We start from the raw sequence: 121,896 nt of genomic DNA, 5'->3' as shown, positions 1-121,896 counted from the left end.
CAGAGCTGATCCTGCTCTGTCCCCCCATCGAACAGTCTTCCACCCATTTTTCTGTCAAAGTGTGTTAAAAGAAGCAAAACTCAGTAGAATTAAAATGTTTCATGTACAGCTGGTTTTGAGCACAAGTATATTAAATAATATGTGATTACATTCAAACACAATGCTGCCCTGAGTCGTCGAAAAGAAGAATTTAATTTCTGAACATGATAAATAAAAAACTACTTGTATGTGTATATACTTGTACACACATGTATAATATTTATATGTATTATTTATCTACAGTTCTTATTTTAAATATGATTAAATATGATTCTTACATTCTTCTCACACCCTATGCTGTGATATGTATGTGAAAAATATGAGCTGCCTTTAATCTTGACTCCTGCTGAATGGAAATTTGCTTTATTTTTTATTTTTTAACTTGTCCAGTAAGCAGAATAATGATTTGGCTGCCGTGTTGTGTCAAACAAATTTTCTTTGCTAAGAGGAGCTTCATGGATATAAGGCTTGTCTTGATACTTAAGTATTATTTTTCTATCTTAAGTTAGTTATATTTCTTTGCTAAATTTACATAATAAAGATGCACTACATAACTTAAACTTTAAAACCTCTGCTCAAGGACAATGGTGTGGTGTGGCAGGTTCAAGACTAAATAATGGTTCTGCTGTAATGTTAATGATGGGCTTCGAAGAAGGTGAGGCTTTTCCCTTTTTTAAAATCCAAATCTCATTGTAATCTTGGAGGCTTTGGCTGATTTTATTTTTTATTTTTTTGCAAAGTTCATAAATATGCTTCAAAGAATCTCTAGAAAATGTCTTAGCAGACCATTCTGAGTTTAGCCACTGCTTTGATGTATTTTTGCATGTTTTCTCAAACCTGCGGGACAATTTACATGCCATCATCTTAATGCCTTTGTAATGCCACCCTTAATGCTTGGTTTAAATTTTTAAAAAATAACTCTTTTATGAGTCCACAAATCTGTTTAAATCATAAAATTAGAAAGGTGCTGCTTTGTATTGACAGTCAAGCATTGTGATTTTGATTACTGTAGGATTTAGGAAATCTTTAAATGACATGTTGCTGTAACAGTATGAAGTAAAACTTGTTCTGTGAATAACTGTCTTAAATAAAACACTTCATCTTGTTGAAGGTGAAATAGTTGCGGTTGCTTTTGTAGGTTTAAGATGCATTCACACAGCGAGAGGGGAGCAAAAGGGTAAAAAAAATGTAAGAAAACTCGTCCCTGCCCATTCAAATGTCACCTCTGATTAACCGTCATTCCTGTTCACAACCAAAAACTTTCTCCTGCTCTCTTTCACTCAAAACTTCCACTGAATCTCCCTGAAGTGAAAATATTTAAGTGCATGCAGGGCAAGTTCAGACAAAGACGGAGATAGAGAGAATGGCTGGAGGCTTGTAAGGATTTTAAGTGACTGATGGTAAATGCCAAAAGGGAGGAATACCATCAACGAGTGTGTATTTGTGTGCACGTATGTTTTTTTTTTGTTGGCGGTAAAGATAATCATGGTAAAAGATTCTTTGAAATTTGGCTGCTTCCACTGCATGAGTATGGATGAGATCAACAGAGTTGAGAAAGACAGAGTGTATATGACTGTGTGTGTGTTTGTGCAATCAGTCAATGAGTGCAGGTATATCAACGCTTCCTTCCATCTGAGGGTATTGACAGTGTTAAATGTCTCCATTCCTTAGTGAAGACTGCACTTTAGTCTGTCCCTCTATACAGAAGTGACCCGTTTTAGCGGCTTGAAAACCCTCTTTTCATGATTCCCCGTCTCTTTCTGCGTCTCCTCTCTGGTCCCTATCTCTCCCATCCCCAAACTCTTTCATGAGCAGTCTCTCAGGGGCAGGGTTGTAACACAAGCCCACACTCTTTTGTCTCCATTCTTTTCCTTATCCTTTCATCTTTTTAAACATTCAGAGGGAAAGAGGTTTGGTGAGATGGAAACCACTACTTGGTAAAGGAAAGAAAAAGATAGCATGTGAGAGAGTGAGAGAGAAAAGGAGGAGGCAGGAGGGGGGGGGAGCAAAGTTTTTTCCCCTTCTCTGCTCATCCACCAGTTTATAGCTCTCCTTTTCAACAAGGCCATTCAAGGTGGGGAGGCTTAGTGGACGCGCTATTCTTGCGGCTCAATAACAGTGAACCCTCGTCTGGTTTGTGCAGCATTGAGGACCCGTTGAACTGTCTGCTCGACTATGTGTCCTCCATAGACCTGACTTTTCCCCCAAAGACATGTGGGTGCACAGAGCAGCCAGTTAACGGCTTCAACCTTTTAACTTTAAAGCAGCACTGACCTGTTTGTAACAATCCTACCAACACATGCATGCCTATTTATGCACTGACTTTTAATCAAATTGCATAAAGTTGCAACATTGTTATTTATTACAGATTTAGACGTGTATAAAAACATGCATAATTATCAGATTATAAAAAAGGCAACAAGTGCAGAAGCACAGTATGATAAAAATGTGCAACTTTGCCTGGAGTAACAATAAATAGCTTTTTTATTTTTCACATTCAGCCTCAACTGACTTCATGGAATATATTAAAATCCCTGCTGCTGACATCTGGGATGAGACCTGAGACACATAAGTTAATATATATTCTTAAAATATCCATATAAAACATTTCTGGTGGAGTAATATTTCGTAACCTGGAAACCAGAAGATTCTAAGAGCTCATTTTTCATTTGATCCGGCAGAATGCATCTGGAGCTCCTCCCTTTCAAACAGTTTTCCAAACAAACTCGCCCCAGCAACCATTTATCTAATTTGGTCTAGGGTAGATATGACTGCAGAGCTTTTAAGGCATATGGTTCAGCATATGTAAAATAATCTGTTGTTCTGATTGGCCATAGATCTATACAACTCAATCCAGTTCCATTTTGGACAGATTACAGGCTAGTTCACATTTTAAATTCTGTGTCAAAAGCTACTTCCCAGTCTGAGTAAAGCTAAATCAGAAACAGGAATGTTTAAGATAAGCAAATGTTTTGTTTAATGTTTTCATTAAATGTTTTCAATAAGATGCTGACCGTGCTTTTTATTACAATACAACTCCAAGTCAATCACACTTCTGTGAAATCAAACTGTCCACTTAGGAAGAAACACTGATTGACAATCAATTTCACTGCTGAACCACAGGTGACCACAGACCACTTCTCAGTTCCTGCTTTCTGGCTGATGTTTTGGTCACTTTTTAATGCTGGCGGTGCTTTCACTCTAGTGGTAGCATGAGACGGAGTCCACAACCCACACAAGTGGCTCAGGTAGTGCAGCTCATCCAGGACGGCACATCAATACGAGCTGTGGCAAGAAGGTTTGCTGTGTCTGTCAGCGTTGTGTCCAGAGCATGGAGGCGCTACCAGGAGACAGGCCAGTATGTCAGGAGACGTGGAGGAGGCCATAGGAGGGCAACAACCCAGCAGCAGGACCGCTACCTCAGCCTTTGTGCAAGAAGGAACAGGAGGAGCACTGGCAGAGCCCTGCAACATGACCTCCAGCAGGCCACAAATGTGCATGTGTCTGCTCAAACAGTCAGAAACAGACTCCATGTGCGTGATATGAGGGCCCTGTGCTCTTCACAGATGAAAGCAGGTTCACACTGAGCACATGTGACGCCGTAAAGAACGTTCTGCTGCCTGCAACATCCTCCAGCAAAACCGGTTTGGCAGTGGGTCAGTAGTGGTGTGGGGTAACATTTCTTTGGGGAGCCACACAGCCCTTCATGTGCTCGCCAGAGGTAGCCTGACTGCCATTAGGTACCGAGATGAGATCCTCAGACCCCTTGTGAGACAACATGATGGTGCTAGACCACATGTGGCTGGAATGTGTCAGCAGTTCCTGCAAGACGAAGGCATTGATGCTATGGACCAGCCCGCCCGTTCCACAGACCTGAATCCAATTGAGCACATCTGGGACATCATGTCTCGCTCCATCCACCAACACCACGTTGCACCACAGACTGTCCAGGAGTTGGCGGATTCTTTAGTCCAGGTCTGGGAGGAGATCCCTCAGGAAACCATCCACCACCTCATCAGGAGTATGCCCAGGTGTTGTAGGGAGGTCATACAGGCACGTAGAGGCCACACACACTACTGAGCCTCATTTTGACTTATTTTAAGGACATTACATCAAAGTTGGATCAGCCTGTAGTGCATTTTTCTACTTTAATTTTGAGTGTGACTCCAAAATCAGACCTCCATGGGTTAATAAATTTGATTTTCTTTGATAATTCTTGTGTGATTTTGTTGTCAGCACATTCAACTATGTAAAGAACAAAGTGTTTAATAAGAACATTTAATTTATTCAAATCTAGGGTGTGTTATTTTAGTGTTCTCTTTGTTTTTCGAGCAGTATGTATATACTGTATATGCCCACCATGATGCATTAGATAATATAAGATCAACTTTATTGCCCCAAAGGAAATTTGTCTTGGGCCAAAAAGTGCAACTGCATTACAGCACTTGTTATGGCACAAATTCAAACAGGCACAATTTTCTTTTTCCACTCAGGGACTTGAAACGCCTGAGTCCACCCCTGCTGAAATGAACGCATTAAATTATAGACCGAGTGTATACTTACATTTTTCCAACAAGTCTGACAGAGTATGTACTTTTCTTCTATCTCATTTTACACTTCCCATAACTGTTCTTATACATGTCTGTAAAAATCAATAAGTCACAAACCTAATCTGCAAAACTCTACATACCAAAAGAAAATCTGGCACGAGCAATCAGGACGCATTCTGATTCGGATTCGGATTTGGCATTAAAACAAGATTACATCCTCGGGTTTGACTGTGCCAAATCATGTTACACCTCGTTGAACATGAAGACGAAAACTTTGAATAATCACGTCATACAGCTTAGTTACAGCGTGTTTGTATTAATTTGCAGTGTTACGTGACCATAATAAGTACGTGGATCCATGCCAGCTCTGCTTTAGTATATTAGCACTGGATGGGAAAGTGGGAAAGTAAGGGGGGCTTTACAAATGTCTCAGTCACGCACATCCACGTAAATATTTGAATTCTTGATTGGAAGTAAATTAGTTACCTTTGCTAAATTAGATTTACGTACTTGTTTTATATATTGTGCTTCAGTTTAAAAATGGGGTCTGCTTCTATAAATAGTATATGTTTAATGTACATTTCGTCTTAGCTTGCTAACCTCACCTTGTTTCTGCGCTTCTTTTGAGAAACCGGAGTTGTTTGCTCTGTGAATTTAGCACAAGTTAACGTTAGTTTTTTTTTTTTTACCGGAAATGAACATTTTTATGTTGAAAATAAAAGTGCGGTCGAGTCTCCAACAGTTAATTAGTATTAAGAGTCCTTATGGAGAATTTATTTTGAAAATAACAACCGGAAGATTATTTCTAACTCGTGTTAGCTTAACAGTTTAGCGCGACTTTTCGCGTTCCAGCCAGGCGGAGTTCAGAACATAAAACATTTGTTCAGCTTCTCCACCGCTCCACTCGTTCATATATGTGAACGGAGATAGGAATATAGTCTTTCTGTGCCCCGCCTTGGATGAGTACCAACTGGATGGGATATCTATGTTTTGAGGCGCTCTTACATTTTGAACGTTTTGTGGGCTTATTATACGCAGCATTTTTTTCTCCCAGTGAAAGCGCTCCCGGGACAGGAGAGACTTCTGGTTTGAAGCTACTTTAGTTTCCTTTTTTTAACCCCTCGTCTTATTATAGGGGTGCATGCAATGTCACGGACTATCAAAAAGAGAAAGAAATGTTTCTGATTAGTTTGGTTGTAGGCGTATTACAGTGCAAACTTATTACTTTTAAAACCAGTTGAGTAACTGGCGAAAGGACTCTATAATCAATGTGGTGTCAGCTGGAAGGACGAGGGGTCCGGATCTCACCTAAAAGGTATGGCTTTAAATCATATACAGGCCGTAAACTCTGCTCACTAAATACGTATTAAGTATGTCAGATTTGATATAAGCCAATATTTATTGCCCTTAATGTTTTCTCTTGAGAGAAGAAATGATGTAACTTCATAAGAATAACTAAAAAGCCGTTTTAGTTAGCACGTTTATTAAACATTTTGGGTTTACAAACTATTTTTAATGGTTTAAGCTTGTTTCATACATGCAAAGTTGCATACTTTTGTTATATATTTATAAATATATATTTCTAATTTTATTGGAAGTTTTACGTAGGTTTGACTCTTTTCTTTTCTGCAAAAGTTTCAGGCACTTACCACACACTTATTCTTTATTTATCTTGGCAGTCCTTCAGTTGTAGGCAATTTCATACTTTGTTTACCTTGGCAGTCACTCAGGTGAGGTGAGCGCTACTGATCACCACACCAAACACACAGGTAGATCACACAAGTTGCCCTATGAAACATGCCCGCAGCTGATCTCTTAATGCCATGTTGTAAACAGATAAAGGGACTAAATAGACACAGTGGGTGGTAATTTGGCAAAAATGCAAGCAAACACATCCCAAAGAATATAAAAATGCATTACTCACAGCTTTCTTGGACTGTTTTATTCAAAGTTTCTTCTTCATCAGAAAGGAAATCAAATTATATAAGTGGATACATGGAGCCTAAATTAGAGGGGAGGGGGCTGAATCCTGTAGGCCTAGCATGGTATGAAACAATCATAGAGCTGGAATTAATTAGCTGTTTGCACAGTGGGGCAGCAAGGCTGCTGTAAATGAGCACACACGAAGCCTCTGCTTTAACATTACCTACAGAGATGGCAATAGAGAGAATAAACATGTGCCTGCACATTTTTACCATGTCACAGCCTTTCAGCCTGATCAAAACTGGCTGTACAAAGATGCAACTGGTGGTGGAAACAGTTTTCAGGGAAACTTCCTCATGTCAGCCACCTTCAGACATATTCCACTCCTGTCACTTTGTGGGTTACACAACTTCAAAGAGGCAGGATTAAGCCGGGACGGGGCGCAGTCCCAACATTAACAGAATGAATTACGTCTCTGTCAGGTTGATGTGCCTGACATTAGCCATGCATGAGAGGGATTACGTTGTAAACTGCCTAATAACACAGTAGCCACTGCAAGGTGTGGATTTGCATTATTACATCTGTTTCCTGGGGGCACAACTTGCAGCAAAAGGCACTCCGTACCCTAATCCCTCCCATTCCTCCTGTTCATCAGGACTACATCCTTGTAGGTCAGTGACAGCACTCAAGACAGCAATTAGACCAGTCTGCCAGGTGTTGAATGAGACTTATAATATGAAAATAATTGTTATTTGCTTTTTTAAAAAAATATTATTATTATCAAAAACAGGTTCATTTATTATAATTTCTGGGGATTAAAAGTTGAATATCTTCACTTCAAGCTCATGATAACTGTAAAAAGCCTTAGTTTTTGAACATTGGTATAACAAAAAAAAGATTTTTATTATATTTCCTTGATCTATAAAAGGCATAAAACCTAATGTTAAATCGGTTGACACAAAGCAAACGAAAAAGACTCAGCTCCAAAATGAATTACAATGGGTTTTTGTTTTTTTTTTTTTTCCCAAGTAATCAAGTAAAATAAAAGAAATAAAAGGTATTCAGTATTAGATAGTGTATCATAGAAGATTAAAAACATATTTCAATGCAAAATGGACCTGCTTCAAGCTGCCACTTAAAATGCTCGTGCTCCTAACAGAAGATCTTTTAGAAGAAAGTTGCACCTCTACAGTTAATTGGTTTTTCTTTGGAGTTATCTAATTGATAAGCAGTCATCATCAGTGTTAAGGCACAGATCGCTGTAGCTGATGACGGCCATTGGGTTAATGTCATGGTTTATTCAGCCTGTTTATTCATGGATTTTTGCATAATGTGGCTGGTTTCCTCCTGTTTATTTAGCCCATGTAATGTGGTTTCAGGGTATTCTTCCTCTTCTCATTTGAAAGAATTTCTAGCTACGAAGATTGGGATTAATACAAGTGCAGACTTGGGTGGAGTTTTCCTTTTCAGACAGATAGGGAGGTAAATGTGAGTTTATTGAGAGTGCTTGGGTTTGGTCCAGAGGGTGGAAGAACGTCGTGGTCCTCGTCTAGCCTTGCAAGCAAATGATGCGTGTCATTGTAGCAAATGGAGCATGGCGACGAAGAGCTGCTGTCTTACAAAAACACCACTTACTGTAGACAGTCTGCCTGCCTGTGTTGCGTGGGGTAGGAAAGCATCTGCAGTTGTTCAGTTTTGGCTAATCTCCTGGGCTTTAATTTGTGGAATTGTTTGTAGCTTCATAGAAAAAATTTGGCCTGCTCTGAACATGAATCGATAGCTTGAACAAACAGGATGCTGCACACGTTGATGTGATTTATCATGTGCATGAAAAGGCACTCAAAGTACCTGAGGTGGATTCATGACTGATGTGTTAACCAAACCTTGCTGCTCCTCTCCAGCTGCATTGTGTCCAGGGGTGTGGCCCCCACTGAGTGCAGCTCCTGTCACAGAGGGGATTTCATTTTTTTTTTTTTTTTTTTTGTTCATGCACACTCAACGATACCCACCGATGACACATCTGCTCAGTCACTGTAACGCACCCATGAAGGCAAACACAAACATGACACCTCAAAGAAACCCACACATCCATGACGACTACTTTTTCACACTCATCTTAAATCTGCTCTGTGTAATCTTTTTTGTTTTACCTCTCACTGCTTGAGGAAACTACGAATAAGCCTTGCCAGTAACTCTGCATCTCTGACATTCTGATCATTCCGCCTATTTTAACTCTTTCCAAGTAACCTTCTTTCTTCTTTGAAACAAATAACAAAATCTTATGTCTGCTGTGAAGCCGCCTATAAGCTAGTTAAACGCTAGCACAATGTACCTGCCACAAGGATGGGTGACTGGAATATTTGTCTTGTTAGTCAGAGGGCGAACACAGATGAATCATCTCTGCTTTTAGTTTCATCCACGCAACGTCAGAGATGATAAAAATGATAAATGTGAAAAGATTTCTCTATGGCAGGACATGTTTACATTTTTGTACATGTGTGTAACTGTTATTATAACCTTTACACTAGTCATTACACTGAATAGCAGAAAAGTACAACTTGCATCATTTTCCAATTCATTCTAATAAGTCTAAACTTATCATTTTAATTTATTTAGATGCAAATAATATTTAGTTTTTGCTTAAAAATAAGTGAAATTGAAGAAATGGGGAGGCAAATTAATCAGAATCACTTTTAATGGCCTCTTACGAACATTCTTGACACATTTTAGTAACAAAGTTTAATGTCCCTGAAAATCTAAATGTCATCTATTTTTTTCTGTTTCATTTCTTTGAGGATTATCTACAGTATTTGTTTCATCATTTTGTTACACAAAAAGTAAACCTAATCCTTTTGTAATTAGAAGCAGCTCACCGTTTGGATGATGCAAGTTATGGCAAGTAGGGTGTTTACAGTAGTGATCGCTCCATAGCTGTAACTCTAGACAGTCTAATGCACCAGCTTTTTCACTTTTCCAGGGAAAACAAATTCACCCCCATATTAGATTAGAAAGAATACCTGAGGTTTATCTCTGCAAGAATTGCATGCCTTACTGTAGGAACTGTGTCTTTACTCGATATATTGCAAATTGCTGGAGATTTATTAAGACTCTCAGATTCCTAAAGCTTAGAGAAGCTTTAAGAATCAAAACAAGATAAATGATTTTTCTTTCATTTACTTCAGTTGTTAAAGTTTCTGACTTGCTTACATACGTACCAGGTTGGCAGTGTCTCCATTCGAAGGTCAACTCCTCAGACGGCAGAATCTGCAACATTCGTTGTTTAACTTTACATGAAGAAACAAAGCAAACTTCTCTGTGCTTGGTTCTAATTTTCCATGAGTTCTGCCAAGATTACAAAGTCATACCTCAGCAATTAGAGCGCCCCGGTCATAAAGCTGTGGGCCACCAGTAAAACCGCTTCTTTTTATATTTTAATTGGGGCACTTTGACTATAAAAGCCACAATTTGCGTTCTATAAAAAGAATAACATTTTCTCCTCTGTTCCTGCTGTCTTTTAACCACCAGCTGATACGTCTTGGGAGTGATGCACTGGCTTCCCCTGGTTGCCATGGTGATTGCCTCGGCCCTGCCCTTCCCTCACAACCCAGTGTCCAGCGCTGCTGTAACGATCACACAGCCTGACTCTGACCACCACAGAGAGCAACGTCGGGACCCAGCAGTTGGCCTCGCAACCCCTCCTGTGGACTACAACCTCAGAGGAAATGCCTCACAAACGGACCACAACAGACAGAACCTCCACAACCAAAAGGATTATGCACAGACTTCCACATTCAAACTGGAGAATCAAATAACCTACCAATCACAACTCAACTCAGACAGAGATGACAAAACTGGTGTCATTCCTGCTGAAGAAGGAGCTTTCAGGACTGAGGACATTTCTGAGGATAATTTCCTACCAAATGACTATAAAGCTAACAGCAGAAGCAGGCAAGATTACTCTAAATATGTAGACTTTTCTAAGGACACTTCTCAAGACTCCACAGTACAAAACCATGATTTTGTTAGTCCTGCTACTATATTAAAGGGTCAAGGAAAACCAGAACCATCACAATCTTCAGAGGATCTGAGACATGCACCGACAATCATGACAAAGAGCCAGGGGACACTGGGGACCAGAACTGGTCCAACTGAAGAGAGTCTGAACATGGGGGCAGGACAAAGGGTGAGAATGGACAGCCTCCTGGAAGGAAACGAGCTGTTTCTGAACGCACATCCTCGAGTTCTGTTCTCACCTTCCTCTTTGCCCCCAGAAGACCCACCCTTACTGCTCATGTTGGAGAGTGGCCTGCTGGAGGAAGATGGGAATAGAGAAGAACAGGAAGACACTTACGGACACATCGAGGGTCATGGCGACCACGCAATTGACAGGAGTTACTCCAAAGTAAACAGTAAGGAGGCTGTCCATCATGTTAAAAGAGACAAACGCTCACACTTGATGGACAGAAGGCGAGGGGAGAAGTCTGTATGTGAGTCAGTAAGTGTTTGGGTTACTGACAAAGAGACCGCCACCGACTCAGAAGGAAAGAATGTCACTGTCTTAAAGGAAATCCAGACGCAGGCAGGACCTATCAAACAGTTCTTTTTTGAGACCCGCTGCGTCCAGGCGGAGCAGCAGCACAGTGATAGCAATAGGACAAAGGGGGCGGTGGTGAGACCCGTGGCCACCGGCTTAGCCGGGGCCGGATGCTTAGGCGTAGATAAAAAACAGTGGGTGAGCGAGTGTAAACCCAAGAAGTCATTCGTCCGAGCACTCACCAAAGATGCAAACAACAAAACCGGATGGAGGTGGATCCGAATAGACTCGTCCTGCGTATGCGTGCTGCTGTCCAGAACAAATCAGGGGAGGAGGGTCATGCCGAAGAAGGGAAGAGGCTAAGACGGATGGGAGGGAGGAGGACAGCGATAGATTGCAGGATGTAGAAAGTGACACAGAGCAGATCAGCTGTGACATCAGAGCACTTTCCCTTGCTGGCGTGGGTTTCCAGAGACATGTTGAAAGCTCGTCCACTCTTTGTCCACATGCCTCTCGGTCTATCCCTCCCTCCACCACAGCTTCAGATGACTATTGCAAATAGAATAAAAAAAAAAAAAAACAAGAAGACCTCAATACTAGATCTTAGGGAAATTGTTACACAGAGATTTTACAATAAGTACTGTTTTTGTCTATAATCTATCTTTCATTATCTAAGTTATTTTTGATTAGTATGTAAGCATGTGTATGTCTTTCATATTAATATATTCCTTTATATGTGTGTATAATATGACACCAGTATACCTTTATATATGAAGCTATGTATATCAGTGTGTATTTATAGAAGACGTGTTCATGCAGTAGTCAGTATCTTCAGTGTCTGATGATAATTCCAGCCTTTTCTCCTCTCGAGTTGTAAAAGCAAGGAGCGCCACCTACTGAGGTTTCTTTTCACTGCTCCGACTACTCTACAGTGTGGATGAATGCTGCAGCAATGGAAATGTATTCCATGTGATTACAGCATTGGCACGTTTTAACACAGTGTCAGTCAGGCGAACGATTTTTGGCAGGATACTTTGATAATTGTGGCTCATAAATCTAAAACCATGTGATTTGTAAATTATAAATGATCTAAAGAAGCTACAATCTGCTTGTTTGTTCAGTTGACCTGCCAAACATGATAATAAAGGATCTTTGTATTAGTTGTTTTCATGTATGAACATGCAGGGTTAATTCTCAAAGCACAACAGGGAAACGTCAGTATTGTACGCTAGTAATCTGCTGGTAAAATTATGTATGGGGAAACATTTTACATCAACAGCCAAGGAAATATTCAGAACTTTTCATAAAAATAGCCATACAAGTAAAGTTACATATCAGGGGCGAATGTAAAAAAAATTTTTATGGGAAGGCCAGGCTAGGGCACATACGGAGAAAAGGGTAACATATATAAATGTATATAAATGACACCTTCTAAGACAGAACATCTAGATTTTAGGACATATATATATGTTTATATATATGTTTATACACACACACACACATATATATAGAGAGAGAGAGAAAGAGAGTATATGTGTGTGTGTGTGAGTGATTGTATTTGTAAAATTAATACAATAGAGCTTTAAAAAAAATTATATCGCCTCTGAAAGGAAATTAAATATACATTAATATTGCAGTGAAATGCTGTATTTTGCAATGCTTTATGCAAGTATTTTTTTAAAAATGTTTAAAGGAAAAAAATAACAAAAAACAAAAAATGTACGATGACTAGCAGATCCATGTGGATTGCTTTATTATTTTTATTTTACATCACCATTTCCATCATCATTATTTTCCTTTTTATTTTCCAGATGATATTTTCAATTTATATTACTATCACTTGAATCATGGAAATCTGTTAAATCATTGCACAATTTGTTCTCAAAATGTACACATACATTAGCGTATTGGAATGACCTTTTTTTTAAAATGTTTCATATTTACTTTAAAACGAGTTCAAATGAAGTAAAGAAGGAACAGAACATTTACATACATTTATCCAATACATACCTGAAGAAAATAAATAGTTATTGTAAAAAATAAAAAATACAACTGAAAAAAATACACACATTTTACAAATTGATCCCCTGTCTCCCCCTCTCCACCCTCCCCGCAGATTTATCATACAGATATAGTTTTTTTTTCTTTTTTATTTATTTATTTTTTAACGACACCTCATATCATCTTCACTACCAAAAAATTTTTTTAGGTCATTGTCGTTTATGTGACATGCATCGTAAACACAGAGGCTAAAGGTTTTGTTTCCTGGGCTTCCTCGGCTGCCCTCTTCTTTGCTGCCTCTCAGTAATCTAACCCCCCCAGAGAGCTCTTAGTTTCGGTTATGGCTTGTGTGTGCAGTAAAATGACCGGTTTCTGTTTTTTTCTTTCCTGCCTCGGAGCTGCTGTTTCGTCTCTCTGTCGGCTCTGTCCTGATCAGGATTAACAAAGACCCTGAGCTGATGACTACCAGTCAGAAGTGATGACTATGTGGAGGTCTCATGAGGAGTTTTGTCTGGCTTCACTGACATGTCCTCCTACTTAACAAGAATAAAACTTGCTGGTTAGACAAACATCATACTGAGTATCATAGACATACATCAAACATATAATTTGCTATTCATTTCCTTATTTCCTTATTATTCCTTACTAATATATAAGCCAGTGATGATCAACTATCTTTTCAGGTGAAGCTTTGAGATGCAGTGTTGTAAAAATCATCATTTATATTTTATATTCTCTTCCTGAATAACTTTTAATCATTTTTAACTCGGCAAAAAAGGCAGTTTCTATTTGTTCACACAGTGCTAGGAGAGTTCAAAACACTACTACAATACTTTATTTAATTAGGCCACATTATTATTATTTTTTAAACTCTAAGCATCTTTTACTTATATACCAATTCAGTATTTTTCAATAAAAATTCTTTGATCTGTCAATACTGTCAAAAATAGCTTTTTTTTTACAATGACGCATCCCAAAGCTTTTTTAATAATTTATCAATAGAGCATGTATAATATAAATTTAAATAGTCAATTCAATTATTTAGTGCCATTTAAGGGTCAAAATGGCACAATTAAAGGCCAAAAATAAACTAACTTTGAGTCTGTAGTGTGGGTGTAGTATAAAAAATGCTAACTCAGAAATCTTGAGCCAGATCACTATACTACAGCATCATAATCTGGCTCTTTTTGCAGCTTTGAAATGCTCCAATCAAAAGCAAAGAGCTGTTGCAGAACTGTTTCATGTCCTGAATGGTACCCATCATGATCATTATAATGAGATATCACTTAGGTGCCTCTTTGACTTTTATAAAACCAAAACTTACAAAGAACCTGTTGAGGGATTCTTTTTTTACACCCTCAGTAACTGATTTCCTGCCCCTGACATCATGAAGTCTCTGACCACAAAGCCTCGGTGGCCTTGCTCCACCCCGTCCCATCCCGTTCGGTGCCTTTGATCTCTGTAACGATCTCCTTTCAAAAGAGATTACTCAGCCTATCAGCTTTCCATGTGCCAATAGACAAAGCATGAGGAGGGTCCCTCTAATGTGGTTGGGTTAAATGGTGGTCTGAATTCGGACATGTTTTACTACACCGCCCCCGCCGACTGAAGACACTGAGCACCTATGACAGGACTGTAGAAGCCAACAATACAGTCACAATAGATGACACTGGACACCAACTGACTCTCTGAGCATCAAGAGGAACACCAATGTTGTTTTTGACAGCTTTATCCATCACTCTAAATCACTTTAAAATGTTAACACCCCTTCAGTCCCCTCCCACCCTTTTGAGAGCGAGGTTTAACTTCTGCCCAGACCCTCATGAAATAACACATATTGTTGAGCAGAAGTTGTAAGGCGACACGTTTTGTTGTTTTTTAAGACGATAAATGGCAGCGAGAGGTTTCCTCTGAAGGTAGGAAAATGAGCCCTGATATTGCAAACTCTGCTGACTGTGTGCAAACACCGACAGGAATCCTGCACGCCGACCTAACCAACACAGCCGTTGCCTTTTATTCACCCCACAACACAGTTACACTTACAGAGTTAGAGAAGAGACAGAAGGACAGGAAGAAAAAGACCGAGAGAGAAAACAGCTGATCCCATTCAACCCTCCAAGTCTGACAGTACATTCATACATTCTTCATGTCATTTTCCCCCTTTATTCCTTTGCTTCTGTTATTGCAGAATGTTCAGACGGATAGGTTTATTTTAAAGATAAATGGTTATATTAATTGCTTCTTTCTCCGTGGATGAGCGAGAGGGTCCTCTAGTTCAATCCCAGTCAGCGCCCTGAGGAGAGAAACAGCATTACTGCCACATCACTGAGCCCGTGGCCTTATTTTACCCCTGCTTAATTTCCCACCAACCACTTTTAAAACCTCAGACAAACTACTAAAACTCCAAACTCACAGCAACAAACACATACATTAAAGGTTAAAAAACAAGTACACATGTGGAAGCTATTAGCACAGAAGCAAAACCCCACACATGGGTAAAATGCAACTAGACAGTTTAATTGGTGCGTTCTCACCTCAGCCCCTCAACAGGAGTATGTCCTCACTGAGGCAGATTCACCCCGGGCACCAGAGCTGGCTGCGTTGGAGACCGGAAGATAGACACAGACGGTTAATATCGTAACAGTGTTGACCTTTCTGGAGGTATTAAGAAGTGGAATGAGGGGTAATAGTGTTTTTCTGCACTTTAAAGAAGTCTGCACCTTGTTATTACCAGGTCTTCTGCTGAGGGAAGCAACAAAGTTCCATACTAATAGAAGAGTGGCATGAAAATAACCAGCCACCTGGTGTTCGTGATTCCTGTTTTGCATTTGAGGAATTCTCCATAGCACACACTCAATGCTGGTAAACCTTTCTTCAGATTCCTGTCATGCTTTGCAACTTTTCATGTTAGCCACAAAGGATCAAAAAAGATGAATATATGTACATGAGAGCAAAAGTGTGATTAGGTCATGGGAAGCACTCACCGTCACTCTGGACCTTTCTCAGGGTAACGGAGGGTGTGGAGATGGCTGAGGCACGGAAGTTAGCGGGCAGGGTCTCGGCGGAGTCAGAGGTCACGCCCCGAAGGTCTTTCTCCCTAAACATCTTCCTCCAGGAGGGTGAGCGGGTGAACGTCTTACTTCCATCCTGACAGACACAAAATAAACTGCTCATGCAAACCACCACTCTGTCAAACCCATACAATTTTTTTTAAAAGACAATCATTCTAACCTCATCGGGTCGCCTCTCAGTTCCCATGGAGATGAGGGAGTTGTACTCTTGCTCTAGGAGCTGTCTGGCCTGCAGAAGAAAGGTGATGCACAGCTGTGAGATCACTTGTTTAGGAAGGGTGCTGTACTTACTGGTTTTCATCAACATACTAGAAGTTTTAAACTTTGATCACAGAGAACAGAAAGGAACAGTAAATAATGCTGTGGTAGTTCATGTTCTTAAAGCCCAACTTTTTACTTTTTACATTTTAGGACAATTGACACATTTGGCCTAAGGTGATCCATCCATCCATCCATCTATCTATCCATCCATGCATGCATGCATGATCTATACCACTTCATCCTTCAAGGGACGCGGGGAAGCTGAAGTCTAGCCAGGGTACACCCTGGACACGTCACCAGTCCATCGCAGGGCCTGGCCTGAGTTGAGACCCATAAAATCATAGGAAATCTGAATTTATTTAGGCTAATTTCTTTTTTAAACTTCCATCTAAAATATTATCATTACATTCAGTCGGTAACAGCTAAACAACTGTATGACTAATGTGAACAGTTCTGGGTTCTACAGGCCCATATTATACAAAAAAAACTGATATACGAGTCTTTTTCTCTAGTCTATTATCTGGTCACAGAGAGACTGAAAATCTGAATCTTACTAATCGTGTATTCTGCTGCATCATCAGTATAATGCAATACTTGGAAACCTTAAAAAATGAACATGCGTTGTATTTTGGGGTTAAAAAACAGGTGAGAAAAAGTCTGCTGTTGTCTTTCCACAAGTGTCTGAAAAAAAACTGTGCATAAACATATTGCAAAGCAAACATTGGACCTCCTACTTTTAGATTATTATACTTGCACAATAGGACATAAAAATGAACCAAAGACAGTAGCACTCTATACATGGTTTGATCAGGGATACCTGAAGCAAAGTTTGCAAAAGTTCTCATTATCAAGCATCGTTAAAGCTCAGTTAGGCTAGTTTTAATTGGACCTCTCAAAAAAATCTGTGTATCAGTTTAAGCTAACACATCATCTGGACTGTTTTACACATCTATGCATTTTAGCTTCATGTAAATAAAAAACATAAATAATACTATTGTATACAATTCATTTGCTTACTGAACAGCCAATCAGAGCTTACAAATTAGATTGAGGGGCTCTGCCAAACAATATATTTTTACTCAAATACAAAGGAAAATGGGACCTGAGTTCTTCATTGACTCATTTTGATTACTTTTACAGAATGTTATGACAAGCTTAGGTGATAACAGGAAGCTAAAAATGTAAATGTTTGTTAGTAAGATATTGTTAACAACAATCTGACTATAAGGAATCAGGTTTTGTGAGCCTGAAATGGTTCTTCTGAAATTTCTTTCTTCTAGAAGCACACTGCATTGTGGTATATATATGGCAAGGCACAAGCTCTCATTCATTCAAACCAGTGACTATTGTTTACATTTTTAAAAAATGATGAAAAACTAAACTTTTTTGCACACTGCTTGGTACAAGCTAAACATTGGACAGTGCTTAAATTGTGCATGTAATATGATGGTATGGGAAACACTCCTACAGTCACTAATTTCAACAGTGACAGGTGGTCCGTTACCTGTGTATTCTGATTGGGGATCTGTAGCAGCAGGGCCAGGTCAGTGTAGTCAAATGTGTCGTCTAGAGCCAAGAGCGCACCGTGGACGCCACTCTCACGGAGGTTGTCGGCGTAGTCCTTTAGACCAATGGTCTGCACCCAGCACATCACACGCTCATTGGACCACACCATCACATCTGGGAGGATGAGAGAAGAAGGTGAAGGGAGAGAGAAAAAGCATCTATCACCTCACTGGTTTCAGAAGTTTTCTCAGTCAACTTCTTTAGCTCAAGCTGGATGGACATGAAGGCCTGTTTGTAGCTGTACCTTTCCGTCTAAGAAAAGTTTAAACATGCTGTGAAATACTGATGAGTGATCAAGAGAAATAGTGGAATTTTGGACACACCAGGACAGTCAAATCTGTTTAATTCTTCTGAGGAGAAAGCCAAGATGGAACGACTGTAAATGCACAACATGTGTTTCCCGAGGCCCAGCAGCAGGAGAGGGAGGGATTTTTGTTTAATAACAGCATGAGGACATTTGTGTAATTTGTCTCTAACCAACATACAGAGCTGTGGCTTATAATCTCTCTTAAGTAAGAAGCAGGGGAAACAATAGCTAATGTGTGGTCCAAACATCTTCCACAAATGTGGAAAAAAGGGGCAAACAGAGGACTTATTTTTCCTTTTTTAATGGAGTTTGGAAATAATTTCACTTTGTCTTTTCATGTCTGGATCATGTGCATAGAAGTCAGCTCTTCATTTTAATAAGACTTTTTAAGTTTGTTTGTTTTTTTTAGGGGGTGGGTGGGTTAATCTGAGGCGACCTGAGTTTCTTTTAACCAACATGAACCCTTCTACATAAAACGAACAATTATAAGACTCGTGTAAATAAATAATCTGGATACAGATGCAAGGGCATACATATTTATACAGCTACTAATTATTAAAGCATGCTTTAAGTCGAACAATAGCACCATATTGTTCCACTTTCAGAGCAGAAGTGGTGGAGAAACTGGCTGAAAACAAAGAGGTCACCTTTGTTCTGGTGAGCGCTCTCCTCTCTCCTTCTTTCCAGCTCCTTGCGATCGTAATTCAGGCGCTTCAGGCACATGATGCCATAATGCAAACTGACCCTGCAAGAGGTTAAAGAGCCAGAGGGTCAACAGGTTCAAGCAGGATAACCGAGGCAGTGTTTTCCCTTTCTCATGTGTCACAGAAACACTGTCTTTAAAGCGAGCCTAGAGAGGGCCTGAAGACACACGACTTAGAAGTGTCTAACAATGTATTGTGAATACTTCATGACAAAGAGATAAAGAAAGTGAGTTCTAAAAGAAGTGTGAGCTCAACCTGTGGAAGCTGTCCACCATTTTTAGCTGTCCTCTCAGCTCCTTCTTGGTCAGGTGGTCCAGCATGCGGGCATCCACCAGGGACTCCATGAAATAGCTGCGATACTGGGGCAGACCCAGGCTAGGCAGCCAGTCGTTGCCCACCCACTCATGATTCATATCACCATAGGCCAGTATCTAAAGGGGACAAGCACAGATGATTCACACTGATTCACGCTTCTGACTTCTAAGCACCCATGACTCAGTGCAAGTAGAGGAAATTACTGACAAATATGCATCACGTTGTGTTGATTTACAAAAGGTGTAGTCCTTACCTGATCCCAGCTAAATTCTTTCAGCTCCTGGAATGCCGAGAGAAAAGGAAGAGGCAGAAAAAGAGGGAGCCGGAAAGAGTGAAGTGGACGTGGTGAGGGAAAGGGAAGCAGGGTTCCAGAGCCAGGTGGAGGGATGGAGAGATGATGGAGGGAGAAGCAAAGGAGGGAGAGGCAACAGTAGCAGCAGGAAAAGAGGACAAAAGTGAGGAACAGTGTGTTAGTGAACGGGTAATTAGTTGGAAGCAGTTCACACTGAAACAGCAACCACAGGGAGAGAAGAAGATGCTCAACACTATGGCCTGGGCCCACAGAGTGACAGACATATAAAAAGGTAGAGACATAAAAAAAGAAAATACAGAGAGAGAAAGGGAGGAAGGGGAGAGACTCGTCAACAAGATTCAGACCAGACAAGACGCTCAACATTATTCAAAACTGAGTGAAATAATAATAAAGGGGGATTTGTCAGACAGAAGACAGGACAACTGCACCACTAACCGGAGGTTTGGTGGCGGCGTTCAGGGACTCCATCTCTGCGTGGGTCATCCACACGTTACTCGTGGACTGCAATGATGTGAACACAAGAAATAAGGCTGTAAGATTGAAAAGAAAAATAGATAACACATATACTGCCTTTCCTTCTTCAGGCACTATTTTCCTTGTGCCAGAAAAGCCACATCAAGATCTGTGGGAGCTGTAAGCCAGCCAGAAACACAAACTGCTTTCTCACTGCCATGGTGATTTCCGTTAACAAGAGGTTCAACCAGTTTCTGAAAGCTGAAAACAAACATCCATCTTAGCTGCTCGGGAAACTTTCTAGATTAATACTTCTCCATCTACAATCATGTCATTAATATGATTTCTACTGTAAATAAAGATGAAGCCAGGTGCAGGATGCTCCAGACGGATGCCAAAACAAACCGTAATCTGCTTTTTGTTCCAAACTTCACAACAGACAGACAAAGTATTTTTAAACTATTTGTGCCTTAACCTACCTTGGAATCAAAAACATGCAGTAAAGAGCAGTCTCAAATTAGTCAGAATGGCAGTTATCTACGCTTTTATGTGCACACCTGGAAAACCAGAGGCAGTATAAGCAAGTCTATGGTTTAAAATGAGAGCTGTCACTTTCACTGACAGCATAATTCTACATATGAAGGTGTTTAAGCTGTCTAACTGGGCCTCTTTATACAGCATGAGCTCATATTCATTTTTTATGGTAAATGAGTTTGTTAACAGGAGACTCTCACAGATCGAGTGCTAGCCGGGGCAGACGGGCTGGTGAGAGACACCATCTCCTGGATGGCAAGCCGCAGTTTGAGGCGGTGCAGCGGGTTACTGATGCCGATCTCCCTTTGGATCTCTGTGTCAGACAGGTTGGCCATGATTGCGCCGCTTTTCACGTTGGCACGGCATGCTGCAACATACCAGGCAGGCATTCCCACCCACAGCTGGAAAGAAGCAAGATAAAATAAACAGCATTAAAACGCTATTTTGATGCATGATTTGTTTTTAAAGTCAGCACTGTTTACCTCCAACCAAGACACAACAGTAGGTCCATCCCAGGATGCAAAAGGGAGTCCTTGGCGACAGGCTTCTTCAAGTAACTCATGCCTGAGAACAGGAGGAATGATTTAACATATGGGGTGAAAATTGTTTTATAAATGTTACAAATGTGGCTGCATAATTTACAAATGTGTAAAACAGTAACTAAGGTCATTTAAAATGTGTGTTTCAATCCACACACAAATTTCAATCAATTTGGACATATAAAATTACTTTAAACTGATTATGTTTTTATTTCCCTCTTGAATTTGACTAAATTACATGTTTGTATGGAGTAAAATAGATTTGTAATGGTTTCAAATGTGATTTACATGATTAAAAAAAAGTGTAAAAATGTATGTTTGAAACCACACACAAGTATCAAGCAAATTGAACACCTAAAAATGTTTTTAGGCATGCTCACACTGCAAACTGCACAAACATTAATATTGTGCATACATATTTTTACCTTTGAGCCTCACAGATGTGATCATTTCTGTACTGAAAAAAGCTCCCTGTGCATACAAATTGTTAGAAGCCGTGTGCATGTATGGCCTGGCGTGTACAGAAAGGTGACGTGTGTGTTTGAGAAATTTTGAGACCAGCACCCTCACAGCTACTCACAGTTCCATAAATACATGCTGCGTTTAAGTGCTGATGGAAAGCTGGGTTATCTGGATTTTAACGGGATCAAGGTGTTATTTCCCTTTACGATTATTTCATAGTGGAAAAACAGAATAGTTCATCACCCCTTGATTGTAACATGTATATGTAAATTCACTTTTCTACATTTTAAAAAGGTTGATACAGACATAAATGCAATGAATAAATATAGTCTTAAAACAAATCATAAACACAAAAGCTGATCCATGCACATCAGGCCATGTGTGCATATTAGTGTGTTAATAATGCTTGATACTTGTGTGTGGATTCATACACACATTTTTACACATTTGTAAATCATGTAATTCCCATTTGTAACCATTGTGAAACAATTTTCACTACATACAAACACGTAATTTAGTGAAATTCAAGAGGGAAATAAATAGTACAAAATATGGTACATAATTCACTAACTTCTTCTTGCTGCGACGGTCTTTATCTGCTGGACCAAGAGTTCCTGTCTTGTTTATTCCAATTGCATCTCCAGAGGCCAGGTCTTCAGAGGGTGTAGATGCTGGGAGAGACAAAGAAAGGTCACATATCACAGCTCAGACATGTTTAAATGCAACTTCTGATGAGGTGGATGCAGACAAAGTATTATCCTTCCCCTTCCCTTCATCTCCTTACCAAGAGAAGCAGATCCATCACGTCCAGGTTGGCCCATCCTTCCTTTCTCCTTTTTTCCAAAAAGACGACCAATGGAAGACTTGATGCTTTTCTTCTTACTGGACTTGTGGAGAGAGTCTTGGCTGCTGTTGGAGCTGCTGCCATCTGCAGAAAGACTGCAGAAGACAAAGAAATCAGAGCACAGAAGGCAAAATATACACAGAAGCATTACATGTGATATAGTATATCCGATGTGTGGGTGTCTGTACCTGCGAAACTCCCGAGGGTCGTCAAGCATCGCCCCCGGATGGGTGAGGGTCATTCTGTCCAATCGAAGCGCACGAGGAGTGGGAGGAGGCGTTGAGTCAAGAAGAGCGAGGGATCGATCATCTTCTTTGTTGTTCTGAAATGTGAAGCATTTTAGTAGACGTAAGACGTTCATTTTTCAGCGGCTCTTGATAATGATATGCTTAGGAGGTATAAAAACTAAATAAATGTGCATGAATCTTAGACTATCACTTTACCTTTTTGTTAAGCTTACTGCTACTGGTTTTGTTTTTATTTCCAATACTTCCTTCTTCACGGTTTCCTTTTTCTTAGCTGATTTCTTTGGCTTAGACTCAAGTTTTTTTTTATGTTACATTATTTCTTGAAACACATCAGGAAATTTCTGAAACACTTGAACTTCTTTCCTCTCCACAAGTTATTTTATGCAATCTTTCCCAGTCTAACATGTTGTTTGAGATAAACAAAACTTTTCTGTCCTTGTTGGACTTGGACTTTACTTGCATGACTCACTTTCTGGAGAAGATATCTGTATAAACATTGAGGCTGATAACATGGCGAGGTAAAAAGGTTAAACATGAACTTTTCTATATTCCAGGCAGTACCTGTCTATCAGTCTCACGGGCCGGAGAGTGAGGCAGACGAGGGGTGGAGGTCCCAGAGCTGGGGGGAGACGGGGAGGCCAAAGTGGAGGACGTGATGGATGATGGGATGAAACCCCGTCCTGTACTGTCTCTTCCCAGTGAGGAGGGAGGAACGGGCGGACTGTCCAACGCCACACTGACACGGCTCTCGATCTCCTCAGCACGCAGCTCCGTGTTCTCCTTCTCCTCTTGGATCAGCCTGTTTTTTTGTTTGTTTTTTTTTTTTTTTCAAAAGCAGAAGAGGAAAAGGAGACATTTAGATGTAATGAGGAAAGAGGAGACGTTTCACTTGTGTAGTTTAGCTTGACAATTTTGGAAATGTTTATGTGCTCTTGGTGAGAAAATATTTACCATTTTCATGCTCAAAATGCTAGCTACAGTTAGAAGCAAGTTAGCTTAGCATAAAACAGAAACAGATCACCTAACTCCACTGAAAGGAAATAAACTACGATTTGATCACGTATAATTTTACTAACGTGCCAATAATATATTTTTTTGTTTTGTTCAAAACAGAAATAATAATTTTGTTGCCTTTAATCAGATTATGCTATCTTGCTATCTTGATTATGGTAAGCTATGCTAAGTAGTGTCTGGCACCCAAATAGCAGACAAGTTTGGGCCTAATCTGGGCTACTTTTGGCACTTGTGGTTCAGTTACGGCACTGGCAAGTGTTGTGTGGGCCAGAAGTGGTCCAAATATGGGAAGCCAGCCAGGACATAGATTACGTCCTAGATTTCCTTGTCTGAGTTTTGACCACATTTATATGGAGTCAACGTCGTAAGTCAAGACCAAATACTGTCCAAATGTGGGAGGTATTTGGGCCAAATATTTGTTGCTATTTGGGTATATTGTCATGGCATATTTACTATACTGACAAGAGAGGTGGATAACCTAATTTGTTGTTGTTCCAATAAATAATTTGAAGTGGTGCCTTCACATAACCTGGACATTTATTAATGCTGGCTTTGTGTGTGCTAACAAGCTGGAATGTCCCTCTTCTTTTTAAAGCAGAGGGTGCATGATTTTTCCAGAGAGAATAGATCTTAACTGGTCAGTTAGCAGGAGAGATTTCAACTTCGCTTCAGTCCATCTGAGTTTGAAAACTCTTTGACCTACTACCCTTCATAAAATGTGAGCCCCGGTTTATGTTTCAGATTATAAGCTGTTGCACCAGAGATTCCCCTTCAGAAAGTTATTAAAATAACCAGATAAGGTTCAAAGAGAGATAAAAATCATCCAGTGTTTCACAAGTAGATGAAAGGTTACTGAAATTTAAATGAATAAAGATTAGATACCTCTCCTCTTAATCCTCTCATGACCTCTCAAGTTTATCTTATGAACTTTTGGAAAAGGTTGACCCCTGTTAAATGGTTAAAACTCCATCTCAAGCAGCTGCAACGGTAATATTACCATCTGGTTTTTACATCAGTTTTCACAACCTAAAAGGTCACAAAAACTAACCACTTTGCAGGATGTTGTATTTGTTTTCTGAGGCTGTAGTAAGTAATGGTGTATTTCTTACATTCTCGCCTCCTCTGAAACTCCTCCCTGTCTCTTTCTTACTTGATTTCCTTATTGATAGCCTCCAGCTGTTCCTGCAGCATGATGGCCAGGGTCTGCACGTCTGTCTGTCCGCTGGGGGACAGAAGCTCTGAGCCAAATCGATGCTCTCCGTCATCTTCATCGTCTGAGCAGCCCACTTCCAAGCCAGACTCGTACCCGGTCCTCAGCAGAGGCCCGCTCTCCCAGTCTGGATACTTCACACAAAAGGGAAAATGCAGAGGGATTACTATAATTTAAAACACATTTTTGGATAAAGAAAAATCACAGTTATATTAGCAGAATGTATTTAAAATGAAAAATGCTTTCCCTCACTTTAATGTAAGTTTAATGCTCCTATATGGCATTCCAGGAACATATCGTGCACCCAACTGTAATAAACTAAAAGGGGGTTGTAAGATACTCTTATATTTTTACAGCAGAGCATAAAGACCCTTAATCTAACTCTGCTGCAGCTTGTTAGATGTTTATAGCTTTGGAGGCCACATTCATTCTATTGTACAGATCTCGGGTCTGGTAAAGGAGCACCTTGATTCCCATGCAAATAACCTGGGGATTAAGTGAATTAGTCTTTTTTTTTAATTGAAGTCTAGCTCCTTCCTTTGTGCTGTATAAATACACTGTTGTTTAAAACAATAAAAAATGCACTGCTAAAGTTCATATACAATGAAGATGATTCATTACTACAAAAACAAAATAAAAAAAAAAAAAAAACAAAACATGGACATGGACATTGCTCTATTTAAAAACACTTGAATAAAATCTCAGTTTCTGAACATCTGAAGGAGGTTCACATGAATTTGTTTTGTGGAGTGGTGGTGGGGTTTACCTTGCTGGAGTCCTCACGCGCAGAGCTCCAGCGGGTCCGATGGCCTCGCATAACCACACCACCGGCAGAGGCATTACCAAAGGCATCCAGGTGGGTGGTGGAGCCTGCTGGGAGAGACCCGCCTCCATGAGAATACCTCAACTCCAGGGCGCTACCGGGTAGAGAGCGACTGCAGAGATAAAAGAAAAGATAGTCTCAGATAAGTAGAAATGGTAATTATTCCCGTAGGGACTGAGGTTTTTGCAGAAATTACTGCATGCTGAATTACGGCACCAAAGAAAGCTGAAATATGTCGGGCTGAAATTTGAAATAAAATATTAACTAAAGGAGTAAAAGATATAACAAAAACTAGAAATGAACATATACTGTCATCTTGACATGACCCCAGAGGTGCGTGATATATGTGCAATACAGAAGATGCTGATGACCACTGCAAATGCTGGGAAGTGCCAATCCTAACTTGTAGCATACCAACATGTGGAGAGACTCAGCTAAAATACTACTAAACAAAACACAGTTCAAATTGTACTGGAATGTAGCAACAACATGAGAACAGCCCCATCTATTTTACAGCTTCTGCTAGTTTCTCCACTTCAAGCAAACTACACAGTTTTAAATACAGTTTCTATGAAAGCAGAAACTGTTGATTACAAAGATATCTGTCTCATTACCATGTCAAAACTCTGCAGGCTTGGAGCCAAAGAGTTGCAAAGCATGTATTACCTTTGCTTGATTTGTGGTCAAAAAATATATTGCACCTGAAAAAAATGCTAATGTTTTCCCTATGACTCTGCCTTTGTTTGAGACTAATCATAAAGGTCCTGGTAGTTTACATGAGGATAAAGGGGGTAGTAGGGTAGGGGGTTTTATGGTGCAGCAAGTATTCACTGTTCCTATGATATACTATCTTGGTTTCACTCCTTACAGGATCCTTTCCAGACACTGACAATTAATAGATGAGTTGATTATCAACATTATTAAAACATCTGTAACACTGCTTGGGTTAACTATTTTAGCTTCTAGTTTTGCACAGCTCCTCATTTTTTTTTACTAACTCCTAGATTAATTGGTTTGCTATCCTCTGGTTTTTACTTAAAGTAATGCATTTTCCTTTTAGTAGGAGGTAACCTACTATGTGTTCCAGGTGAATTTACACTGACACAGTAACAAATATTTTGGTTCAGACACTTCCGTCATAATAAACTGGTTAATGTTATTCAGTATTTCTGTTTACACACAATGCTGACATCTTAGAGTCAAGTAAGACCATGATGGAGTCTCACAATAACTGGACTGAGCAGGAAACCTCTTGTGGTGCTGATGTCTCAATGGTACCAACCTGGAGTAAGAGCCTCCAGGCCTCGCTCTCAGCTGATCTAACTCCAGCTGAATCCGCTCCAGCTCTGCTATCAGCTGGTCCTGAAAGCAAAGAAGAGACAGAGATGGTGGCAAACAGAAGATAAATTGAGTCTGCTGGCTTCAGCTAAGAATGAAGCCTGGAGGTGGCGTCACCTTGTTTGCCAACAGATCATCCTGGAGCTTCTTCATGTTGGACAGCTCCTCAGACAGGGCATTCTGCACATAAAGAATATATCATGAGGGGGACCTGAGAAACTATGAATGAAAGAGTAAATTAACTTTGAACTGCTTTGCTTTCAGTCGGTGATGATGAAAAAGGAAAAAAAAACAAGAATTTCTGCATAACTAAGGATCAAGTAAGTGCTTGTGGGTTTACCTGATTTTTTTAAAACTGGTTTTATGTACTACAGTTTACCAATTTTAGGTTACAAAAAAGGGGAGGTTGGGAAATCTTGCTTTAGTCTGAGCAGGTCACCTTTTCCTCCAGGGCGGCCATCCTCTCCTTCAGATGGAGCTGCAGCCTCTCGTTGGACTCAGACAGCAGTTTGTCCACAGTGTCAGAGAGCCGCTTGTTGTGTTCATCATTCATCCTCTCCCTCTGCCTCGCCTGAGGGGGAGACAGCGAGACGAGTGAGAAAGAAAGATTTAAAAAAATAATAAATCAACACAGGGAAGCAAAGAAGGGAGAGTGGGAGGAGAGTTAATAACAAGCATTCTGCTTGACTGCGAGTGCGAGACAAAGATTTCAATCTGAATGCGAACGGTCAGAAAAAAAGAGGGTTTTTTTCAGAAAATTAGTGTGCCTTTGTGCCGGGGAAATCTTGACAAAAGGAACGACATAAAAGTGGGGGTGGATGAAAACAGAGAAAGAAAAAAAAGGAGAGCATGACTCACTCTCTGTAGCTCCTGGTTCTTCTCCTCCAGTTGCGCCTCCATCTGTCGCAGCCGCTCCTCAAAGTTGCCATGACGCTCCTCAGCCTGAATGATTGAAGAAGAAGCAGGGTTAGAAAATGGGAGCCATGTTGCAACACTAATACAAATTAACACAAAGGAAGCTTGTTGACTGAGTCAACTAATTAGTAACATGCCTGCACAGATCACAGTGAAACAGGAAAGTTTGTTTGTCAGCCTCTTACAGGACATTAATGTGATCCTGCCACGGAAACCATCCTGCCTGAACATGTAGGAAGAAACTATGGCCATTTGAGAGGTTTGACTAATGGGAGGAGATTGAATCTCATACATATTTTGGCACAGTGGGGGTGGGGGGGGGGGTGTTTACAGGAAAGGTTAACATTCAATTTGAATATAGTGCAGTTCTTAACACGCTAACTGTGTGTCCTCAGATGGCTTCATTTCAGCTTGTGTGTGGATGAACTGCTGGCATTTAGGATTCATCTGTCATTTAACATCTTGTGATTTGTGTCACTCATGCATGAAATCACACTAACTCACACACACCTGCGCATATGTTCATGCTTCCACCTGCCTATGTGCCTTACACGTAAGCAATTATGTGTCTGCATAGGAGTTCAGTCAAAGTGCAACAGCATTTTCATTTTTGCTTCATTATATAAAACTGAAAATGGAGAGGAGCGGTGTCTGGCACTTTTCCAACTCAAAAATGTAACATCAGCAGTGGTATGACTGGCGATAATGACACACACACACACACACACACACACACACCTTGTTGAGTGCTGCCACTCTCTGTGCAAGCTGGGCTTCAATCTCAGGCAGCGTCTCGGCCCTCTGCAGGGTTTGCTGCAGCTTCTGTTTGGCATCATCCAGACGCTCCTGAAGCTGCCGGTTCTTCTCTTCGCTCTGCAGGAAGATGAGATGACAGGAGGTGGAGTTGAAACTCAGAGCAAAGATTGCCCGAGGCAGCAGAGATTAATAAAGCCACTGAGGGGAAAATAATGCATTGATGGGGACTCTCTGTGCAAACCTAGCCAAGTTGTTCATCAGCAGTAGAAAGATGGGGAGGAGGAGACTTCTCACCTGTCTGTGCAAAGATTCCTTGCTGGCCAGTTCATTTTCCAGTTTATCTTTTATGTCATGGAGAGACGTCGCCTCCCTCTGGGCACTCAGGTACCTGCAAACCAGAAAAGGTGGAGATGTGAGTGGACAGCATTTAGAAAGAGGACAAAGCTTGCAAAGAAAAGACACAAACCTGCGCTCTAATGTGGTGATCCTCTCCTCCATGTCTTCCCTTTGACAGAGGGCCTGGGGGAATTAAAAGGGAAAAAGCAGCATTTAAAGACTGTGAGGCCAAAACAGGAAGGAGAGGACACAGAAAGCAGGAAAGGCTAAATGTTAATTTTCACTTTATGGGAATTCTCAAGGCTTCAACTGCTGTCAGCTGAAGAATGATAATAACTGGTTGATCATGTTGTTGACAGATTTCAGAACAGACTTATGCAGCTGTTAGGGGCAAAAGGGAAGATAAAAGAGCAGGGAGTGAGGAGAATATCTAAGGAATGGCAAAGATGCACAAGAAGGGGAAGTTTTCTAAGAAAACTGCCTCTGCTGCATCTTGTCCAGATGTGCTCCAGGCCCCTTTCAACCAGCTGCCAACACACTGACTGATTAACAGAGCCCCATCCATGCAAGAAACTCCTGCAGCACTGATGACTATCACCATGACTACAGGGCAAAAGCTCCTGCAACGTTCAGTAGCAGCTGAAACTGCCATGGGAGCAAACACTTGGTTACCAAAACAAATCAGTAAAAATATCTCTAATATTCCTGGCTCGCTGTGCCTCTGAGTTGGTTTTACTGTTAGCAACTCAATAAGTATCACCTCTTTCAAATCCCTCTGTAACTTCTGATTGGTCTCTTCGGATCGAGCCAGTTCCCTCCTGGCGGATGTCAGCTGCTCCTCAATCTCCCCCACCTGAAGGGAGATGAACATGGGGGACACAAGGTTAAGAGAAGCACGATTATTATTCGGTGTGGTGAAGGCATCAGTCTATAAGAGCACCTCTGGATAAAGTACCTGTCTGCACATTAGGGCCAGTCTCTCTTTCAGTTGCCCCAGCTCTGACCTCTGTCGCTCGATCTCGCCTTCTCTCTGCCGGTCGATGTCGCCGTCATCCAAGATGGAGGACGGCCCGTTCGGAAGCCGCTAAGTGAAAATATTTACACCGATTAATAGAGCAAAAGACAAACCCTGAGGGTTTCTGATGATCGATTCTTTACACTTTGCTTTGGAGGATTGTTTTTTCAGCTCAATAAAGAATCAAAATGATCTGACTGAGCCTTAATGTTTCCTTATTCTTTATCTTCAAACAATTTAAAGGTGCTTCACATTTTCCTCTGCAGCATGTGTTTGCAGACACCAAAGAAGGAGCCATTAGTTCCTTTGCAGACACTCACTTTACACAGAATGAAACAATACTAAAGCTGTGTACACACTGACAACAAGATTCCATTAATTTAGGATGAAAAAACATTAATATAAAATATTTACCATGTGTACAAGTTGACTGTTTTATGTGTACATCTGCCAGTGGATCATCATGGAAAGAGTGGGAATAACAGTATGTTCATTTGACTAAAGGAGACCTGATGCAGTTAGGTGTAAAAAATATGTGCATATAGTGGAATTTCATTTCAGCCATTGGCTTAAATGAGCTGAGAAATATCAGTAAATCAAATTATGGGACAAAAATCTACAATTGATATATATAGTTCTTAGGGAGGCTTATTGTGCACAAGGAGAACTTAAAGTAAATTTAGCTTCATGTCATTAAAATGTTCAGTTACTGTCAATTTAGCACAGCTTAGAATTGCTATTTTTAATTGAGTAATAGATTTAAATATTCTTTTTTCTTTTTTTTACATTAAACCTTTTAGTGTAGATTTTACTTGCCTGAAAGGTTTAATATCCAACTTCAGTAAACCATGGGGAGTCTCACTGGGACAGTTTTACTTATTGCACAGCTGGCAAATCTCACACTGTTCCTAATTTATGGCTCACGAGGAAGCTAATGATTATATAAAAATCCTGCCAATACATATAAGTCATAAAAAAAACTGCTACAATGTCCATACACAAGATGGCACTGCAGATAAAAAAAAAAAAGGAACCGTTATGGACTCCGCAAACGTTGTTTTGTTGGTTTTAACAAGAGAAACAACAATAAATGTGCTTTTGGACAGTTGAGTTAACAGAAAGCTTGTGTGGGATAAGGTGATGTGACTGGAGAAGATTTGTTTAAGCCATACAGTGCTGTGCAACAATTTTCAGCCTCTTCTTTTTTCTTTTAGAGTTCCTATAATCTTTTAAAGTGGTCTTGAGCGACATTTCTCCAGGCTTTTTAAAGGTTTTTTAGTTTTTCTTTGGACATTGGCTGTTCTGTCTCTCATTTTAAGTCTAGTCCTTGTACTTGAGCATTTTCAGAGGAAAGAAATCAGTGACAACAGGTCTTGTGGAGGGATCAATCCCCCCCAGATTCCAGACCTCAACAGTACCCAACAGTGTGGTATAATGTAGACAGAGAACACAACAAAAAGCAAGCCAACGTCCAAAGAAAGTCCTTCAAGAAGTATGGAGAACTATTCCAGAAGAACATGCGTGTTAGGATAACTGGTGTTTCTAAATTCTCCCAAGAAGTGACTCTCAGCAGTTGTGTATCTCTCTGTGTTGGCTCTTTGATGGACTGGCAACCTGTCCAGGGTGCACCCTGCCTCTCGCCTGATAGCAGCTGGGAAAAAGCAAGTATAAATGGATACGACGATGCACCAATTTCCAGCCTTTCTGGTAATTTCTAAAGAAATTAGTACAGTGTAGTTCAGCTGAAGCATGCAGTTGTTTCATACAAGGAACTAGGCTGACACTAAAATTAATTTATATAGCTAATGATTTAAATTGCCAGCAACCTGGCAACACTGCACATTTGTGCCTTTTAGCAACCAATAATTTAATAATGGCCAATGACGTCATACCTGCCAACAATGTAATCATCCCTATTTTTGAAGTGCAAACTGTACAAAAACTGCTAAAATATCTTATTGTTGGCAGAAATATATGTGTTATTACATTATCAGCTGCAGTTTTTACATTTTCAAAGGATTTTTTTCATGCTAGGCCAAAAAACAACCACTAGCATAATATCGTATTATATTATTGTCAAAATGTTATTACAATGTTAGCTATATTAAATTTAAAATGGACCAAGTGCTTTACATACTAAAACAATTTATCCATATTAAAATATAATAATGATAAAACAAGCCTTCACACACCAGTATAAAGCAATTTAAAAACACACCTGAATTCTAGGCTCTTTCACACACAATATTGGTCGTTATTACATCGTTGGTTTCTACATGACAAGGCTACTGCAGCATCACATGCTAGGCTATTTAGAACAATACACACAAATGAAAATTATTCAAGGTTTGATTAATAGCTTGGGTGTTTTCCTGCTGTGTACTGCAGGGATCCACATGCAACACCATGCTCACTCGGCTGGATAGGCATTCATTACATGGAACACAACAGCTCGGCTTACAGCACACACACACACACACACACACACACACACACACACACACACACACACACACACAAACAAGGAAAGTACCTACATTCTTAGAGAAGCATCTTTACGCTGCTACATCTTTTCATATCAAATGGTTTTAACTGTTAAATATTGTATATTTTGTTAAGCAAACGTGCACATTTTAGTGCTTTTTTGTCTCATAACAAAACTCTAAATACAAAAAACAGACCTAAAACTAGGCAATTAAAGGCTGACTAATTAGGATTTTTTCTGTAAAAATAATTTAAAATATTCTCATTTGTTGTGAGGGATAAAAGGAAGCTTCCCTAAAAAAAATCTGTCACATCAACAACAACTTTTTCTCCTTCAAAATAAGAGTTCCGTGCCGGAATAACATCGGTGCACTGTGTTGCTCTTTCCAACTTCCTGGTTCCTTATCAAATCATATGCGACTCCCCATGGTTGCCTAACAACAGCCAGCGTTTGGTATTTTAATTCAGTATTGGAGAATCTTTTGCAAGGTGGAGAAGTCTGAGCTGGCAAAGTTTCTCCTCGACAGGTAAGCAAGTATTAGTGGAGTAAACTGGTGGCCTGTTAGTTTACAACAACAAATGTAATGATGTTTGGGCCAAGTGAATAGTGTGTTTGTCCTTATAAACATATGAAATTACTATCAAATTATTTCATTAAGTGAGACTACGGGGAAACTGCCGCTGCGTGGCATTTGTTGATTAATGTAGCCTTTGTTTATACTCTATTTTATGCTAACGTAAATTAGCATGTGAAATTAGCGCTAGCATTGCAAAGCATAGCAACTTACTGTGTGTGTGAATCATCTTCGCTCCTCATCATGATGTTTGCTGGCGCTATGTTCACCGTCCTCTATAGACTGTATAAAAGAACCATCCTCTCACAAACCGAACGCTCTCCGTATTTTTCTCTTTTGACTGCAGTTCTGATTTGAAACACTAGGTGTCAATGTTACTTATTTTGCCTTTAACAGAAAAAAATAGTCAAGTGGATGAAAAATAACAAACACAATGCACTCTCACTGATCGCAGTTTGAAATTTTCATCTAAGTCAACACAGCTCATAAAAAAGGAAGATTGTGCATAACTTTCTCCTCACTGAATGACACTTATGGCTGGAAGCCATATGGCAACAAAACTGATCCAAGAATGTACAGCAGACTGTTGCAAAAGCTGCAATTGCTCCTGGCAATCAGTGGCCTCAGATCAGCGGTCCAGCTGCAGAGTGAAGACAGAACTATGCAGCATTTTGGAGTTTATAAATTGTTCTGGCCAATGGAAACCATCCTTAATCCATAGAAACAAACCGTGCTTTCAGTTGATGTGTCCCAAAATTTGGTCCTGACTACACAGAAAACACTATAGCTAACGTGGAAACAACTCTTGGATAAACAGGCATACGGTTTTCACAAATATGTTGCCATAGGGGGAAATTATTTCAGTGATAATCTCTTTCAACAAATTCTGGGTGGATTAAAAACACACACACACACACAAATACAAAAATGTGTTCTTTCTTACGAAAGACACCTGTGACAGTGATCTGGTGTTATCAAAAGATATGTTTTAACTCCATGAAAAAAGATCTTATTAAATTACTGTAATTTTTAATTTTTTTTTATTCCTGAAGAAGTGTGCCGTCACCATATATGTTAACAGAGGATATTTCAGATTTTAAATGAACAAGCAGGTGACTTACAACATGTGGGAGATTACTAACGTGCACACAAGTAGCTTGTGCACGTTTAATAAATACAGTTTTTTTTTGTACTTACGAACATTGTTAATTGAATTTGTGGGTTGGAATTTAGAGCCGTTTCTACGTACGGTTTTTAGAACAGGGTCCTGGACTGTTTGTGGTGATACAAATGGTGCCGTTACCTCTTTGCCATTCTCCAGTCCTTGCTGCCGTCGTTTGATTTGTTCCCTTAAAGATACAACCTGAATAAATGCAAATATGAATCATTACAGAGGCTTTAACTGTAACTTTCATCATTCCTGTAGAAAAATAAGCAGAATCAGGGTCTTACCTCTTGAGAGGAAGACTGCAGCTCTTCCTCCAGGACCGCCACTCGCTCCAAAGCCACCCGTAGCCTCTCCCGCACTTTCTCATCCAGAGCTTTGTGGTGCTCAAACAAGGATTTTAGGGCTTTCAGTACCTCCACCTCGCTGGAGACCCCGGCCGGAGACTGGGCCTGCCTCTTCACCACCGTCATCCTCAGGCTGCGCTCGTGGCGGGACACCAGACACTCTAGATGTTCGAGCAGCAGCTGGAAACACACGTGGTTCACATGTGGTAAAACGCCTCCACTAGGGGGAACTGACTCAGATGATTACACTTCCACATGTGAGGTCTTTAAAGAACATGCACACCAAAAACCAGAGCAGAACACAAAGCTGAACGGAGAAGGGAGGATACTGACTCGTGTGTTGTTCCGCTCGGCCTTCAGCTCTGCTATCTCCTCCTCCCTCTCCAGCAGCTGTTCCCGGCAGAGGTTCAGCTCTTTGGTCAGCACTGCAAACTCCTGCAAGGGTCACAAGGGGGTGCTGTTATTGACTGGGTGCTTCTCTTGCATAAGGTCATGAGTGCTGTTTACCCACACTGATCACACATACTTATCAAACTGTAATGGTGACTGCATCCACCGCTGCAGCGATGAAGCTCTGTATGATTCCCCTAACACCCCTTGCTGCTTTATCTTCCATTTCTGAACTCTTTTATCTACCAGAAAGCTATGAGAGAGCTATAATTTACCTGGCTGGTTATTCAGAAAGATGAGAATTATAGAAGCTGATGATAGAGAGTAGGTTTGTCTGTCTTATATTAAAGGCTGTGATCATTACATTGCTGTTACATAGTGCAGCTGCAGGCCAGGTTTTCATAATCATTTTCTACTTTTTTTTTCTACTTTTTTTCTAAGTCAAGCACTACGTTTATTTTCTCTATGATTACTTAACACAGAAATATACTCAATGCTGGAAAAGCAACCACAGACAACAACACAACTCATGACTATGTTTGATAGTGAAAGTAAGAACATTTCCACACACACAGTGTGACGTGAACTCAAAGGATTGAGACTGAACAGCTGTGTAGCCATAAGAAAACTATAATAGTGAGGTTAATTGGAAAAAAGGGCCTTACGGTAATTTGCAAATGTATGTGCCCTTGCAAAAAACACACCAGGTGTTTTGAGTGTGTGTGGCTGATTCAGCAAAAAAAAACACAAGATGACAATAAAGAGAGAAAAAGAAAAAAAGAAAGGGACAAAGTAAAAGATAATACAAGAGTTGACACAAGACTGACTTTTTATTGTCTGCAAAGAGCTCAGAGTGCAGGTAGGATGGTAAATGGTGTATTAGCCCTCGATGGCGGGCGCATCACTGAGAACACCTGCCAAAAATACGCTGTGCGTCTTTAATACAAGAGGAAAGTAAAAATCTGTTCGAGGTGATCCACATGTTTGGAGCAAACTCCCAGAAAGTCTCAGATCAGCTAAAACATTTCAATCATATTAAAGACCCACCTGCTCTCTGCTGCATTCAATATCATTTTAATCATTTCAATAGTTTTTAATTAAAAGTCCAAATCTACATCCATTTCTTTTAAGCTTGAATTTTTAAACTTGATAATTTTTTTTAATCTAATGTTTTTTCCTTTCTCCTTTTTTTAAAATTTTTTAATTATGCTTCTTCTTCTTAAATAATTTTTAAAATTTATTTAAGTTATGCTTCTTATTGCAATAATTGTCCTACAAATTGCAATTAGATTTTTTTTTTAATTGTTCAGACCTCGTCAGCTGACAATCTGAATGCACTGACTGGAAAGAAATAAATGTTACATCGCAAACATGTGCCATAATCAAAGCTAAAGGCCGTCCCACAAAATGTGTGTGTGTGTGTGTGTGTGTGTGTGTGTGTGTGTGTGTGTGTGTGTGTGATTCCTTTTTGGGACGGGCAGCGTATTTTGGGCTGCAACCCTTGCAACAAATATTGAATTATCACTTTTAAAGGAAGGTTTTTTCAGATAGAGTCAATTACAACAATTATACAAATCTTTTAAAAACCACAAGAACTGCTCAGGAATGACTGGCAGGAAGTGATCCAGACTTCCTAGATCCCTGAGTATCTCTGGGTTGCATCCAACTGATCCCGATCCACAAAGGCCCCACCCTGCAGGGCCCAAAAGATCGGTCACTAGAGTCTCTGGTCCCTGCAGTTTAGGCCCAAAGTAGTGGAAGTCACATGCCAACACAGCAACATGTCTGAGCTGCCCTGGCTGCAAGTGGGGGACATGCACAATGTTTGTTTGTTAGTTAGATGATTTTAAAATCAGAGCTTTAAACTAAATGCACCTTTCCCCTGAACCTGCAGTGCATCTAACTACAGAAAACAACCTCACACATTTTGATTGCATTTGCAGACTTACACAAGACATACTTGATTTCAGGCATTAAAAAAGCAGCCTGCCAGCACTTAGAGTACAAACTCCACCATACCCACAGCAGCACTCACAGGTCACACAGTCCTGGAGTCTTAAAGGCCTCCATAGAAAATCTCAGTGCATGTGCTGCACCTCAAATTGGCTTAATTGCACAGTGGAGGTTAAACAAGCACGAGAGTAGTGAAAGTCAGATCACTGCAGTGTGATGTCTCCTAATTCCACCTGATGGATGTCCAGCAGAAATGTTGTGATTTTGTGTCATTTACCCCAATTATGTGTAATTGTGAAGTTAGCTGCATGATTGTCACAGTTTAAATATGTTGCCTTTAATTAAACAGTATCTATGGCAACAAATCAACATTATCAACTAGCTTGAACTGAGTTTAATTTTCAGCTGTGACGTCTGCTTTGCTGAGGTTATGTTTTTTCCTTCCTGTAATCAAATTATGCACACAAAGTGCAGCGGACTCGCATGTGATCATGGCGTGATGCACATATGACACAGAGCACATCCTCGAACACGTGTGCACCGAATCATGCGTGTTTTCAAAAGCGCTTATGCAAACGAGCCACTAAAGCGCACTGATGCATGCGCAGCACTGCTGCTGCTGCTACTATCTTTGCTCTGTGTTAACAGTGATCAGTTTACCCCACATGGCAGCAAACAGGCGCCTGAGCTCACACCCTCTTCCAGCCAAAATGCATGTAAAAGTACAGCATGTACTGTCTGTGTCGAGCCTCCGAGCTGATGTGAAGGGAAGGGGAAAGAAGGAGCTTGTTTGAGAGATAAAGTTGCTGTGTACAGATGCCATGTTCTGGGCCTAAGGAACATCATAATACTGGGATTAATTCATGAAAAAGACACCACAGAGATCAGACACTTTTCTCTCAGCACACCTTTCCTTGTCTACATCTAAATCAATTTCAATCTCTTGACAAACACCTGGAACAGACTCTAGAAACCACCTCACTCAATACACAGCAATATGCAAATGGAGTCCATTCCTAAGTCTGTGTGTTTGTTTTATATCACCAGGTTTTTTTTTCTTCTCTGTGCCATGCTGTCACCCTCTCCATCCCTCTCCTGTTTTCCTCTCTTGGTAGCGTCGGCACACAGAAAACTCAGTGAACTCATGTGTGTATTACAGCAATCCATGTGCTCCTCCATCGCTGTGTGTGTGTGTTTTATTAGAAGTGTGCGGTGTATTGATCTCCCCTCGCTGAGGTAATACGGCCCTCTAATGTCCGGTCACTCTCTGCTAGAACGCGCAGCGCCGCTACACCGGTTATTTGGTTTTGATATTTCAGGTGAAAAATAGGTACAAACAATCCGACGATGACTCCTGCCTGAAAATATAGAAGGAGTCCTTCTATGTTGAGTGGAATTACAACACGATTAGCTCTTGGTCGCTGGAATGTGGGATAATATCGGTTGGGCAAATAGCTGCAGTTTGGCCCTTATTGGCAAATCAGCAAAATCCTGAAAGATTTCTTTTTATTCTTCTGGATGATAAAATATTCCATCTGTTTCTCAGTTAAAAAAATATTTTTATAATTGCACAAGTTGCAGTTCCTAATACAGAGATGCAAATTACACTTTAACCCTTTGAGCCTTGTGGGTTTTCTTGGGCTTCTGCTCAAAAATAGCAAACCCATAATGAAATGAGTATATCTCTGCAACCATAAGGTCTGTTTAAATACTTTTGGAATCATAGTGAAGGGAACACTTGATTAAATGAAGATGGCACATAGTACTAATGAAAATGATTCAGGCTTGCTTTTAGGATGGATATGAATATTTCTTTGGAATTATGCAGCTGTACCTCTAAATCTATCAGATCATAATAAAATATATGAGCATTATCTCTGCAAAGGATGATTCTGATAGAGTGAAACAGAACCAAATTAGAGTATTTAGTACAGACAATTCAGGTGAGGTTTCCAAAATAGGCATTTTGGCACAGGTTGCCACCATCTGTTCTCAAAGTTCCCTAATTGGGGGTCCTGGATTTAAAAGGTTAAATCTAATTATATTATTACTTTGCTTTTAACACAAACTAGGAAAATGTTATTTCCTGCTACCTTCCTATCACTAACAGCTTGGGAGACGGATAGAAAATTATTTGTACAATAGTCAAAATCTCTTAGTTTAGATATAGAATTTTTAGGCGTGTGTATATGTATAAGAATTTCTAACAATTTCTAACAAATTATAAGAACAAATTTTAAAATCCAAGATGTGATGAGTGTGTAAAATGTCACTTTTAAACATCAAAATGTTACATTTCCACCAAAAATCTATGTATTTTCTTGACTTATTAATATTGTGGTCTGTAATGTCAACAGATACCTTGATTTGTTCAATAAAAAGGTAAAAATCCATATTTATAATATGTATATATATATATATATATATATATATGTATATATATATATGCATTAGACGTTTGTATGAATACCTCTAAAACAATTTCTACAAAAATGTAGAAAAATTCTCTCCTGTACAGCCTAGATATTTCTTTGCTCATCAACTTTAACCCACTTTACTTCATATTCATTCTCATGTTTGTTATAAATGTGGGAAACCTCATATAATGTTAATTGTATGGCCTCCACTGTGCAGCTCTTTTAGCAGCAGTCATTTAGTATTTCAGCCTCTCTGAGTTCCTCCAGATGTGTACAGTTCTGCACCGCCTGGTTACTTAATAGTCTATCTACAGGCTAATTCACCACTGTTTACTTTAAACTCATTGTAAACAAATTTAACAACAATGTGTAACCAGTATATGGGTTTTAGATCTTCATTACTCCATGGTGCTTGCACATAACCACAAGAAATTGCATGCATCTCATTTGTAAAGTGTGCAGCATTAATTGTAAAGTGTGCAGCATTAATTGTAAAGTGTGCAGCCTTAATTGTAAAGTGTGCAGCATTAACTGTATCTCAGTTGATGTTATAGATGAAGCTTAAAAGCGAACACTAACAAGCTGAAAACAAGCACACCGCCAGACACGTAATTCCCTTCCTGTTCATGTATACTGGGACAACAGAAATTTGATTAAATGGCCTTGTCAGGCTATAACATCCAGAGACACAACATGTGTATCTTAACAGTCTCTATGACTATTAAAGCTAAAGTTAATAATGTTTGACCTTTTTTGCTCTAATGAGAATGTAGAGAACATGTAAATAGAAAAGTCCCAATGTCAAACATTCACCTAATTGTCTCCCATATGTTCCATGTTGGGGGAAAACTGTGCCTGTACTGCCTGTACTGTCTGAACTGTGTCAACAACTTTGTGACTGAATAAAACAACAGTTACATTTCTAGTTTCACGAAGCATTTGGCTACAAAACAAAGCAGACAAGCTGCAAACAGCTTCAGGCTGAGTCTGCATGTCTGAGTGAGCCTTTCTTTTAGTCTAACAAGCAATGCAGAGAGAAACTATCATTTGAGATGCAAGTTAAAATGAGCATGCCCTCTCCCCCTCCCTCAGTGTGTACCTGTGGCAGGGCAATGGACAGCTGCCTCTGCAGAGACTCCTTCTCATGTCCCAGCTCTCGCAGGCGAAGGTGCGCCGTCCCCAGACTGTCCTGTGTCTCTCTCAAGCTCTCCAGCAGCCTCTCTCTTTCCGTCAACATGTTCACCATCAGCGACTCCAGGTTGCCCGTGCTCCCCCCTTCGTCGCCTCCTCCGCCCCCGGAACTGCGGGGATCCCGGCTGCCGTAGCCCCCCATGCCTCCCATCCCGCTGCCCATCCCTCCTCCACCACTCGCAGGGGAAGACGAACCACCTCCTCCTCCGCCACGTCCGTCCTCTGAGATGGTGGGCATCACCTCGCACATCATCTTGAGGCCTGGGTGTGAGAGCCGTTATCTGAGGAGATGACTAGTAGGCCCGGCTAAGCAGCTGATCTCTCGTCATGAAAAGCACAACAGGTATTTTGTTTGTTTGAGAGTGAGGGGGGGGGGGGGTTCCTCTTAAGATGGCTTGCTGAGACTCAGAGGCAAAAGGGGAGGTGTGGATTTGTGAGGGGAAATATAAGATGGCAGTTCCAGTGGTTAGGGGAAGGGGGTGAAAATGGGGTGCAGGGATAAAAGGGAGAGGTACAGGTTTGGTGGATGACCTTTGATCCCTGGGTCCAAGCTTCACAGAGCTGCCAGATGAACCTGGAGAGAGGAGAAGAAGAAGAAAAGAGGTGATTTCTGTTAAAGCCAACCAGACATGTTGAGAAGATCTTCTGTGGGAGTTTGAAAGGCTACACAAGGTCTGAACTGCCGTAAAACACACACACACACACACACACACACACACACACACACACACACACACAACCCGCTCTTGTCTCGTTTTTTCAAAACCTAAAAGGAAGAATTACAACACCAACTTGCATCGCGATACTCGTCGGAGTAATTCGTCCATCAATGCATGTCACTGCTTTATGTACCCGGGCGTCCATGCTTGTAATGGTAACGATGGATGTGCATGATGTACAGAAATGAGATCAGCTTTTGCCAACAGAACGCCGTTACGCAAATCCAGAAGTGTCAGGCCTGCATGTTAGAGAAAGATGCGGCGCTGTTTCTTACATTATTGTGGAGATGGAAAAAAGGGTGTCATCATGAACTGTTATCACAAGCTGTTCCGGGAGGATACATGCTTCTTTTCAATGTCTCCGGGGCCCATCTGTAAAAATATTCTAAAGGTTTATTATCTTTAGTGTGCTGGGACAGAGAATTAAATACTGTCTTAGTCTTACTGTCTGCCCAAACGTGGAAAATACAGCCTATTTGAGAGAGCCGAAGGCTGTACAGGATAGCCATATACCGCTATCACATCATGGTGGGAGGTGCCAATCATTCTGTAAATGATGCAGGCCCAATTAACAAGATTACACCATAAGATGTTACACTCTTCTATTAATTTATGTGCTATGATTATCCTAAATGGCGCAAAACGGTGCGCTGCTAAGGTTTTATTCCGACAGAAAGGCGTCTATTTCCTATCAACATCCCGCTGCCCCCCACCTCTCCCAACCCCATCCGCACCCGCCACCCAACCTACCCCCCTCCCACCCATACAAACAGCTGGACGGTCTAACGCACGGCCACATCCGTGCGTACCCCACAACCACAGATCCGAACAATTTGTGCGTCTTACCCTTTCCATGATCGACAGAGGAAGGAAATAAAAGCGCATTGTTGCCCGGTTCACTCCATCTGGGCGTCTGAGAGACGGAGGCTGCAGGTTATCCCCGTTACAGCCCGGTTACCAGCCTGCCCCGTCCCCTCCCTCCCTCTGCTGTGGGAGCGACGGTATGGATCAGCTGCTGCGTCAAGATACACGCACTGAGCACGGGCCACTTCCGGTCAGGATATTGCTCATAAAACACGTGTTAAACAGCTGCTTAACTTATTGTAAACTCAGTGGTGAAAGAGGATTTACAGTATTACACGAATATTTTCCCAGAACTTAAAGCGCCCCATAAAATTATACAATTTTCAGTGGAAAAGTTACAAATAAATTTAAGTGATTTATGTTAACAAAAGAATTCATTCCCAATCAAAAGAGAATGTATTTTATTCTGAAAGATATTGATTTGGTTCAAATTATGATTTCTTTATTCACAAACGTAGAGTTTTAAAACTAAAACAAATCTAGATTTTTGGGAAAAGGGTTAAACCTGTTTGTAAATTCTTTGAATTTAGTGGAGAGTACGTCAGCCTGTAATTTGTTCACTTTGCTTCTTAAAGTTTCTCATGCTTTTATATAATTTTTAAAATTTTTATTTGTTTATATGTATTTTCATATAGGAAATCAAATTATTTGCTTGGTACAAATTCTAAAATAACATTTGGTTAATCTGTTTAATCTGGGGGTGTTTCACTGCTCTGACACCCAATTTAGTAAACAACGCGTGCCTTTGTTTTGCTTGTACAAACATTCAATAAAGTTTTTTTAAGGGGGGAGGGGGGTTGATCTGCTTAAATAGTACAATTTTGGAGTACCTAAACAAATCCCATCAAGTCCTGTCAGATGATGATTTGCATTAATACTAAATTAATAATCGAGTAGACCACCCTGTATTTCATGAGACATATGTAAAGAAAACAAAATAAGCAAAATAGGGCAAAAGATATGTTAAATGACCACGAAAATCCATAAGAAGACAACAAAATGAAAGAAACTCACCAAAAGAAGACACATAGGAACTCAAATGTCATGGAACAATACATTATTATTATTATTATTAATAATAATAATAATAATAAACAAAGAAAAGCAAAAAAGATTAAGCCAGTGCAATCAAGCCAAAATTGTATTTTGCGTGTTTAAATGATTGTTTCCGGTTTTGTTTCTGGTGTTCATGTGTAACTTTACAGTCTCAGGTCGTTTTCGCTCTTCCTCTTGGAGATGCTGGATCTTAAAGAAACACGCTTTAACCGGCTTTTAACTCCCATCCTTAGACTCCCATCCAGCCTCCTGCTGTTTTTTTTTTTTTTTTTTGTCTACTTCTGCTAATTTAACCACATCAACAGAGCCGGAACGTTACATATTTTAGTCTCAGTTTATTCTTTATGTGATATTAAAACTTGTCAATATAACTGAATGAGCGCTCCCTCTAGCGGCTAAAATGGAGTACTGCAGCGCTGTGTTCGTTGAGGAATTGAGGACCAAGTTTTAGATAATTATGACCAATTTTGTAAAATAAGGGTCTTTTAAAGGGTAGCAGTAGACAGAAAGAAAGAAATTACCAGTCTTATAATGTTTAAAATTATAGTGTCATTTATGGGGTATACAAGGCTAATCGTGGATAATTAAATGATCAATTACAATAAATCCACAATGTGGCAGTTATTCTATTTTATTGTATTGTATTGTACAACACATTAGACAGCTGTTATGTTTAAAGTACTTTATAAAAAAAAATGGCATTGTATGGTATATATTTCCCCATACTTTCTCATTCAGAGCTGTGTGAAAGCAGGTTTTAAATATCCAGCCAGTGAGGCTGGAGGAGGTGCTGGAGGTGATGGCCTCTACAGAAAGCTTCAATTCAAGTAAAAATAAATACAAAAAATATATAAACCTAGCAAAAAAAAAAAAAAAAGAAAGATGGGTGGATGGGGGATGGGGAAAGGTGTGAGGGCAGTAAACAGAGAAGGAAAAAAGTAGAAATAATTAAATATTAAGAAGGAAAATTATTCGAGTTGACATTTATTAAAACGTATTTATGATTATTAATTAGATGTTGCATGTTGCATGTTATGGAGCTGACAGGATACCCAACTTTAACATAAACCACATTTAAAACCACTCAAAAAAAAAAAATCTGTTTTCAGTCCGTATTTACGGTCATTTTAAATTTACCTATAAAGATAATTTTGGGCTTTGTCTGTAAATCTAAAGAAGAAGAACGAGGCAGACTGTGATTTGCGCTGCCTCAATAAGATCTGTTACTAAAAGCTCAGCACAACAGCAGCAGGAGGAGGAGGCTCCATTTACAGAATTATAGTGTCTGTTCCTCTTTAGGGGATTGCACTTATAGCCATGATGATGAGTGGGGGCAGAAGTACTCAGGTCCTCTTTGCAACTATCAATGCAGATTCTAAAATTGACTTAAAGGGGTAGTGCACCCAAAAATGTGTTTTTTGAGCTGTAAACAACACAGAATGACTTAATTGTGATGAAAATCACATATACTGTTGGTAAAATTTGTATTTTTTTTTAAAGTTTATTTTAAAAACAGGATTTTGTGGGTAAAAATGTCTCATACAGGGTAAAACCAGGTTGTGTTTTTCGTGACAGAGAGCATTTATCTATGTGATGAGAAAATTTTAAAAACCCACAGCCCCTCCCTCCAGATGCAGATAGACGGCTCCTCGCCCTGCAGGCATAGAAAACCACGCTCACCAATGCATATGAAGGGATGTGAGCTTATATGGTGTAGATTTGCTAGTTTCAGACTTTTATTCTTTCACAGAGTTTCTGATGAAATGTTCCTGCAATGGGATGGATTTGTGCTTCTGAGGGGTGTAAAAGTAACACCGGACTTTATTCTTGATCTGATGATCCTTATCTGGTGCCAGGCAGCAGTTCAAATTGTAGCAGAGGCAACTTACAGCAGCACTTCCTGCAGCTGCCACAACCTGCCGCAAGTCTCCACAGCTTTCCAGAGCTGCTGAAACTGCTGACAGGCCAGTGTAACAGAAGTTTCAGATCAAGTACTAATACTGTATTTTACAAGCTCCACATTTATATGTTCCAAACAAACATGTTTTGAGTAAAACAGACACAACCTAACTTAACTTAATCAACCTAAACTTACAGTAATTAATAAATATTTTCTCTGACAGAGTTTACTGTGAACTGGTGAAACATAACCTGTCATTACTTGGAAAGACAAGGCCTTTGGTGGATTCCTATTTTATACCCAATCCTGACACCCTCACTTGTCACCAGTTAATGTGCTGATTAGAGACGCTTCCAAAATGCTCTTCATTTTTTATTCCTTTTTTTTCCTCCCTCTGGGCTCTTTTTGAGTGTCTTGCTCCATCTACCTCTAGATTTCTTTACATATGCTAAACACTATAAAGTTGGCTATTGATGACACCATAAATAATTTATCAGGACTTTTGTCTCATAAATAAAGGTCAAACAAATACTTTCAGTAAATGTCTAAACTTTTCTAGAAATTGAATTTGTGTTGTTTTGATCTATTTTTAGGTCTCTATATCTATTATTTCTATTTCTATTTCAGATTTCTATCTGTAGAATCAAGTGTGTTAGCTTCACACATATGTTATATTTATATTTGAATATATCTTACAATTGTATGAAAAAATAGCAATTTTGCATACATGTGCAAAAGTTCCCTTAAAATGATACCCCTCTCTCTATTTTATTTCTTTATTTATTTCATTTTTTGCAAATGCACTCCATTCCACTGTTAAAAATAAATTATAATTCTTGTAAAATTCAGGTGTGATATTTCTAGAATGACTATTACAAACTACAAAAACAGCATCTTGTAAAATAATTCACGTAACTGAGTGGTGCAAAATTATTTTCTGCAGTGGCAGTCCCATAACAACAGGTTCTGCCAGGACGAGACCTGTGAATATTTTGGCTCATGTACACAACTAAATGCATCTTCAGAGACTATTATTTCTACTTTAATTGACATTTTCTGATTATTCTTGGGTGTATTTCTTGAGGCAAACCATCATTACAAGCATTTTTAAGCTGCTTCAGCTCAATAAATTTTAGGTAAAAGCAATCTTAAAAGTTAACTTGAAAAAAAGAGGTAAAAATGAGGTTTTCTAAAGCACATGAAAGATATTTGACTGACATGGAAATGCAATATTTTTGTGTACAATTAGCAACATCAAAAATTTATGGAACCATCTGCATTTGGATGAAGTGATGACAGTGTCTGACATACGGCAGCTGCATGGACACCAGAAGGGGAGGGGACCTAGAGGGTCATGACAGGTCAGTGGGTTGGAGGAATGCTGATAGGAATGTGGCGTTCAGGGATGCAACTCATCGGCAGGGTAACAACGAGGATGAGTGGGTCCCCAGAGAGCCATGAAAGTGGACAACAGAGCCAGTGTCTGCATAGGAGGAGAGGAGGGGGAGACTAGGCTCAAAAAAACCCAGCTAGACTAAGTCAGAACACCATGTGTGTTCATTTTAAGCCACAGACTGGAACATTTAGGCATTTAAATGCATGTTAGATTTATTCTATTGTTAGGGTTTTTATTTAAATTTTTTATTGTGATAAAATATCTGATTGACCTGATTTATTACTGAAATTAGTCCTAAGCTGTGCTCATCTCTTTATCTTAGTCACAAATACAGACAAAAGTGCACATAAAAAGAAAAACACTGCAACCTCAAATTATAAATGAAATGCACAGTTTTTGACCTTTCATGCTGTTTGGCCATCTAGACTATTAAGGTGATGACTTGTAGAGCACTCTGCCTTCACTTGAATGTTTTAGAAGGAAGTGGCTCACAGTTTGTGGCGCTTTAAATGAGAGTAAAGGGATGCAGCAACGGCATAGAGTGAAGCTAAACAAGAGTGGCCCCATGCCCACCTAGAGCAGAAGAATACTAACAAATTTAAAGCTAAGTAACTTTGCTGTTAGGAAGGGGACCTCAACACTGCCATCTGAGGACGACTTGGATGATTGCTCAGCTTGAAGCTAATCACAGAAATTTTGCTTTATTCAAATCATGAGTTCTGGGCTTTTTTTTAAAATCTTTGTTATCCTTATATAATACCGCTATTATACTATTAAATATACATAGAAAAACCTTAGTTCACTGTTTGTGTTGAATTAATAAGGGACCATTAACTATTTCTAGACAATATAACAATAAACAAGGCATATGCTCATGTTATGGCAGATCATGTTACGATGAACACTTGACTGCATTCCTTACAAGATGGCATCTCCATCAGCTCTAAACTCTTGAGACCCAGCACAGAGGTGCATGCGTGGTGTTTGGTAGCTCTATGAGCATATGAAAGCCAACATCATCCAGTTTTTCATTTAGCCTTTGGCTGTTTGTTTAAGTCTGACTTGTCAAGTGTAGCACCCTGTAGTTTTCTAGGTCATATTTCCCCCTTTAAATAATACGAGTACTAACAGAAAATGTAAAGAAATCCTTGGATTTAACACCTGATTGAACCTCCTTCTGCAGCCACAATCTTTTCTCTGTTGCTGTACATCCATCTAAAAGAGATGCTGCCGCTCTTCAGACTCTTGTGGAAGCAATTTCATATTTAGTTATTGTGATGCTGCAGCTGACTTAAACAGAGCTTTAACTAACATAAGAACCATCCTCATTTTACCTCATACCAGATTTAATTTTTGTAATATTTTATTCATATTAACATAAAATATTTTAGTTATATATACATATATTGATGCAGATGATAGCTACAAATGTGCCTCAGTTATATTGAAAGCTATTTTGTATAATAGTGAGACAAAAACTGCAGAACAGACTAGAACAGAGGTTTATTAGCACTTGAGGGCGCCATGAGTTTGGTTTATATATATATATATATATATATATATATATATATATATATATATATATATATATATATTTATTATTTTTTTTATTATTAGTTTTATTTATTTATTTTTGCATGATGTGAAATGTGACTATCATCAGACCAAATTCCAAAAGAAAAGGCAAATTTCTCATAAAAACAAAAGAGAGGACAAAAATTAACAGGCTTACAACCAAGTAGTGCGAGCTGTCACAGACCCACCCAGCTTCAACCTAACTATACATATAAGGAGCGCTGCAGGACATCACATGAAGCCCTTTTGGAAGACTGATCAGATTGGGATGACGGTTTATTACATCTAATTAAATGAATTAAATCTATGCAGCTCAAATAACGCCGTCATTGCAGGAAGAGGCAGGCAAATAAATCCAAAAAATATCATGGAATTTATGGAACATCTTCCACAATTTATCTTTTAATATTTATGTAATAAAACAAAGAATCTTCACTTGTGTTCTCAAACTTTTAGAGCCCATGTTACAATAATTATAGAACCCAATGAACATGAACAAGATAATTAAATTTACAAAAGTTTACACAGTGAATCACACACACACACACACACACACACACACACACACACACACACACACACACACACACACACACACACACAATCCTGCTGTGTGAATGTGGACACACATCATACATATGTAAAAAAAAGACAGACACTTGGTGTCTAAAAGACAGGCATCCTCATCACATACAGCCGACCTTCTTGCTCAATCACAAAACATTTAGCAACAATGTCCGCACACGTCATTGCACACAGTTCAGCTGAGCTTCTCACTCGGACGAGGAAATTTGCGACGTTCATGTTGGTCTGCGAGTCGTGAATCGATACCTGGCTGTTTGCTCGCAGCAGCTTCTTGCAGAAAACGACGACTTCTCTGCAGGAGCAGCCGGAAGCCACCCGGCAGCTGCAGGGCTTTGGTACGACCACCAGAGACTCCACGATAGCGAAGCCACTGCTTGTTTCTATAGCAGAGTTGTTCCTTTCGCAGGCGATGCTATAATCCAACGTGGTGATGAACATGTCATTATAAACAAAACATTTGTGTTCAGTCACACTGTCCTGACTTCGCAGGTACTGCGCGTCTCTGCTCTGCAATGCAGCTATTTCCCTCTCAGTTAGTGATCTTTGAGATCCACATCCCAAAATGACATGCTCTCCTGTGTGATTGGATGGCTTGGTAATAATATCGCAACCTGTCAAAGAGCAAAAGAAGGATTTTATTTCTGAGCTTGCATTCTGAAATAAAGCACTTCCTTTCTGGATCATCTCCTCGTATGAGAGGAGTTGTGTAAAGACGTGTGAGGAAACGGACTCTGTGCAGGAATACATCTGCAAGATTCTGCTGTTAATGTCCTCAAACACAAACGATGAATTCGCCCACAGCATACCCCAGTCGCGGGAGCTCTCAGTGAGGTGTGTCAACAAGTGAAAGTTAAATGAGCAATGCTCAAGCCCATACAGAAGAGGCACCTGCGCTACGAACTCAACCAGACATAACTCTGCACAGCTGAGCTCATCGTGAGAAGCAAACCGGGAGAGGAGGATATGAAACGCACAAATAAGAAGCATCCAGTGTTTGTAGTACAGCACTGGCAGGACATTCTTTAATATTACAGGAGAATAGAGAAGAGCAAAAGCTCTCCACTCAGAGGCTTTCCAGTGCATCCTCTCACTGAAGCGCCTCGGGCTTTGTCTAATTTCATTTGGAGGCTGGATGGCACACAGAGCTTCATCCAGTTCATTCAAATGCTGAGGCGTCAAATGGAAGGGCTTGCTGGCATAAAGAGGGTTAAACCAAAGATTGACGAGTTCAGGGACAACACCGAGGCAGAAACAATGCATGTAGTCTGGAATAAACCCTTTGATGATGTCAAATGATGGCAACAGAAGCAGAGGACTCGGACCTCTAACGCCCATCTGACCTTGATCGTAGTTATTTCCTATCACTAGCTCAGCCAGCTGCTCCGTTTCTGTCATATGTCGCAGGTCACAGCCTTCAGTCTGGATCGGATAAACTCTGATGTGACCCCGGCCCTTGTGGACCATCTCGCCCTTGTGGTAGCAGAACCCACATCCAAACTCCCTGCTGAACGGATGAAAGTTCTGCATCATGGACCTTGCTAAGGAATTGCACACACATATTTTAGCTTTTACTTTGGTTTGATGTTCTGAGCCGGTCTCATCTGTCCAAGTAAAACCCTCGTCAGACAGTTTATGAAGTTCATTAATAAAAGGCGTCAGGAAACTCTGAACTTGTGGCTTTCCTCTGCCGAGCCACAACGTCTGCAGCAAAACGTTTTTACATCGCTCCACATAGGGAAGTTCGTTGATCGTGCACAGGATGGGCCAAACTGAAAACTTGGTTGTGTTGAGCAGAGGGGAGCCGTCGCATTTGAAGGTGAGCGTAATACCGCCGTCTTGTCTATCCTGCTTGTATGCGCTGCCAGTGTTTATGTCAGAAACGGAAGCGTTCTTTGTGGGATGCTTCCCTAGTTTTGCGTGGACGTGTGTGAGAATGTTTCTGAGCTGGATTTCGAGCGGCAGTACAAGGAAGTAATAAGCCTTCTCAAGAAGACCCTTCTTGCTCAAGCGCTGCTGACACACTCCACACTCATTACCAGGCTCAACGCTAAGGTAGTTCGCACACTTGGGACAGTAAAAATGGATCTCTGCCTGGTTGCTGTAATCGGTGAGGTGTTTCTTTAAAAACCGCAGAGACTTTGGGACACATCCAGGTACCACGAAGTTGAGGAGGTCCAGGAGGTCTTCGGTTGCTGCTTTTGACAAGCCGTGTTTCAGGATGAAGGTCAGGAGGAGGAGGTGGAGAGCGCCCACGGTGACTGAAGAGCCAGCATAAATCTTCTTTTGTCCATCAAAGTTGGAGTCCAAAAACTGCAAAAGAGCAGAAATACACCTTACAAGCAAATCAGGACAAAGTAAACTAAGTCCTAATGAAAATAAAACACAAACCAATGGATCTTCTGCGGTCTCATCATCAGACGGAGTAAAGCTGCTTTTTCCTCTGCGCTGCAACAGAAAAAGCAGCCAGAGAAAGGTGAGGAGTGGCATCTGGAAATAACTTTTGCTTTCTTTGAATATCATCAAAGTTTATGTCAGGGTGGGGTTTGTGTGCATACGCTTTTATACGTGTTTTTATTTGTGTATATATATGTACATATATTGTATATGTAATTCCTTTATTTGACCCATTTTTTAATTTAATCAAATCATATTTCTATCCCCCATCTGTAACTAATATGCCTAACACAAGTTAAGAACAAAATTATTTACTTTTTAGTGTTTTTTTCTGAGCTGAACTGCTGGACTTGATGGGGTGGGTAGATGGGTGGGGGGGTAGGACGGCAAGAGACAGGTGAAATATGGCTGATGGGTGATTTATAACCTCACTTCTTTTTGGCTCTTGTTATAAATGTCTTTAGATATCTTCTATTATATTGTTGGAGGTTAATATGAAAAGAAACAGATAGGAAAAAAAGATTGTATCAGTGTATTTACACCTTTTCCCAAACTCAAGCAACATTTTTCAAATGACATTTTTAAGATTTTCATTATTATAAAATAAATGTACTTAAACTGTATATATACACTATACTACCAAAAACACTTTAAAACAGCTAAATAAATTCAAGCATTTTCTAAGGATTTCCAGCCCTCCTGAGTAAACGAGTAAAAACATTTTATCTTCTTGCAAACAGCATTCTAGACAAAATAATCTCAATCTTTGCCTCAGACTCTCATATTGGCTCAAACCTGAGGAAGTCCACCCCCCTTCCTCAGGTTTTAGCTCTAGTGGAGAAACAATTTTTAAATGATGTTTTAAAATCTCTTGTCCGGCTAAAATGAATCTACAAATGTATTTGTTGATTAATTTTGACACCTCGTAGTTACTAAATAGATTTATGAAGTTTTATCTGTTTTCAAATAGAGTCTAGAGTTTAATTAGTAAAATTTTTAAAGAGCTTTTTACCGTTTCATGCTCTGGATCTCCTCTTGCTTTGTTTGTTGGCTTGCCAGACAGATAACCAACGTTTGAGTCAGAAAAAAGAAATATTATAAGAATCATGATTTTATAGTTTTATTATCTGAAAAATGTTTTATTATACTCAAAGCTCACACACCACAGGATCTACTTCACCCGTATCAGATGATGAGGAATCTGCGTTCTCTCCAATGTAGACAATGTTATAGTCTGTCTGGATTTTAACAGAAAAATAAAGTGAGAGATTTTTTTCTGTCTTAAACTAAACAATTTCTGATGAGAATATTTTACTACCTCCAGGTCTGGTTCTTCTTTAATGGTAGCTGGACCAGCGGAAAGAGGGTCGACCTGAGGGGCAGAAAGATTATCAGTAGTTTGGATCTTGTTCTGGTCATTAAAGTGTTGGTGATGACTTTAAAATGTGGTTAGCTCACACACCATGTGATCTTCATCGGAGGCTTCGCTGTCAGATGAGGAGGAAACGGGTTTCTTAGCAGCATCAGGAACAGTGTTGAAGTTTGGCTGCATTTTGGGAGGAAAACTAAATTGTAGGTTTTTGGGTTTTTTTTTTTTTAAATACAAATCCATGCGTGAATACATTTTACCATTTCATGGCCCAAATCCCCGTCTCTGTCATCTGGGGGCCCAGCTGAGACATCAGTGGTCTAAAAGAAGGAAAATAAAACAGGTTATTTAAGATAAATAAGACATTCATTTTCTGAACCGCTTAGAGGGTAAGCTGGAGCCTATCCCAGCATTAACAGCTGAGAGGCAGGGTACACCCTGAACAGGTCACCAATCCATCGCAGGGCCAACACATAGGGGACAAACAACCATTCACACACACACTCCTAGGGAGAATTTAGAGTCATCAAGTAACCTAACATACATGTCTTTGGACGGCGGGAGGAAGCCGAAGTACCCGGAGAGAACCCATGCATACACGGGGAGAACATGCAAACTCCACACAGAAAGGCCACCAAGGTTCGAACCTCCCCCCAGCCGAGATTCGAACCGGCGACCTTTTTGCTGTGGTGCTAACCACCACACCACCGTGCAGCCCTGCTCTTGAGCTGTTCTTTTAAATTTATTAAGTCCATTAGATGTGACAGGCTGCTGCTTTTTAGTCAGATAAACATCATCACTATTTGTTGCTATACACAGTAAACATTTACTTTTAATTCAATTTGCAATGCATCAGTAATGTGCTAAGAGCCCTTTAGATGCCACAAATACTAAAAAGAACTTGTCTAGTAAACTAGATAAGTGAAAGATAAAAAGACTGTCGGAGAAAAAAAAAATCTACATAAAGAAATTAGTTAAAATCCAGCAAAGACCTTCTGGACCTTTTTTTTTTAAAAAAAAATCCATCTACTAATGGCTGAAGCCTCATCAGAAAAGGTCTCCATGGACTGAAAATCAGTAGCAACAGGTCTGATGGAGGGATGAATCCTCCCAAGAGGGCAGATCTCAACGTTACTGAAGCAGTGTGGGATTATCTGGACAGAGAATGGAACAAAAGGAAGCCAACATCCAAAGAAGAGCTCGAGAAAACCATTCGAGAGGCCTGGAGAACTATTCCTGAAGACTATTTAAAAAAATTGCAATAAAGTTTGTGTAAGAGGGTTGAGATTGTGATAAAGAATAAAGGTGGTCACACTGAATATTGACTTTAAAACTGTACAAAGTGCCTTTGCTTATACACTATTTCTCCATTTATATTGACAGATGTTTAAAAAAAAAAACTGCTTCAAACTTGGAAGATGGATTTTGGAGGCTGGATGATGGTTAATGGATGGTAATGAGAAGGTTGCCTCAGGTGCTTCCTGTTTTGTTTGCACCAGAAAACTAAAAAAAAAAAAGAAAACACACATATATCCAAAAATCCACTGGACGGAATGCCTTATTAATGACAAACAAAGAAAAAGAATAAATGTATCCACACACAGGGAAGCTCGAGTATGGGAATTTATTTGTTGTTATGACATTTTAAAAACCTCTCCAGAGTTTTATTCATCCATTCATTCTCTGTACCGCTTGGGCCATTACGGGTCACAGGTAAGCTGGAGCTTATCCCAGCATTAACGGAGTATTAGTTACTATTTATTTACATATGATCTCATTCAACCTCAATGTATTTAAATGAATTGCATCATTTACTACAGTAAAATTCACTCACCTATCTTAAATAGTCCTTTCTTTACTTTACATACTTTTTACTGAGTAACACAAAGTCAAACATACTATTCACCTAAAATATCTGTGTGATCTCGCTTTTTGGATACCAACCATAGGTCAGGCGTTTCAATAGAAGGTTTAAATTTACAAAGAAATGTCTTGAATAATGATAAAATACAACTAATGGTGTTGGGGTAATAAGAATATCTGACAGTGAAGGAAATATTTAGAGTGATTACACTGAAAAATAAATGCACTGACAATTTTAGTGACAACAAATGACAAATGTTTATGGAATATACCATAAATAAATTCCCTTGAAATAACACAGGTTATACATCCTAACATACTTTTAATCTTAATAGTAATAATTTACTTAGTAAAAATACTATTAAAACAAAATCTGAACATATAACATCAATTGCCTTGTCTATGGACCACTTTTGGTGCTCATTGTTGTGCTCTGTTGGACTGACAGAAACGTTCAAAATATGTATTTTCACAAAGCCTTCTGTTGTTTCTCACCTCGTTTATTTTTTCTCGTTGTGTCTTTGGAGTTTTCTTAGAAGGACGCCCACTTCGAGGCAGCGTAGCTACAGTTTTAAACCGCTTCCATTTATATATAATTTGTCTAACTGTGGAGAGATGAATGTCTAAACTCTTCGATATAATTTTGTAGCCTTTTCCAGCCCTGTGCAGGTCAACAACTCTCGATCGTATACCTTCTGGTATCTCGCTTCTGCGAGGCATTATGACTATGGTCGAATCCCAAATGGAACACTTGAGCACTCCTGCACTCACGGGCGCGCTCCCGCGAGGGGCTCGAGGGTTCAGTGGTATTCCAATTGGAATTGTGTGAGTGATCAAGGGATGATGGCGGACATTTTTGAGCCCTTTCTGCCCCCTTTCCATAAGTCAGCATCGATGCCAACTTTCGCTAAGGAATTACCCATAAATCACTGCGATGTCACGTGAAACACGGAGTTTACCGAGAGAAGCCGACGTGTGAAACATGTTCTTCAGTATTGTGGCGCTGGGTCGTTACCCAGCAACCCATGTGCATAAACATTAAACAGGTTAACCCTATATTTCTTCTTTAAGTTTTCCCATTTCTTTGCAGCCTGGCTGGGGGTCACAACCTTCTGCAGACCCATTTCTGCAATGATAACACTATACACATACGCACACAGACACAAATGCTGCTCATCAACACTGGTTTTCTTTTGTTTTCAGCCCATTTACTTTTATATGGATTACAAGAACTCAACACTTACTCAAATCCTTGTAAGGACGCGTTGCGGAAGCCCGTAAATAGCGCTTCATGTTTTATCCTGAGACAAATTAATTTTTTGGTTTGGTCTTCAGACCCTGTTGATGGAGATATTACGTTGTTATTAGCCACATTCTTTCAGACATTCATGACAATAAATCATGGCTGCAGTGTTTTATACTTACAGACAAATCGTCGCTGCAGCAACTTCTCTTCTGTCATTTTTTTTTTTTTTTTTAAAGAATTGTAATCCTCTCGTTTTGGCGTCTCTCTCCTTGCAGTGCAGGTCTCAAAGTGCTGTCCCAATCCTATTTAAAGCATTTCGAGCCCTTGTGGCCTGTCACCCTCGACTCCTCATGCAGGTGATGTCATTTAGTCATCAGGGGCTCAGGGCGAGTGCTCAAGTTTTCGGTTTGGGATTGGGGGTCTGTGGTTTGTTACTTTAGCAACAAGGAAACGCTCCGCCTCCGTTCCTTTTACTTCCGGTCTACCCCGGTTTTTAACTTTTTTTTTTATATACAAACTTTATTGAAATCTCTTAACATGTACATTTAGGAATATCAATCTACAGAAAAACTTTAAGAAAGAAAACGATAAACCTGCAATTATTATCCTAAAGATTGTTATTTTTGAACTTTTTTTTTAAATATAAAATCTTTATTGAAATCCGTTTAACATAACATTTAGGAATATTAATCTAAAGAAATCTTTAACATAGAAAACGGTAAACCTACTATTAATATAGTTTTAATTTCAGATTTAACAGTATGGTTTGAATTTTTTTTTAAGTCGGATTTAATTTTTTTATCTTCTGAAGCTGAATTTGGTTCACACTTATCAGCTGAATGTTTCCTTAATAAATCAGAAAAGCTGTATTATTAAGTTGATTTGACCTGTTTTCCTTGATAGAAATAGTATAATATCTAAAAAGGGGGGGGAAAACGCAATATAAAACGCAAACATGGTGTAAAATTGTAAATCACACCTTTTTTACTGCTAACATTTGTTCAACATTCTTCATGTGCTTTTCCAATTTAGGGGGGAATTAATAAACAAGCATTATTTTTGTTTTCTTTTTATTTATTATCTTCAATACAACATTCTGGATTTCTTCTTTCATTTTTATTTAGTTAAGAGCGTTGACAATACTCAATATTTGTAAAACATGTCCGATGCCCTACTTTGGTTATCTGAAATTTTAACCAGTAAATTTTAATAATACACTTTTGATATTATTTTGTCTCTTACTCCAAAACTTGCAAGCAATTTTTATCTTTTATTTTGTTTAGCCTTACAGTTAAAATTCAGATTGTGGAAAATAAATATTTTTATCTTTATTTAATCGTCAGTGATGAACAATAAACTGGTATTAATATTTTATACTGATCCACTTCAATGCTGTACCTATGCAGTAAAGGGACTGATCCAGGCTACTTTGGGCACTTCTAGTTAAGATTCAGTTATGAGAGTTGTGTAAAGCACACATGGATCAAAAGTCTGAACCTAAAGATTGGGTTGAATGGGCCACGTGTGTCCCAAACCCAAATATAATGATGTAACCATACTGTAAGGCACATGTAAATGGTGAAAGAGTTGAAAAAAATGCTATTATCATATAGTTTTATATACCTTGAGATTCCAGCTATTTTTAAATAATGTCAAACAGCCACAGTATGTTGTAGTAAGTGAATGCTCAGTCTTGCAGTTTGACAAGTTTATTGTCTCCCCAGCACACCAATTGAACACCTAGAAATATGTACTCTTAAAAATTGGAGTGAATTATACCTATCTACCTTTTTAACATGCTTATATTATATACAATTTCTGTCATTTTCTGTGTTGAAAAGTTAAAAAAAAAAAGAAAATTAAAAAATAAAAAAAAGTTTGACATAGTTTGATATTAAACTATATGTAAATATATGTGCTAACACAAGAATTTTTAGACAACTGAAGTAAACTGTGCTACAAAGGCTGCAAAAATGGCTAAACCAAGACTAAGCCTGGGATAATGAGTGCAAATGATTGTGTGGTGTGTTATCTGCAGCTCATGATCAAATTACAACTGGGATTTAAACCATTTTATAATGCAATATAAACTGTTAGTGACAACAGTCCGAAGCAATCAGAGAAACACTGCCTGAGATCGGCTGGTAATTTCATAAGTCAGGTTTTAAATGAATGTTTTTCTCAGGGTTTCCACTCCTGATCATGTATATAACCGTAGCCTAAAGTCAAACTTTAAACTATATAAATGTGTAATCTGACAAGCAATAGGAGGTAAAGAAAACACATTTTCCTGAAATAAGTTTGGTTTGGAGATTTAAATAGACTTTATTTGTGATTTAACAATGAAGATTCTGCATGAATGAAAAGCTTCACTGAAACTGAAGACACTTTAACATGCATGTACTCACAGCTGGTGTTATGAAATCTTGAATCTAATATAGACCACAGAGATGAACACACAGCACAATATGTCATGGTAAACAAGTCGCTCTGCCTGAATTTAAACACAGCTCGCTGCGTTCAGTTTGCAGAACTGTTCTGGATTCCTGTGTCGGTGCAAGTCAAAATGTGAACCTGTATGTTTGTGTATGTGTGTGTGTGTCACAGATGCTGCGTTAAGTGTGTATGGGCAGATTCTGTGGAGGCTCTGCAGGTAGATTGTTCTGGGCTTCAGCTGGAGCTTCGGCCTCTGTTGGAGAAACACAGGAAGATTCACTTGATGCAAACCTAACAGCAAAGGCGGTACAGAGGTCCTGCTTAGAGGATCTGCATTTTACCTTCAGGTTTGTGTGTTTGTGGTTGAAAGTGTAGCTCTCCATTAGGACCTACAGGAGGCTGTCCACCTGCTGCCGGCTGTTCCTTCTGCCTCTGAGACATTTCTAGCACTGCCTGGAATCACAAACATTTCATTCAAATTACTCAGGCTCTGTCCTCATACAGACATGACTCTGCAGGAATCCACTTCCTTTTTTTGTCCATGGTGCAGCAGTTACCTGTTGGTACTCTCTCCTCTGGGCCTCCAGGGCTTTGCCTCTCTCCTTCAGCAGTTCCTGCTCCTGACGAAGAGTCTCTGCTTTCCTCTTCAGCTCCTCCTCTTTGTCCCGGAGCTCTGCTTCAAATCGCTGGAGCTCTTCTTCTGTGTACACTGGCTTGGCATCCAGAGTCTAGGAAAGAAAGGCATGTATGAAACACACAACGTTATCATTTCTATTACTGTAAAAGACATGGGTTCACATGAGCATTGCAAACCTAACATTAAGTTTTTACTCATGGCTGGTGATTGTCACCATGTCAGATAAGTTATATTTTGGATGATAAACAATCATGGATTGATAATGTTCACTCATTAAGAGAAATGAGTGAGCATTTCATTTTGTACATTTGGTGGCATAATTTGCCAAAAAAAATGGGGGGGAGTGACTGGAAAATTTCTAGGACGTAGCATGAACTGCAAGTGATTAACTTTGATTTCAGTCCAAATCTGCATCTGGTTCTAGTTATTTATTTGCCCACATTAAGCAACGGCAAAGGCATGCAGTCTGTGACTACAAAAGTCCAAGTCCAGCTGTAAGGAATCCATTAAATACAGCCTGTGTAACTCAGGGTTGTACATTTGGAAGTGTTTAATAGTCTGGAGGTATGATTACATCTTTTTATTATTTACTAAATCTAGATGTTAGCCCACCCACATCTCTTTTTCTTTGACTATTTCAATGCTATTCTCAGTTTGGCCCCCTTTGATACTAGGGTCGCTCAGCCATTAATGAGTCTTGAGAAAGACTCACTTGCTACAACAATCCAGTTGGCCAGCTTCCGCAGCTATTGGCCACTGGCTCAGCCTTGCTTCTGCAGTTTTCTCTGCACAGCTTGTGCAAAATTCTTGTTTCATTGGTTTCTCACACTCAAAAAGTAGTCAGGTCAGTCAGATCAATATTTTATATGGATGCACATAGGCAGTTTGACCTCACCTGAGATGCCTTTCTTGATTTTCACACACACATTTACTCAGGCAACATAAACATTATTCACGGCTGCCATATGTGCAAGTTGCAAGCATTAATCTCTCCACTTCACCGTGGTTGTACTGGGACAACAATCACCTACTTTCCTAAACACTCAAACCACCTCTGAGCTATTTACCTCCCATTCCTTAGGGTTACTGAACTCCTTTTTCTCTGTGGATTTGAGGAACTCATCCAGGCTTACGAGCCGGTCTTTGTTTGTATCCACCTTTTTTAATACAAAGAGGGAATCTGCATCAGTCAAAGCAAAGCCATGGAAAATATGCAAGAGAAAAGCAGATTAATAAGAATTACATTATTCATGACGTGCTCCCTCATCCTCAACCTTTCTTCCTCCATCTCCATCATGTCATCTTCCTCATTCTTTGGATCATAGACCTTCTCTAGCTGGAAAAGAGACACAAGCAGATGTTAATTGTTACTGTGACCAATACAGAAAAAAACAGCTGTATCTTGAGACAGACCATCCACCCATATGGCTAACTGGTCTTATTAGGATTTTTAAAAGCCTCAGTTTTAGGTAGATCAAGGCTAGCATACCTCCTTTGTGAAGAGTGCTTCCAATTCTTGTTCATCTAAAACACCGTCTTCATTTGTATCTAAGTAAAGCAAAGGTGAAAAAAGAAACATTTTCCATATAAAACACAATAAAATGACTGAGCAGCAGTTAAAAGAGAAGAGCTTTTATCCACCATGCAGTTTGAAGAAGGTTTTAGGGTTGAATTCCTGAGGATCCAATCCGTCCGTCTCCTCCCAAACTTCCCTCAGCTGAGCAACGCTGCCCTGAGTGTTAGAAAATGCAAAATAAAGACTTAAAAAAATGTATATTTGTTCTAATTAGATAAGATAAAAGTTAACATGAATGCATCTGTCTCCTACTGGAGAATTGACTTTAGGGTGCTGTCTGTGTTTCTCCTTCAGCTCCTGCATCCTTTTCTCCTCTTTCTCTCTCTTCTCCTGGTCCAGACCCCTCAGGTACTCTCGCCTCTCGTGCTCCTTCAGCATCTCATAGCGCTTGAACTCCTCATGTCTCTCGGCGTCGTAGTTCTCCAGGTCCTTAGTGGCCTAGATGAAGAGCCGGCAACAGAGAAGCCATCACCTTCAAAATTTTTTAAAAAGACGAGGTGGCGTGCAGCAAAAAGCAAAACTTCAGACGAAGACCATCTGTTTACAGCTGCAGCGTCTTACCGTGGAGATCAGCAGCTCCAGGTCTTTTGCTTCAAAAGTGTTTTGATTGTGTGGATCCAGATGTTCAAACTGCTTCAGCAGTGAGGCGTGGTCCATCTGAAGGCCTGCATGTGAGATGTATCAATTACAAACACAATTATTTTATGCTGCACACATTACCAAACCACACATGCACAATGCCAGATTTACTACCATGTACATTACATTACATGTACATTGCCTCCTGGTTGTAGCTCTGCCAACACATTCAGTTCCAGTTTGTATTTATGTCTTTTTAAACTCAAATATGTGGAAAGCTTTGAAGGAATTTAGCAGTTGGGTACCCAAGATTAGATATTAAAGATTTGTACCTGATCACATATGAAATAGTCATAATTTCCTTTGTTAACGACAGTGATGGCTTTGAAAATATAAAAATTATGTTGAGTGAACGGAATGATGGTGTCTTCAACTGAAGAAAGTCAGCTGTATGGAGGGAGAGCCGATGCCAGAATCTATGTGTGTGTTACACGATGTGTATGATAAACAACTATTTCAAATCGGACAGCAAAGCTACCGGCATTATCCAGTTAATATGAACAACTAAAGAAGTTTTAAATGAAAATTTTCTTTGCTGACCCGACACAGCTTTTGGAAATATCTGTCACTGAGAGATAACAAAGAATCATGATCAAAGGGAGAGACCATTTAGCTGTAAAGTTCCATCTGTTTTATTTACTTTGTCCTGCATTTTAATGCCAGTTTAACAAGTAAAACTTGAACAACAGATGTATCCATCTATAGTCTAAGAGTAAATTATTTAGTTTGAACTGGGCACCGATAAGTAGGAGGGAATTCTGTTTAAAAAAAAAAAGAAAAAGAAAAAGCTACCAGATTGTTTTGGTTATTCTAGGAGTTTAAACTTAATTCAAAATAATAAGCCGTCAGAAAACTTTGAGTTTTTCATTGTGAAGTGTAGAATAGGGCTGCAACGATTAGTCAACGTTGTCAACAACAGTCGACAATGAAAATAGATGGGGACCAATCAGGAAACAAAATGGCGGCAGAGGAGGTAAACTTGTGAAATAAACTAAATACGTGTGAAATTTGTAAAGCGGACCTTGCGTACTACGGAAGTATGTCTGCAATGCTCGAACATTTAAAGAGGAACATCGGACTTACATAACAACCTCATGCAAGATTTCAAAGCTGAAAGTGAACTAAGATCCATTTAATAATTATGATACATAATCCCATTAGTCCACTAGTCGTTTTAATAGTCGGTGACTAATCGACCATCAGAATAGTCATTAGTTGCAGCCTTGGTGTAGAATAAGACTAAACTCATTATGGCGTCATGCACCTCAAATTACAAAACATAAATACTTCTTCATTTTATCCTTTAAGTTATTTATGTGAATATTTTTAGTTTATTGATGAATTTTGAAGCTAGAGACAAAAATGCACATTCTGAAGGTGACACTCTTTTTGATCTCTGATCAACCGAATTTAATCGGTTCAATCTCGGTTGAAGACACAAACGTTTGTGCTAAAGATGATGCAGTCACAAGAATGAAAGGGACAGAAAGACAGGAGCAAAAAGAAAACCTAACACTTTTTTTCAGTCAGTAATGATCATTTAAGTGATTATACTAAATAATTGCTCACATTGCATGTATTTTGTGCATATGATACCTTAATATCACATTTCGGTTAGAAATGTGGACTCCAAACAGTAAACATATGCTTGTTTGAAAAAAAGTGCAAGTTTTTAAAATATAATCTTCTGAACCTATCAGTTTCTAGCATTTATGATTTATACAAATATTTTATTTGCAGTACTTTACTATATTTATACTCTGTAGTAAACCTCTAACACAACATATAGAAAGAAAAGTATTGCTGTATAGTAAATGATTAAGCTACTTATTAATATACTACTTAAACTAAAATTTTGCTTCTTTGTGCTTAATCTACAATTTAAAAAACTGTGCCCACTCACTTTGTGTGTTGGTGCTGTCCAGTTTGGCCTTCAGAAGCATCCTGAGCCGAGAAACCTCCTGACGCTTCAGCTCATCCAGCCGGGTCCTGACATGATGACCTACCAGATCCAGCTCTTTACTGAGACGCCCGTTCTGGTGGAAAACACAAGAAAACTTTACCAACAACAGCCCGAGAATAGAGGAAACAAACACCAGCAGAGCAGGACACTAACCTTGATGTCCTCTGTGTTTGCCGTCTGTAGTTTCTCTCTGAAGTGAGGATCAGTCTCCAAAACCTCGATCACCTCTCTGAGATACCTGTCATAGTACAGGCCAGTGTCCTGCAACATGAAACAGACTCTCAGCTGAACTGCATACCACAACGACATAATAATTATCAAGCCAAAACCTCATATGCTTACCATGTTTTCTTCCTGCACCTCCTCTTTAGGCTCCTGGTTGCCGCCATTGCGATCGATGGGCACTGACCACACCACAGCAAAGATGGAGAGGAGCAGCAGCCAGCCGGTTGTCAGGTTCATCCTTCTGCAATACGAACATCAGTGACATGAACTTCTTTTATATATCACTTCTACCACATCATGCTCAGCCTTAAATACAGAACACGCAGCCAATCAGGACCCAAGGGAAATCTATTTGAACTATTTCACTCAACAAACTGCACTTCCTTTTTCTAAAAGAAAAAACAAAACAAAAACAAAACACAGATTAAATGTCTGTAACCCAACAAACTAAATGCGGGTTTAAGCATTTTTTATATATAACGTGTTTGATCGACCATTTCTCCACTTTAATAATACAATGTTGTATTATAGATAGTTGGAAAGCCTGATTAGTCACCTTCACAACAAGGTATAACTTGTAAGAACCATCATCTCTAAATAAAGACTTCTTTTCCTCATACTGATCACCAGCCTGGTCACATTTAGCTGTGGGATGGCATCCCATTTCTCAGTCAGGAGGTATTGAAGGTCAGTCAGTATGGTTGTGTCACTTTTTTTGTGTGTGTGCTTAAGCCGAGAGACTCCTCAACATGTCGTTGTTCTTGCATAATAACAAAAATCTTGCATCTGCCCCCCCCTTGTGTATAGCTAGCTAATGAGCTAATAGCTGGGCAGGGACAACACGGATGTGGAAAGAGGCGTTAACAGGATTCAAGACAAGAAATGAATGTCTCGCTTGTAAGAACAGCCTTTAATGGCACGGATAACAGAGCAAATATTAGATGTGTACTTAACGTTTTGATTATTGATCCCTGAATTTAATTTACAGGTGATATAAGGGTGATAGAATAGTCTAGAACAGTTCTGTCTACGTTGCATCCATTTAACCCGCATTTTCCAACTAATTCAACATTACGTGTTAGCTTATGTTAAATTCGGGATCACAGGATTTTAGAACATTGGGCAAATATAAAATAGCTCGTGTCTTACCGCATGTATGCTGTAAAATCTAGTCCAGTGCGCCAAGAACGAATCGCTACTGCGTCGGATAAAAGTGACGTCAACGCTTTTCCAGTACGCTGCTTTAAAAGACAGTCGGAAATAAATAATGCAGCCGCAATTACTCTGAAGTTATATAATAACATAATAATAATAATAATAATGATAATAATAATAATAATAATAATAATAATAATGAAGAATATAGAATAAATAACATGTAAGTTTCCTGGATGTCTAAATGTCGCTCTTTAATATTTTCAAATTTAGCAGGAAAACTGTTAAACATTTAGCCGAACATAGCATTTTGGAAGTACGTGAATATAATCAGCACGTGAAAGCATCATCCTTCCTAAATAAATCAAGGACACAAATCTGAACAAATATTTTTTTAATAGTTTAGAAAATATATATTTGTTAAATGTTTAATTCAGCACTCCAAACAAAGTTACGTTTTAAACTAATATAAATAAATTAACATAAAAAGAGCCAATAATTGCACGTGGTCATAAATAAAGGTATAAATATTATCCATCAAAAATAACATCTAGGTCCACAACAAAATGAACAAAAATAATCAAATATGGCACATGTAGCACACAAAGTTCACAAATAAATAAAGCAAAAAATAAATTAACAGTCACATGATAAAGTATTTCAAAGTTAAATAAGAACATGTCATTAGCTTGCTGAGGTCATAATCAATTTATATCAGTTTGACTGATGAACTTAAAGAGTTTTGATTGATTTATTCTTTCAGTGCAGCTGATTCAGTGTTTAGAAATCAATTTCTCTCATGTCAGTTGGTGTTCCAGGCCTTTCGTTCTCCACTTCTTCCTCCTTCTCTGTGGGCCCTTGCTGCAGCCCACTCCTCAGACGCTGTCTGAGGGCATATTCAACCATCTCACTGTAGCACTGCAGCACTGCCTGGGAATTAAAACAGACAAAATTAATACGTTTTGCAAGCATTGCCTTGTATTTGGTGTCAACATCCAGTAAAATGTGCCCTTCAATAATAAAACTCATACATTTCAAACAATGAACCTAATCTTAATTTAGACTAACCACATCTGTTTGGCACAGCTGTGCAAGTACTTCGGTCATGAGAGCAAGCTGAGAGGGCGCCTTGTTGCCCAACCCTTGTAGGGCACAGTTCAGTGATGCTGCAGCAACAAGTGAAGGTGGAGCTCCCAAAAAACGAATGTCACAGATGCACATGGCTGCCAGCGTGTCACTGTGCCGCCTCAGTGTGGACAGTAGCCCCTGCTCCGAGTCTTTTCTCTCATCCAGAGTGGCAAGAAAATGTGGGAGGAAATCCTGGGGAGTCACTCCTGCCGTGTCCCATTGAAGGGTGGCAAGAATGACACGCTCCATTTCCTGGTAAAGGGAACAGAAACGTGGATTTACATTAGTGCATAGTTTCTCACTTAGAAGTACAGACAAAACTAAAGTTATTTTGGTACAAGTAGATATTAATCATTTTAGTCAAGATCTAATGTAGTTAATGGGCTTTCAAGTTACATCAGTGTGAGAGACATTAAAGTTAGCACTAAGAATAGGGACCCCTACAGCTGTAAATGACCGATGGGATTAGCTTTGACAGTGTCTGGACCTTTAACTCAACCTGTGTAGATGCTGTGAAAACGTAGTAAAAAGAACCCACCCTCAGGTTTGAAGGCTGGAAGCTGTATTCAGCTGCTGCACAGAGGGTGTCGGCAGTAACTGTGTCACACTCTGAGAGTTTTGAGGCAATCAGGATGCAGCCAGCAGCCAGGCAGTACAGTGAAACAGGTACAGACAGAGACACAGACAGGAACCTGTCCATCAGAGAGACAGACAGGGGGAAGACCGCCTCATCACAACCACAGTCACAACACACCTGAAAGAAAAGAAACACAGACAACATCAGTACCTTAGTGGTTGGAATGACATAACTCCCTTAATGCTGTAAGAAAAATCTCAAGAAGGAGGGAGTTTCACACCTCCAGGGCCCATTTGGCGAGCTCCTCCCTGCGCTCTGGATCCCGCTGGATGAGGGTGATATAGAGCATGGAGGGCATGTACCTCTCCTCCATGTGAAGCAGCCTCTGGATCACTCGATGCCCTGACACACTGGGGTCCCAGGCAGCTCGAAGCTGACGAGACCCCCTGACGAGTCCCTGTACTTGTGCTTCACTCTGTTCTTGGTCCTGAATCTGGTCGACCTCCACCTCCTCGCACCAGAGAGACACAGACATTCCTCTGTCCATTTGCACAGCCTGGGTTATATAAATCCAAAAGGGAAAGAATAAGAAGAATCTCTGTCCCTCTGTCACTTGAGGGGGTCTTTATGTTTTGCAGCTAAGTGAAATGTGGATAATCCCTGCAGATCCGTGCTTTGTCTTGTTTTAATAAGTCTATATGAGGCGCTCAGCTGAATATCACTCCTCACTTTTCTTTCAGAGTTTTATACCCGGCAGGGAAAGAAAGAGAGGGGAGTGAACGCGAGGGGAAGGGAAGACACCCCAGAGAGGGAGGTGGGGACACTCGTGACTGACATAAAATAATAGTAAGACAAATAAAGTCTGTGCGACAATTGCTTCAACAGGTGGGGAGAGGGAGAAAGATGGAGAGCAAGAGGAGAGAGGGAGGCAGGGGAGGAGTGAAGAGGAGCAGACAAGAGAGGGAGTGGCCCGCAGGGACCAAGCAACAGCTTGTCTCCGACAGTGAAAGAAAGAGGGGAGGAAAAGAAAAGGCAATGAGGGGAAAGAGGAGAGGAAAGGTCATCTCCAGACTCTGACAATGGGCATGGATGACAAAAGGACGAGGGTGTTTGTTTACAACGTGAAAACAGGAGGAAATACTTCAAATTCTGGACAGATTTACTGCCACTAAAAATAGCTTCAACTTTTATATCTGCTAATTTCCCAAAATTCAATTTTAGCCCCTATATTGATTCTATTTTAAATATCTTTATAATAGTAGAATTTTTTCTCGTTTCTCATTGCCTTGTAATGGACTTTTATTAAATAATGCCAATTTTAATTTATGATACATTTAGCCCTAAAATGTCTAAGTTGAGAAATCTGGATAATTTTATCCTAAGAATAAACTATCTCAGTATTCAGAGCTGGAAAAATCAAATTAACTGATCATTAATTTTAAAAAATATGAAAAGTTTAAGGCATAAATGCACAAACTTCACAAGTTTTGACTCTGGAAATTTTCTGAGTTTCTTTCATTTCTGCATGTAAATCATACGTTTTTGGATCTGGGAATATGTTTTTAAACCAAAATAAGGTATTTACAGATATTACAAAGGACTTTGTGAGATCATGTGGGTTATTTCGTACTATTTGTAATTTTCAAAGTACAGCAGACATTTTCAAATGAGGCAGTATTCAAACAAACAAGCAACAAATTATTTGGTTTCTGAATAACATAGCACTTTATCAACAGGTTAATCAATAAAAGAAGGGTTAGGAGTATCCTCAAACATGCGATTCTTGTGACTTTCACTTATAAGTTTTAGAAACGTCAGCTCATCCTCATCTAAGATAAATTTAGTCAGAATAAACCAATCAGGTTTTAATTCTACTTAAATGCAAAAAGCAAGGTTGTTTTCTTTGAATGTGTTCATCAAAGTTTTTGGCTCTCTATATGTTTTCATTGTCAAAGCAACCTGTGCACCGTAGACCTCCCCTCCCTGTGCCTGTGGCAATCTGCTGCTCGTGTTTAAAGAGCATCGAAGCCACCGGGGAGGGCTGGGTGAGGTATGTGCAACAGACAGTGGAGCCGGGCAGGTCAATGAGCCGTATTGTCTCCCTTTACAAATCAGTGTCAGACAACAGGCCCTGGCCTTCTGCCTGCTGCTGGCTCCTTGCACAAACACACACTTCATGCATTCATGAGGTAGACACACTTTTTACACACTCCCCGGGGACCCCTCTGACGGTCACAATGGGGTCGCACTCACCAGCAGAGATACAGATTGTATTTGACACAGTCATTACAGGTGGCTTTTCACACATTTAAAGCTACAATGGCAGGTCGGGTTCCAAATGGGAGTTAAATGGACGGCTGCACTGACACCATGTTGGGATCATCATGACTTGATTTTAGCCAAGCATCAATTATTCATGATCTGTCCAACAAAGAAGTGAAACCCAGTTTCACCAGTTATGACTAAAACTCAGTTTCATACATAACATACAAAGAAAATGAATCCAATTTCTGAACATTACGTTTGAGCAGAACATGATTTTAAACAGAATAGCTGTTCTCCAAAAGTTAGGAAGGTGTGCAAAATGTAAATAAAAGCTCAATTTAAAAAATGAAAACAAAAAAAAAATGGCCTAAAAAATACTTTTATTTTCCCGTTCTTCATTGATATGGAACCTCAGGTGCTCAACCCTTCAGAGGCTCCTCTGTTATGTTTTCTATTTCATAAAGTACTGAATTTTTTAGTTAGTAACAGCAGGCCCTCGCCTAGAATGACTGGTCTGGACTGCATGCTGGTCAGTTCAGCACCCTTACTTAGTTATTTGTTATTCAATCTCTCTGATATACAGAGACTTCTGTAGATTTCCTTGAATCCATCCATCCATCCATCCATCCATCCATCCATCCATGATTACACCCAGCTGACTCAAATTATGAGGTCACTAACAGGCTTATGGGGGCAAGCTGTTAAAGAGATCCATTTAATCTTAATCAGATGAAAGAGCAGAGAAACATCAAAAACTTGCAGAGTGGTGGATCTCAAGAATTTGGACAACCCTGCTTTAGATCCTACCTAACCTAACATTAGAGACGGATAACATGCATGTGATCTGCAACATGAATCACTCATTAAAGCACAGATGTGACTGGACGATGGCGACCGATGATTAAAATTCTTCCAGACAAAAACATTTTTTAATCTATGAGTAAATCCAGTAGCCTACTACAGGTAACTACTTCAGCATTGTGTACATGTGTACTGCCTTTTTTCTATGTGCCTTTGAAGGTGTTACTCAGCCCAAACGGTGGCCTTGCACCTATCATACAAAACTCAGAGAGTTCTGGCTTCACACACAGAGTTGTTTGTCCCTTCAGTGATACCATTTGGTGGCACAAGTAGATATAAACAGCTCATTCTAACAGAATAAAAACATAGCAATTATTTTAGTAAAATGATTAGATACCAATAGAAACAGTTCTTAATGTTATCTCAAAATTCATGTCATTCAGCTTTGATTTTCCTAACACGCTGAACCTCCATGTCTTGACTGTGGAAGAAAACTCATCCAATCACATGAAAAACACACACAGTTAGTTTTCTCAGCTAGTTTTGTGTTGATGTGAGTTCACAGTGTTAGCTTGTCTGAAGCTGAAAATGATACACAAATTCAAAGTGAGGACAAAGAAAAAAAAAAACAACTTTTCTCAAATTCAAAATTTAGTATTTTGTTATTGTTCTATTTTTAATCATATAAGAATTAGAAGAATTTGGAATCCTTGCATTCTGTTTCTGCACAAGTATCTGTACGCAGGTCAGTTTCAGTGTTGCACAACTTCTTTTTAAATAGTGAAGATGCAACAAATTAAGACAAACACCAACAACAGCAACAAAAAATTAAGATCCTACTCATCACTAGGGAATAAAACAAACTCCTGCACACTATGTTGCATAAATACGTTTGTGACAACTGAGTGCTCAGACGTTCATCAGGCAAACACTTCTTTTTTTTTTCTTTTTACCATAAGTCATCTTAGATAGATGTTTTTTTTTCTTTCTTTTTTCATGTTTTTTTAAAGGACAGATTCAAATCTCGAGCACAGAGAGATCTCTAACCTCAGATAACAGCTTCTCTGCATAATGACCACATGAAGAGACCATAATCCTCCAACATTTAGTCAACTGTAGCATTAGTGAGAGAAAATTGGGCTTAAAGCTGTCGACAAGTCTTTTGGCCATAAAACTGGCTTTGAGAGAAGCTGAAAGCAGATTGAGTTTGAATGAAAGACTGAGTGAGTTTGCCTCTGCCAGTCAAGTGAGGTCAGGTTGGGGTGGTCCCAGAAAGAGGAGGAGGAACTCAGTGACAGATCGTTGGCCTGTTTAAGCAGCTTGCTAAATTCATACACCGCAGCTGTATTCAAACAACATGGATCGAAAGGGTTGGAGACGGTGATGCAGCCAAAAGAGGAGTGCAGCAGGTCCTGAGAAGGAGGTGTGGCGGCCCGCCCCTCATTTTCCAGCTCATTTCACAGGACGACAGAAAAACAGAGGTCCTATTTTCCCCTCAACCATTCACCTCAAATAGACACCTGCTGGCTGGTGGTGGAGGGGGGAGAGGACGAAGTTTAACCTGTTAAGTTAAGCCACTTAGTCAGGGTGTGGTACCACTTTTTTCTCTCCTAATCGTATTTAATTTTTTACTCTTAACATGTAAATTCCCATTAACTCAGAGTAAATATGTTTAGTTAAAACATTGTGCTGAAGATATATTTTTATTTTACATACCCTGATTATTTACTGTCATTTGAGTAACATGCATAAAACAATTTTTTTAGGTATAGTGATTACAATGAATAATAAACCAAATGACATTTAATTAATAATAAAGTATCTAAAATAACTGAAGAAACTGCAACAATCCCTGGCTGGTCAACTATAAAGAAAATTAATAAAACAATTAAAAAGCAAGAGATTATTAAACACAGGCCTTATTTTAATACTTCTGATTAACCATTTCTTTCTATTTCTTTTGAATTTCTTTCTAATTCAAATGTTTGTTTAATTCCACACTCAAAATGTTCCACAATTTAATTCCACATGAAACAGAAAAAACTCTTTTTGTTGTATGAGCAGATCAAATGTGTCACTCAGCACAAATATTCAGAAAGAAGATTAAAAAGAAGGTAGCAGCAATCTCCTTTTCACAGCTGTGACCTTGTTTTCCAAAAGCTCTGGATGTCGCTGCATCGGCACAGAGGACGAAGAGTCCTGACATTTCCTACAGTCTGCTGTGCTTATGGTGGTTATTGAATAATATAAATAAATGGTAATGGTAAATAGTAACACACACACACACAAAAACCTAATTTGAACGTATTTTCATTATGGTAGTGTGCCATCCATAAAAATGTAAAGATTGCCACACAATCTAATGCGGCATGCATATTAGATCTATACAGTTTCTAAAAACTATAGCATGGTTTTATGGTTGAAATTTTGCTCGGTAATGGCTTGGGCCAGCTCTGTGACATATTGTTAAGTATTTAAGGATTTTTAAACTGAATGAGTTTTCCTTTCATGCCTCCAGACAACTTTCTATCCTTTACAATCTTAAACAAAACATTAAAATCTTTTCTCAAGGTAGTTCTCTCTTTCAGAGGAAAAGCTTCTTTACACACTGAATTTCTAGTTTGTAAGTCTACAGCTTAAGTTACTTTGTAAGTTAAGATCTGTAAATATAAATATAATCTGATAAAATATAAAATCCTGACTAAAAAGTGGAATACAACCATTTGAAATGACTACATTCATTACCTTAAACTTTACTTACTTTCTCTAAGATAAACTTACTTAAAAAACCCCCCAAATAAATAAATGGTCCAAATGAGTGATGAATGATTTCAAATGACAACAGTATTAGACTTTTAATACTGAAGCTCAAATGTGTGAGAAGCATTTTAATGATATAGGAGGAGTTTTGATGCAGATGAGTGCAGTGGTTCCCACCCTCAGGACTGGGACGCTTCAATAAAACATTAAATAAAGAGAAAAATGGCAGGAGGGGAAAGATTAAAAAGAAATTAATCTCCGGTTTTCTCAAGCTTCCAAACTGCACATTTGTATGAATGAAAGGACTTCCAATCACTGAAAATAAACAGTAATGAAAATGAATAAATAAAGTTCTAAATGGATCTTTGGTAAACTGAAAAACATATTAGAGATGTAAACACTTAAATAGTCTGTTTTGTTAAGATTTAAACATTTATTTGGTAATACTTTTCAGATGTAAAATGCTTTTACATTATACAGATGATTACAAGGCTTTAAATATATTACCACACAGCATGTGAAAACTACAAGGCATGCAAAAACTTTGCATAGGGCAGGAATGGCATCATATAGTACTAACATGGTGCTGCCGGTCAGTTTACCTTTCATCTTCTTCCCTTCTCAGATACATTGAAGAGGTATGAAATTAAAAAGAATTTATCACTGAAAGCATGGCAGTGCAGAGGAGTACAGTTTCAGAATAATTAATAAAACAGCAGGAATAGACAAGAGGGAGAATGACAGAGACACAGGACATGTAAATAAAAAGCCAAGCTGTCAAAAGAGAGCGGACACACAGGAAAAACAGCACTGCACATGGATGGAAACACTCGGGATTCATCATGTTAAAAGAAAACAGTCTCAACAGTGCCCCCTGTCCCTGACAAGAAGGAACAACAGTCCTTCCTTGACATGTTTAAATATTTTCCATTTATCTTAGTCCAGGAGCTGACGTACAGATTTAAGGGTAGGTAGGAACATGTGTTGAATTAGAAGCAGCAGCTCCTGTCTGCGATTGGCTGAGGAGGTGCTGCGTCTCGCTGGTCTGGGAGTCTGGGCTGTTTTCCTCTGAGCTGGACGCGACGTAAAGGCCCAGAACCTGCTGCACTTTAACAGGAAGCTCCTGCGTTGGACATTTGAGGAGCAGAAAGAGGGATTTATGAAGTGTTTCCACCTGAAAATTTTAATTTAATCCAGATTTGGGAGATTTTTGTGTGTTTGAAATACAGTTGTATAACTAACTATGACAAATAAGTTTCAGATCAAAACTTTTATAAATTTAGAGATGTAACGGGAACATTTAAGAACAAAGAGTTTTTTTTTAATTAAAAATAAACAAGAGGGAAGTCATTTCTCCATGTTATGGATGTGTTTATGAGTGCGTACAGAAGCAAGAAACTATGATAAGGTGTGTGTTTACACTTACTAACAAACTGTGTTTTAAAAATTGTTAGGCTATATACTTGGCTGTGTGGAGACTTTTGTTATTAATATGCAAAAATTGTTTTTATTATGTAAAGCTCTATGCACTACTTTTTGTATAAAAACTGCTTTATAAATACAGTTTGATTTGATTTATTGTGTAAAACACATTGAATAACCTTTTTGTACAAAATGCACCATGTAAATAAACTTGCCTTGTTATTTTGCTACTAACTAACTGTGCAAACTGATAACAGATTTAGCATATGTTGCTTTAAAAAAATTAATTAAAAACAAATTAAAACATTAGGAAATACATGATGGAGGAGAAGCTGTTCTGGTGGTAAATATTGGCTGAGTGGCAGTGGGGTCTGTATTAATCTACTAATCCAGGAGGTGAGGGGTCATGAAGTGTTTTGGTAGCAGTTGGTATAAAAATTGTGAACATCTGACATCATAGTTGTAGTTATGTAACTGTTAAAAAGGGGCAGGAAAAAATAAGTTTCTTTACTTCTACCTTTCCCTTTTCAGGTACTTGTCTTTTCCTTTTTGTGTGCAGAACAATATAGCAACATTAGAAATCTGGTGCTTCCACAAAATCTAGAACTTTACCTGATTAGCTAATCCGTATCTATCAGGGATAAAAAAAACACTATTAGAACCGAACCCACAAGGCTGTTTCTGGACCCAAACTGAACAAACCCACAGACCCTATGCTGAATCATGAGGTGTGCAGCAGGTCTTACTTTGCACTGAACCAGCTGCAGGTAGATGGCCTCTGCCTCGCGCATAACCCTCTGCAAGTCCAGCTTCATCGTCAACTCGTTGATGTGCTACAGATCAATCAGGACGAGGAAGATGAGACTGCTTTTGCCGACTAAACATATCGATGTAATCTGTAATGTGTAATGATGTAATGTACACACACCTTCAAAATAGTGTTGAAGTCGTGGTTTGAGCCAATCAGCTCGCCTCGCTGGGACATCAGGATCGAACAGGCGATCAGCAGATGGAAGTTGTCGCAGGGAAGTCGAGTCCAGAGAACCTGAGGCAAAAAAAAAAACAAAAAAAAAAGGAAGGTTAGAAAATGTGAAAGTCAACATAAAGCCAGAAACAACAATCAATGTTATTTCTTTAGATACAGTGGAAATAATACATACTGTATGTGCTTCTGCTGTTTGTCCATGTTATACAAGAATGCATCACATAGCACAATAACACACTCACTTCCCACAAGGTGAGGATATCCTCAAAGGAAAACTCTCTCTTGAACCAGATGAGCAGCCAGCGGAAACAGAAGCAGAGCGAGCCACTGTCCTGAGAGTCTGCACAGCACACACAAAAGTAGAAGATGTTTATCCTTTAAATGAGGAACATCTCCTCATTTTCTATACACCTCCAAGCTCATCTGCAAGGTGCTCACACCATCTGCATGTTCTTATGAATATAATGAATTACTGTTCTGAAGTTTTTGAATCATAGCTCCTCAGCTGGTTTGCTAGTTGTTTCTGTTCTACTTCCACTGCACTTCCCCTAGAAACGGACTAACCCAGGAAGTCACACAGCTCTGGGTCCAGAGTCTTCAGCAGGATGCTGAGTTGAAGGAGCTGCTGCTTCATGGCCTCTTGAGACTCTTCAAAGTTCTGATGCTGTAGAGACAAACAGTGAAAAAAAGGTCTGTTAGTGATGTGTGTTAGCAACTATTTTCAATTTATTGACTCAGATGTCCTGACATGAAAAATACAAGCATGACAAACTGTATAGATCCATCAGTGCGAGATGGTAAATTTGTTTAGTGGCTAATGAGCTGCAACTTATTCAGAAATCCTCCTATCCTCACCAACACAGCTGCAAAACCTCTGAATCCACTAAATCTGTGTTTCTCAACCTTCTTTTCAACATCTTACTCCCTGTATAATCATTTTTAGGCCAGGTCTCCCTAAACTATTTTGGTTCAGGGGCCAAAAACAACGCACTATGATCTCTAGTGGGCCCAAACAAAATGCTAATGATCTATACATAATGAAAACTTTACATTTTCCCTTTGTTTTAGTGCAGAAAAGTCAAAACACACTATCAAGATGTTTACATTTATTGAACCATCCTTTTAGAAACCTTATAAACCTGACATTTCTGGGGGAAAATAAATGCAGTTTCAACTATATTTTGCCTCAGTCACACATTCACATATTTTTATTTAGTTTATTTACATATTTTAATTTATATTTTTATTATATATATATATATTTCATATTTAAAATATATATTTATAATTTTAATAAAATATATTTGTTTATAAAATAAATTATACATATATTTTAATTGTATTATAAATAATATTTATGTCTTACATTTCTATCTATATACATTTTAAAAACTTATCTAGTTCTTATTTGATTTGGAACTGTATATACATATTTGACTTATTTTACATATTTTACATATTTACTCATTTACACATTAATTACAACTTCCAAATCCCAATGAATCTACAAAATCCCAAACATTCAATCATAGATATCTGACATGGAAAGATACAGTATGTACCATCATGATTAGAGTAACTTTTCAAGAGCTAGAAGTTACTTTAAATGTACGTATGTGTACATTTCCACATATGTGTAGTAATCCTAACCACCTGTTTTGACTCACCCCATAATAAACACTGAAGTCAGATCTAGTAAGTAGCAAAGATATAACAAGTTATCCTCTTTTTATATGATTTTCTCATGTACCAACTGGAATGTCTCAAGTACCCCAAGGGGCACATGCATCCCCATTTGAGAAAATGCTCAAAATCCAAACCCTAACCTAATTTAGGGTTAAAATCCAGAAATATATTTTTACTAACCACCAGCTCCATGAAGCCTGTCAGACACCAGAAGGACTCCACTTCGTTCTGGGTTACAAACAGGATAGGAGAAAGGAGGTCACTCATCCCCTGGACGTAACCTGAATGGATGGAAAAGAAAAAGAATTGTTGGGTGGGGGTGGGGGGGGGGGGGGGGGGGGGGGGGGGGGGGGGGGGGGGGGGGGGGGGTATATATTCAGGTACTGTTGCTGAAATAGAAAGTAACATTGCCAAAAGAAAAAGAAAAATGAATCAAAAGTTGCGACACTGCCTGCGTGTCCTGCAGGGAAAGCTGACACAGACAGGTAAAAACATACTCATAGGTTCAGTGAAGAGGAATCACACGATTCATCGTCTTCTTTCACATCAGCTGTATAAAATGTGGTTTCTTTTTCTTTTTGGTTAACCGTTTTGCTTTGTCAAACCGAAGCAAGTAACTCCCAGGATTCAACACCTTGATTCTTTTCTTTTTCTACCATTCAGCTGTAGATTTAGTCCTGTAGCATGACATGCAGTGGTTTCAGCTAGGCTTCAGCTGTCAGTCAGATAGCCTAGCCTAGAAGACGACGACTCCAAGCGTTTTGTTATTTAGACAACTTCATGCTCGACTCTGTGGCTCCTAAGTGTTCAGCTCATGTGGCTGCAAAATGACTAACCCTTCCAAATAAGCCATACTTATTAAACCATACAGTAAGCAGTAAGAATGGACTATCTCATGTGTTATTGTTAGTGTGACATTTTATCATCTAACCTTAAGAACTGGTAAGAAATAAACTAGTTTTGTTTCTTTTTTTCACTATTATGTCCTGATACATAAAACCTTCGAATAGAAAGAAGGTGTCCTTTCTTTATCACATTAATGTATGTGCTTTAAAAGCACTTTGTAATCTCCTGTTTGGACAAACCTCGACAATTTTACCGAAACGTTAAGCTCCATTAATGGAGTAATAACCACAGTTTTATGAAGATTAACTGAGGCACAAAATTCCTGTTTTTTACTGTCTCACTCTTCTCTTTTTACACTCTATTTAAGAAACTGAGCAAGATGGCATAAACAGTGAATTATTAAAAGGTAGTTTGTGCAACGTTGTTTTCCTGCATCTCATGAATACACACCGAGATCAAAGTTGTACATGCAGTAGGTCATCAGGACATCATGAAGCAGAGTCAGTCCTGGATTGTCATTCCCAGAGAAGAATGTGTTGTTTCTGTCTGTCCTGTTGACGTCCCTCTCTACAACAGAATAAAGACAGATCAGCATCTGTAGATCTGACAGGCAGCTGGCTGAAATGATGATTAGATCTTCAATCATTTGACAATTTGCAGTTCTGACCTATCAGGCTCCTGTATCCTCTGAGGAGGGAGTTCCTCATCTCTTGTTCTTCACTAACAGACTTCCACTGCACCTTCATTCTGAAATACTCATCTCTGCAAAGAGGAAAATTAAAGCGACAACCTTAATAATAATAATGATAATACATTTTGTTTATAGAGTGCTTTTCAGGACACTCAAAGTTGCTTTACAGTGGGGGAAAAAGAATAAAAATGTCAACAAAATCCAAAACATTAACAATTCTTAGGATACCTCCTTATATAAACTCATTTTAGCTCATTAAAATAATTAAAAGCAGCTCTGAAAAGATATGTTTTGGTGTTTTTTTTAACGTCAGGTCAGAGCAATCACAGATGCGTTTGGGGAGTCAGTTCCAGACATTAGGTTTTAGGGAAAATTTTTTCTTTGCAGAGTTAGATGAGGAAGTCAGCAAACAAGGAAGTGAGTAACCCAAATCATCAAAGAGGACTGAGAGTGAGTGTTCAGGAACGAATTCACTCACGTTTTGACACGAAGAAGGTCTTCTCTTTCCTTTGTAGTGCTGTTCCATGAATAAAAACCTAGGAGAAACTTCCACACTTCTTTCCTAAGTGATGGTGTGATACCCTGGAAGACACACGAAGGGCACCGAAGAAAGTATATGTGGTTTAAAAAAAAGAAAAGGGGGGATAAAAATAGAGGTTGGATTATTGCTCTTTCTAAGGTCCTACCCCTCTGAACACAAGTTCTTTGACCCTCTCTGGGTTCTTCACACGTCCCTCAGAGTCCAGAAACTCGGCCCATGTCTTCAGAGGTTGTCCTCTGGTTACATCTGGTCTGGGACCAAGCTCCAAGCCCTGAGAGGGAAGACAATCACAAGCATTAACGGAAACACCCACATCAGTCTGTACTTTAGACCCTTGTCCTTTGACTGTTAGTCAGTGATGCACACTTTCTTTTACATTTGACTAAATTAGTCTATTTACTTTAATCTCAACAGGATGCGTTTCTCATGTCTTATTCTGTTATTGTACATTTTGTATAGCAAATGTTTAACTGTAAATTTTTATTATAATATTTTTTTCTATTCTGTAATATTTTTCCAACTTGAATTTTTTTCTGCTACTTGCTGCTGAAACACCTGAATTTCCTAATCTATGGGATGAATAAAGTACCGTCTCATCTCATATTAGAGGCGAATGTGGCTCTGAACCATTCTGTTTTCATAATTTTTCTTACACAGGTAATGAGTTCAAATCCAGGCTCATCATCAGGTTGCGGGCGCAGACTGGGATCCTGCCCAGACCGCGAGTGAACGGGGGACTCTGGAGGCCGGACTGCTGCCCTGAAGAAATTTGTGACTTTGGAGAATCCACCAAATGTAGTAGCATATGGGTCCTGGATAAATCTCTGCTCGAGATAAACAAAAGCAAAATAACAAACAACATTGTGGGGCAACACTTTGCTGCATTACTAAAAAGTAAAAAACATTATACTAAAGACTAGAACTCTAAAACTCAGACAGATATAATTTAATGCTGTTAAAAATGAAAAAAATGTTACATTCTCTAAACTTACCGAGACCAGATCAGCGCCTCCATCATCAAAGAGCTGCAGCTTGTCGAAGGACTGAGAGAGAGCACCTGAATCATGCGGGTATGCAAGGAAAAGCCGCCCGTCAACTGGCGACCTGACGATAACAAGAGAAACTCTGTAATGTCTCCTCCCTCGTTTTATGTCAACAAAGATGCAGACTTTCCATCTACTGTAACATTAACAGCTGTCTGACATTGACAACATGGTAGAAACTGCTGTTAAAATGAGTCCTACTCACTGGTCCAGGATGATGTAACGGTGCAGAGCCCTGAGGAGTTCCCTGGTTCCTCCTCTGTGGAAGTGCAGAGGAGGCAGTGGGTGCCCACCTCTGCTTGTCAGTACCAGAAAGTTGCGACCCAAAGAGAAACGGGCCCTTCGGAGAGAGTAAAGCTCGGAGAGAGGCAGAGAAAACGCCCACTGACCTGCAAGAGAAACCAGGATATTTCGTTTTACATCTTTTCTTTACTGAGTCATTTGCCAAAACATGCTGAAGCCTGAACTTTACCTGAATCCTTGATTGGGACTGGCTCGCAATCTTTCTTAAAAGTGCTGATAACCGCCCAATCTGGCTCATACCCAGGGTCAAAGTTTGTGTCCTCTTCCCCTCCGTCACCATCCTAAGAAGGAAATCAATCGATGAAGGCTAATTTTAATTTATACAAAATACTATATTTTTTTCTTTTTGCATGTCACATGGTATTAATTGCAGACCTTTTTGGTGTAGAGTACAGCAGGAGCATTGCGCCCCTCATCCTCCAGTGGGCTCCACTCCAGAGCTGGCACTCCAGCCTAATAAATAAAGGGACAGTTTAACAAACAGATAACTAAAGTTTTAAAAAAGGGTTTTCTTTTTCCTTTTAACTATCAATGTTATGCTGAAATCCATCTTTTCCAGTAATAATCTAAAGACCGCTTTGATCACCTCAGGACTGGATTATTGCAACTCTCTGTCCTTGGGCATTAGCCAGTCTCTGTTGTCACATCTGCAGCTGGTACAGAATTCTGCAGCCAGACTACAAACGGGTACCAGAAAAACAGACAGCATTTCTTCTGTACTAACATCTTGCCACTGGCTTCTGTTAAAAAAAACATACTTTTAGACTTTCCCTGGTTAAGATTAATTAGTAAGGGACGTTGTGCCTTTGCGGCAGTAGTTCTAATACAGTAGAACAGCCTTTAGTAAATTAGCCCTCTCTATTCATATTTGTTCTCACTGGCTGCCTTTAACATAATACAATTCTAAATATTTTTATTTTCTTTGTAACGTAAGGTTTAATTTGATTTCTCTTTGATGTTTTTGCTATTCCGTTGATATATATTTGTTTGGTTATTGTTTCTGTGCATAAACATTGTGTCATGCTCTTTAGTCATCTTTACTCGTCTGATAGCTAGATAGATTTTATGATTTTTTATTTGTGCACAGGCACACTTGGCTAACACAGATTTTGCTTACCCGCTCCACAATACGAATGAAACCTGGGATGGTGGTGTCCTGGTTGCTCCTCTTGGCATTTGTGTGGAGATACACCCCCTCCTTCTCAAATATCAGCTGGGAAGAAAATCATCAAAAACACACGCAGGACCCAGAATGATAAGTCATTGACTCTGGCAAATGTAACTGTACTTAATAGGGTTTCAATTATTGATTACTTTAGCATTTCATACTTTATTCAGTAAATGTTAGAAAGTAGTGAAAATGCCATGTACATTTAAAGAAAAAGAAAAAAAAAAAAACAAAGCCCACAATGATAAACTTTATCTGGAACTTTACATTTCCGAAAAAAAAAGTGGCAAAGCTGGAAACAACATAGTTGTACTAGTTTTCTGGTCAGACTGGCTCTGTTTTGTTACTTTGTAAACTGAAATACAGACGGCAAACACTGCTGCTGAAACTAGAACAAAAAATAAGGCAGGTCTGGATTTGCAGTGTTACTTTATGTCTTGTGTTCAAAACTAACATCCAAAACAAAAACCTGAATTTTAGCAGTTATATTAGGACAATTGTGAAGTTAGCTTATCATCACTTAAAGAACATATCAAGGATTAAAGGGCTGATGACTCAGCAGGATTTAGAAAAATTTGTCCATGCATTTATCTTTAGTAGACTGGACAACTGTAATACTGTAAGTCTCCCAAATGTCCATCAGACAGCTGCAGTTAGTTCATAACGCTGCTGCTCGAGTCCTCACTAAGACCAAGAATGTAGATCATATAACTCCTCAGATCTTTACACTGGCTTCCTGTCTCTCAAAGAACTGACTTCAAAATCCTGCTGTTAGTTTATAAAGCTCTGAATAGTGTAGGACCAAAATACATTCAGGATCTTCTGGTTTGTTATGAACCAACCAGATTCCTCAGGTCATCAGGGTCAGATCTACTTTCTGTTCCCACAGTGAGAACTAAACGTGGAGAGGCAGCGTTCAGCTTTTATGCTCCTCACATGTGGAACAAACTCCCAGAAAACTGCAGTCTGCTGAAACTCAGCAGTTTTAAATCAGGGTTGAAAACTTTTCTATTTGCTGCCTATTATAAAAACAACTATTAAATTCCCCACACTGGAACTCTATTTCTTTCATTTGATCTGTTTTATTTTAGATTTTTTCCTTTTTTGTTTTTATTTAAGTTCTTTAATTTCTTTTAAAGTTTGTTTTTGAGGCGCTTGTTATTGCTTCCTGCACCCAGCTGTAATGCTTTTAATGTTTTGTGTAAAGCACTTTGAATAGTCTTGTACATGAAATGTGCTATACAAATAAACTTGCCTTGCCTTACTGTATCAGGTGTAATCACAGCACAGAGACAATGACACAGTCATATCACATGATTATGGGGTGACTAGTTCGTCAAGTCAGTGAGTGAGAACGAACATACCTATCAGGATAACTTGTGTAGACTGTTTAATATTGATGTATTTACTTCGTGAACGAGCTATCACGTTCATATGATATTACAGCTAAATGCAAGTTAGTTTGACCTCTTATGAACAAACACATAGCATAAAGCGGACAGTTAGCTCAGTTTCTGTATTAAACATTATCGATAGGCGAAAGCTAGTCTTAGCATTGGCTAACTGTTGGCAAGCTCTGGTAGTTTAACTCAGCATTCCACTACCGAGTTGTTATAATTCATAAATTAAACAGTAACAGCTGAAAAAGATAAAGGAAAACTTTTCACAATACCTTATAATCACCTCCGTTCTCCCCCATTTTTCCGTCGATGTGTCGATGCTTTGCTTTTCCAAAACAATCGTTACGTCATACTTCCTGTTCCCGAGAAGTCCCGCCCACCAGGAGACGTTTTGTCCCAAAGAACCAATCAGACTGCAGGGCATAAATCCTCCTTAGTCAGAAAACCTCAGTCATGTGTGTCCAGGCTCTTGATTGGTGGCGTATGTTTGTTTACGTATGCCCGTGTTTAATTACTATGTATTAACCACCAGATGGGACCAAATCTTTATTCTGATTCATCCAAGAATTTCACTGTCGTGCAGACATTATTCATGTTGTGTTGTTACATTGAAATGAAGCTACTAGTGTAAAATTTCTGATGCAGTCCTCAAAAACCATCCAACCAGAACAGAAGATAAGCACGTATGTCAGTGCTGACATTAGACATAATGAATAATAGCCATCTAAACTGGACACTTTTAAGTGATATTATTCAAGTTATCTTTGACAATACAATAAATTTTGACTTGTAAACAATATATGATTGTATGTAATACCAGTTAACAGTTAAAACACGCATACATTTGCCTTGAAAAGCTTAATGTATAGGAACTTTAGCAGCTGGCTAAAACTTGACTAGATTCATTGCTATCTATTCAGTGTGATGATAACATGTCTGTTGTATTAAAAACTTGTGTTGTTGTGCTACATCTAAAAACTGATAAATAAATTTGGTACCTTTAGGCCCTTTCTACATCCAATATAAACAGATGCCCCGAATGACCAGCCAAAGTGGATAGTTGAACAGCTGTAAGTTCAGGCATAAACAGTCAAATTGTTTAGAACTTGGTCTTTTTTCTTGTTGGTCTGATGTCTCTAAAGAATAACTTTTTAAAAGCACAGTCCAAACACACAGATTTATCTAACTCTTTAAACAACCTGTTTAACTTTTCAATGGTTTTCAGACATTTCTATCTCAGTTCAGACTAAAACTATCTGAATAGTTAACACATAGATATCTTGAAATATATATCCTACAAGGAAGAATGTTACTGTTTCATTCATTAATATTAAGAATGTAATTTAGATTTGGACAAGTGCCATTATGGTTATGTCTAGAGGTGATACAGACAGGAGTGTGATTTGATTAAATGTTACAATCGCTTTCCATAAAAACGTGAGAAAACTATTCAGGGGTGCTTGAGAGGAGGGTCCATCGGATAGTCGAACCTCGGATTGAGGAGGAGCAGTGTGGTTTTCGTCCTGGTCGTGGAACAGTGGACCAGCTCTACACCCTCTTTGGGGTCTTTGAGGGGGCATGGGAGTTTGCCCAACCAATCTACATGTGTTTTGTGGATTTGGAGAAGGCATTTGACCGTGTTCCCCAGGGACTTCTATGGGGGGTACTCCAGGAGTATGGAGTGCCAGACTCGCTTGTACGAGCTGTCTGGTCCGACCGGTGTCAGAGCTTGGTCCGCATTGCCGGCAGTAAATCAGAATCGTTTCCAGTGCGGGTTGGACTCCGCCAAGGCTGTCCTCTGTCACCAATTCTGTTCATAACTTTTATGGACAGAATTTCTAGGCGCAGTCAAGGTGTCGAAGGGATCTGGTTCGGTGGCCTCAGGATTGCGTCTCTGCTCTTTGCGGATGATGTGGTTCTGCTGGCTTCATCGGGCCGTGATCTTCAGCTCTCACTGGAGCGATTCACAGCCGAGTGTGAAGCGGCTGGGATGAGCACCTCCAAGTCCGAGACCACGGTCCTCAGCCGGAAAAGGGTGGAGTGCTCTCTCCAGGTCTGCGATAGGGTCCTGCCCCAAGTGGAAGAGTTTACGTATCTTGGGGTCTTGTTCACGAGTGAGGGAAGGATGGAGCGGGCGATCGACAGGCGGATCGGTGCGGCTTCTGCAGTGATACGGACTCTGCATCGGTCTGTCGTGGTGAAGAAGGAGCTGAGCCAAAAGTCAAAGCTCTCGATTTACCGGTCAATCTACGTTCCTACCCTCACCTATGGTCATGAGCTGTGATTAGTGCGCGAAAGAACGAGATCGCGAATACAAGTGGCCGAAGTGAGTTTTCTCCGCAGGGTGGCCGGGTTCTCCCTTAGAGATAGGGTGAGAAGCTCAGTGATCCGAGAGGGGCTCAGAGTAGAGCCGCTGCTCCTCCACATCGAGAGGAACCAGATGAGGTGGCTCGGGCATCTGGTTAGGATGCCTCCTGGACGCCTCCCTGGTGAGGTGTTCCGGGCACGTCCCACCAGAAAGAGGCCCCGGGGCAGACCCAGGACACGCTGGACGGACTACATCTCTTGGCTGGCCTGGGAACGCCTTGGGATCCCTCCGGATGAGCTGGTGAATGTGGCCAGGGAGAGGGAAGTCTGGGTTTCCCTGCTTAGGCAGCTGCCCCTGCAACCCGACTCTGGATAAGCGGAAGAAAATGGATGGATGGATGGATGGATGGACGTGAGAAAACTATGCTTCTTAGCAATACATATTATTGACTTGTTTATTTCTCTTTTAAATGGTGCTGCATTTGTCAAGAATGCATTTGTGGGATGAGTAGCAGAGTTGAGTATGTAGGTTGCGGCTGTGAGAAAGCTGCCAAATCTTCTTTGCCTATGCCAAAGAGCTTATTCTGGAATTGACTCTCGTTTGGTGTTGTTAATTGGATTAGAATATTTAGTCTAACGAAACTAAACATACTGGCAACTTTAAAATGAATTAATCTAACAGGAGCTCGATCCAGATCAGTCAAACGTAGCACGCTTAACGCCAAATTACAACAGAAGTAGGCTAATAATGTGTCTTGAAAAGAATATTTTCCCAATTGTACCCTAATAAGGCTTCATGTTGCTCATAGACATATTAAAAACTATTTTATTGGGGGGGCGGGTGTCATGGACATAATTATTAAATACTAAACACCAGTTAGAGCTTCCAAAATATAAACTTTTTTGGCTGCAGAGGCTTCTCTGTTTTCACTTAAACTTTACTCGATAAACAAAAAGCCATTTAACTTACGTGCAACTGAATGGTTATGTATGGATGAAAAGCCACACTTGGCACATAGACAGGGCGAGAACGTGCCCGCCCACAGACTTTGGTCACCTGCGCAACGTGCGTTTTGCTGCGTTCAATAAACAGGCAACGTCAGAGCGGCGTCAAGTCAAACATAAAACCGGAAATAATAAGTTTACTTTGAAATAAATAATTATATAGTTATAAATATTTATATAAAAGAAAACTATTTAATATATATAAATAATACATTAAATAGTTTTCTTTATATATATATATATATATATATATATATTATATATATATATAAAGTAATGGAAACTTTTCTACGTGTTTAAAAAGTATTTGGATATGTATTGGCAAACTATCAAATAATTTAAATTGAATAAATCGATTGCAAATTCTTGGCCACGAGTATTTAATTATGTCATTTTAGGAGGAGCTTTGGTAGTTAAATAGAAAATTATTAAGAAATTAATTAGACGTTGTTCGTGTTGTTTCAAATTTTGCCACGATGTTTTTTTATATTGAAATCACTTAACGGAAACACTTTGATTAGCGCTTGCTAGCTTGCTGCCGCTGCTGGTGTCAAGCCTAGCTAGGGGAGAGAAACCGTGGGAGAGGGCAGAATACGTATGACTAAAAAAAGATTAAGCTCGATTAACATCTGGCAACGTGAAAGAAAGAAACTGAACGGGTAAGTGAAGCTCTTCCTTCGGCTTTATGATCAATACTGGCGAGTTTTAGCTCTTGTTTAAGCCTGAAAATGGAGGTGAAATGTGGTTCCATCATGAGGAGGTTGCACACAACACTGAGCAAACAACAAGATAAACAACAACAGCTGCAGCAGCGGTAGCAGCCGCGCTGATAAGTCCATGCAGTTTTAAATGAAGTGGATGTGATTTTTTGAATCAATGAAGAGGATCAGCAGCAGAAAAAAGTAATTACAAAGCGCTAACGTTGCAGTAGCTTCAATTGTTAGCATTAGTTAGTGTGCAGAAGAGGTGGGGGACTGCGTCCGTCATAACAGAGCCTATGAGGATTTATATGTCTGCCTACCCATATCTAGCGTGTGCAATTGGTTTGTCGGTCCAAAAGTATAACTTAAACAACAAAAAAGGGATGCATTAAAAGGAACAGTTGTTTTAAGCCTCATAACTGGCACGGTTTTTTTGTTTATTTATTTTTATTTTTCCAGGTGTCACCAGCGACTTGGCAACATCTCTTCTCTCCCCTGGCTCTCCGGTGTGTAAGGACACCGCCCCAAGTATCATACCTTAAAGTCACTTAGTGCCTCTGTACATTAGAAGTTTCTAATTTCACCCCTGCATTTTCATCAGAACAAAAACTATCTGCAAACTACACCAGCAAGACATTAATAAGTCAGATACATCACATTTACCAAAGTCAGCACTTTATTAAGTTTGGTGCCCCATTTCTGACACTTTCGGAGTTTAATCCTCACAATCTAACTGTCATCAGCATTGCACAGTTATCTCATCAAGCCAGTACAGCTGAGGTTTCTGTAACAGCTCCATAATGGCCTCCATAACCCAGACATCTCAGCCTGAGATCCCAGACAACCACAAAGAGAGCTGGTTGGCACTACTTTCTGCTGCAGAAGTGTATTGTCAAAAATCTGGCTGTGACCTGGCCATACTCACAGCCTGTAAGAAATTTCGGTCATCAACTGGAGATGGAGAAGGAGGGAAGAAACGGGAAGGTAGCGCCACCTTTCCAAGAGAGGGGGATTTCTCTTATAACGTGTGGGGTCAGGGGTTTCTGGCTGAGTCGGCACGCCGCTACATGGATGACATCGGTGTGCTGCACTCCACAACCATGCTAACAGCTCAGAAGCATACGCGCCAATCCAGGGAAGAGGGAGGGACCAAGCTTATGGTTGACTTGACCTCTGACCCTGGACACAGGGGGGTGAGTGGACTGTTTATTCTGGATGCCGTGTTGAGGTAATCATACAGAAATTTCACATGCATAATGTGTTTGGTTCTCTGCTGACGTTGCAGAACTTTACGGGCGATGGTGGCGTGGGTGGAGTCAGCCCTAACGGCAGACTGTACTCCCAAAGCTACCCGTCGATCTACAGCTCAGGATCTGTGAGCGGGCAGGGTGGCGGGCAGAATGGTAATGGGGAGAGGGAGCGGGAGAGGAGTACTCTAGAAGCAGAGAGGGGGAGACAGAAGTCTGGGATTGTGGATTTGGAAGAAGAGTGTGAGGATGAAGAAGAGGAGGACATGGATGAGAGACGACCTTATGGGAATGAAAGTGCAGGTGAGGAAGGAGACTGTAAACAGGGTTGTTGAGTATGTTATCGGTGGACAGCTGGAAGAAAACATGATATATTATTTGTTTTGCTTATGATTTTGCTTCAGGTGTTTTCTCAATGGATGAGGACTCTCTTTCTCGGGACTGTGAGCCGTTCTTTGAATCTGATGGGGAGGAAGAGAGCACAGATGGTAATGGTCGTGTTTTCACACGCTATATATACAGATATATATTTGAGGATTACCTGCATTTCTTTTTCTATCTGCACCAGGCTCATTAAGCGAGGATGCCCCGCCCCCGACGCGCAGCATGGCCATGGGTCAGCCCGCGTTCTCGGCCCGTCACGCCCACCCGATGGCTCTGGCCCGCTCGCTGCCTGTATCTGTGCCTGTGTGGGGCTGCAAAGGCAACAGAGCTCAGGGAGACAGTAACAGTGGTGAGCGGGTGAGTATGAGCAGACAGATGCTAGTTTTCATAGATTTCCAACATATTTTTAAAAATCTCATATGACGATACATTCAGCTCTTGCTCAAGCTTCACTTTAGAAATTCAGATGTTGCCACCAGTGATTCTGCAGTTTCTTCTTAAGATTAAACAGGTAGAGTTAAATTGTGTTGATCATATGCTTGATTTCCACTTGATGATCCACTTATTTATTGCTGGATGGATCAATTATAGTTGTCAATATAATCATCAGTGAAGCCAGGAAACCCAAAGAGAGGCAGTTAAACAGTTAAAAACAGGAGCACAACCCAAGGCTTTCTGTCGTTTAGTAAATTTATCCTGTTGTGAAATCATTTCAGGAAGTCTAAATATTGAGGGATCTGTTGGAGTGCTGTTTATTTGGTCTAATGAATAATTAAACTAAAGGATGCTGTGACAAGAGTGGCTGCATGTCTTTGTCAAATTGTTAGAGATGCTTTAAGAATAAATCTAAACAAAAACCTTCTTTTTAGAACATGAAAATAATGCGTCTCCATTAACTTAATTGAAAAACAGACGTCTTCTAATTTTTTTAAAATTTTTTTATTTAAAGCCACTGTTGTTTTTAGTTGTTTTTAGTTGTCTTTAGGCATCAGTTGATCCCGACATATTTCATTCTGGCCAAACACAAAGACGCTATTCATTTCTCACAACTGATCCACCGGCTAACAGCCACAACGGCTCCTTTGGTTCATGTGACCGTGAAAGTGTCTGAGGTCATGCGGTGTGAGCGACTTTTCAGAATGTCAGACATGTTTGTTGTTTTTAAACATACTGAGGTGGAGAATACAGAAAGTAAACCTTTATGTTCAGGTTTTCTGACCAGTCTTCTTTTGTTTTTGTCTCAGGTGGGTTGTGCTGACCTGGAGCATATCGCTGCCAGCATGAAGGCCCTGCTGGCCCCCGGAGCCACTGATGGGACGGAGATGTTCGGGGCCCTGCCACGACCTCGTCTCAACACAGGGGACTTCTCCCTCAAGCACTGAGAGGGGTGGGTGGGGGGGAGTTGAGCGGAGAGAAAGGGATAGAAAGTTGTGACGAAGCGAAACCTGGATTGTCTGGCAAATGTGACGCACACTATGTGAAACGGTGCAAAAGCAAGCACCTCCATTTATCTCTCACTAACCTAAATTAACAGCACATGCTTTCAGGAGTAACGGTCGGAAAGAAATGTTATCGACACTAACATTTTCAACACTACTACCCCCGGCTTTGCCACAAAACATCTCGCATCACTAGCTACCACACAAACCACAACACTACATTTGAATAAGGCCTCCAAATATAAGTGCACAGTGACCCACTGCACTGAACACTGACTCTGTAACAGGGTGTAAAGTAGTTTAAAAGATGTTTGCCTTTTGGTCACATAACCAGTAAGGTGATGAGACATTTTGGGAAAATGCATCCATACCTGCTTCATTGCTGGCTCTGCTGCTCCATTGATCTTTCCCCAAAGAAAAAGAAACTCTAAATTAAAACAGACATCAGTACCTTTTTAAAGCTCACTAATCAATTGTTGAGTCTATGCACATATATTTTAGGGAGCTACATCCTGTCCATGCATGTCTATTTAAGATTAGGGGTATTTAACTTCTTTTTTTTTTTTTTTAACAAAAAAACAAAACAGCAATGATAAATATTCTCCTCTTAGATAATTGGTCTCCTTTTCCTTCCCATATCCAAATATTCCCACATTGATGTTGTGAAACAGTTGACATAAATAATGCAAATTATAAAACCAGTGGCAGCATTAAACTGTAGCAATAGAACAGGTTGTAAATGCTGGAAATGGTAAGAGACATGACATTTCTCTGTTATTTCTATCCAGCTTTCTGTACTTAAGTGATTAGAAAAGAGAAAGATTATGCGAAAGATGAGAGATAAGTTCAGATATTTCTGCCCTAAGTGCAGAATTACAAATGGGAGGCTACGGTAAATAACATGGCAGAGGTGTAAACATCAAATCCTGGGATGTTACTGCTCCACATCAGCTGTAAATTTACCTCGAAACATTTGATTATACATTACTGTCTGTTGGATTAAACATGGCAGACGACTTGTGAATTAGTGAGCTTTATCAAGCCTTTAGAACAAGGGAACAAGGATTGCATTTTCCCCTGATCTAATATTTCCATGAAATTCCATTAAAGCCCAACGATCTATTAATTTAAATCCTTAAAACATCCTGTCCATTGAGCGGGGGGGGGGGTCAAATTTATATAATAGTCTTGAGATTGTTCTCAATGGGGCGCTTATATCCAGCACATAAAAATACTTTCTTAGGAATCTCAGTTGTAGTTTAACCACTAATAGTTTATATATTTCATATCAACTTGTTTTTGTATTTTGATTAGGCTTGAATGCACATGTATTTGATTATTGGTCTCATATTGATTACAAAGCTCATGCAAAATTCACAACAGGCTTGTATGTATATATAAGCCAAGCTGCAGTGTTTTACATACTAATGTGCTGCATTCACCTGCATGAAGCAAGTACTCGGTACATATGAGAGCATTTCCTCATCCAAAGAAGTATTATTGTAATTTTACTTTTCATACTTGGTTGTTAAGACTGTTCTATAAATGTGAATCCCTTACCATAGCAGGCGGCATCCATGTTTCATGTGTCTGCTGGAGAGAAAATTTACTTCGAAACTGTCCATTAAATGACTAAAAGCAGCAAGGAGAGTCCAGATTTTGCAAGTAGCAGATGAAAGAAAAAAAGACATTTGGATAGATCATTTGAGGTTGATTTGTTAACTCCCATCACGTACTGGGTAAGATGACCAACTGGTTACCCCCAGTTGTATCCCTCTTTATGAGGGGAATAAACCAGAGAAATAGATTTAACTCAAAGCTTGTGGCTTTTGGAAATGTGAGCAGAGAACACCAGCACCTCCTCATAAAATGCCTGTTTTTAATTTTTGCCAATGAATGACTGATTGATAGAATGATTGTATATCAACAATGAGTTCTAGGGGATGGTATTGTTTCTTTTTTCCCCTCCTTTTCCTCTGTTGTTGAAATGACTGAATGAGAGCAAGAATCTGTGTTTGAGAAAGAGAGAGATGGAGTTGATGTGAAGGCAACATGTCCATCTCTGACATAAAAAAAACAGAATAAATGTTCCGTTAAGTACTTTTATGTTTTAAATAAAGGAGCAACACCAAGAGGAAAGGCTTGTGTCTTATTATGAGATGTGTAAGGATGCAGTATTATTACAGACCTCTAGAGGGTGCCAGTGTACTGTATAAGAAAGAATAAGTGAGGCATCACATTAAATTATGCACATGATAATTTATTGACTACGTTCAGCACATAAAAAAAAGATAGACTAAAGTTATACAAGCTCTCTAGCTAATTCAAAGTCATATGTGCAATAAAAACACTAAACTGCCTGTTTTTCTATCTAAACAGACATTTAAAGATACTCATTAGGTAAAACAGAGATCTTTAGATATAATGTGACCTCAAAAAGCTGAATCGAGACAAAGATGTCAATAAATTTCACACCTCCTACACTTGTTCCCCAAACTTCACAATTGTTTTTATCTCCTCACACCTTTTACTTCCAGATTTACATTACTACACCCTCCTCTTCCTCCCCACACATGCTAATCCCTTCACTGAGTCACTGCTCCTTTTTCCGAATAAGACAGAATGAATTTGTGCCAACCCAAAATCCGGGAAAAACTTTTTCCTCCAAGCTGGCTTTGAACTTGTGAATCAGTCGCACCTCCTTCTCAGCTTCTCCCTCCACCAGGAGGAACTTAATGATGCCGGCAGGCTGGTCGACATACACACCCATGGTGGAGGTAACGGGGAGCTGGATCTCCACGTTTTCATTGTTGTGCCAGACTTGGTAGCAGGAGCCAGACCAGCCAGCGCCCCAGGAGCTGGTGTTCTCCCCGAGCCCGCAGGACCCCTCCTGGCCCTTCCGGGGAGCACTCCCATAAACAACCCCGATCACCACCCAGCCATTGTAGTCCACCTCCCAGTAGCCTCGGCAGCCCAGCAGCCCCTCCTTACACAGCACCTGGATGGAGAGAAGTGGCTCTTTTTATTTGTGGAGGTGATCTTTCTAGTGTGAACACAGAAGGTTCCCTGAAGGCTGCTGAAGGTTAAAGTTTTAGTGTGTAACATTAATGGTTACTTATAAGCATTTACATTTATAATATTTAAATTAGTTTTCTTTTGCATTTGGTTGCAATGTGCAATTTATGCCACTTGATGTCACTACAGCTTACATCTTCATGAGGTTTTTTATGCAAAAATGCCAATGTTTTCTGTTCTGGCTTCTAAAAGAGTGGAAATTTACAGAATATTTTTAAATTTATAGTGTCAGATTAGAATATATATACATACATAAACATATAAAGATTTCTCAGAATCACAACATATATATATAGCTTGAGATGCTTGAGATGAACAGCAATATGGGAGGGTTGGCGAGGTAGAGTTTATATATGTATATATTTACATCAAAACTGTGGATAGAATCTAGACCAGGTTCATCGCAGCGTTATCCTGTGACAGTTTCACAAAGTGCATGCAAAAACATTTACCTCACCACATTTTGAAGAGACAAAAAGTGATTTTATAAGAGATTTTATTTTTTTAATAGTGTAATAAGAAGCTTACAAATTGTTTTTGGGGTGATGTTATTCTTTTTTCAAAGATTAAAGCTGTGGATTAATAATTTTATGCTTCAGATTTATGAGTTTTGGGTAAAAATCTTTAACACTTCAAAAAGGAGATGAAAGAAAATATTCAGACAGTAATTTAAATGAGTTTTTTCTTCTTCATTGATTGCTTTAAACTCTTTAGATTTAGCCGCTCCTGGGATAAAGAGGATTTGGGGAACCTGAAAACCCATTTTCCACATCAAGCAACTATAACAGCAAACTGTCACATTCAGCTGTTATATTCATTTATATGTATAATTAGTGGGTGGCTGTTAGTTTCAAACTAACTGAGACATCAATTATTAAACTAATCAAGTCAGTTTAGGTGATTTTTCAGCTTCAGCATCACTGTGTTTACTCCTTTAACTGCAGGCCTACCTGAGGTGAGTCTTCGTATCGCTCAGGCCTGTTGGGATATGGGCAAACTGCATCGGATGTACGAGCCACCTTAGAGCCCCCCTCAGAAATCCACAGCAGCTTCTGCGCAGTCTTATCATCCAGAGAGATGGGGAACCAGTCTGAGAACATTATGAGGGAAACACAAGCAGAGAACAGCAGATTGAGCTGAAGCTGTCCTACAAATGAATGCAAACACAGAGATCAGTCAAACAGCATAAGAAATCTGACACAAGAGAAATGCTGAACTCTGTAGAGGCGAGTTTAAGTTTATCTTCATCCTCTCCGTAATATTTGCTAGCTCTTAATTTTTGTAAACTGGCTCGAATAAACAACAAAGATCACCACATCATCATTCACATCCTCCATCCAAATAGCTGAAAATGTTCTAAATGGAGCACCTTGTCATGTGAAAATGAATTAATGCTAACAGTTCCTCTCTGGGTTAAAGTAAGGCTAAAATAAGATTAAAGACAGTGTGACTTCTCCTTCCGCAAACATCACATTACACACCTTCCTGCTAAAAATAAATAAATAAATAAATAAAAAAAAACAAAAAGGAGTTACATAAATGAGACTGGACGGAGCAAAAGTTAAAGAAAAAGGCCTGTAAATAACTCGCGATCTATCTCCACGTTGAAACAAGAATTTTCTTTGGAGTTTGGATGCTAGAAAATAAAGGAATCAAAGTGATAATCTGCCACCTTTTTGTTAGATTTCTGACTTTGAGACAGACTGTTCATCTAACAGGGACACTCACTTAACCCATTTTGACCTAGAGTGATAAAAGCTTTTTTTTTTTTAGTGATGCATTTACATAAAAACCCTCTGTTCTAACCTTTGAACATGATTAAAAAATTCATGTGTGCATGCTTGATTTTTCCACTTTAATTTCGTGGCTCTAGTTTCTTCAGAGGCTGAGAAGTAAAATATTTTAGTGGACAGTTTTTGTTTGTAAAAATCTTTGGGTTGCAGGAGACAGCTTTGTCAGAAATCTCAAACCAAATGCCTTAAAAGAATCAAGGTCAAATTCATTTTCATAACATATTTAGAATCTGCAGAGTTAAATAAATCCCTTTACAGTGAGATTAAACTTTTGGTTGTCATGGTTTTTATGGTCCTTGGCTGTGGAACAGCCTTCCAGAGGAGCCGAGGGCAGCTGCAGTGCTGATATTTAAATAAATAAAAAGCTTAACCCCTTGATTTGCAACATACTACTTCTGGCACTTTATTTTATTTGTTTAATCTAACTTGTTTATTTTAGTCATTTATTATTTTTTCCACTCTATTTATGATTTATTTTCATGTTATTTATTTATTAATTTTACTCATTTATTTAATATTTAATCGTATTTTGTTTCATTTTTGTTATTTTGTTCCAAATTTGTTCCCGTATTGATTTTGGTTTTATAAAATTGTAAACAAATTTAGGCTTTAAGAGGTTAACGCTACCTTTTTGTAGTAAAGCTTTTAAGTAAATATCTTTTTAATATTCACAGTTGGTATTCTACTTACATTTACTTCTCCCCCAGTATTATGTTAAATTTGGTTTTACTTTCTGATTGTGTTTATCAGTTTATTTAGTAGTAGCTTATTTAACACATTTATATTATTTCCATTAATAATGAAGTTGTTATTAATATTTAACCCATGCCCTTTTTGGATCATATTTTCCATTTATCTAGAATAATTAGGATTAGAGCAACAATAAAAACAGAATATGAGTTCAAACCAGTCTATTTGAGTCTTATACTCTATAAAAATGGAAAGCTAAGGAGAAGAGACGAGTCTTTAGCAGAAATTTGATCACACCTAAACTCAGGATGCTGAGTGAATTTTTCCACAAATTCACTACCAATAATCAAACACCTCTGTTTGAATCCAGAGCTCTAGAATGAGACCAGGGTTGATGTAGTCTGCAGTCATTCAGGACCACTATCCTGCAGGTTATAGATACTCCATGCTTCAACACAACTGACTTAAATTAAGGAGCCGTTGTGCAGAACATGACAACAAGCTGTAGGATCCATTTAATTTTAATCAAGTGTTTTGGAGCAAAGAAGCATCTAAAACCTGCACCTAGTGACCCTCAAAGACCAGAGTTTCCTGGTCTATTCCTGGTCTACATGCCTTTTCTTTACTCCAAAAATTTTTCAAACATTGTTTTTTATTTATTTATTTTATTATCTATAAAATCACACTTGGATGGGCATGTCGAATGTAGCTAACAAGCACCTAAACACCTTAAACTGCCTTACATTTCATGAAGTCCGCCCTGGTGGTTGGTTCGGGGATATTTGGCTCATATGGTGGCAGCTTTTCTGAGAATAGATGGAAAGAAATGCATTAAACTATATCAAGAGTGTATTATCACTATTTTAAATGACAGCAGTGCCTATGTGATCTCATCCTTTGGCAGCTTCTCCTCAGCTTGGCTTCACGCTGGTCTTTACCTTCTTGAGTAGTGCTGCCTTTTCTTCTTGGAAAAGACAAAGAAGAAAGCATCTTTTCATTGCCATCTACCACTGACACGGTGCATAGATTGACATCCTCTCCTCAGGCTCTTCTTACATCAGCTTATTTAACAAAAAAAAGCCCTGAAATGCACAGCATTCAGGGTGGCGCTGCTGGCTCCTTTAAACCTTTTCATCTTTCTCTGTAGGCTCCTCATTCATCAAAGCTGTTGCCAGGGCCACTCATCTGCAGTAAATCACCTGCTGCTCTCAACATACTGTAGATCACAGGAGTGTGCATGTGTGCAATGTCAGCTCAGCCCTGATTCATGGAACGCCTTCCACGCTTCATGTTTCAGCACAAGAAATCCGAAGGCCTGAGCTCACATTTGTTAAGAACATACGCTGTGGCACTGACAGCAGGGGTCTCATTCCAGGAATACACTTTCTATATGATGCTGCTGCTTAACATGGCCGAGGGCATGTTTGTCATGTTGTGGGCTGGAGTGTGAGATCTGCTCATTTGTTCTTTCTCCGACGTGAGTCACAACATCTTCTGATATTCAAAGAAAGCTGTAATCCCACACAGGCCGTCATCTGTCTCCTGTCTGCGTTGGTCACCTGTGCTCAAGTTACCGTCTCTCCGATTTCACACCAGCGATCATGCCGTATCAGACCACTGCATCACTGCAATCACTTGATTTTCCTCTTGCTCGATAACAGGAGGCTTCAAACTGTGCTCATGGATGTGGGGTAAATGCATCAGTGGGCATATGAACAGGCCTCCTCCTTCTAAATTAAGACATAATTACTCATAGTTATTTTTACAAATTATACTTTTGTGTTAAAAGAACTTTATTTTCCCTTATTTACAGAATATTTCCCAACTTAGGCCATCAAAATCATCGCTGCAGGCTGGTACCGTCACTTTAAACAGAACAGAACAGAAATGTCGTTTGTACATACCTACTGTTTCTCGCATCACCTTTGTCTCGAAGTTACAGATTTTAGGAGGTTATTTATGCTGTTCATTCTGAAATAAATAAAAAACCTAAACTCTTCAGTTTACGTAATTTGTTTAAAAGCACAGAAATATTCCAGCCAAAAAAGTTAGCATTAAAGTACATTAAATAAATATATAAAAGAGCTAAATATTCATTATAATCCTCTCAAACAGTTTTCAGTCTTAATTTGATCATAGGTAAAACCTGTGAATAGAAAACATTAAAAATAAACTAAAATTGACAAAAAGTTTAAAAAAAATTGTTTTTGGCACAGTTATACAACTAGAATATTATTTATTTATCGATATGACGTTGCAGTTAAAAAACGTATCACTGACTTGAACTGTGTTTTTAATAATTTAGCAATGAATCCTGCAGATTTCTCTTAAAACTGTATTTTTTTTGTCCAGTCTCACCCTATTGAAATACACATATGAACCATTTTTTTCAACTCAGTGTCGACACAATTGAGTGAAAATGAGATATAACATGAATACATGTCAAAATGTATATATGTACTGTGTAAAATAAGAAAACTACTTTAAGCTTTGATGAACCTCATCTAACAGAGAAAATTGAGTTCATAGCTCTCCACTGCAACACCGTCAGATCATTTTCCTGTCAGATGTGCTGTCAGTTATCATTTTCACCATTAGAATATTTATCTAAAGCGACATTTTAAACAAAAAGCACTCTTGTCCATGCCAGCTACTTCAGTAGATTCTTCTTCAGCTGTCTTAAATTGTTTCGATGAATTTTTTTCATCATTTTATGTCACGTTTTTATATACGTTGGTTGTTTGCTTTGATTATATTAATCTGCATGTATTACAAATTACCCCTTGGGGACAATGAAGTCCTTGAATCCACTTAGATTACATTTATAGATTTAATTTATCATTTCTGACTGCTGGTAATATTTAGTTTACCTATAACTAATAAACAGAATGGTTTGAAAGTATAATTTAACAGATTTTTTAAAAAGCACCCAAAGTGCTGTAATTCTGCTATTAATTCAAATACCTTTCATAAATATCATTATTGTTATAACTTTATTTTAGTGTTTATTGTTTTTCTTTTCATTGTGAATATCCATATGTAAGCGGTGTTTGGGATATCTTATAAAATTATATCACTTTTAAACTAATGATGTTTGGATGTTAATAAAGTTTTTTTTCAATGTGTTTGTAGCTGAATTTTTAATAAAATGCATCTTCAAAGAGGACCTCCTTCTTTGATCCCAGCATTGCTGGCAGAGCCAAGGAAACGTAACCTCTCCAGCCTGCATGACCCCCAGCTGGACAGGAGGCCAGCAGAAGGACACCCGGGAGGACAACCGGAAGTTCGGGTGTAACATCTGCAAACATAAGATATGATTATGGGTTAATAGTTTGTCACTGAGTGGAGTTTTTATTATATTATATTATATTATATTATATTATATTATATTATATTATATTATATTATATTATATTATATTATATTATATTATATTATATTATAGTTGCAATTTTCTTTTGCGATTAAGAAAGCATTTTTAATTTAATTTAATTAATTCATGAATAAATATACTGTTTAAGTGTGATGCAGGACAATAGTTTGTTAATTGACAGAACATCCAGTTTTGATATAAGCCTGGTTGTTGTTTATACTGATCACCATTTCTAATTTAAAAATTAAGCATTCATAAATTACCACATCATGTACATAGTGTTAAACAGCAGATGGGGTGTGGAGGGAAGATTTGGCCAGATGAGGAGGGATAGAATGAAATCTGTGATACCGCCATTGGAAAATGGGCGAGTGGACAGCTGCTGTTGACATATCACTTCATCTGTCTTACTTTCCCTCCCCCTCTCTCTGTTTTCCAAAGGAAGACAACAAGGTTTAACTTTATAGAGGCTTTCAATTAGATGACAGTTTACAAAACCGCTATAATTAATTCCATCCACAGATCTGTAAAATATCTTTGGGTAAGTCAGTGAACAACTCAGGTGAAATTAGAGTGAGATATCAAACCGATGGTAAGTTTCACAACTGAAAATATGCAAGATCTCTTTGGCTGCTGTGTGGAAGTTCCACCTTTGGCTGTCCATGCTCAGCTGGTTCAATTGGTAAGCCCTGCATGGATAAACAGATACTCAAAAAGACTGATGACTTGACATCGCAAGCAATAGAGACACGGAGGATGCGGAGTGGGTGAAAGATTGAGATGTGAAGCATAAAAATATTTAAGGGCAGCAGGCCCACAAAAAAGACAGCTCATGAATCAAGTCGGGAATAATGGATGAAAATCTGGATGAAGCTATTTCTCAGGAGGAGTTTGAGCCTCAGCAGGATTGATGAACAACTTTCAGATTTTTGGAAGGAAGTTACCGTGAGCTTCAAAGCAACAATGTGTAGCATCCATCTAAAACATCATTCACACAATACTTGGCAACTAATTCCATCTTTTTCAATTAATGAAATTATCAGTTTGAGGAAAAAAGAAACAACTTTCACTACAAACTTAGATTTGTGCTTCATAACCTTAATAAATTCATTCTTGGTTTTTTTTGCCCCAAATTTGCCTTAAATTTGAATGTTTTTGCTTCTTTGATAAGGTCAGGTTCATTACATAATAATCATGAATAATAAACGTCTCACAAAGCATCCACCAGCTATCTGTTTTATTGCCCTCTGAATACAACTATTCTTCTATGTGCACTGAGATCCCACAGCCTAAATGATTATAAACTATTTACTGTAATAAATCAGGTTGGAAAGAAACATAAATTGTAATGACAAAATAATTTTTCTCCTGGATCTTTATCATTACATTATGCAACTTTAAAGGAGCGGACAGCTCAGCAAGGTCCTGCTGAAAGGTCAGCTGTGGATCTCGGAATACTTCATGAGAACTGTTTGTTTTGGAAGCTCATGAAGCGGACTTTTTCCTTTCCCAGATTTACCCCTCTTAGTGGAACAGAGTGACATTATCTGTGGAGATCAGGTTCAAAATATCCCACTGAGACAGCAAGATCAGAAGACGAGGGGGAGGAGGGTGATCCAGGCTCATCCTTGACTCCTGTCAAGTGTCAAGTCGTCCTGGCTGGAAGCCCAGCAAATGATGAGAGATGTGGATGGTAAAAACGGCAGGATAGATGAAGGACTCTGGGAAAATTCAAGAGCCCTTTAAAGGGTTATAGCAAGCAGAAAGCAGGCTGGTTTTTGGACTCCTGTGGGCTTCCATGACAAGTTTCCAAATTTAATTTTTCAATCTTTGTCAGTGTATCTTTATACACCGACAATCAGTTGATCACATTAGTTCATTAGATTTGCCACATTTATCATACATAATTTAATTCATGGAATTCAGCGAATGGGCTTGCAGGAATGACAAAGTAAACTGTTGATGTCATAAATTAGTGACATCAACATACATAGGCCTAAGGTGCTCTGTGTTAGATCATGCACAATCAAACAGCCATAAATAATACCAACAGAAGCCTTGGCATTGTGGTACTTGAATTACTGTGCTGCATTTCACACTTCATTACTGTGGGAGCCAGAGGAGGGATTAGTAGAAAGTGAGGATGGTGGTGGCTTGGGTTATGTAAGCTTTCCTGCATGGATTAGAAATATCCTAAAGAAGCAGCAAAGATCTTTATAGTAAATGTCTACCTGTAAGAAAAGCAATGCATACCAAGCCAGGTGCCATAAATCCCGTCCAAAAAGGACAGAAAAACTGAAGACAGACAGAAATATGAGCTCTGAAACTGAGGCTTTGACTGTCAGCAGCCGGCGAGATTGTCGTTCATGTACTTCGGTGACATGATTAATAGGCTGGAGAAAACTGGCAGAATCCAAGGTGAGTAAAACTATTTGGCACAGAGCTGACTTACAGGGACGGTTAGCATGAGAACACTTAATAACACCAAATAAACAACATTGGAAGCACATAATAAACTTGTAATAAAACACTGTGACAAGCAGTGAATCAACTTTTACTTGCTTTAGCCATTGACAATTTAAAGCAAGTGTGACACAAACATCTCTCAGATCAATGTTGAATGAATGATTACTGGTGTAATCTGATGATCAGAAATTGGGCCGGTTGCACATCGCCATCGCACAATAAGAAAGAAAAGGAAAGAAAATCGCCACACTGTTTTAATGGTTTGAAAAATGCTTCAGGGACTCGAACAGTGCTTTGAAAAGTTTACAAGTTTTAGAGGCGATGTAGTTTTGAGTCATCAAAAAGATGCAATGAAATGTTTAAATCCTACATTCAGTACAGCACATCAGTTTCTAATTGGGTTTTTCATACCACTGACACCTTGAAAACATGGTCAAATGTTCCTCACAGGTACCGTTACATGCTGATGATGATGCTTTCTTACCTGCTTTCTTGGGCTCTGGCATAATTCTCCTGGTGCTTGTGGTGCTGTTTGGCGTCAGACGGGATGCTTTTGTGATTGTGCTCTGTAGTCGCTGAAAGGTCACTTTTATTAACTTCCAAATGAGTAGGAGGAGGGAAGCGAAATGAGCGGGGAGGAGGGAACGAATACAAATTTTGGTCGGGTCGCGTTGGACCGTTACCCAAATGGATGGTCCTGTCATATGAAGCTTGTGATCCCTTCTCAGGATTAGATTTATGGAGACAGTACCCAGTATATCCAAAGTATGCACGCGTATTTGCATACACATGGACTCAGCATGTGCATGGGTTACACAGCCCAGATCATAGAAGATGTTGACATGAAATGACATAAGAGAGTTTTGTTTTCTGGGGTTGTTTTTGGATAAATAATAGAAAAAAATAACCAAGCAGCTTTTTAAAGTTCTAAGAACTTTGAATGAATGGCCACTAATTTTTAAACCCTGACACAAATCATTGGTATTATCTTCTGTAAGGACAGTGTGATCCTTCAGTATGTAAGACAGCAGCCAGATTCTCACAGCGGAGCTGTCATCAATCTGAGGTCCCATCCATCACCAGCTGCTGATGGTATAAGAGACTGGGGGCAAAGTGCACCAAACTGCTTGTGCAGGGATTTAGGCTTCTTACTAAGATGTTATCAGATGTTGCCAATATTAATGTTCAGCTGTGTAAAGCAAATACCACTAACTGGGCATGGACTTAGAAACAGCTGCTTTAAAGTTTGTGTGATAAGGAAGCTCTTTTCTGGCAAATTGACAATAAACAACATATAAATGAATCCAGCTTAAATATAAATCTTGTTGGAAAGCATGTTTTATGTAGCCACAGACAATGTGGTTCCATCTGTATTTCCCATTCTTTTGAGAGTGCCATCTCGTAAGTACTTTAAAGTCTCCATTCAAATGGAAAATTTTGTGCTGTTTGCTTCTGCATGCTACCAAAATTAATGTAAAAACAGATGTTATGGAGGCTACCATCTTTCCCAAACGACCAGCCTCCTCTAGTCAGGTTGCACCCTCCATTCTGCATAGCTTTAGGTCAGTTTAAAATTAAAAAATAAATGTAATTAAATTAGAAAATTAGTGTGTGACCCCAAAAGCAGGTATAGTTATTAACATTTTTAAAGGTTTAGGAAATGTGGACATGTGGAAATTCCCAAATGCCATTAAGATATAATATAATTTTTCATTGATAAAAGAAAATTATGTATTTAGTGGCTTTAAGGGATTTTCTTGTATCTTTGACAAGCAAATAAAAAAAAATTCCAAAGAAAAAATGTGAAAATACTGATACCTGTTGTTTTCTGTTATAAATTGTTCAGATGTGTCAGACATCAGGACTCTATGAAGCAGTGGAGCCTCCATTTAAGATGATCCCGCCCCAAAACTATATATTACATATATGAGAGCCATGAGTCTAACTATGCAGCAAACACATCTGCATAATGAAGGCATTAACTTTAACTTGTCCTGTCCAGTATCATAGCAAGCAGAATGATGGTAAAAAGAAATCAATCATCAGGAGCACCTACAGGAAGATAAACTGGGAAAAACATGAGCTACAACATCCGCAGCAAGTATACAAAAACATAACTATAGACATGGTGATTAAACCTACACAACAGTGTCCTAGCATGCAAACGAATGTAAGAAAATATAAGTAATAAATTGGGTTGCAACTTGGGGTTCACGTTGAAATTGTTCCTGATGACGAAGTAAAGAGAAAAAAAAGATAAACAAAACAAAACAAACAAACAAAAAAAAAGCTTATAGAGCAGACACCACCAACTGGCTGGTTTTGCATTCATTTCTTTACACCTTAAAGTTTTACAAACTTTGAAAACAGAGGTCAACAGACTCCGGCTACTGGTGAACATGACTGAAATACTCAGGTGAGAAGTGGCAAAAATATTGCATTGACAGCAAGGGTTAGTTTAAACTGAAACAAATTTAGCTGTTTGTGCACCCCGTGTTTCAGAGCAGAGATTTCTGCTCATTGTTCTGGGATTGTGAAACCTAGTTTTTGTATACTTGAAGGTTTCTTTTTTTAAATGACTTATGAACTGGTGAACCTCTTTGGTCTATAACATTTTCTGTGGGGCAACAAAATACCTTGACTATTACTGCTTTGAATTTGGTGTAAAAATGGTGTCTTTACCTTCACTTAGAGATTAGTGGATTTTTTTTAGCCAAAGGTCTGTATGGTAATTTTAGCAAAAACATTAAAATATATCTTAGATTATAAAAACATTACATTTTATGCAAATATCTTAGTAGAAAACTTTATAAAGCTTCACTCTAACTCCAGATCTCCTGTGTTGCTTTAAGAAAGATTTACATGAAGCATTCAAAGTCATTTACAACAACTTGATTGCTGTAAATGATTCTTGTTTCCTCTTTGTATTTGTCCCATTCTGATTTTCTTTTATTAATGAAGGTTTGCATACAGTAACTCTGTGCTGAAGTAGTGGACCTGTCTAGAGAGACCCTTGGATTTTGAAAATGTTACCTATAACCTGTAAAACACTCAGCTATTGCATCTACTTCATTCAATGCTGCATTATGCAAACCTATGCAAACAATGAAATGAACATTTGTTGATATTATAAATAGATTGAACCCTTAAAAATGCAAACACAGAAATATGTGCAAATGTATCAGAATATGTGGGAATATATGTATAACGTAGCAGTGAACTCAGACAGTGCAGAATTACATTTATGTATGTATCACCCTTCAGAACATTACTGTGTAACATAATAACTTAATATTTAATTATAGTGTTAGGCTAATCATGTATGACTCTAAACATTTTCTCTCCACTCATCTTGATTGTTAGATCTTAATAAGAAATAGCTGCCTGTCATGAGAAATTATCTCACTGTTATAGAGGAGGCATTTTAATGAAATGTAACTACCCGTTTAGCACTGACTGGTCGCTATACGACCACATACACTAGGCGTGAGGCATGAAAACAAATTTCAACACCTGCTGCTTACTGCTGTCAGTGACTGGGCTTAAATGGTATTGTACCATGACCTTTGGACACATTTTTGGTCGCTACATTATACACCCAAAGATCACTCCAGAGTGCATTGCTGCCCAGCTTGGCTGTTAAATGCCCTCTCGTGTTACTTCATTACATGCTAACTCAATGGGGCAATGGTGAAAGATATAGCATGATTGGACACAAGGGATACAATATGTGCAAGGCTGTAATCTGCAAAGGCCTACTGGGAGGCTTTTCTGGACCTGTCAAGATGCACCCTTGAAGTTTCCTCAGTTTTCCTTTGACTGACAGGACAGCTGCTTCTTCCTTTCCACTTATCTCTCAGCGTTTTTGTCCACATGTTTGTAGCTTTCAGGAAGTAGTCTAAGGAGTTTGTTCATTCCAGGGAAGTAGACAGTACATTCAGAGCCTGCAAGTCGGTTGATGGTAGAAGGTCTGATCTATTACCTCATCAAGATTGTAAAAGGTTTGGATAGAAAAGTATTTTATTTGTTTATTTATATAATTCAATTTATAAGCATTTAAACTTTTGATTTGTAGACATGTAGACTCAACCGTTCACCTTTTAAACCTAAAAACCCATGGCTGAGAGCATAGTAGAAAAGTAAAGAACCATGAGCAGAAGGGAAGTAAAAAAGTGTGATTTGTGTGGAAAAATCTCCTACCTAAAAGTCTTAACAGCTAATAGATAACAGCAAAGCACTGAAGAGTCAGGAAAACTTAGTTATATGTCAGTAGACTCTCAGTCATCAAAGTAATGGTAATTATAAGAGCTTGAATGAAATTAACTGGACTTTTTGTGTTTCAGAGATATTTAATCTCTCAGGAACATTTACAGTAAGTTACAGGAGTCCAACTGTAAGTTAAACTGATGAATCTTGAGCTAGAAATCTAATAACAGCATTTTACTTCATTTGAAATAAAACACAACAATGTTGCATCCGTTAAGTGAGGTTAAAGGCCTCTGCACAGCAAGATTAAGACACTACTTGAAGTAAACGTATTTAATTACCTCTGACTGGCCTGAAGTGACACGACGGGATGCAGCTTTCATCAAGTGGACAATTTTGACAGTGTGAACGAAGCTTACATTATTGTCACGATTAACAGCTAAAGGGATAATAAAGTGTGCATAGTTAAAGTGAGCAGATTTACAGTGTGAAAATTACCCCCCACGAGACCACTTTCAGCGCAACATAAACCTTACAACAGCCTGTAAATCATGACATGTCAAAGAAGAGGGGGGTGTCCTGAATGACACGCTGACATTGGTACAGTCTCCAAGCAACAGAGATTTATGAGTAAGTTAAAACGCTGCTATGGAAACTGCAGCTTTGCCATCATGTTTTCTGCAGCAATACTTATATTACATTGTTTACCTTTTATTTACTCATTAAATTTAATTTATTTGTCGATTAACTGTTACAGCTCTGCAGTATAAACATCAATGAATATTTTTAAGTGATTTACAGTGTGAATGTTTCCTCTCTGCAGGAAAGCCACAGATGAGTCAGAGGAGACACTGAGTCTGCTCTGGCTACGCTGATGGGAATCAGAGTTTTGATCATTAGAAATTAAAAATTAATTGTGTGATAAAAGCTACTCAGCTACAGGCACACTCCTCAAATAAAGACCCCATATTTAAAAAAAATGGACTTTTCTTACCATTTTTTCAGGCCTTAACAGGTTAAAAGTAAATAGTTGTTTGTGTAAGCAATACAGGGACTTTTTTGTACTTCTTCGTGTTTGTGGCCTTAAATTCATGCAAATTAGAAAATGTTATTTAGAATTCCAATGTTATGTTTTGTTATGTTCCATTAATTTCCACTACACCAGCCAGAGTGTCTGCTTGCATTTCAAATTTTAATAATTAAATTCAAACATTTGTTGAAAACAATCATTTTAATGTATAAATTAATTAGTAATCCAATTTATTTGCATATAACCTCTTCTACATGTTATGCAGTTACAGTTGTATGTTGCTTCAGTGTAACTGCAATCTGTCTCCCAAAGATCACCGGTCACTTGGCTCAGTGTCCTTCTGTGTCCTGGTAGATGGACATGCATCACCCTCCATGCTGATTAGGCCTCCCATGACTCACTGGGGAACATGTCATGGTAAACTAGCTGTGGTTGTAACTTGTAGGCACACCTGGATGTGAGGAGCTAAATGTGTTACTTTGATTATATTCCATGAATACACAGGCCTCAGCCCTCAGCCCCCCCACCCGACAGAGGCAGATCTCTTTTCAAATTGATGACTTCAGTCATGTAGCTCATTTCAGTCTGTCTGTATGTTCTCTCAGCTATTATCTTATCCCCCATGTGTTTCAACAAGGCTGCAGAAGTGATGAGTGAAAACAGTCATGGAGCAGAACAGGGGGTGTTGGACTGGACGAGGGGCACTTTACCACTCAGGCTCAATGCTGAGCCTCCTAAAATAAGAGGATATTCCTCACTGTCAGAGGTATGGACTAAAAACAGCCGGAGCCACTGACTGGTCTGAGGATGTGGAGAAGCAATGTTGATGTAGGGATTCTGGGACATTCTGTTTTGAAGGGCATGTTGCTGTGAGGCTGTGATCTTCCTCCCTGACTCATATTTAAAAATACATAGATAGGTGTGGGGAAGAAGTTCACATTAGCTCTTTTCCAAAAATGGATGGAGTAGGGATTAGTTGTCACCCTGTTTCTTAAATTTGCCTTTTATATCATAAGCTGTATGTTGAAACCTCCATATCCAGACACAAAAATGATGTTCTTACTCTTATTTAGATAATTATTTCTTAGCAGATAATACAAACCCAACATATTTCATGTGTAGTATCATCAATTTCATTTAATTCTTTAATATGCATCAATTTTTGCATTTCAGACCTGCAACACTTTCCAAAGAACAGTTTTTACCTCTTTCTGTTCTGGCTTCTCCTCTCCCCATTTTTCCTGCAACCATGTCTTAATTTATACAACAGTACATGGTTGTCATCACATTTTTCTGTTCACATTTCTCCTATTTGCAACATATACTTGAAGGCAGCATTCTTTTCTTTAAAATTTCAGTTAACCTGTGCATCAATGTTATCACCCAACAGTAAATGAGCTTTACCAGGGACGCTGAAACATCCCCACATAGGCTGGCTGTATGACTTGTTGCTGAGAGAGGTCTGAATGATCTTTGGGATGGAGTACATGGGATCCATTTCCTCCAGGAAAAAGGGTCTGGAATCACAATCACAATACAGTTTTATACTGTATGATGGTCCATCCCGATGCCTCTGGACCTTAACCCCTTGTCCATGTCTTTATATTAGCTGTTAATTATTTTGATGCCACCTAAGTAATCAGGAGAACTTGGGTGTCCAACTGTGATCTTATTTTTATTTTAGTCTTTTCCTTTCCAGCATCATAGCAAGCAGAATAATGGTGTAGCTGTTGCATTGTGCTAAACAAATTTGTATGCCTTGGGGATCTTGGTGGATTTAAAGTCCCCCTTGATGCTTGAATATTGCTCTTTATTTTGACTATTGCTAAGGTTCATGTTAATGCTGGACAAAGGAAGGGGCAGAGTGATAAAAGGAGAGAAAGAGAGTGAAGAAAAGAAAAAGAAGATAGATACATCAGATGGAAAGCAACAGCTGCTACACCTGTATAGAAACTTTCCCTTTATGTACTAAATTTCCTCCAGATTTCAGGACAAATTTAACAATATACACTCTAGAACGATAAATATGCCAATGCCTTTAACTCTTTCTTTCTTTGACAAACCCTCCAACCATGTTTGTTCCAAAGAGACTTTTATAGATACATTTTTCTCTGAGTGCAAACACCTGTTGACATAACCTATCTGAAGGGATGTCATTGTTCGTCACCTTGCTGCCAGCCCTTGTCCCAGCCTTCCAAATGCAAATACTGGTTTAAATGAAAGGTTAATATCAAGCTGACTGGTTCATACTATCTAATGAAATAAGTTTCGGTACTTTTTTTGTTTTCCAGCTGTTTCCGATAAAGGATTGTAAATTGCAGCTGTTGCTTTGCTTTTTTTAAAAATGTTACACTTTAATGTATTTTGTGAATCCTCAGCTTTTGTATGTGCAAGCTTTTCATACAAATGTGATGTAGTGTACCCTTTTAATTTAACATTATTGACTTTAAATATACAAATCCTAGTCATTTAGACCTCTTCTAAATGTAGGAGATAAATGACAGAGAACTGGAACCTCTTGAAACAAACCTTGCCATGAAACACTGATACATTTGGAAGATTACTACTGAAATTTCTCCATATGTGCAGATGATTTAAACAGTATTTACTGAACAAACTGTCACAAGAGTTGACACATGTTGGGGTACGACAGCAGCTGCTCTAATCCCACATGGTTGAATTAAAATGGATTAAAGTGCTGAACGCTGGCTTTTCAGTTCAAATGTGGCAAAGTGACACAGAGGTAGTTCTGTTTCTCTAGTTTAGAAAAAAAAACAAAGGAATAAGGAAGTTCATATTTAACCATAATGAAAAATAATAGAACAAATATTATGATTTACTATCTTACAAATGAGACAATAATTATGGCTTAAAGATACAGCATTACTGGTTGAGCCTCTCTTAGAGGCACAGAAGAACAGAGCCTGGCTGTAAGCGAGACATACATTCCAGCAGAGGTGATCAGATTTATAATCGGGCATTTAGCATTTCAATAACTTCCAAATGTTGCACACCATGAACGCTGTCTCAGAAGTAGAAGTACAGGTTTGGCTGAAGCAAAGTTCTGTCCGATCAATACTGTTGTTAGTCCCACAATCTGGAACACAACCACTAATTCATTTCCACTGAGAAGTATTGGTTGTTCAGCCAGTGCCGGGACAATTGTTTGTGTTTGGCTGGTATGTGATCTTATTAGAAAAGGATCTCACTGATAGGAAGATATAGTGTCTTTATCCTCATTTATGTGGCAGCTGCAGCACTATCAAGGGTGTAAAAAATTAAATATCTACTTGTCTTTACAGCAATGCTCTTACATTTTTAAAAGCTGTGAAAAGTAAAATTGCATTGAATATATATCATTAACTTGTAACAGTTCTACTCATAATTTAAAGATGCTAAGTGATTATTTTGAGTTTCTTGTTACTATGCCTTCTTTTTCTCTTACCGCAGGTTATATATTTCCAACCAAACCAAAGAAATAAACAAGTTTGGCTGAGATTTCTGCTGCTAAATTGAGACTGAATAATCCATCATAATCAATGACTATCAAAGAAAATGCTTGAATTTATCAGTTATCTGAGTTTTCTAGCAATATTATCAAAATAACTCATTAACAAAATAAAAATGCTTTAATTCTTCTGCAAATAAGACTAATCATATAATAAAAACAAAGCTGGCCAAGTAATAAATACTTTATTTTTCACATTAGTATTAAAAATGCAGTCATCAGCAGGTCACAATCTCCTCTACACTGTACAGGTTCAAGCTGTCACAGATATTTATTTTCCTTAAATAGCATTATGTACAGCAGTTGAAAACTGTCTAAGAGAATTAAGTTAATAATAAACAAAACTGTTGATCATCGGCCACCTCCATTGGCTGCTCCGCCACCAGCTCCTCCTCCTGATTGGTCCTGAGCACCAGACATCATCAAGAAGAGAACAAGAGGCACAATGTACATCCACTGAAAGAGAAAAAGAAGAACAAGGGGAGTAATTCCAACAGGACGTTTGTTTAAGAACACAAATTAAACGTGATCACTGATATGTATAATCACTGTGAAAAAGAAATTACACCCTCATTCAGATCCAAGGTTTGATGCATCAGGACAAAAAACAGAAAACAAGTTATCTAGTTCTAGCAAGGTCTTAGCAACAACAGGACATATTACATGCTTTTCCATTAATCTAGAAAATTAATATAAGGCCATTTTCAAATTTATCTGTAGTCCATCATTCCACAGTGAGAAAGGCTGACAGGTGAAAACAGCTGCCAATGTAGAGGTCCCAAAAAGTTCAAGCCAAGATCAGACTGTGCGATGTGCAGATAAACAAAAAAGACAGTTATTAACTCCAAGCATAGTGGCTGAGACATGATTTGGGTTTGTTTTGCACCCGAGTGACCTGGGTACCTTGTGGTCCCGGAGTCAACTACAAACCCAAAAAATGAAGTCATCTGTCCCACAGCTAAATCTTACTTATAACTGGGTCATGTGACAGAACAACGACCTCAAACCGCATCAAATCTACAAAAGAATGTATGAAAGAGAAAAAGATCCACATCCAAAATCCAGACCTCAACCTGACAGAAATACTGTGAAGGGATGTAAAGATGGGCTGGCGTCCACATGTTAGCACCTTTTTACAACAGTTTCCGATGATTAGAAAAGTAAATGTAACGGTTCTGAAGGAGAACGGGGCACCCTTTCTTTAGATCACTGCCCCAACTGCACATAGCTGAAAATATCTCAACTTTTCCACAAGGTCATTAGGAAAACAGGAAAACGGCCAGCAACTGTTGTTCTTGCTGAACATAAAAACAGACAAATGTAACCGGCTGAATTAGTCAGTCTGCAGATGACAGAGGGGCTCTGCAGGGATGATCCCCTTTGTTCCTTGTTCAACCTGAAACAGGTGTGGAAGTGCTCCTAATAGTATCACTGATACTCATTCTACTGTTGTGTCCAACAGGCCGGGTCATACACTGACCTCTCCCTGCACTCGGGCTGTCAGGAAGGGTTGTGACAACCTTAAGTGTTAATTTGAAGAAAAACGTCCTCTGTTTGGTGCTCATAGTGGAAAAAATGTTAAACAAATAGATATCACAAGTCAAAGGGGGGAAAAAAGGCTTTTCTTTAAAAAAAAAAATCTAATTTTCTTCAACATGGACACAGGCCCAGAAAAACCCACAGACCTCAGTGACTTGAAACAATATTGTAAAGAGCGGGTCAAACTTCCTCCACAAGAATGTCAGAGACTGATAAAGTAATACAGAAAACTACTCCATATTACTGCTGCTGAAGATGTTGTTTTAAAAGTTCCTCTTGCATTACTTTTACATTTTAGTTTTTGTTAAAGAAATTATGAGGCAACGTAATATATCACATGCTCATCTGAAGCTGGACTGACCCAACCTTTGGCCCTGATAAGAACCAGATGATTTGTATCATGTAATCTCAGACTTGAAAGAGGGTGTACTTTCTTTTTCATGATATTCATATCCAATCAAAGATTCTGATTTTTTCCTTCCAGATTAGGTTACAGTTTCTCTGAAGAGGAGACAAGAAAAAGTAAAGAACTCAAACAGGTGAAAAACAGAGAAAAGATCTCAGGGTCAAACACCAAACACATGCAGAACATATCCAAACTGATTCGAGCTGCACTGATAGCTTAACAAGCAGGATTTCTATCAGAGGTTCTTCTGATTTAATGAAATTTGATCTCTGGATTTATCAACCTACTAAGTATTTGGCATTGGACCTGAAAGAGAGGCACCCAAGTGGAAAAGGAACAAGTGGAAAACTAAGGGGTGTGTTTCAGTTAGTCACATTGCTCAAAGGTTAAATACAACCAGACAAGAGGAGATGGGGAGGGAGGGTGGGGGACAGAATTAGCCACAAGTAAGAAAACTGTACTTCAGTGGGCATCAGCTCTGCTCTCTGCCTCCCCCTGCTGGGGGCTGTGCTGAATTGGTGACCATGAGGAAGATTGCACCTCCCAGAATCAAATACCACTGGAACACAGCACAGCACCAAGTCAACACCACATCACTGGACACAGCACAGGTCACTGAACACAGCAAGGTACACACAGCACAGAGCAAAACAAGACAGAAAGATCATAAAAGAGCTCAGATGAGCCAAGCGTTACAACACGGGACCGGGTTGTCGCCGGAAATACCCCCCCCCAAAAAAAAAAACAAAAAACGTGGCTCGAATGGAGGCAGTTTTACTCCAAATGACAACTTAAAATGCCAGAAGACAAACAGAATCTCAGAAGTAGACACAAGAGATGAGTCTTTTTTTTTGTTATTCAAGTTTAAAAGTGAACTTTGTAAGAAGATTAATATTGCGTGACCAGTATTATAGAGAAGGAAATGTCACACAGGGAAGCATGGCAGCACAGAGCTGAGTCTAAAACCGTCACAAGGACTCGAAACTAATCTGTTTGGCTCGATTAAAAATGAACTCTGGCTTTGAGCTGGTGTGAAAGAAGACAGCCTGGAGGTCTTCCTGCTCGAGTCTGAGCCAAATGAACCAAACTGCAGGCATAAAAGAACCCTTAAAACAAAAAAGACTGCTATGGTGAGTTCAACTCACAGAGCTAAGATAAAATACTTAGAATTTTAGAGGATAGAACTACTTGTTAGCCACAAATACTAGTAATCATGCCGTGATGCGTCTACTCCATCTTGCACATAACAGCCAGGGTGAGTCTGAGGATAGACATTTTAATTGCTCACTAAACAGGTTAAGGTAGAATAAATCTTCAGACAAAACATCTAAGCCTTATCAGTAGATTTCAGTAAGAACACTTACATATTTAGCGAAGAATGATTTCTGCTCTTGTGGATTCTTCCCTTTCTTCTCAGATTCTTGTTCCATTCGCTCAAGGAAAAAAGCCGTCTCAGGTCTAAATGAAAGTAGAAAGAAAGAAAAAAAAAAATCAATATTCAAACAAACCCTACAGCAGCAAATGTACGTGAAAGGCAGCAAAGATGCACAGAGGCTTGTTCTACCTGTGGGTAAATGATGTAGAGCTGATAAACCCTGGAAAGTGTCACCAAATCAAAGGCTTTTAAAAAAAACAACAAAAAAACTACATATTGCACACAAGACGACTTGACAAACACACATGCAGCTACAGATATCGTAGAAATCTCCTCAGCAGAGAACCACCTACTGTAGTCTTGCTTAAGGTTTTCCCGTTTAAGGTTTTTTTTTTGTTTTAACAGCTGATTCCAGTTTTCTTTCTAGGAACTGGAATTGGCCACACAAAAACTTTTTCTTTTATTAACATAGGCTATATATATATATGCATATATATATGTATATCGTAACACAAACGACCTTTCTCCAATAAGGCACAATGACGACACTGTGAAGCAGTAGCTGCTTGTCTGCAGCATGTTAACCTCCTCCTCCTCTCGGTATGCTGACCAGTTTGCTTCTTGGCCTGGCTACAGCTTTCTTGGCCTCAATGTGTGTAAAACTAAAGGGAGGATGATGCGAGGCTGCACAGAGCCTATGTTCAGATAACTGATTATGAAAGACTAATAAGCAGAATGGCTTTTTTGTAAATACCTGGGAGCAATTATCAATAACAGACTCACCTTTCAATCTCATGCAAATTCTTATCTATTAAAAAGGTGAGAAAATGACTGACTTCAGGGAAATGAGAAGCTACAATGCACACACAATTATGCACCAGCTTTAAAATGGTTTATAAGTCACAGACTGAAATAAACAAAACAAAAAGGTTTAAGTAGGCCAGCAACACCATTAGCTCGAACCAGTTCTCTCCAGAATTTATGTAACCCATCCATGCACAGGAACACGACTCGCATCTATAATGACTCCTCCCAGCCCCTTCATTCATGTTTTCAGTTGCTGCCATCTGGCAAAAACTCGAAGTTTGAAAAACATGAAAACAGTGCTATAAAAAAGATGAGTTATATAAAAAAAAAAAGCTGATTTTTTTCCACTAACTACTTCCAAGTAGTGAAGATTAATCATGTCATCAGGATAAAGAGGTGAAAAATTAAAGCAAAAAAAGAAGAAAGCAATCAACTGAACTGACCCAGGTGCACTGACAGGAGCCATGATGCTGAGAGTGGTGTTGAAAACCTCAAGGTCAACTTCATCCTCAACTTCAACGCCCCTGCAGGCTCCAGGTAATGTTACTATGGAGACCCCGATGAGGTATCCAGAGACGTCAGTGTGAAGCGTGATTATGTCACTCAGGTGGGACTCAACCATGGCGCACTGAAGATTAAAGGAGAAAACAGATTCATGATAACATTTAAACGCTGATCACTGAATTACAACATTCATTGTTTAGTTAATTTACACTTAATGCTGACTGCACTAAAAATTAAAGCCTGCGTCTCTAAATGAAAAAAAATAAAATCTCTCAGATTCCTGAAGTCTGAATACAAGTTTTCTCATCTTAAATTTAAGTGCAAATGGGTGTGTTAATACTGAACATTTCATATTATTGAGTTACGATCTTTTAACATTAACTTATGTAAATAAAAGAAACAGCTTTTATATTTAAAACAGTTCATTTATAAACAACTATTTAGTTTTATAATGAGTAATTATACACTCACTACAAAACCAAAGTGAACGAAGTAGGTACCATTAAATTTAACAGCAAAAATAAGCCATTTCTGATGAAACGGAGTGAAATACATACGGCTCTGACAAATGTCGTGAGGTATCCGTCCATCTGCCACTCTGTCTGTCTGTCTGCTTGGAGAAAAATCCGCGGCACTCTGATTCTGTAGAGACCGTCGACTGCAGCCACTTCCTGAACAAAAGAAAAATCTCAGAGATGAAGTGTCTGCTGCATTGAACTAATCAAACCACGTTCTTCTGTTAAATCCAGACCAATGACTTAATCTTACTTAACTATAAATGTCAATTTTAATTCAACATTTGTGGAAAAAGTCTTTGCAAATGTTTTTGTCTGGTCTTGACAGAATGCATTCTCAAAGACAAACATTTATTTGAAGCAGGAGTAAACACCATGTGTAATCTTTTTGACCATTTTATTATGTTTACCTTAAGTTTGGTTCTGTCTTCATCTGTTAGCTGGTTCTGAGTTAGTGAGACACCTGGCTCTCTCCCAGCTTTTAACACCAGTGCTCCACGAACTTGAAATTTTGCTACATCGTCTAACAATAGAAAGACAGCATTAAAAAAACATGAATAAATGAAAAAGAAGTAAAGCCACACATTTTGGGTTGAGGACCACTTCTTTTCTGCAACAATCTCCATGTATTTGAGGCTGGAAGATTCTTAGCCATCAGTTCTTCATAAACTCTTTAAAATTCAGGTCTGGAGCCTGTCTGGGCAGATCCAGAATGGAAAAACTGTTTTAACCTACTACTTATATAAAGAACCTTAACATTGCTCCTTTTCTCTCTCATGATGACTATGGGATCCTGCACCTAATGCACCTGATGGTTGGTTTCACAGAACAATCTGGGAAGTCATTCTTAGAAAGTGCATGGAAAATTTTCACAACTTTATACCAACATGCTTGTGTCAGTGACAGGTGGAGCCATGGGATGCAGGCAGTAAATGCCATTTGCATGAACTGAACAATACATCAAGTGAGGTTTATCATTTGATGTCTTATCATCTAGAGTAAGACTGTGGAATGGACAGTCTACAGACAAAACAAAACAAACAAACAAACAAAAAACAAAAAAACAAAAAAATTAATTTCTGAGTGGCCCAGTTTAAGAGTATAATTTTGGATATGGTACTAACTGTTGAAGAGGAGAAAGAAAGAAAATGAGAAATAATTCAAAATGATCATTGACTGCTCAGGTACAAAATACCCATTTCTCGCTTACTTGTGTCATTTTCAGGCAAAGGAAAAAAAAAATCACTATACTTCAACAGATAAGAACAAATTGTATCAGGGCTATTAATGCCAGATATAATACAAGCACCACGGTAGCTCTAAAATGAAGTCTAACTATGTGTACTGCAGTAAAGAAATTTAGCTCAAAACACAAAAATATTGAAGTGACATTTATTTGCAATAGAGTTTGTCTTGTAGGTTTTTAAAATACGGATATGGTCACGAGCATGCGAAATGGGCTAATGCGCATTAGCAACAAAATGCTCATTTTTAATTCAAAATTTTACTCACCGACTTCAAATGAGTGTTCAAGAGGCACAGAAAAACCACTTAACTCGGTGTCTAAAGCATCACCAACCTGGGAATAAAGCAAATTCTACAGTTAGCTTCTAGCTTGTCACGCAATCTAAAGCTAACGACTTAGCTAACAGGTATAGCTCAGGCTTCACTCATTTTAGCAATAATACATTTAAGTGAACACTTCACACTTACCCTTCGACCGTTATTACAACATACAAAATTCGTGCATACAAAGAATAAAACGGCCGAAACGACAATTTTGAACATTAGCAGACGAGCCATTTTGACAGTAAGTACCGGAAGGCACCGCCACAACAACAGCATTTCCGGTTTTAAATTTCCATAAAAAAAGGTTTGAATTAAACTGCATACTTATGACAATATTATTTTTTTCAGTCAGATATTTAGATTGGCCAAATCGGAATATGATTATTATTTAACACCAACTGTCTAGTTTTTAACTGTGGAGCCCAAAAAAATGTAAAAAAAAAAAAAAAAAAAAAAAAAAAAAAAAAAAAAAAAAAAAGACTTTTATCATTCAAGGGTTGTTTGTTTTAACACAATGGGTGTCTCTACCATCTGTCAGTCCAGTTTCTTAAATTAACTGTCAGCAACACACTACCATAAATGTGCCCAGATGCACCCAGACACTGAATGAATTTGAACATGTGGTGACCTACTTGTGTGCATGATTTTGAAGCATACTTCAATACAGCATAGATTAATTCACCTCACTTTTCCCTTCTGTGTGTGTGCTGTTGTCACCCGCTGTGTCAGTGCTTATGCACAGGAGCAGGTTCAGCCTTTGAATTAAATATTTTTAGCATTTTGGTATTTACACAAGTTTCCTTTTCTGTTGACAGAATGCAACTAACAAACTAGGTCTGTATTTGTCCTGCTGTCTTGTGGCATGTCAGCAGCAATTCAATGTCCTGGCAAATATAAACAGTGCTTAACTTCTATTTTGGGCTCTCAAAATTTTTGCTTAGTGTTGCTCCATATTTTGGTTGCAGGAGGTTGAAACAGGATTAATTATTTACCTAAATGACAAATTGAGTCTCTGAGTAAGTTTTTCCAAAATGAAATAGTAAACATAGTGTTGCATAGGATTTATGATATAATTTACTGTATGAATACCGTTACAATTTAATATCAGTGGATTATTGTTTGTCAGTTCAAAAATGGATGTGCATGTGACACATCTGGATGTGCTGATACATTCAGGACCAGCAGAGGCTGCCAACAGACCAGAAAAAGCCTCAACCTTTCTCTCACCCTTATACTGTTCTAAAAGTCCTCAAAAGTGCTATTTTTATCACCAGAATGCTGAATATTTATGTACTGTGATGAAAAAGGTAATACATATCAAATGTGTTAGACCGCATTCAATGCTTTAAATTACGCATCAGTCTCTGGGTTCTATTATTGGTTTCTGGGTTCAATCACACCAATTAGAGCAGCCTGAATAAGACAGTTTAATGTCAAACTAAGCAATATATTGTTTCTTAGATGAATGCAATAAAATGAGTTTATATCAAGGACTTAATTTGGGGTTGCACGTGTTGGTTTTCTCTCCACAGTTTCATACCTTGCTTTGTTTACTGCACTCTGTCATCTTAACAGGCTCAATGAGCACCAACCCCAATATGTTGCACCTCTAAGCCAGAATTCATGGATCGTTGTTGTTTTTCTCCTGGCCTGCATACATTGGATCCTGATCCCAGTTGCTAATTTTACGATGTCTGAAGTTGCCAAAATACTGTTGAAGAGTTTAGATCAGCTAAAGGGCAGATTGGCTGTGGATTTTATTGAAAGAGATTGTTGCCAATATTGCAGAAAACTTAAAAAATGTAAAGCCAGAGAGAGAAAAAAAATCTTCTGCAGCTGTCTGCCAAATGTGATTGATATGAATTGTTTCTCAATGCTTATTCTTTGCTGAAGAATTTTGCTGACATGCAATAAATGCGCTGTGGATTGAAGTGAAAGGCATCCATCATTTCAAACGTCAAAATTTCTGCATCAAATTGCTGAAAAGCAGTTTTGAATCCTGTAATAATCTGTTAAAGGATGAAATATCAAGAAATCAAGACTATTTTTAGACATCTACCTACTGTAACATGTTATTTGTTCACAGAACTTTTGTAAAAAAAAAAAAATCAAAAGAACAAACAACTTTTTTGAGGGTAGCAAACATTATATTCTTTAATTTTGAATACAATCCATTCCAACTTTATTTATTTAAGCATTTTTGAAACAACCACAGTGGACCAAAGTGCTGTACAGAAGACTAAAAACACACATCTGTTTCATTTGTCAGCTGTGAAAATGAATTGAATTCATATATGAAGACTGCTGGTAAAAATGTAACTGATAAATATTTAACTTTGGCAACATCAGTGATTAAGAAAAAAAAAACCCCTTGAAAAACAGATCAATGAAAAGATGTAGATTCATTATTTATCAGTTTTTCAAATTCTGAAAAAAATCTTCCATAATAACCAAATAGTATACATGTATACGATGTGTTTCTGAGGATAACAAGGTAATAATGACTTAATTTTGCACAATATTATAATACCGTTAATTAGCCTGTGTTTCTCTGGGCTCTTCTTCTGTTTAAAGGTGGCAGAACTTTGCATGGAGCATATGGTGACTGAGGCATGAGATTCCCTTGGGCTCTGCCTCTGAAAACTATGCAGGCCTATACAATATCTGCTCCCCCTTTTCTGGAACAGCCCATTACTCTCTGTCACCACCCTAAACAACAGTGTCACCTTATTTTTGGTCAAAAATGAGAGCTGGTGTGTTTCTGTGCAGGACCTTCACCTTAAAGAAAGATTTTTTCACATCCTGTTTTTGTATAAGTTGTTAAAAAAGGAGCATTTTGAAAAATGTGGAAGAAATCAATGAAAATTAAAAAAAAAAAAAATCCAAAGTTTTGTTACCATAGTTTTGGGGATAATCACTAAATAATGATGTTCTTCTGAACCGGTACAAAGTTATCATCTGTCTTTGTTTATTAATGATTAGTTTTGTAGAACCAACCCCATGGAAGACTGTTAAGCAACATGCATGAATATATATATATATATATATATATATATGTATGTATAGTTTTGGAAAGACAGCGGGAGCTAACGACTAAATAAAGAGCTGGTGTAACAAAGGCGCAGGAAGTAAATACTACAGAATACAGAAGGGAATAGACTCCATAGGAATAAAACATGAAATCAGACTAATTAGAATATAACAAAATCAGAACATGGAATCTTCAATTAAAAGGATTACAAGCTAACATGAGGAACAGCACAAAATACAAAGTCACGACAGAAGAAACCTGTACCTTAAAAATCCAAAGAATAGACTGAGAAAATTACAATACAAGACTTAAAACTTAAAACTAATCCAAACCAAAAACCTACTAAGGACAAGGAGTCTTTTGAATGAAAACAATGTTTTTGTATTTTCTAAAAACTGCCCTGGCAGTAATATGTGTCAATCTGCAGAAAATAAATAAATAAATGAGTAATTAAATGAATAAACACATAACTAACTAACTAACTAACTAACTAACTAACTAACTAACTAACTAACTAACTAACTAACTAACTAACTAACTAACTAACTAAATAAATAAATAAATAAATAAATTAAAAAAATAAAAAATAAAAAAGGTTCCTCTGACTCCTAGCTTAAATAAATCTTACTCATTTGTGCTTCTTACACATCTGTAGCAAGGATGGTGTTTGGAAGCAGAGCTGAAGCACAGCAGAGAGGGAGGGGAAGGGGCTTTCAGCTTAATGAAATGATTAATTTTCCATATGTGCTTTATACTATTGGGAGCTGGAACCAGTCCCAACTTCTACTGGGCAAAAATGGGTTACATCCTGAAGAGATCATAGACCATTTAAATTTTAAAGTTCACCTTCACCTCAAGGTTACAGAGATCTGCACCTCTCGTCACTTCCATAAACACCGTACAATGAAACATGGTAGTACAGTACAAAGAACTGAAACATACTACTAAAGCAACACTTGACTGGTTTAAACGGGAAACATTTAAATGTGTTGGAATGGCTTAGTCAGAACCCAAACCTCAATCAAACTGGGAATCTGTGGCATGACTTAAAAATTATAGTTGCCAGGCTTATAGACATATCCTCAGATATGTGCAGCTGGAATTACAGTCAAAGGTGGCCCTAAGAAGCACTGACTTTGTAGAACCACACATGCACTCACCACCATTTAGATTTGATTTTTTAAAACTTTTTGGAATACATTATTTATCATCATTGCTCTTCGCCAATTTAGACCAGTTTTGTAGATTTTTTTACCCTTTCAATAAAACATTAAGTCCCAAAATGACATACGGACGGATGCATCAGAGGCAATGTGGCGTTCAACCTCTGACATTTGGTCTGGGAAAGCTGGGGACTAAACCAGTGAATTTCTGTTTGAAAGCCTTCCTGTAAGTGCTACATAAACTCCGTACTGTAGTGCATCACTCTGAAGAAGAAAAACACCCCATTCCATCTTATTTGTGTTTAGTGAAACTAGCTCGGTTACACCTGGGGAAGCATATATTCCATAATATTCCCAGCTTTGCATGCTGATGTCCCAAATCAGACCCAGCTGTTTACTTAAATTCAAAAAAAGTGCCTGCTGTTGCATTGTTTTTATCTTTCAGTGATGCAGTCCATAACATCTTTTGTTGACTCCCTAAATATGGTTAAAATAAATGTTAAAACTTGTAACATTCATAAATTAAATGCACATCATTAAATATTGATGCTCAGTTCTGTGCATTGACAGCTTTAATTTTCCAACTGGTGCAAGTGTCATGGGAGAGCTGCAAAGCTGCGTTGTGGTTGGAGGGGACCTGCTTCAGTTGGCTTAACTGTGCACTGTAGTGAGGCTTAGCTAATGAAAGTATTAAATAACGTTGATGTCATCCTCTACAGCAGATCAATGGATCATGTAGGACACATACAGTTGGTCTCCTATAACCACTTTAAATCCATATTATATGAATAATGTCTATCAAATCAAATACTTTAGTCAGAGTATAAATCAAAACAGATGAGCTGTGCATGCATCAGGAGGATTTATTGATGGCAGTTCAGCTTAGAAATGTTATTTTATAATGTACAGTAAGAGTAACAGACTCAAGGACTTATCATGCCCCATTCAATTGGCTCGCCATAATCTTCTTCGAGGGTATTTTGTTCTCCTTGGACATCTGAATTGCAAGTTGAACTTGCCTTAAGTAGCTGTTCCTCAGTCTCTTCCTCTCTTTCTGACTTGAGTTCTCCATCCACAATTAAACTCTCAAAGAATGTTTATTGTTATTGCCAAGGTTATGGCTGCCTGGGCGATTTGGGTAGCAAGATGAATGTAGAATACAAAAAAAGGACGTACAGATGAAATAAATGGAAAGTGAAAACATTATTAAATGCATAATTTAACACTGATGTTTATCATTTCCATATCTGGATGACATTGCTTTTTAGAATCAGTGGAAGGACAATAAAGGCCACTTTCGACTTTTATTGCTATTTATTTATTTTTTGCTCAGAAATGATTATTTTAAATATTTTTTTCTGAAACATTTTTCTGTTTAATTTTCATTTGTTGACTAATCAGTGAGAAATAACAGCTTAATGAGCCTAAAATCTGAGTTTTCTCTGTAACGTGGATAAATCACTATGGTTACTGATGCTGTACATGCAACTTAAAAAAAAAAAAGTTTATTTTGCATTTGATGGCAGAAACACAAAAATAATTGCCACTAATCAAAAGCAAATAATGGCGTATTTGACAATAAATTAGGTTAACTGGCAACAGGCCAGTAGCATGACTGGATGTAAAAGGAGCATTCACTGGCAGAGTCTCTGTCAGATGTAAAGATGGGCAGAGATTCACCAATCTGCAGTAGACTGTGTATAAAAATGAAGGAAGTCCCATCTTGTTCCATCCAGGCAATGTCTCTTTCAGGGAAGGCCTTGCAGATTTCAGCAAGACAATGCTAAACCACATATTGCAACCATTCAAACAGCATGGCTTCATAGTAGAAAAGTGCAGGTGTTGAACTGGCGTGCCTGCAGTCCAGACCTTTCACCAATAGAAAACGTCCGGAGCAACATGAAATATACACTTCAGCAATGAAAACCCAGGCAGCTAGAATCCTGAATCAGATCA

The 121,896-nt window shown here is 38.8% G+C and overlaps 9 protein-coding genes across 15 annotated transcripts; 2 read left to right on the top strand and 7 right to left on the bottom strand.

Moving 5' to 3' along the window:
• The first annotated feature begins 5,428 nt into the window (after positions 1-5,428).
• On the top strand, positions 5,429-12,206 carry LOC121633739. Its single transcript, XM_041975948.1, has 2 exons — positions 5,429-5,904; positions 10,038-12,206. Exon 2 carries the CDS (start codon positions 10,057-10,059, stop codon positions 11,407-11,409), a length of 1,353 nt encoding a protein of 450 aa, XP_041831882.1. The 5' UTR covers positions 5,429-5,904; positions 10,038-10,056; the 3' UTR covers positions 11,410-12,206.
• Positions 12,207-14,818: 2,612 nt separating this feature from the next.
• Positions 14,819-42,286, bottom strand: ppfia3 (PTPRF interacting protein alpha 3). Its single transcript, XM_041974210.1, has 31 exons — positions 42,159-42,286; positions 40,502-41,167; positions 34,976-35,077; positions 34,583-34,822; positions 34,434-34,493; positions 30,012-30,140; positions 29,817-29,909; positions 29,187-29,239; positions 29,015-29,108; positions 28,703-28,837; positions 27,908-27,991; positions 27,489-27,620; positions 27,167-27,229; positions 26,994-27,073; positions 25,655-25,823; positions 24,829-25,022; positions 23,226-23,463; positions 22,605-22,738; positions 22,357-22,511; positions 22,144-22,243; positions 21,054-21,135; positions 20,772-20,972; positions 20,020-20,085; positions 19,525-19,551; positions 19,212-19,387; positions 18,900-18,997; positions 17,884-18,059; positions 16,279-16,347; positions 16,032-16,194; positions 15,582-15,643; positions 14,819-15,340 (listed from the first exon to the last, which is right to left on the bottom strand). Exons 2-30 carry the CDS (start codon positions 40,844-40,846, stop codon positions 15,591-15,593), a joined length of 3,711 nt encoding a protein of 1,236 aa, XP_041830144.1. The 5' UTR covers positions 40,847-41,167; positions 42,159-42,286; the 3' UTR covers positions 14,819-15,340; positions 15,582-15,590.
• Positions 42,287-48,468: 6,182 nt separating this feature from the next.
• On the bottom strand, positions 48,469-56,056 carry LOC121632190. Of its 5 annotated transcripts, none has more exons than XR_006008898.1 (9): positions 54,810-55,159; positions 52,712-52,771; positions 52,545-52,628; positions 52,401-52,454; positions 52,246-52,320; positions 52,095-52,133; positions 51,077-51,133; positions 48,695-50,998; positions 48,469-48,660 (listed from the first exon to the last, which is right to left on the bottom strand). XR_006008898.1 is itself a non-coding variant. In XM_041973435.1 (9 exons), exons 2-9 carry the CDS (start codon positions 55,032-55,034, stop codon positions 48,770-48,772), a joined length of 2,823 nt encoding a protein of 940 aa, XP_041829369.1. In that variant the 5' UTR covers positions 55,035-55,044; positions 55,985-56,056; the 3' UTR covers positions 48,469-48,769. The 5 variants fall into 5 exon arrangements, 3 of the variants coding, with proteins under 3 accessions (XP_041829369.1, XP_041829380.1, XP_041829385.1); XR_006008899.1 differs by having other exon boundaries at positions 48,469-48,672; positions 48,707-50,998; XM_041973435.1 differs by adding an exon at positions 55,985-56,056 and having other exon boundaries at positions 48,469-50,998; positions 54,810-55,044.
• Positions 56,057-57,860: 1,804 nt separating this feature from the next.
• nucb1 (nucleobindin 1) lies at positions 57,861-64,264 on the bottom strand. The gene is made up of 13 exons (XM_041967858.1): positions 64,186-64,264; positions 63,154-63,277; positions 62,965-63,072; positions 62,752-62,884; positions 60,771-60,874; positions 60,462-60,647; positions 60,275-60,365; positions 60,123-60,181; positions 59,877-59,969; positions 59,701-59,790; positions 58,554-58,724; positions 58,338-58,449; positions 57,861-58,249 (listed from the first exon to the last, which is right to left on the bottom strand). The coding sequence occupies exons 1-13, from the start codon at positions 64,188-64,190 to the stop codon at positions 58,176-58,178; spliced, it is 1,350 nt and encodes a 449-aa protein (XP_041823792.1). The 5' UTR covers positions 64,191-64,264; the 3' UTR covers positions 57,861-58,175.
• A 707-nt stretch (positions 64,265-64,971) lies between these two features.
• ccndx (cyclin Dx) lies at positions 64,972-66,431 on the bottom strand. Its single transcript, XM_041967872.1, has 5 exons — positions 66,360-66,431; positions 66,177-66,329; positions 65,858-66,073; positions 65,260-65,571; positions 64,972-65,121 (listed from the first exon to the last, which is right to left on the bottom strand). Exons 1-5 carry the CDS (start codon positions 66,429-66,431, stop codon positions 64,972-64,974), a joined length of 903 nt encoding a protein of 300 aa, XP_041823806.1.
• Positions 66,432-72,135: 5,704 nt separating this feature from the next.
• tbc1d17 (TBC1 domain family, member 17) lies at positions 72,136-82,194 on the bottom strand. Its single transcript, XM_041967843.1, has 17 exons — positions 82,080-82,194; positions 80,357-80,452; positions 79,615-79,692; positions 79,409-79,520; positions 79,142-79,325; positions 78,886-78,997; positions 78,547-78,717; positions 78,039-78,164; positions 77,831-77,934; positions 77,329-77,423; positions 77,112-77,228; positions 75,996-76,096; positions 74,694-74,793; positions 74,372-74,469; positions 74,073-74,189; positions 73,891-73,977; positions 72,136-72,845 (listed from the first exon to the last, which is right to left on the bottom strand). Exons 1-17 carry the CDS (start codon positions 82,104-82,106, stop codon positions 72,684-72,686), a joined length of 1,887 nt encoding a protein of 628 aa, XP_041823777.1. The 5' UTR covers positions 82,107-82,194; the 3' UTR covers positions 72,136-72,683.
• A 3,447-nt stretch (positions 82,195-85,641) lies between these two features.
• Positions 85,642-91,022, top strand: akt1s1 (AKT1 substrate 1 (proline-rich)). The gene is made up of 6 exons (XM_041968199.1): positions 85,642-85,778; positions 86,280-87,013; positions 87,106-87,370; positions 87,472-87,555; positions 87,636-87,808; positions 88,696-91,022. Exons 2-6 carry the CDS (start codon positions 86,621-86,623, stop codon positions 88,831-88,833), a joined length of 1,053 nt encoding a protein of 350 aa, XP_041824133.1. The 5' UTR covers positions 85,642-85,778; positions 86,280-86,620; the 3' UTR covers positions 88,834-91,022.
• Positions 91,023-91,237: 215 nt separating this feature from the next.
• Positions 91,238-100,819, bottom strand: zgc:195001 (uncharacterized protein LOC567531 homolog). Of its 2 annotated transcripts, none has more exons than XM_041974992.1 (4): positions 100,772-100,819; positions 95,192-95,254; positions 92,916-93,055; positions 91,238-91,888 (listed from the first exon to the last, which is right to left on the bottom strand). In XM_041974992.1, the coding sequence occupies exons 1-4, from the start codon at positions 100,791-100,793 to the stop codon at positions 91,484-91,486; spliced, it is 630 nt and encodes a 209-aa protein (XP_041830926.1). In that variant the 5' UTR covers positions 100,794-100,819; the 3' UTR covers positions 91,238-91,483. The 2 variants fall into 2 exon arrangements, with proteins under 2 accessions (XP_041830926.1, XP_041830923.1); XM_041974989.1 differs by lacking the exon at positions 100,772-100,819 and adding an exon at positions 95,387-95,450.
• Positions 100,820-109,200: 8,381 nt separating this feature from the next.
• On the bottom strand, positions 109,201-116,015 carry emc10 (ER membrane protein complex subunit 10). 2 transcript variants are annotated; one of them, XM_041970453.1, is made up of 8 exons: positions 115,891-116,015; positions 115,690-115,756; positions 114,588-114,700; positions 114,220-114,333; positions 113,602-113,786; positions 112,341-112,434; positions 111,438-111,535; positions 109,201-109,487 (listed from the first exon to the last, which is right to left on the bottom strand). In XM_041970453.1, the coding sequence occupies exons 1-7, from the start codon at positions 115,978-115,980 to the stop codon at positions 111,449-111,451; spliced, it is 750 nt and encodes a 249-aa protein (XP_041826387.1). In that variant the 5' UTR covers positions 115,981-116,015; the 3' UTR covers positions 109,201-109,487; positions 111,438-111,448. The 2 variants fall into 2 exon arrangements, with proteins under 2 accessions (XP_041826387.1, XP_041826378.1); XM_041970444.1 differs by lacking the exon at positions 111,438-111,535.
• Positions 116,016-121,896: the final 5,881 nt, after the last annotated feature.

Source organism: Melanotaenia boesemani, chromosome 2 (genome assembly GCF_017639745.1).
Source record: "Melanotaenia boesemani isolate fMelBoe1 chromosome 2, fMelBoe1.pri, whole genome shotgun sequence".
Lineage (NCBI taxonomy): Eukaryota > Metazoa > Chordata > Actinopteri > Atheriniformes > Melanotaeniidae > Melanotaenia > Melanotaenia boesemani.
Note: the sequence above shows the minus strand (reverse complement) of the source record. Positions and strands in the feature narration are given on the sequence as shown.

Excerpts from the sequence above, each read along its gene's own strand:
- akt1s1 (XM_041968199.1), top strand. The coding sequence starts at position 86,621 with ATGGCCTCCATAACCCAGACATCTCAGCCTGAGATCCCAGACAACCAC. Across the intron at positions 87,014-87,105 it reads CTGACCCTGGACACAGGGGG|AACTTTACGGGCGATGGTGG; the intron begins GTGAGTGGACTG and ends CTGACGTTGCAG. Across the intron at positions 87,371-87,471 it reads TTATGGGAATGAAAGTGCAG|GTGTTTTCTCAATGGATGAG; the intron begins GTGAGGAAGGAG and ends ATTTTGCTTCAG.
- ppfia3 (XM_041974210.1), bottom strand. The coding sequence starts at position 40,846 with ATGATGTGCGAGGTGATGCCCACCATCTCAGAGGACGGACGTGGCGGA. Across the intron at positions 20,086-20,771 it reads CCCCGGCTAGCACTCGATCT|TCCACGAGTAACGTGTGGAT; the intron begins GTGAGAGTCTCC and ends ACATCATTGCAG. Across the intron at positions 19,552-20,019 it reads ACGCCGCCACCAAACCTCCG|GAGCTGAAAGAATTTAGCTG; the intron begins GTTAGTGGTGCA and ends TCGGCATTCCAG.
- nucb1 (XM_041967858.1), bottom strand. Across the intron at positions 60,182-60,274 it reads AACCTTCTTCAAACTGCATG|ATACAAATGAAGACGGTGTT; the intron begins GTGGATAAAAGC and ends TGCTTTACTTAG. Across the intron at positions 59,970-60,122 it reads AAGCACTCTTCACAAAGGAG|CTAGAGAAGGTCTATGATCC; the intron begins GTATGCTAGCCT and ends TCTCTTTTCCAG.
- tbc1d17 (XM_041967843.1), bottom strand. The coding sequence starts at position 82,106 with ATGGGGGAGAACGGAGGTGATTATAAG. Across the intron at positions 77,424-77,830 it reads GACCTTCTTCGTGTCAAAAC|AGATGAGTATTTCAGAATGA; the intron begins GTGAGTGAATTC and ends TCCTCTTTGCAG. Across the intron at positions 72,846-73,890 it reads TGCAGCTGGTTCAGTGCAAA|GAGCTTCCTGTTAAAGTGCA; the intron begins GTAAGACCTGCT and ends TGTCCAACGCAG.
- LOC121632190 (XM_041973435.1), bottom strand. The coding sequence starts at position 55,034 with ATGCCTCGCAGAAGCGAGATACCAGAAGGTATACGATCGAGAGTTGTT. Across the intron at positions 52,772-54,809 it reads AACGAGAAAAAATAAACGAG|ACCACTGATGTCTCAGCTGG; the intron begins GTGAGAAACAAC and ends TCCTTCTTTTAG. Across the intron at positions 52,455-52,544 it reads CCTCCGATGAAGATCACATG|GTCGACCCTCTTTCCGCTGG; the intron begins GTGTGTGAGCTA and ends TCTGCCCCTCAG.
- LOC121633739 (XM_041975948.1), top strand. The coding sequence starts at position 10,057 with ATGCACTGGCTTCCCCTGGTTGCCATGGTGATTGCCTCGGCCCTGCCC.
- ccndx (XM_041967872.1), bottom strand. The coding sequence starts at position 66,431 with ATGTCTGTGTCTCTCTGGTGCGAGGAGGTGGAGGTCGACCAGATTCAG. Across the intron at positions 66,330-66,359 it reads AAGAACAGAGTGAAGCACAA|CTTCGAGCTGCCTGGGACCC; the intron begins GTACAGGGACTC and ends GGGTCTCGTCAG. Across the intron at positions 65,572-65,857 it reads TCCAGCCTTCAAACCTGAGG|GAAATGGAGCGTGTCATTCT; the intron begins GTGGGTTCTTTT and ends TCCCTTTACCAG.
- emc10 (XM_041970444.1), bottom strand. The coding sequence starts at position 115,980 with ATGGCTCGTCTGCTAATGTTCAAAATTGTCGTTTCGGCCGTTTTATTC. Across the intron at positions 114,334-114,587 it reads AAGACAGAACCAAACTTAAG|GAAGTGGCTGCAGTCGACGG; the intron begins GTAAACATAATA and ends TCTTTTGTTCAG. Across the intron at positions 113,787-114,219 it reads TCACGACATTTGTCAGAGCC|TGCGCCATGGTTGAGTCCCA; the intron begins GTATGTATTTCA and ends TTTAATCTTCAG.
- zgc:195001 (XM_041974989.1), bottom strand. The coding sequence starts at position 95,438 with ATGCTTTCTTCTTTGTCTTTTCCAAGAAGAAAAGGCAGCACTACTCAA. Across the intron at positions 95,255-95,386 it reads AGGCAGCACTACTCAAGAAG|AAAAGCTGCCACCATATGAG; the intron begins GTAAAGACCAGC and ends ATCTATTCTCAG. Across the intron at positions 93,056-95,191 it reads CAGGGCGGACTTCATGAAAT|ACTGGTTCCCCATCTCTCTG; the intron begins GTAAGGCAGTTT and ends TAATGTTCTCAG.